The sequence below is a fragment of the Microtus pennsylvanicus genome, chromosome 17, assembly GCF_037038515.1.
Source record: "Microtus pennsylvanicus isolate mMicPen1 chromosome 17, mMicPen1.hap1, whole genome shotgun sequence".
Classification (NCBI taxonomy): domain Eukaryota; kingdom Metazoa; phylum Chordata; class Mammalia; order Rodentia; family Cricetidae; genus Microtus; species Microtus pennsylvanicus.
The window spans coordinates 28965570-29084662 of record NC_134595.1 but is presented as its reverse complement, the minus strand read 5'-3'; the positions used below and the strand labels follow the sequence as shown (position 1 = coordinate 29084662).

The 119093-nt window shown below is 46.6% G+C and overlaps 2 protein-coding genes and 1 pseudogene across 4 annotated transcripts; 2 read left to right on the top strand and 1 right to left on the bottom strand.

Moving 5' to 3' along the window:
- Positions 1–19561: 19561 nt before the first annotated feature.
- Positions 19562–20619, bottom strand: LOC142836779 (dual specificity protein phosphatase 22 pseudogene; annotated as a pseudogene).
- Positions 20620–30407: 9788 nt separating this feature from the next.
- Positions 30408–74321, top strand: Traf3ip1 (TRAF3 interacting protein 1). Of its 2 annotated transcripts, XM_075951611.1 has the most exons (16): positions 30408–30622; positions 34106–34174; positions 35857–36018; positions 37218–37355; positions 37449–37865; positions 41535–41603; positions 44614–44689; positions 53457–53519; positions 55646–55666; positions 56880–56964; positions 58067–58150; positions 58818–58941; positions 59152–59188; positions 61064–61137; positions 70615–70838; positions 72685–74321. In XM_075951611.1, the coding sequence occupies exons 1-16, from the start codon at positions 30500–30502 to the stop codon at positions 72848–72850; spliced, it is 1932 nt and encodes a 643-aa protein (XP_075807726.1). In that variant the 5' UTR covers positions 30408–30499; the 3' UTR covers positions 72851–74321. The 2 variants fall into 2 exon arrangements, with proteins under 2 accessions (XP_075807726.1, XP_075807727.1); XM_075951612.1 differs by lacking the exon at positions 53457–53519.
- A 10679-nt stretch (positions 74322–85000) lies between these two features.
- Positions 85001–113909, top strand: Asb1 (ankyrin repeat and SOCS box containing 1). Of its 2 annotated transcripts, XM_075951277.1 has the most exons (5): positions 85005–85311; positions 88948–89089; positions 91780–92082; positions 106235–106620; positions 108906–113909. In XM_075951277.1, exons 1-5 carry the CDS (start codon positions 85263–85265, stop codon positions 109031–109033), a joined length of 1008 nt encoding a protein of 335 aa, XP_075807392.1. In that variant the 5' UTR covers positions 85005–85262; the 3' UTR covers positions 109034–113909. The 2 variants fall into 2 exon arrangements, with proteins under 2 accessions (XP_075807393.1, XP_075807392.1); XM_075951278.1 differs by lacking the exon at positions 91780–92082 and having other exon boundaries at positions 85001–85311.
- The last annotated feature ends 5184 nt before the right edge of the window (positions 113910–119093 follow it).

Below are 119093 nucleotides of genomic sequence, written 5' to 3'. Positions count from 1 at the left end.
GACAGACAGGGCGGCCTCTCTGGAATTGCTGCTGCACACCCACCTAGGACATCCTATGCCCCAGGCTGACCGTCGGCCGGAACACAACGCTTCCTTGAAACCTTTCTTGTTTTTGAAGCCCTGTGTTTGTTGCAAGGATGTATTCGGGAAATAAGGTCATGATAACTGGACAGAGATAAAAGGAAGAAGTGATTCCCCCTGCCCTCAATTGCATAGAGAGAAAAGACTGGCGTTCTAAAGGGGAACGTGACCCAATGGGATGGTGTTGTTTATTAACCTTACAGGCCCTATGGAGGCAAGGCACTTGAGGATGGGTAAATGGGGAACGCATCTGAGAAATCAGAACTTTTCCAAGGTGGAAGCTGCAGATGCTTGTGTGACAGGGTAGGGAACTCGCCAGGGATAGGGCAGCCTTGCCCCTGTGGCACCTCGGCTTAGGCTATTTGCTGTTTCAAGAGCAGTGTCTGAAAGCTTATCAACCATTCAGGCTCCCGTTCAAAGAGCAAAGGAAGGAGTAGAACTGCCCTGGGACTGGTTTGAGGCCCGAGATTTACTTGTATGACACAACCATTTAAAGACTCTGAAAGTGTAAGGGTGTGATGGGGGAAATCGAGGTTGTCTTGTCTTTGATGGGTGAAAAGGGCACTTGGCACTGCCCAGGAGTTAAAGCCCAGCAGCATCCACTACTCTGGATCTTCCCCTGGGGTCTCCTAGGAACCAGGGATGGGGAAAAAAGCAACCATTATAAACAGGAGCCTGTGAATAAACTGAGCCACTTGTCTACACAGCCAGCTAACCCACATTCAAGAATTCCTGGGTGTGAGCCACTTCTTTCTCCAGGCACACACAATTCTTCAGATGCAGATGGAGCAGATACTAAGTTCACCTCAGCAGCTCTCCCTGAAGGAGCCCTGGGAAGCCAGATGTTGCCCCACACTGCGGAGAGCAGGGCAGTGCCTCTAGTTCCGCTGACATTGACACCTCACCACGCTCCCCAACACACAAACAGCAAAGCTGGGCCAAGCTGCACCCTGCACACACCCAAAGGGCCTTTTGTTTCCTCGCTGACATTGACGTCAATGGCAGCTGCATTGTTCTGGAAACAAGAGTACACAGCTCATCCACCTGCAGAGTCTTCTTCGTGCTCGCTCAGCTTCTTCATGCCTTGCTCCATATTTGGCCTAATGTCACAGTTCCTCCTAAATTTAGCATTTTTATGTCCACCAGTAAATCCTCTAGAAAGACATAGAAATCAATTCCTTTAGGAATTCAATACTGTGGGACTCTAGGCCTCTCTGGGATCTAATTTGTCTTCGGCGTCTCACTCAGTTGAATTCTGCTTTCTTTTTTTTTTTTAAATATTTATTTATTATGTATACAATATTCTTTCTGTGTGTATGTCTGAAGGCCAGAAGAGAGCACCAGACCCTATTACAGATGGTTGTGAGCCACCATGTGGTTGCTGGGAATTGAACTCAGGACCTTTGGAAGAGCAGGCAATGCTCTTAACCGCTGAGCCATCTCTCCAGCCCTGAATTCTGCTTTCTTGTTAAGGAACTTGCACTCCGCAAATATTTGCTAACCCCTGCATGTGGAGAGAAATGCAAAAAATGCACCTGCTTGGTCTTTGAGGTTGTTGTGTCGTTGTTGTTAAGACAGGGTCTTGCCCTATATCCCAGGTTTGTCTGGGTTATAGATTGTTGTGAGCTGCCATATGGGTGTTGGGAAGCTGGGTCCTCTGTAAGAGCAACAAGCATTCTTAACTACTAAGCAACCTCTCCAGCCATGAAGACACAGTTTTAACAGAAGCCCCCTCCTCTACCAAAATAACTATTTGCTACCATGCCATGAAAGAAATGATTAAAGCATCAACCTTTCTGGCTATAAGGACATTAAAAGAAAAACCAATGGCTTGGCTAAGATGAGTGTTATATATTTTGGTGAGGGATGGGTAGCCATGGCTCTCAGGGTTTGTGCCTTGAAAACTGAGTTGTGGATCAGGTTTTCTGGTCTCTGGAGGTTTGAGACTCTTCCCAGGGTGGGGTCCACTCGTAACCCTCACAGTTTTGAAGGAGCCCACAGAAAGGCAGCCAGCGTGTTAACAAGAAAGCTGTGTCCAGGGTGATGCACAACCTTTGAGGTACTCCCCAGATCTGATGTGCTCCCCATGTCTAAGATAACACCCAGTGTCCACGGCAATGCCCTGTATCGGTTACTTTTAATTTCTTATTTTTTTCATTTATTTTGTGTATCTGGGTATTTTGGCCACATGTACATCTGTACATCGTGTATGTGCTTGGCGCCTTCAGAGATTCTGCAATCTCCAAAATGGCACCAACAGCCAAGGACAAAGTAATCAAACACCCGAGCCAGTGAGAGACATTTTACCTTCCAGTTATAAAATGTCCCATGTCTGAGATGATTGATCTCTACACATCCATGGTAATACTCATACTCCCCCATACTCAAGGTGAAGCCCTCCTATAATTTTGATCTGGAATTTGCCCATATATTAAAGAGTAGGTCACCAAGGTGATATTGTTGGGAAGGGGTGGAGCCTAGTGGGAGTTTTTAGGCCTTTAAAGGAACTGTGGAACACATGCTGGTGCAATAATCACTCTGAGGCCAAAAATCAGTGGTGATAACCAATTATGAACTGAAAGTTTTTAAACTATGGGCCAAAATAAACTTTTTATAAACCAATTATCTCATGCACTTGTTATAAAGGCAAAGCTAGTATCCGTGTCCAAAGTGACACCACACACTTAAGGTGAATAGCATACCTGAGATGACCTGCATGTCTGAAGTGATCCTGTATATCTGAGGTGATCATATCTGAGGTGATCCTCCCTGTCTGTGGTGGTCCTTCCACATCTGGGTGATCATAGCTGAAGTGACCATATCTGAAGTGATTCTCTATGCCTATGGTGATCCTTCCGTGTCTGAGGTGACCATATCTGAGGTGATCCTCCTTATCTGAGGCAATCCTCCATGTTTGAGGTGATCTCATTGTCTGATCCTAGCCTTATATTTGATGTGATCCCCATCCATGAGGCTCTTCCTCCTTCACAAGGGGAAAGGTTCTCTTATTGGTCAAGGGCTGAGCTCTCTGTTCTTCTGAGCCATAGGTTTCTCCCAGCAAGCCCTGCAGTAGTCCCTCTTGCTCTATCTTCCTCTGCTCCTGTGTCCCCAAGAAAGTCATCTTAGTCTCCTTCCAACATTGTCAGTGGCGCTGAGTGACAGACAGCCTCTCCTCTCCCCTCCTCTCCCCCTAATATGGACTTCCTGGATTAGCATCAGGAATTGAAGCCTTTCATGCCCTGAGGAAAGCAAAGCTAGTCACCAGCAGGGTTCTTAATCCTGGATGCCACAAAGAAGCAAGCTGGAGGCTGAGGCTGGCGGTAGGTGTGGCCATTAGGGCCCTGCCTTGACTTCACAAGGTGTGACTGCCCGTGTGCACAGGAGCCATAGTTGCCACTAGCATGCCTTCTCTTATTTAATCCCCACAGCTGTACAAGGTGGATGCCTGTCCCCATGGCTCCTCTGCAAAAGACATCGCCAGCTCTCAGACTGATAGGAATCACGCCTTTGATTACCCTTGTCTACAGCATGAGCTCATGGCCACCCTCAATGCTCCATCCTCTAGAGCCTGGGAAAGCCAAGGGCACCGGTTATGAAGGACCAAAGTTCAAGCTCCAACGGTCTCTCTGCATCTGGAATATTCTCCCCAGCAGGAAGTTCCATTGTGATGTGGCTGGCAAAGTGTTCCCTGAACTCTTCTGGTTTCCTTCTGAAGCCGGAAGGTGAAGAGCAGAGTGAGGAGGGTTCTCCTCATGGGTTGCCCCTGCCATTCATCCCTCCAGCCATGTCAAGCTGGCACGGTGAGCCCTGTCTGTTCTTTGCCTGAAAGCCTACCCTTTAGTGAAGTCTGTTCCAAGCCTGCTGAGGACTGTGTGGTTTTGGGGGTTTGGGGTGCTCCTGCTGAATTCTTAAAGCCTGACATGGAAAAACATCCCTGACTGTTCCCAGACCAAGATTCGCAGGAAATGACAAATGGGACTGACTGAGCCACCCTCAAAAGAACCCCAACTGGAATCCTAGACTAGAAAAGCTTTTGTAAATCTGCCTATAACCAAGATTGCAGTCTGGAATTGAACCGCTTACCGTGACTGATCTCCTTTCAGCACTGGGATGTAATATCTGATGCAGGCCGCTTTTATAAAGAAAAGAAGCTTATTGAACTCACAGCCCTGGAGGCCAAGAGACCAAGATCGGGTGGCCCATGGCTTATGTCTTTGGTGAGAGTCCATATTGGACGGCATCAGGGCAAAGCGCATCAGAGAAAGGGAGAGTGTATCACCAGAAGTAAAGACGAGGAGGAGGGAGGTTCTTTTTCCGTGGCCGCTCTTTTTAGCACCCTAACTTCTGAATAAACCAATGTATCCCATGCACTCAATCCCCAGCAGCTTCAATGATCTAAGGACCTCTCAGCTGCCCCCCTCTTAAAAGGTCACACCACCTCCCAGTGCCACCGCTCTGAAGATCAAGCTCCCTATACATGGGACTACGAGGAACAAATCACATTGTAACACGCAAAGCACACCTGTCCCTGTGTCCAGTGAGATTGTGATGGCCAGGGATCATTAAAGTAGGCCTTGCCAGTCAAATTTGGCTCATGGCCAGCTTTGGCATAGCCTATGAGCTAAAGGGAAAGGGGAGAAGAAGAAAGCACCAGGCTACTACAGGGGTGCTATCCAGTCCCTGCCACTGCAACGAACCCAATGCTATTATTTTGTTGTCGATGTGGCTGCCTTCCAGCAAAGTTCCCATCTAAGGAGCTTGAGGTCTCTGTGGCCTTGAGAGGTGGCTGGTGGGGGAACACGTGACTGAGAGCACCTGGTGACAATGGTCCCACTTTCAATCTTCTTGAGAGAGCCTGGGAAGATTGCTCTCTAGTTCATGAATTCCAGAAAGGCGATTCCTTTTTGCAGCTGAGCAGAGACAGCCCTTGTTTTCTAAGAATATGTAGTATCCTGGCGCTTTCTTCTCCTCCCCTTTCCCTGTGACCCTACAAAGAAGGCTCAAAGCAGAAACTGTTTGCTATCTGGCTCTTGGCAGGGAAGGCTTGCTGACCCCTGCAAATAACCTAGTGTTGGCAGCACTACAATTACTAGACTCTTGGCCTAGACAGCTGTAATGGAAGTGGGGCAAAGAGGGAACGAGGCAGTGGACATCAGCGAGACGCGGTGCTTGGTGGGCAGTGACAATGACCATGACAATGGAGAAAGATGACCTGTGATGCTGGACCTGGACACCAGGGGAAAGGGGTGGGCTTAGGACAGTTTCCCATTTAAGAGAGATTTTGAAAGCCTTGGGGCCTCTAAGGTAGGTTGGGAAATTTTTAGCTCCTGTAGAACTTGCTAGATTATTGAAAATCAGGCCTAGAACCTAATGACGAGGGTCAGAGACCCTGACAGGCATCCAGTATTCATATCAGCCAGTGAGGGCATGGCCCTGACCCTGTGATATGGATCGTTGGGTAGATAGGCTAAGAACTACCCCCCTCCCCCCAATTCTCCAGAAACTTCAATGGAGCAGGAGCAATTACTTCCCCAGAGGACTCTGCTCTGGCCGGATCCTTCTTGTGGGGCAGGTGCCTGTAGGATGGTATTTGGCTTAAGCCCCTAGCCTTCCCACAGGTCTCAGGTTACAGCCAGGGGCACAGTCCAGAGCTCTGCTCTGGCAGGAGCCTGACCACTAGCCACCAACCTGCGAAACTGGCTGACCTGTGCCAGGAGGCTCTGCAGGCACATGCAGTAAGGAGAATCTTCAAAGCCTCAGCGGATAGAGGACAGGGTTCAGCTGGCGTTCGGCTTTCCTCTGTGATGTGGAGTGCGATGTCTGCAGTGTCTGGTGGAGGCACCAGGAACTAGTTCTCACTTGTGGCCATGACTTCAACAGAGTGATAGTAAATCTTTAACAGCTGGCTCTCGGAAAAAAAAAAAAAAACAGTAGAGGAAAGGAAGCCAAAGTTTACAGCATGTGCCCATTTCTATGGTTAAAAAAAAAGAAAAAGAAATTCCACTGTGACCAACTCTAAGCTGCCACTATGACCCCATTAGCAAAGTGGCAAACCAATCAAGGCCACACATATGGAGAGACACTCAGTCCCCAGCCCTGGCTCAGGTCAGCATGGCCACTAGAGCACATTCTTAGAAAACAAGAGATGTCTCTGCTCGGCTGCAAAGAGGAATTGCCTTTCTGGAATTCACGAACTAGAGAGCAATCTTCCCAGGCTCTCTTAAGAGGATTGAAAGTGGGACCATTGTCACCAGGTGCTCTCAGTCACGTGTTCCCCACCAGCCACCTCTCAAGGCCACAGAGACCTCAAGCTCCTTAGATGGGAACTTTGCTGGAAGGCGGCCACATCGACAACAAAATGATAGCATTGGGTTCGTTGCAGTGGCAGGGACTGGGTAGCACTCCTGTTCTTGGCGGACACAAGATGTTCTCCCCAGGTGTTTCGGTTTTGATGGAAGTCGCCAGTGCTTCCTTTATCCAGTCCCTGCTCTTCTGATGTGCTAACTGATCACTCAGAATGGCAAACCTGCTTCAATCTGGCCATTCTGGCCTCGAATGGTTGTCCTTGAGGTCAAAGGTCAGGGGGAGCTCACAGAAGTCTTGGAATGTCTTCTTCTGATTCTAGGGAGTTCAAGGGAGCAAGGTTTGCTGTGAAATGGCTCCACCTGAAACACTTACCTTGAAGCCAAATATTAGGTGGAGAAACCCAGGTTTGCAAGCTGTCTTGCATGTCTAAAATGAATTTACCTTGCAGCAAGGTGTGTCTGCCACCCGTCTCTGTGTGAGTATATATATTTAAAAAAGCAAACCAGAAATATATACCTGGTTTTACATACTTCCTCTCTGAAATATGAGGAAACATCAGTTTTCTTTTTACACATTTAGGAATATATATATATATATCCCACGATAATTTATTTTACATAGGGTCAGTAAAGTAGCTCAGTGGATAAATGCATGTGCCATCTACACACACACACACTCACACCAATCAATAATCGCAGAAAAAAGTACATACGCTGGGCGGTGGTAGCACACGCCTTTAATCACAGCACTTGGGAGGCAGAGGCAAGCAGATCTCCATGAGTTTAAGGCCAACCTGATCTACAAAGTGAGTTCCAGGACAGCCAGGACTGTCACAGAGAAACTCTGTCTCAAAAAACCAGAAAAAAGGTACATAACCTTGAATATATAAGTAACATATATAATGTGTTTATATATTATAATAAGTATGGTTATAATTAGGAAAATAAGTTGGACTTTAAAAGTTATCAGCTCTAACATATAAAATAAAACATTGCTTAAAACAGGATGCTTAGTGCAGGCTTAGAATGGCTTGCCTGGTGCCTCTGGTCACGTGACTAGAAGTGGAGCTGAATTCTTCACGTGGTGAAGCCACAGCTTTTATTTGACTTTTATCCATTTCCCAGACTTTATCTTCAGTACTTCAGTAAATCTGAACTTCATTCTATCTTGAACAACTCGTTGCAGGAGATTACCAAGTTTATGTTTCTGGTCCAAACCTTTGCAGGCATTATAAACAAAGAACAGCCTCGGAGCAAATGGTGGATGATTAAAACAAATAAACCACACACACACACACACACACAACACACACACAACACACACACCTTGGCACACATACACATAGACAGAACTGGGAGGCCAGCAATGCAACACAGTTCAAATCAGAGCTATTGCTAGTCCCTAGGGGGACTCACGACATTCAATACTCAGGCTTTGTGCCAGTCCTGTTAAAAGCAAACCCTCTAGCGTGGTGAAAAAAGAATATCAAAGCATGGGTCAGTCTGTGAGGCAAATGAAAGCAGAAATGGCAATATTGCTAAATACAAAAAATATGTACTTTTCTCGGGATGTATCGTTATGTACACAAGCTATGTACATACATAGAATTTGTGCACTATCAACAAGCACAAGGAGATGTGTAAAGAGTTCTTTTTGTTTGTTTTGAGACAGGGTCTCATATATACCTGGCTGGTTCAGAACTTGCAATGTAGGACTGGCTGAGAACTGGCTGTCTTTGAACTCACATAGATCTGCCTGTCTCTGCCTTCTGAATGCTGGGATTAACAGTCAGTTCTCCCTTCCTTCCTTCCTTCCTTCCTTCCTTCCTTCCTTCCTTCCTTCCTTCCTTCCTTCCTCCCTTCCTCCCTTCCTCCCTTCCTCCCTCCCCCTTCCTTCCTTCCTTCCTTTCTTTCTTTCTTTCTTTCTTTCTTTCTTTCTTTCTTTCTTTCTTTCTTTCTTTTTTTGGTTTTTAGAACCTTGATTGTCCTGGAACTCACTTTGTAGATCAGCTGGCTTTGAACTCATGGAGATCCACCTGCCTCTGCCTTCCGAGTGCTGACAATAAAGGTGTGTGGTGCGTGCTTTTAATCCCACTACTCTGGAGGCTAAGGCAGGTGGATATCTGAGTTGTAGGCCAGCCTGGTCTACAGAGAGAGTTCCAGAACAGTCAGGGTTACACAGAGAAACCCTGTCTTGAAAAACATAATAATAATAACAATATTTGAGATTATAATATAATTGCACATTCCCCTTCTCTTTCCTCCCTCTAACCTCCATTGCTCTCTTTGAAATTCATATCCTTTTATTTCATTGTTGGTGTGTGTGTTTCTCAATATATAAATATATATATAAGTATATAAATAGAACCCATTTAGTCTGTATGTTACTTGTATGGATGCTTTCAGGGCTCACCATGTGGTATTGGATGACTAACTGGGGAAGACTGTTTCTCCTGCTCTCAGGATTCTTTAGTTGTGTGACATTCTTTGTGTAGGCTTGAAGCCTCCTGAACTTTCCTCCGTCCGTGCTAGCATGACTAGGCAGCTGTGTTGGTAAGACTTGATGGGTGTAGCTCCTGACATGTCTAGCAGACACCATCTGACAAACTCCATGCTCCTCTGTCTCTTACAAACTTCCTCCCCACTTCCACAGTGATCCCGAACCTTCGGTGCAGGAGCTGTGTTACAGGTGTATCAGTTGGAATCATTCTCCACTACTCTGCATTTTTTTTTTGATTCTTTGAGACAGGGTTTCTCCGTAGCTTTTGGTTCCTGTCCTGGAACTAGCTCTTGTTGACCAGGCTGGCCTCGAACTCACAGAGATCCACCTGCCTCTGCCTCCCCAGTGCTGGGATTAAAGGCGTGCGCCACCACCGCCCGGTCACTACTCTGCATTTTGATTGATTATGGTTTAAAAGGAAATGGGGGAAATGGGTAACTCTAATTAGGGAGGGGGGGAGATAAGACAGAAGATGAAGGAGGGTAAAAGAGCAGAAGGATGTCTGAAAAGTTAAAAGGATTCATATTATTAACTATCTCCCTAAAAAATCCTCAGATATAATTAACTCAATGTATATCTATCTATCTATCTATATCTATCTATATATGTATATATATATACACACACACATATAAAGTTTAAATGGAAATTTCCTAGGCTCTTGATGCTCCCCCAGGAGCCACAGACCATTTAACAAAAGCACCAACACTGGGCTTGAGAAGCCCTCTTTTAAGTTGTTGGCCAGGGTTGTCCGAGAGACTTCCAAACATTACAAGCTATTGCTATTGCCCTTGATTGCTCCTTAGAGGTGGAAGGTTGAGTCCTTATTGTTGAAGAGAGTGTGCACTTCAGACACAGGGCCCAGGGGCCCCTGAGCTGGCACTGGCCTGAAAGCCTCCTCCCTGACGACTGGCCATCATGGTACCAGAAAGCTCCATGAAAACATCCAAAGGAAGGAAGCCACCAGTAGTGACCCACAGCAATGATGAGCATGACAGAATAGCCCTAATGGTGCAGTAGGGGCACACATACCTTGGTGGTAACCACCAGCTCTCTAGTTGAACTTGAGACCCACTCAAGAAGAGGGAAATCAGGCCTGGCCCTGGAAACCTAGTCAGCTACTCAGGGCTAGTGATGTTTAGGGATCTTGGTGGAGAACATACAACCACCACTTTACTAAGCCAGCATAATCCCTACCTATGTTCTAAATATTTATCCTTTTTTTAAAAAGATTTATTTATTATGTATACACCATTCTGCCTCCATGTATGCCTGCAGACCAGAAGAGGGCACCAGATCTCATTACAGATGGCTGTGAGCCACCATGTGGTTGCTGGGAATTGAACTCAGGACCTCAGAAGGGCAGCCAGTGCTCTTAACCTTTGAGCCATCTCTCATGCCTCCTAAATATTTATTCTTTTACCCATTGTTGTCCTCTTCCCTCATCCATGGAACTTCTCTTTGTAAGACTCAAACCATTTATAGAATGTGCGCATTTCTATAGAGGCAGTGGAACAACAATGTCTGCCTTACTTATTTTCCAGGAACTCCATGTCATTTTCCTGGTTTTGTTATAGCATTGTCTCTCTTATCTGAGATTTTGCTTTCCACACTTTTAACTGCTGGATTTCAACTTGATCTAAAAACATTCAATGGGATCTAGAAATAAGCACATTTTCAGTTTGAAATGGTGTCGCTTTCACTAACCTGCCACATTCTGACCATCCCAGGACCTGAATCATCTCAATGACCCGCGTGTCCAATCCTCCTGATGGTCACTTGGCCATCTCGGTCATTGTGCTACTGTTTCGGTAGTGCAGGGCTTGTGCAAAGCACAGGTCTTTAAGCGTGGGGCCGTGACCTCCCACGGAATCATGGAACTGAATGCTTATATCCCAACTGACTTCAATGCCGGGACGGCTGCTTAGAGGCCAGCTGTCATAGAATACGAGAAGTCTTCATTTCTCCCCAACTTTCACTTTCTGCTAATGCCCAAGACCTCACTTTGAGTCACACAAGGCCTCAACCCACCCCTTCCCATTCTTCCTCCTCCCTAGATACCCATTTCAAATGCCAAAATTCTTCTAAACTCAAAACTCATTATTTCAACTCTATTTGTTTGTTTTTGCATCCCAACCAAAGTTTCCCCTCCCTTCTCTCCTCCCAGCCCCAACTCCATCCACTCCTCCTCCTCTGTTTCTCTTCAGAAAAAGGCAGGCCTCCTATAGCTATCAGCCAGCATAGTGCATCAAGTGGTAGTGACAATAGGCACCTCCTCTTCTATTAAGGTTGGACAAGGCAATCCCATGGGAGGATTGGGTGCCAAAAGTAGGCAACAGAGTCAGCCCCTGCTCCCACTGTTAGGAGTTCCATAAGAAAACCAAGCTACACAACTGTAACATATATGCAGAGGACCTAGGTCAGTCACATGCAGGCTCCCCGACCGTAGGTTCAATCTCTGTGATCCCCGATAAGCCCAGGTTAGTTGATTTTGTGGATTTTCTTGTGGTGTCCTTGACCCTCTGGCTCCTACAATCCTTTCTCTCCCTCTTCTGCAGTATCGCCTAAGCTCCACCTAATGTTTGGCTGTGGGTTTCTGCGTATGTTTCCATCCGTTGCTAGGTGAAGCCTCTCTGACGACAGTTGGGCTAGGCACCAATCTATGAGTATAGCAGATTATCGTTAGGAATCATGTTGATTGACTCTGTGTTGTTGTCAGTTGTAATTGGTTCTATCCTAGGTCTCTGCGGTATCCCTCCTCTGAGTTCTGGCCCTCAGGGGTGAGCTCCCTCTCATGGAGTGGGTCTCAAGCGAGGCCACTCATTGGTTGGTCACTCCCACAGTTTCTGCACCATCTTTACCCCAGCAGATCTTGTAGGCAGGGCAAATTGTAGGTCAAAGGATTTGTGGCTGGGTTGGTGTACCAGTCCTTCCCCTGCAAGTCTTTTCAGGCTACAGGAGATGGTCAGTTCAGGCTCTGTATCCAGCATTGCTAGGAGTCTTAGCTAGGGTCACCCTCATAGATTACGGGGAGTTTCCATTGCATAGGTTTCTAGCACATCCCAGAGATGCCCCAGATTCCAATCGTCTCTCCCAGTACTTTCTCCCTCCATCCTGCCCAACCTGGTCCTTCCTATTCCCACAGCCCCACATGCATCCACTGGTTATGTCTATTCTATTTCTTATTCACAGTGAGATTCATGCATTCCCTCCTTGATTCCTCCTTGTTACTTAGGTTCTCTGGGTCTTTGGATTGTAGCATGGTTGTCCTTTATAGCTAACATCCACTTATGAGTGAGAACATACCATGTTTGTCTTTCTGGGTCTGGGTTGCCTCACTCAGGCGATCTTTTCTAGTTCCACCCATTTGCCAGCAAATTTCATGTTGTCCTTGTTTCTGATAGCTGAGTAATACTGCATTGTGTAAGTGTACCACACTTCGAAAGTCCATTCTTCAGTTGAAGGACGTCTAAGTTGTTTCTGGTTTCTGGTTATTATGAATAAAACTGCTATGGACATAGTTAGACAAATGTCCTTGAGGTGTGGTGGGATGTCCTTTGGGTGTATGTCCAGGGGTCATATAGCTGGATCTTGAGGTAGATGGATTCCTAGTTTTCTGAGAAGCAATTATTTCCAAAGTGGCTGTATGAGTTTGCACTCCTACCAGCTGTCACTTGTGTTTTTGAACTTAACAGGTGTGAGATAGAATCTCAACGTTATTTTGATTTGCATTTCCCTGATGGCTAAGGATGCTGAACATTTCTTTAAGTGACTCTCAGCCATTTGAAATTTCTCCATTGAGAATTCTCTGTTTAGATCTGTACCCCGTTTTTAAAATGGATTATTTGGTTTTTTGATGTCTAGTCCCTTGAGTTCTTGATATATTTTGGCAGTCAGCCCTCTGTCAGATGTGGGGTTGGTGAAGATCTTTTTCCATTTTGTGGGCTGCTGTTTTGTCCTTTTGTCCTACAGAAGACTTTCAGTTTCATGAGTTTAGTTTCTTAGTGCCCGCTCCATTGGCGTTCTGTTCAGGAACTTGTCCCCTGTGCTAATGTGTTCAAAGTGATTTCTCATTTTTTTCTTCTGTCAGGTGCAGTGTATCTGGTTTTATAATGAGGTCTTTGATCCATTTGGATTTGAGTTTTGTGCAGGGTGATAGATATGGATCTATTGGCATTCTTCTGCATGCTGATATTGAGTTAGACCAGCACAATTTGTTGAAGATGCTTTATTTTTTTCCATATAATTTTGACTTCTTTGTCAAAAACCAAGTGTCCATAGGTGTGTGGATTTACTTCTAGGTCTTTAGTTTGATTCTATTGATCAGCCTGTCTGTTTTTATGCCAATACTGTGCAGTTTTTATTACTATTACACAACACTTTTTAGAGGCATTTTTTTATGGCGTCTCACCCTAGGAGTTAAGTTGTATCATAACCTTGTTGTCAATGGCTTTCTTTAGACTGAGCTAGGTGTTTCTATGCTCTTAGTGTCTTATTCAGATAATTAATAAAAGCACACAGAGTAAAATAGCAAGAGGTTTTATTTAAAGAGACAGTGCAAAGTATACTATAAGGAAACTAGTGTGTCCAGGAGCAGGGGTTATTGTCCCTGACTTCTTTTATGGGTCTAAGAGGAAGAGGAGGCCAATTAAAGAGGAGAAAGATGAAGACAAGGAAGAGTTGGTTTCTAAAGGTTGTAGTGTGTGGGTGGCTCTCTGTTTTGATTGACAGGTTTAGCTTCTGTAGGTCTTTATTATACATATCCTTTCCTACAGTGCATTTAGTTTTAATCATATGCACACCCAATTATACAGAGGAAGAAAACAATAAACAGGATTCCCCCCCCACACACCAGGTTTATTCAGAAGATACAGTTTGCTCTACTGTACATACATCCAAACTGGTTCATGCTAGATCATCCCCAGTCTCTAGTTCCCATTTGTCACATGTAGTTCCCTGGGTCACATGTGAAATGAAAGTAACTATGAAGGGAGAATCACCAAGAGTTTAGTTACCAAGGGAGGGGAGATGTCTTGTGTTGTTTGGAGTAATGTGCACGCAGTTTGATGCTGGGGTGAGGTCCCAGGCTGGGCAGTGCACTGTTTAAAAAGGGGGTGCAGGTACAGTTCAAGTCAAGTGGATCCCTGGGTTGCTGTTTCCCCTACACTTTCCTGCCTCAACCTTAGGTCACCTGTAGGTTTCAGAGTCCTCCTCAAATTGGAGCTTACTTAAATTAAAAATGATTTCCCTCTCAGAGGTAAGCTTTGTTTCACCTCACAGCACCAGCTTTGGTGTGTAAAGGTTCTGCCAGTTCTGGAAATGTCTCCCTGACCATGCTGTGTCATGGTGGATGGTGCTGTGGCAGGAATCCAGGAGGGAAAGGTCACATGATGAGACAGGAAGCTAGAGGAGGTGGAGGGCCGGCCGTTTAAAATAACTTTCTCTAGAGACTAACCTGGGGTTCCTTGATGATAACCTTAATTCCTTTAAGGATGGAGCCTCCAATGAGTACCACTAGGCCCCAGATTTGATTTAATTTTTTTAGGTTGTGTGTGTTTGTGCCTGTTATGTGTATCTGTGCACTATGGGCATGCAGTGCCCTTGGAGACTTGGGTTCCACTGGGATTGGAGTTACAGATGGTTGTCGGCTGCCATGTGGGTACCTGGAATTGAATCTGGGTCCTCTACAAGAGCACCAAGTGCTCTTAATCATTAAGTCATCTCTCCACCCCGTAGATCCCACCACTTAAGCATCTGACCCCTCTCAGTGCCACCTCACAGACAACCAAGCTTCTGACACACGAGTCATTGGGGCACAATGCTCAAATCGTGGCCAAACCACAGAACCATTCTATCCAAAGTTTCTTATCTCCTTTCTTCCTCTACTCTTTTTTTCCCCCTATGTTTTCTTCTGCTCCTCAGTTAGTGCTGAGGTCAAATGCCAGGTCATATTTGCATAAACTTAGAGGTGAACTCTCCTTTAAAACTTTCTGTGCTGGCGAGGATGCAGTTTAGCATCCGTTGGTGCTCACTATGGGCCTCAAAGTCTGGCTTCTCTTGCTGGCAACTCTCACTCTCTGGCTGGGGTTTCTCTAGCCAAAGTCACCTGAGTGATACCTTTGAGAGCCATGTTTGTTTATCCTAGATACCCAAGCCCGTCAGATGTATTGCCCAATGTGTGTGTGTGTGTGTGTGTGTGTGTGTGTGTGAGAGAGAGAGAGAGAGAGAGAGAGAGAGAGAGAGAGAGAGAGAGAGAGAGAACAGGGGCCTCCATCTCCACTATCATTAAAAGACTGACCTATTTTCTCTAACAATGTTTCTGTAGCAGTCCAGTCCTTTGTTTGCTTTGTCCAGGAGCCCTGCGGCTGGTCTCCAGTTGTCCTGGGCGTGCTTTAGCTGCCTGGAGGCGTCTTTGCCTGTCGGAACAAAGCTTTGGTGTGACTCTCCAGTGACATCTCACCCTTTTTTTCTTTCTAGAAAATTTTGAAGACTGTGGTTTCCTTTTTCAGGTTTCAACTTCTCTGCAGACATAAAGTCAACAGCGAACAATGGGAATTCTCTGAATGCATAGGCCCCAGCTGTTAATGGGTTCATTCTGGCCAGCTGGGAACCAGCTCCTGTCCCTGCCCTACCCCGGCGCAATCACCGGGCAAACAGCAGGCTCACACTCAAGCCCAGCATAGCCCACATTCACTACTAGGAACTAATCAGGGTAGACCGGACATTTGTTTGCGGAGAACCTTCTAAGTCTCAGCAAGTTGAATGCTTTGTTTGTTTGTAACATTTCATTACACTCAACAAAAACAGCCGCTCCATGCTCCTCCTGTATGCGGACCCCCAAGACTCCCCAAATGAACCTGGCCTCATTCAGCAGCTTCTTGCAGTGGTGCAGACCTGGTTTTTCCCCCCTTCAATGCCAGCATTATGCCCAGTATTATCTGTCCTAAATTTATAACAATTGCAAAGCTCATATAAAATATGTCCGTTTAGACTGAACAAAGAGAATGGCCTATATTGCTAAACAAATGTTGAGAAAACTTGCCTGGATCTCTGTCTCAGGAAAGACCAGATATGGTCATGTCCTCCCCATCATGGGGTCATCTCAGGAATAATGTTCCAAATGGCCAAGGGTCAATAACTTCAGGAGAGCCTAGGTCCTGGGGCCATTACTATCCAGCCCCAAACTAGATCTGCCATCAGCTACTCACAAGATACTGATAAAAGCCTTGAGGCTCGGTGTTCTCCTCCACAAGACGGAATTCATACTGGCAGCTCCTTTAAAGGGTGTGTGTTTGCACGTGTGTTTGTGTGTCTGCATGAATGCAGGTGTGCATGTACGTGTGTGTGTGTGTGTGTGTGTGTGTGCATATAGAGACCAGAAGTTGACACCAAGTGTCTTCCTCAATCACTCTCCATTTTGTCTAAGCAGGGTCTCTTGCTGAACCTGGAGTTCACCAGCTCAGCTAGTGGAGCTGGCTGGTTGGCACAGAGGCTCCCCTACAGGAGGGCCACCACCCTTGCTTGGCATTTATGTGGGTGCTTAGGATGCAAAGTCTGGCCGTCACCCCTGTGCAGCAAGAGCTTCATCCACTGAGTCATCTTTCCAGCCCTGATAAATACATAAAAAGCCACCATGGTAAAGCACATAGTATGGAATTGAACAGCTCTTCTAGTTAAAACAATTTTTTAAAAATTACTTATTTATTCTTATTTTTATGTGCATCGGTGTTTCGCTTGCAACTATGCCTGTGTCAGGTCCCCTGGAACTGAGTTACAGACAGCTGTGAACTCACATGTGGGTGCTGGGATTTGAACACATGTCCTCTGGAAGAGAAGCCAGTGCTCTTAACTGCTGAGCCATCTCTCCAGCCCCAAGCTTTTTTGCTTTTAGGCATGCAGCGTTTTACACAACTGAGGTTCAGTGCCACCAGCTCAGAAGCAAACATTAACAGCATTGGCCCGTCGGAACAGCCCACATTCAAACCACACCCTTAGCCCAAGAGACAAGAAGTGGAATCTCATTATGATTTGATTTGCATTTCTTTCATATACCTATGTTTCTGTGTATGTGTGGGTGAGTATTTGCTCCATGACGTGTGGAGGGCAGAGGTCAACTTTTTTTTTAAAGATTTATTTATTTATTATGTATACAACATTCCTTCCATGTTTGCTTGCATACCAGAAGAGGGCACCAGATCTCATTATAGATGGCTGTGAGCCACCATGTGGTTGCTGGGAATTGAACTCAGGAGCTCTGGAAGAGCAGTTAGTGCTCTTAACCAGAGGTCAACTTTTGAGAGTCAAGTTTTTCCTTTGTTGGCCCCTGTTGAGGTAAGGTCTGTCTTTCCTGTTTTTCTGCTGCTGTGCTGTATACTCCAGACTAGCTGGCCAATGAGGCTCTGGGAGATTCTCCTTTCTCCACTTCCCATCTAGTCCTAGGAGTGTTGGGATGCATGCTACCACCTCTAGCTTTTTTTTTTTTTTTTTTTTTGGTTTTTTCGAGACAGGGTTTCTCTGTGGCTTTGGAGCCTGTCCTGGAACTCACTCTGTAGACCAGGCTGGTCTCGAACTCACAGAGATCCGCCTGCCTCTGCCTCCCGAGTGCTGGGATTAAAGGCGGGCGCCACCATCGCCCGGCCACCTCTAGCTTTTTATGTAGGTCCCTGTGAACCAAACTCAGAATGTCAGGCTTGGGCTGGAGAGATGACTCAGCGGTTAAGAGTGCTGACTGCTCCTCCAGAGGGCCCAGGTTCAATTCTCAGCAACCACATGGTGGCTCTTGACCACCTACAGCGGAATCTGTTGCCCTTTTCTGTCTGATGCCTTCTTCTGGCATAAAGTTATTCATGCAGATAGAGCATTCATATATATATATATATATATATAAATTTGTAATTGTGTATTGAAGAAAACATTGTCAGGCTTCACCGACTGATTGCATGGTTTACCCACTAAGTCCTCTCTCGGCCCCTGGACTTGCATTTATTTCTCCAGTTACTAGCACTGACCATCTGTCTTTAAACGACTTGGTCACTTGTAGATCTTCTTTGGAGAAAGGCCTGTTCTCATCCTTTGCCTGTTGTCAACTGGGGTCTTGTCTTGTCTTGTCCTGGGATTGTTCTGATGATTAAACGAGGCAGTTCCTTAAATGTTCATAGCGTGACGTCCGGAGCACGGTGGCTACTGCTAGCCGGCAGTCAGCTCTAAAACTGCCTTGATGGGAAAAAAAAACACCACTTGACAGAAAACAGAAGGCAGAACTTTCCAGCAGGCTCCTGCTCCTGCTCGCGTCATAGGGACCACACACCACTCACTTGACATTTCCTGCTTCTCAAGGTTCTGGCTAGCACTACCTAGCTTGGCCTCTGCTGGGTCATACAGGGAAGTGTGGCGTGTCAGCTTAGGGTCTGATTTGCCAGAGTCGGAACAGATAGGAACTTTTGAAACATGGTTAAACTTTGTAAATAGTCTGAGAATGCTTCAGCCTGCTCCTCTGCCTAGCACAGTATATACAATACACTTGATTTTGTTTGAATAAGAAAAAAAAAAAACGAGAGTAAACTAAAGGACTCTAGAGTTGCTTATCCTGGGAGGCTCATGGTGACTCCCACATTATCTGGCCCTGGGAGACTGCTTGCCCAGGAAGGATTTTAACGGCTCCTTTTAGATGGGGGCTGTGTTGTCATCCTCACTTCCTGCTCCCTGAGGCTGCCCAAGCATCCCCGGCCTTACTGCTCTGGCCCACCTACCCGACTCATCTTCCTTTCCTTTTGCCTATGGGCTAGGCTGGGAGACTCCCCAACAAGCCTGCTTATCACCCCGGAAACACACTCAACATTCCCTTTCTCTAATACTTGATTCTTGAAATCAAATCAGTATCATTGCAGATTGGAAACAACACTGGCGAAGATTCAGGAAACGCTCCCCACAGTATCCAGCATTGATGTAAACTAGGAAGGAAACCGCGGAGTTCCATCTTTTTCATGACTGGTGGCCATTTGAGAATGCTCAGTCTTCACAGTCAAGAGTTATCCCTCTTTTCAGGTCTGGAATCCAAATGGGAAGGCTCCTTCCTGCTTTGGTCCACTTTCATATGCAGCTGTGTGATCCATTCTGCTCCAGATCCCTGGGTCCTAGATGCAGTCCTGTGTGTTGTTTGTCTGGTCCCGGAGTACCAGCAACCCCTGACATACCATATCTGTTCTCTGGGCGGACCTGGAAGGTCACGGAGAGATTCTGCTGTGACTTGACTCTAATCTTCTGCTGGAGTAGGAGAAGGGGCTGGGCTCTGGAATAGTCACAATCACCTTGCTGTCTTTGAGGAAAAGGAAGATTTCCGGTCTTGCCTAAGAGTGGGCCACCTGAAAAGGCCTGGCTCTTTGGAAGAATCAGGGACATTTGCCTAGATATTCTCTACCCAGTCAAAGGGCCCCATGGCTTCTCAGTTGAGAATGTGTGGAAATCCACTACCTAGGAATTAATTTTGGATTTGATTCTTTGCCAGTTCTGTTTTGCGGCAGAAAGACTCTGTGCTGTCCTGAAGGTGCAGCCTCTGTTGGTCACCTCAACAGAGCATGGGAGAGCAAAGTCCTTTCAAATAGTGGAGATGGTGCCCCCTGCTGGCAAACCGCCTAACCTCGCCGCAAGGAAGGCTACCCTTCTTGGGCCTTAAGTCTTTTTTTTTTTTTCTGGTTGCCGTGCCCTTTATTGATGAACGTGAGCAGCTTTTGGTAATTAATTCTACCATGGAGACAACAGCCATGGATGACATAACACACTGGGACATGTCTTGAGCTGGAGAACTTAACAGGAGGGCAGAGTTTGCACTACACCTCCCAGGTGCCAGCTTTCCTCCCTGGGCAGCGTTCATGAGAAGCAGTTACTTCATGAAACAGAAGGAAGCAGTGTGATAGAGCTCTTGAGGCTGTTGGGCGAGTATCCGTGGGGCAAAGGAACAACCACAGTAGTGGAGTTAAGGCAAATATTTTCTCTTGCTACAGAGTCTCCATAGTTCTTAATGTATTCCAACATGATTATACATGCTTTCAATTTAAAATGAAAATACAAACGAGTTTACAAATTACTACTGGACACTTGAAAATAAACTCTATGTCACTTTTCTTTTTGGCAGCACCAGCCTGAACTTTGCAATATTTCAGAAACTTCAGGTACATTACAGTCTTCTGAGAAAGGCCCAGTACTTCAGAATTCCCGGGGCGGCCAGAATACTTTCGGCTTCTTCCGCATCTCGCAAAGGGTTCTCTCCATATTCTTCTTTCAGCCACTGGCGATACTGGTTCACTTCATATTTCTCAAACTCCTGCAGCTGCCTTTGGAAGCCCAGGTTAGGGTTGGCACAGGACCTCCCAGCTCGAACAGTGTGCAAGGCATCTTCCCAACCAAAGTCAGTGAGTGACTGTCATGATGTACGCGATCACCAGTGTCCACACTCCTGGAGACTCCAGCCAAGCAGTGCACAAGACAGCCCTCACCCTGGAGTCGGCACTCATGAATGAACTTGATACTTTCTTTAAAATGTCTTGTCAGGTTTTGAGATGGTGAGTCTGCTGCTGGTATGCACAGGTATTTAACTCCCTCCATCATGGGCCTGGCACTGTTGTGCACAGAAAGAATGTGTGTCACCTTGTTCCTGCTCAATTGGTCTGCATCTCTTGCATCTTTGAAGTTGCCAATGAACAGGCCAGGCAGGATCTGGCTCATCCCACTCCCCATGGGCCTTAAATCTTAACAGTCAGTTGTCCCTTTCTGAACCCTTGGTGGTGATTTAGCTCTCAAGCCTCATTTTAGAGTCTGCTTCCTGAGGAGAAACTTCTGGAAACTAAGCTTTCATTCCACCAATTTTTTTTTTTTTAAATATAGGCTCCCTGGGGCTGTGGGACTGAGAAAAACAGCTTTGGTCAGGACTCCCCAGAGAGGAGAATACAGGCCAACACTACTGACAGCCGTGGAAGCAAGGGCTGTGATCTGAGGGGGTATCTGGTAACATGCCATAGGATCTGCCAGGCCTCTGTTCAGGACTTCCTCCCTCACTCCCTCCATCCATCCAGCCGATTATGTCTAGGGTGTCCTGAGTAGACATCCAGGGTCTCAGTTGCCTCCTGGGAGCTACATTCTGGCCAGAAGAGGCAGTGTAGACCCTGAGAGAGCCAACACAGCAACGAAGTGTCTGCTCAAGGCTGTCTATGTGGGGCCACGAGGTCAGCAGGGCCGAATCACAGGCGTGTGGGAATGGCAGGTAGGGCTATCCAGGCAAGAGAACTCCCTGTGGGCCTGGTAGCGGAGGTTCAGATAAGTCTGTGGAGGACATGGGAAGATAGGAAGGCCAAGGGCTCCCCATTGTGTCAGAGGCTCCCCAAGTCTTGGCATTAGCCTGAGGTGCGTCTTCTGATTCTTGCCTGCCAAGGCTTCTCTCTCCGGCAGACTTCTCCAAGCGTCTGTGCCCTGCCTGACCTGTGGGCCCTGTCCGCACTTTTTTTTTCTGAAAGGGCAAAAAGTGCTTTGACTAGAGACCAGTCAGCTAGACTTTTACGGTGTTTGTTTAGGACTTAAGCACAAGGAGATTTTTTCCTTTTACCCATTATTTGAGAAATAGGATACATGCCTTTGTTCCTCCCTCCAGCAAAGTGCTGTTATCTGACACTATCTAGAATTACCCGGAAGAGAGTGTCAGTTTGGGATTGTCTAAATTAGATTGTCCTTGGGCCTGTCTGTGGAGGAATTATCTTGATTCTGTTAATTGACATAGGAAGACCCAGCCCACTGTGTGTGTGTGTGGGGGGGGCACAAGAGGGGGCGCTGAAGTGAATGAGGGTGGAGAAATGAGTTGCGCAGGCGCCTGTGTCTACTAATCATTGCTCTTTGCACTTGATTGTGAACGAGTTGTAACCAGTTCTCTCATGCTCCTGTCCCTGTGACAGCCCTGCCATGGGAGACTGGAACCTGGAACCATGAGCCAAATAAACCCTTTCTTCCTCGTGTTGCTTCCGTCAGCATAGTTTATCACAGCAATGGGAAAGAAACCAAGGCACGTGCTCTGCATGTGTCTAAGCTACTCCTTCAGATCCCCAGGCCCAGGGCCTCTCTCTCTCTCTCTCTCTCTCTCTCTCTCTCTCTCTCTCTCTCTCTGTCTCTTTCTGTCTCTCTTCTCTTGAGACAGGGTTTCCCTGTGAAACAATCCTGGCTGTCCCAGAACTCACTCTGTACACCAGGCTGGCCTCGAACTCACAGAGACCCATCCACCTGCCTCTGCCTCCCGAGTGCTGCAATTAGTCATGTGCCACCACCGCCCAGCCCAGGGCTTCTCACAGGAAAGACTCAGGTCGAGCTGCTGGGCCCTGATCCTGCCTCGGGGAGGGGTTCTTTCAGGTTTCCACACAGGGTGAGATTGCAGGGTTCTCCCGAGCTTCTTAAGTACAAATCCTTCATGAGCTGCTAAGGCGACTAGGGACTTGGAAGACTAGATTTGTCTGTCACTGCACAGCTGTCTCCCTAATTCCAGGCTCTCTCTCTAGTTCGGGGTAAACTTCAGTTCCAGATGTGATCGATAGAGAAGACAGTCACCCAAAAATGAGAAATCAGAGGGTGTATGGATGTGTTTCCCACAAAGGCGTCCCAATTTTTTCCCAATGCTAAAGGTTTCAAACTTTAAAAAATTGATAGTTACTATTTATTGAGGAATAGATGTAGATAATAATGAAGTATAAAAAATTAAAACAACTATCCTACAAATCACAACATCTGGAAATAATCTCCGAGAAACCGGAACTACTGGAGTTTTTCATAGTCACACACATACACACATGCACACACGCATGCACACACACACATACACACATGCACGCATGCATGCATGTACATCATTACTGCCACATTATATAAGGACCATTGTTAACACTCCCTTTTTATTAAAACCATAGTAGACTTTTAAATTATAGTCAGATTATTAAGAACCCTTTGGAAGAACGTCTCTAATCATAATCTAGTCACTATTCAACAAGGAGCCTGTGAGGGTTAATGCTATCACTGCCTTGGTTAGCTCTGTGGGGTTGTATTGTTTGTTATTGTCAACTTGACACAAGCTAGAGTCATCTAGGAAGAGGAAACCTTAGCTGAGAAAACATCTCCATCAGGCTGGCCTGTAGGCAAGTCTGTGGGGGGCAAGATCTTGCTTAACCATTGATATGAAAGTGCCACCCCTGGGCAGGTAGTATACAGAAGAAAGAAAGGTAACTGAGCCAGCCACAGGGAGCAGGCGGTAAGCAGTGCTCCTCCATGGCTTTGCTTCAGGTCCTTCCTCAGGTTCTCGCCTTGGGCTCCTGCCATGACTTTCTTCAATGATGGACTTCCTCCCCAAGTTGCTTTTGGTCATGGCCTTTATCACAGCAGTAGAAAGCTAGCTAGGACAAGCTCTAAATCTACTTAGGAGACAAAATTGTGAGCACGTCCATTGGGGAGTTTCTAGATTAGGTGTCCCAAATGTGGGCAGCATCCTCCCACGGCCTAAGGTCCTGGGCTGAACAGAAAGGAAGATGGCAGCGAAGGTGCAGCATGCATTTCTCCCTGCATCCTGACTGTGGACACAGTGCGACCAGTTGCCTCTGGCTCCACGCCATCCTTGCCACAAGGGACTGGACCCTGCAAAAGTGAGCCAGTATAAACTCTTGCTTATGTTGCTTTTGACAGATGTTTTATGGCAGCAATGAAGGAAGCCAAAGTGCCTGTGTGTCTGAAGTGTTGAAGGTAGAAGGGACTGAGGACCTAACAAGGCAATTGGGCCTCTGCATCTACGCAATTTACTTTTTAGGGGACACTGGGGAAGACAAAAAGCAAGGGTCATGAGTACTGTCTTACATTATTTCAATAAAACAAATACTTTGATGAAAATGATATAAGATAACAGGCTGGAGAGTTCAAGTATGGTCTACTTTTAAACAATATTTATTATTATTATTATTTGTTTTTTTGAGACAAGGTTTCTCTGTAGCTTTGGAGACTTTCCTGGAACTCACTCTGTAGACCAGGCTGACCTTGAATTCACAGAAATCCACCTGTCTCTGTCTCTCAAGTGCTGGGATTAAAGGTGTGCACCACTACCGCCTGGTCTATTATTATTTTTTAAAAGATATTTATTTATTATGTATGCAACATTCTGCCTCCATGCATGCCTGCACGCTAGAAGAGGGCTCCAGATCTCATTATAGATGGCTGTGAGCCACCATGTGGTTTCTGGGAATTGAACTCAAGACCTCTGGAAGAGCAACCAGTGCTCTTAACCTCTAAGCCATCTCTCCAGCCCTTATTTTTATTATTTTTAACTACAGTGGATGTGTGTGTCTTCAGGTGTGTGTGTACACATGAGTTCAGGTACTTGTGGAGGTCAGAGGTGTTTAATCCCCCAGATTTGGAATTACAGACTATTATGAGCTACCTAACATAGGTGCTGGGAACTAAACTGAGGTCCTCTGGAAATACAACCAATTATCTTAACCCCGAGCCATCTCTCCAGTTCAAACATGATCTACTTTTGATGCTCAAAAGATGGGCAAGGATGCATCCATATGAAGATCAGGAATACAGAAAGTCTGGGCTCTTGCTGGCCAAGGCTGACTCATGACCCAAGAGTCCAGTGGAGGTAGGATCACAGTCTGGGTTGCTATGCCAACAGACCTATGTCTCCCAGGCTGCACATAGAGTTTGTTTACTTCTGCTGATCAGCCCATGAGCTGTTTGTTTGCCATCCATCTCCTCCTCTGACTTCCACAATGAACATGTGAACAGAGACAGCCATTGTGGCCTCGGAACATGATCCGGAAAATGGAAAGAGTGATCCCTCCACTGGCAGGTTTGGGCAGGTCTCAGAGGCCAAGTGTGCATGGGCCCGGGCACACAGCAAGGGCCAAATAAACAGCGAACATTTATTATGCCGTATTCATTCATGTGTGATGCATGCCACAATATTTGCTGAGTTCCCAAATGCATGGACAGTGTGTCCTGTCCTAAGATCTGAGTTCCTTAAGGGCTGGGCCAGGTTCCTGGCAAAGTCTCACTCTGCGTCCTGGGGCAGGTAGGCTTGGCTTCGCTGAACATGCTGCTCTTCCATTGTCAATAGCCAGTGAGCCCCACGGGCTAGCTGTAGACCAAAGACCATGGGCCACACAGAACCTATTTGGGCGCGCTAGCCTAAAGAGGTTGGGACAGCCTGCACCATGTGTTTGGGGGCTCAGTTTTGTAAGCTAGACATCTAAAGTTAAAATGTTGATGGGGTTGGTTTTGTTCCGAGGAGTTTCTCCTTGGTTTGTATATGTTTGCCTTATTCTTGTGACCTTACGTGATCATCACTCTGTGAGTGTGTCTGTCTGTCTGTCTGTCTGTCTGTCTGTCTGTCTGTCTGTGTCTTAACCTCTTCTTAAGAGCACACCAGTCAGATTGGATTTGAATTCAGGTTCACTCTAGTGACCATTTAGTTATAAATCAACTCATTAAAGTTCCTGTTTCCAAACTGAGTCATCTTCCAAGGTACTGGGGACTTGAGCATGGGACTTTAGAAGGATGCAATTCAGCCCATAAGACAAAGGTTTGGTTGTGACAGAAAGCAACTGGGGATTATGCCATTAAAAAGGAACGACGAGAGGCTGGAAAGAGGGGTCAGAGGTTAAACAGCACTGGTTACTCTTCCAGGGGACCCAATTTTAATTCCTGGCCTCCACATGGTGGATCACAACTGTCTGTAAATCCAGTTCCAGGGGACCCCAAGCTCTCTCTGACCTCCGTGGGCACTGCACACACATGGTGCATAGACATACATGCAAACATTCAAATACACAAAGTAAAAATAAATAAATCTTTTGAAAAGGGGGATGACGAACAAACTCTTCTACAGAGCCAGACACCCCTAGGGAGTGCTGGTGAGGAGGAGCCGAGCAAAGAAGAAGCTGTTGGTGGGAATGTGAAGTAGCAAGGCCATTGTAGAAAGCAGTGTGCCCTTGAAAATCTGGAAAGAGAACCACCCCGTCTGACCTAGCTGTCCCATTTTGGGTGTACATTTAAAGCAAGGGAAATCCGTGTCTTATAGAACTACCTGCATCCCCAAGTATATTGCAGCATTGTTCAAGATATGGAATCAGGGCTGGGCATTCAGCTTGATTGCTGACCTCGTATGCACAAATCCAGATCCCCGGTACACATAAACACCAGGAGTGGAGGCGCACACTGGTAATCCAGTGCTTGGGAGGTGGGGGCAGAAGATCAGGAGTTTCAGGTCATTCTCAGCTCCATAGTGATTTTGAGGACAGCCGGAGGAACATGAGAGCCTGTCTAACAAAAACAAAAACTAAACTAAACTAAACTGGAAAATCCATGGGCTTCAGAGATGGCTCAGGAATTAAGAGTACTTACTGCACTTTAGAGAACCCAAGTTTGGTTCCCAGGACCCATATTAAGTGGCCCACAACCACCTGGATTCCAGCTCCAGGGAGACTGATGGCCTCTCTCAGCCTCTGTAGGCTCCTGTATACACAAGTCCCAAATACACACAGAGGCATAAATCAATAATAAGTGAAAACAATGCATAATCATCCGAGGTTCGCTTCTGTTGCTGTGACAAATACACAAATCCAGTGCAGCTTTGGGATAGGAAGGTTTTACTTGGCTCATGATTCTGGATCACAGTCCAACATCAAGGGAAGTTGAGGCAGGAGCCTGAAGGCAGGCCTGGCTGCTATCCAGTAAAGTATTCCCTCTAATCAGGGAAGTCAGAGCCAAGGAAATGTGGCAGGAATTACAAAAGATATTGCTGGCAGGCAGGCCATGATCAACCTTTTCTTTCTTTCCCCGGTTTTATATATATGTATGTCTCTCTATGTAGTCCTGGATGTCCTGGAGCTCGCCATATAACCAGGGAGCCTTGAACTCACAGGAATCCTCCTGCTTCTGCCTCCCTCCCAAGTACTGGGATCAAAGGTGTGAGAAACCACATCTGGCTCAGCCAGCTTTCTTATACAGCCTAGGACAGTTTTGCCTACACTGGGTTGGTCTATACTGCATCAATCAATCATCAAGAGAATTCCACATAGACCCACAGGCCAATCTGATCTAGGGAGTTCCTCAATTGAGGTTCCCTTTGTAATTATTGTAGGTTGTATCAACTTTACAATTAAAGCTAACTAGGATATTAATCAACCTAAGTAGCTATTGATAGATGAATGGATAAGCCAGATATAATATACACAGAGGAATATTCTGCCATAAAACCAGGAAACCAGCAATGAGTATAAGCCTAGAGGGCATTATGTTAAGTAAAATAAGCCAGGCACAGAGGACAAATGCCACATGCTCTCACTCACATGTAGAATTTAAAGTTGAACTCAGAGAATGAGAGAGAGTGAAGGGGTACTGGTAGCGGCTGTATGAGTTGGCTGACTTTCAGCTGCACAGGGTGAAACGACACTTCATGTTCATAGTATAGTGGCTATGGATCATAACAACACATTGCTTACCCAATTCCTGCTGAGAGAATAGATTTTAAATAGTCTCATTATAAAATGAAACACATGGGAGGCAATGGCACAATAATAACCTAAATTTAAACGTTTTACCATATATACAAATATCAAAATATCATATTGTATGCTACAAAGTTATATGACTTATGTTTGTGAATTATACCCTAGTAAAGGAAAGAAATATAAACGCATGGGCTGGAGAGATGGCTCAGCGGTTAAGAGCATTGCCTGCTCTTCCAAAGGTCCTGAGTTCAATTCCCAGCAACCACATGGTGGTTCACAACCATCTGTAATGAGGTCTGGTGCCCTCTTCTGACCTGCAGACATACATGTACACAGAATATTATATACATAATAAATAAATATTTTAAAAAAAGAAAAAAAAGAAATATAAACGCATAAATGACAAAGACTAAAGCAAATATACAAACTCTACCTTGCTTTGAGAGGGAGGTGGATGGCCGGAGCGTAAGTAGGGGCTTCCTGACTCACCTGCAAAGCCTTCCTAGTCCTCTTGTTCTGCAGTGCTGGCCGTGGAACCTGGAGCCTCACACATGCTAGGATTTACCGCTGAGCTGCCTCCATCCCTACACATCAGTTTCCCTAGGGAGGCTGGGAGCTTGCTCCTACCTGGCTCCTCGTCAGAAGTGGGCAGGGCTTGTGATACCCCCAGATTCGCTTTCCTAGTGGGGCTTTTGACCCTAACTCTGTGTGCCCACAAAGGAGAGCTTTCCCGCTCCCTGAAGAGAAGCTGTGGTCAGCAGAGCTTAAAGATGTCGGGAAACTGGGATGATTATTAGCTCAGAGGCCTTTGGGCGTGATGGGACCCAGACCCCAACCCTGTCAAAGTCCTGAAAACCTCCAGACAATGCCTCTCCCCGGTTCCCTCCCTCACTGTGCCTCTGTCCAGCTTCCACCAGACTGACAGGAGGCTCAGCAATGGAGGTGCCAGCATCCGGGGCTGGATGTTAGTAGTGGGTTCCTTGCTTTGTACTCCTGACTGAAGGAGTGGAGAGAGCAATGACAGGAGAGGCTTACCTCCCGTGGGAGGTGCCTGCTGCTGCCATGTGCTCTGCTCCATGAACATGCTTTGGGTGCCGCAACCAGGGCTTGCAGGCTTAGAGAACAAACTGCAGGCTATTCAGTTTTGAATTGCAAGTAAAAGAATGGAAAGACCATCTGCCATAACTTTATGGTAAAGACTGTTTTATCTGTGATTTAGATGGAGTCGACATCTTGTCTTGTATCTATCGGCAAGGCTTGTCTGTCCTCAGCATGATTCCTGCTCTTTACCCTGGTACCCAAATCTAGGCACTTCCCCAAACCTGACCCACATCCTCGGCTCTTGGCATCCTCAGGTCTTTGTCTCAGGGAATGTTTGCCTCCCAGCTGGGGAAGGTAGCCACTTTGCTTTTGTGGCTTCTCTTTCCTGGGGTGACTCACAGCCACGGTTATCTCATTCATTGCCTCAGAAACTGCTCACTTTGAAAGCCTCCCCTGCCAGTCTTTTGTGTTAGAAACCTTTTCTTTGCTGTTCTTTTTCCATACTTAAGTAGTTACCTTTTTCATGAATGACTCTTCACTGTTCTCTGGCATATCTTGGGGATGGGGGGTGATTTAGGCTAGTGGCCCTGCTCTATTGACCTCTCGAGGCTCCAGGTTGGCCTCTGCGTTCTTTCCCTGGGGAGGCTCTGGATCTAGAGATCTTTCTTGAAGTTGGGAATCGGTGGTTCCATCTTCTTGGGCCTGCTTTCTCTGTGACCAGAATGTTGTCCAATCTCTCACCAGTACGGAGGGGTGGGATGGACTAGCAGCTCTGGAAGATGGAACTATACTCTTCAAAGGCTACCACATGGTTGCCTCCCCTCAGTCAGTTCTCAGAGGGGTTGGTTGACAATACTTCCCTGTCTTGGATCCTCTCAGAGACTTTGAACTTAAGTGGGTTGGAGACTCCTTGGTGGCTAGCGCTTCCAAAGAGCAGTCAAACCTTGAACTCTGGACCTCCACAGGGCCTCTTGGCTCCATTTACTCTCCTGCACTCTACAGGCTGAGAGAGGATCAGACATCACCTTCCCTTTGTACGGCCTAGGACCCAGGTCCTCAGTAAACTCCAAAGGTCGGCGGTATCTGTAATTTACCCCTATGTGTATGTGGGTCTGTTCTCAGGGACAGTGTTTAGAGAGAGGACCTCTGCTTTCTGAATTCTGTCCACCTGGAGACCAACTCAATCTGGGGTTCAGGATTGAGAGTTCTCTTAAAGAGTTTCTAGCCGCCCTGATGTAGCCATGGTAGGCAGATTAGGGACAACGTCCTAGCTGGGGTTCCTTCAATCTGGGAGGAGGAGGAACTCCAGATCTCAGACACAGCGGCATCTGATTCTCATGAGGCATCTGGGAGGATCACCACCCGTGAGAACCACAGGCTTCTCTCCTATATCGCCTGGGGGCGGGGGCGGGAGGGCAGAGGCGGAAGGCTGCAGCGTCCTCCTTTAAGGACCTAGCCACTTCACAGCTTTGGACCAGCTCTGGTGAACTAAGTGCACAGAAAATGTGGAAGGACACAGTTTCCCCACATGCCTTCCTTTGGCAGCATTTTCAAGATTACCCAAGGCAGAGGGTGCTGGGTAGGGAACCGGAATGAAGGGATGAAGGGAGCCAAATCCATTCTCCAGGTTAATGAGAAGTGTTATTTTCCTGGTGGGTGTTACTTTAAACATGTCTCTTCCTACGCTTTCTTTAGAAACGTTCACTCCTTTTTCACACAGAATAGCCGGGTCTCTGGGCAGCGATGTGCAGCTCCCTGAGGTGCGTGGGGCGGGTGGGGCAGCTCTGGTTCAAGCCGCCACCGAGGCCGAGCGCTTGTCCTCCTGCTTAGCTAGAGAGGCCGGAGGGGTTGGGCCGGGCCGGCGCGCGTCCGTTGCCAGGGCCGCGCGGCCCTAGAGACCGGGCGTGAGTGGCGCGCGCAAGCGCGGTGGCTAGCTGCGGTGCACTGTGGGATGGGAGACCGGCGCGCCGGGACGGCGGGCATCTCGGGGCACCGGGCGAAGGCGCGGCGCGCGAGGAGGGGTGCGGGCGGTCGCGGGCGCCAGCGCCATGAACGCGGCAGTGGTGCGGCGGACGCAGGAGGCTCTGGGCAAGGTGATCCGGAGACCGCCGCTCACCGAGAAGCTGCTGAACAAGCCGCCGTTCCGCTACCTGCACGACATTATCACTGAGGTGGGCGCGGGCTTGGGTGCGGGTCAAGTCAGGCTCAGGTCGAGGTGGGGTGAGGGAAGGGATAGAGCGCGGGACTGGACGAGGGCGGGGGTAGGGTGCCGGACCGGTTAAGGGTCAGGGTAAGTGTGGGACGGGTTGAGGCTTTGGGGTAGGGTGTGGGACTGGGTGAGGGTCGGGGTGAAGGTTAGAGTTGGGTGCGGGACGAAGTGAGTGTCCGGGTGAAGGTCCGGGTGGGGTGAGGGTCGGGGTGGGATGCGGGTCTGAATAGGATGCGGGTTGAGGTGAGGGTCAGAATAAGGGTCGAGTTCAGGTAGAGTGAGGGTCGGGGTAGGGTGACAATCAGGGCTCAGGTGGAAGTGAAGATCAGTCTCGGGGTGCAGATCTAGACTGAGGTAAGTGAGGGTAGGCCCCAGGTGCTGGTGGAGTGAGAGTGGGGTGAGGGTGGAGATGCAGGTCCAGGTCAGGGTCAGGGTGAGAGTCAGGGTTGGGCTTCAGTTGGAGTCTGGGTAGCATAGAGGATGCTCGTCAGTGTGAGGGTCAGGATTGGTTGTAGGTTTGGGTTGGGTTGGAGGGTCAATGCCAGGCGCGGGTCTGAGGCCTGGGTCTGGGGCCAGGCTGATGGGGAGGGTGCTGAATCCAGGGTCTAGGGTTGGTTGTAGGTTTGGAGGGCCAGGCTTGGCTGGTTACAGGCCACGTTGTGGGCCCGGACCAAGGTGAGGGTCCAGGCTAGAGGCTGGGTCAAGTGGTCTGTGTGGAGATCTAAGGGTCAGGGTTAGGGTCTGGAGTCCAGAGTCAAGCTGTAAGTTACGGGTTGCTGGGGCCAGAAGCTGAGACTGGGGTGGGGATGGAGGCCAGGGCCGACATCAGTATGTGGGGCTGAGCCCTGGAACAGGTCTGGGGCTCAGGGTCAGGGTGCTGTTAGGAGCTGGAGTGTATCTTGGAGGCCTGGAATTGGGTTCTGCTTATAGTTGAGTATAAGGTAGGGTGGAGGTCCTTGTCTGGGGCCCAAGTGAGAACTTGGCTAGGGCCGTAGTGCCTTCCATTTTGGAGACTCAGGCCTACAAGGTCTTGGGACCTGCCTTACTTTGCCACCCCTTACAAGGAGGCTTCTGGGCTCCCCCCAAAAACACTCATATTTTTTCTTTCCACTTACCATTGTGTCTCGTTAGAGCATGTCTCCCATTTGTTAGCGAATCTCCTGGGAGCTACCCTGGATGAGGTACCTAGCATTGTACAACAGACAATTGTGTGGAGTCTGTCAGGGCTCCTGGTAGCTCCAGAGCATCGCTGCAGGGATTGAGCACAATTGGCATGGTCCACAGGGTACTCTGGAACTTGGGGTGTTGTTGGGACTTACTAGTCAGTCTCCAGAGCTCAAGGTCTCCCCTGGTGTTGTCCCTCTTCCTCTCAGCTGGTTGAGCATCTTTGTCCACCCTTTGCTTGACTCATTTGGCCCTCCTACCATAGCTTGTAATGGGTGCTGTGGAGGAGCAGGGCCCTATCTGTTAGCAGTCTTAGGTGTGCCCAGGAATACTCTAGAATCTACTCACATCCTGAGGAACCCCGCTGGCTGGTCAAAGGGACTGGCTGTGGGAGCCCTGGGAAGCAGGCAGTTGCTGCCCTCCAACACGAAGGAGGCAGTCTGGCGCCGGCCCATCACAGTGGAGAGACTGCCAAACCTGTGCTTTTTTTCTGCGCTGTCAGCCCATGGCTTTCTGAGTGCACCTCATCCTGAAGTCACTCAGGAATGGAGTGGGGCTGGTGGGAGAGAGGGAGGGAGAAGCAGAAGAGATGTGCAGGTAGACAGATGAGGTGTGAGGTGCCTTTCTTCTAGACTTTTCTGGATCCAGTAGTGAAGCCAGTATGTTCTGGTATAAAGATAAGTATACTTGCTGTTGCCTCCTTGTCAGAGTTGCCCTACTTGGAAATATTTTCAGATCCCAGGTAGAAAGCCTCCTGGTAGGTTCTTTTCTCTCCCTGAATATCACATTCAAGTCACCTTCATGGGTTAGCTGCGGCTAGCTGGCTGTTTCTTCATTAAGTAAGCCTCTTAATGGATGTCTCTTGTCACAGTTACTGCTCACAGTTTAAACTGCCATTGTCCTGAGGGTGGTCTCCATGCCAGCTACTTTTGCTAAACCTTAGATCAGGATGCCCTGGTGGTCTCCATGCCAGCTACCTTCGCTAAACCTTAGATCAGGATGCCGTGATGGTCCCCATGCCAGCTATCGTCTCTAAACCTTAGATCAGGATGCCCTGGTGGTCTTCATGCCAGCTATTGTCTCTAAACCTTAGATCAGGATGCCCTGGTGGTCCCCATGCCAGCTGTTATCTCTAAACCTTAGAGCAGGATGCTCTGGTGGTCCATGTGCCTGCTATCTTCTCAAAATGACCTGGCACAAGCCCAGCCCGGCAGAGTAGTGACTCTCCTGTAGTTTGTTCTGAGATGGCCTCTTCCAGATTAATTAATAACTAGTACGATGCAGCCAAAGTAGCTGTAGCCCCATCCCAGAGGAGGAGGTGGCATTCACATGGGGCTGTCTTGCTGCCGATGTTTTTAAGCCTGCCTCCTGGTAACATGGTTACTGTGTACCATTTGCCTGGTCGTACGAGTCCTTACTGATCACCACATTCACATTCCTGATGGCTTTTTATTTTTTTTACTTTTGTTTTAAATGCTGTTGCTGCCTGTCTTACTGACTGTCTAGTAACTTACCCCTCCGAGAACCCAGGACTCTAGCCAGATGTAGGGGCACAGAGGAACAGAAAATTATAGTGCTTTGCTAGAAGTAACTAGGTTATAGGTTACTTGTGGGGAGGGGCACGATAGGGAGAGAACACATGTGATTGGATGGAGGAACGCTCCATGGTGGTAAGAAATGACAGACTGTTTGGAACTGGTTTTAGATACCCAGGCTAAGTAGCTGCTTTCTGGAGTTCATTCCACCAGTGTGTTCTAAGTGCCCTGGCGAAGGTTTGTGTGGTCAGGTCCTCTACTATATAAAAGCTCTTTGTGTCTCCTGGAGTGCTTTGGTTTGTGGTCTCAAGTTGCTGCAAAGAGACTGGAGTCAGGACTGCTGTGACCGTGGCCTCAGGCTCCTGCCATCCCACTTAACTTTGGTCCCTCTGATGGAACCTGTCAGCCTGGACTTGGTGGTTGTTTTCTTTTGTTTAGTGTGTACATTCAAGCTCTTCCTTGTCAGTCTCTGGCCTCAGTGGGAATCTGTCCCTGGTACCTCTTGGTCTCCCTTCCCAGTACCAGCTCAGTGTTGATAGTCTTTGCTGTCTCTATAACTGACTGTTCTCTGAAGCCTGGGCCCCGAATTTAGTAGGTGTCAAACCTTTGTTGAGGAAGGGGATGAGGCAGTTAGAGCTGTAGGTGTGACTGGGTTTTTACCTCTCCTGGGAGTAGGGTTCAGTGGGTGAGTCAGTGCAGGGGCTGTCCAGTGAGGTGCATATGATGCTTCCTTCTGCCTTCTGCAGGTGATCAGGATAACTGGCTTCATGAAGGGCCTCTACACAGATGCTGAGATGAAGTCAGACAACGTCAAGGTAGGTTCTACTGTGAGTTCCTTTTCTCCACACCCTTGCCTTCAGGAGTAGAGCATGTTTTCCAAGCTGCACACCACTATACAGTTTGATGGGTAGAATACAAGGCTGATTTTGAGTTATGTATACTTCTCTTGTTTCATTTTCTCATTCGTGATAACAGTATGCTATGCTAAATTGATCTTCTGAAAAGCAGAATTTGGGGCTGAAGAGAGAACTCAGTTGGTTAAGGGCTGGCCATGCAAGCATGCAGACCGCATTTATATCCCCCAGAACCCGTGTGAAAAGCTGGGTATGACAGTATATATTGGAATCCCAGGCTGAAGAGGTGCTTGGTGACCAAGTAGCCTAGGAAAATAAGTGAGCTTTAGGACCCTGAGACCCTGTCTCAACACACCAAGTAGATATGTCCTGAAGAATAAATGACATCCGAGGTTGATCTCTGGCCTCCGTATGCATGCACACACTTGCGCTTGTGCAACAGCCCCCACATTTATACCCACGTGTCTGTGCACATACACATCTATGCACGCACAGGAAGAAAACAATTACAGCCAGCTTTGCTGATGCATAGCTATAATCCCAGCACTCAGTACTGAGTCAGGAGGACCGCTGCAAGTTCAAGGCCAGCATGACTACATAGTGAGTACCCACAAGGCAAGGCTACAGCAAGACCCTATTCCAAAACATGAAAGTAAAGCAAAGCAGACTCAGTCGCCAGACATGGTGGGGTACATCTGTTTTCCTAGCACTTGGGTGGCTGAGATGAGACATGAGTTCGAAGCTAGCCTGGGCCACACAGGCCATATCTCTAAAACAAACAAAAGACCCAAAACAGATGGAGTGTTTTCTAGGTTAATGCTAGCCCATTAATGGCACCGAAAGCTTGAATGAGTAGATTTTGTTGTAAACAATGAAAGTTCACAAAAGATTATAAAAAATCAGAAATCCTAAATTTGTCATCCATCTAAAAATAGTTTTTCATGTAAAGAGGAGGCATTCTGTGCCTATTGAATATACCGAGGGTAGTACAGATGCCTCAAAGTATTTATTTCAAAATCGAAGTTTTACTTTAAAATATCTTTTGAAAATTTCATATATATTTTTTTTTTTGGTTTTTCAAGACAGGGTTTCTCTGTAGCTTTGGAGCCTGTCCTGGAACTCCCTTTGTAGACCAGGCTGGCCTCGAACTCACAGAGATCCGCCTGCCTCTGCCTCCCAAGTGCTGGGATTACAGGCGTGCGCCACCACCGCCCGACTGAAAATTTCATATATTTTTACAGAGTATTTTGTTCATATCTGTTTACCGCTGCCTCCCTCCTGCTCCCCTGGGTGTTCCCTACATTCCCTCCCTCCCAAGTTCATGGCTTCCTTTTTAAGGGAAAAAAAAAACCCCAAAAACTTGTGTGTGTGTGTGTGTGTGTGTGCATGTGTGTGTATGTGCACGTGTGTGTGTGTGTGTGTTTGTGTGGTTAATGTGTGAGCGCAATGCCTGTGGAGTCCAGAATAAGATGTCAGATCATTTGGAGTTAGAGTTACAGGTGGTTATGAGCCACCTGATGTGGGTGCTTGGAACTGAAACTTGGGTCTTCTGTAACAACTCTATACTCTTTCAATTACTGAGTCATTTCTCTAGCCCTAAAGTATTTATTTTAATATGTGTCTCTTACATGGAAATCTTTCAGGATAAAGATGCAAAAATTAGCTTCCTACAGAAGGCCATAGATGTGGTCATGATGGTCTCAGGAGAACCCTTGGCAGCAAAACCAGCTCGAATCGTGGCCGGGCATGAACCTGAGAGAACCAATGAGTTGCTTCAGTTGATTGGCAAGTGCTGCCTCAACAAGGTAGGTGGAAGCCTGCCTCTGGGAGCCTTCCTGGTAGGCAGCGTGTCCTAGACTGGTCGAGCTGGTGGGAAAGCTTTCCTCGTCCATGCTTGTAGAGCAGGTAGAGCAGCTGTGTGAGTGAGCAGGTCCTGTGCTGCTCTCTCTGGTTATTTGGGAATTGGTTGGCAGCACAGAAAAGTCCGCCTACAGAGAGCTCTCCAGTACCCTGGACGACTGGGAGGGCTGCAGAAGCCAGAATCTGTGTTTGATGACACTTGAGGTAGCTTTCTGTTGTGTCAAATCCAAGTGGCAACCGTCCTGGTCGTCATGCATTGAGTGTGTGAATACATTAGTGCTCTAGTTTGAATACATTAGTGATGTGTGGTGTCACTGTCACCACGCTTCGTTTGCGAAACTAACGTTCTGTGCCCATCAGGTAAGAATGTACTCTCCTGTTCCTCCTACCTCAGTAACAGCTGTCCCCTGTGCCACCACGAGTGTGACTGTCCATGTCCCTCATGGATGTGGTAGTATTTGTCCTTTCAGTAGCATGGCGTCCTCAGAGTTTACCCACTGTATATCGGGGTCAGTTTTCTTCCCACTTAGTCAGCAATACTCTGCTCTGTGGATAGACTACATTGTTTGTCCACTCGTCTGTCAAGGGACATCTGTGTCGCTCCCACTTGCTGCCTGTCACAAACAGTGTCTCCCTGGGCACAGATTGAAGCTGTCTCTTTAGACCAACTTTTTTTTTTCTGTAAACCAGGAGGGTGGTGGCCAGGTCATGCTGATTATTCTGTGTCTGACTGTGAGGAGCCCCTCATTGTCTTCTGGAGGATGGCACTCTCTGCATCCCCAGTGACTCACAGGCTCTGCTTTTCCCTCGTCGTTCTTAGAATTTAAATTTTTTGTTTTGTAATAACTGTACTAATAGATGTGTGGGGATTAGATCCTGGGATTCTGTTTGAAGACATTTGTGGTGCTGTGTGGGTTACTGGAGCCACACACATGTCCACACTGACAGTCCGGGTAGAGGGGCGGCAGGATTATTAGCTTGGGTGTCCTTAGTAGTGGCTGTCAAATGGGGGGCTTTGTCACTACCGTTTTATGTTTTATCCTCCAAATGTCCTTTATCTGTCTGATGAGCTGTCCTTGAGTGCTCCATTTTCATTGGTTGTCCGTGCTGACATCATGTCCCCTTCCCTGACATGGCCAACAAGCTCTCCAGCGATGAGGCGGTGAAGAGAGTCTTAGCTGGGGAGAAGGGAGACTCGAGAGGACGGGCCGTACGGACCTCCAAAGCACCCGAGTCTGACAACAAGGGCGTGAAGGAAGAAGAGTCCAGAACTCATAAAGAGGTGAGTGGTAGGCGGCGCATCTTCGAAACAGCAGGTCTTCATAGTTGAAGTAAAATGTGAAAATGACGTATGTGTCCATACGCTTTTCTTCAGGACAAAAGGAACTCTGAGGTGAAGGAGAGAAGCACAAGCGCAGAGCATAAGCAGAAGGAGGAACTGAAGGACGAAAACAAACCACGGGAGAAGGAGAGGGACAAGGAGAAGGCCAAGGAGCCTGACAGAGACCGACACAGAGACTCTGACAAGGACAGAAACAGAGAAGGAGAACGGGAGAAAGCCAGAACGCGGGCCAAGCAGGACAGGGACAGAAGCAACAAAGACCGGGACAGAGAAGCCGAAAGGGACAAGGAGAGAGACAGGAGGAGTGAGGGCGGGAAAGAAAAAGAGAGGCTGAAGGACCGAGACCGCGACAAGGGGAAAGACCGGGAACGGCGGAAAACGAAGAACGGGGAGCATTCCCGGGACCATGACAGGGAGAAAAGCAGAGATCCAGACAAGCCAGAGAGAAAGGCATGGCCATGATTGCGACTTCCTTTTTCCTTTTAGATGTGTTATTATTTTTATGATTATGTATGTGCTTGAATGAGTGCATGGGCACCATGTATATGTAGGAGCCCTGGGGCCTGAAGGGGGCATCACATCCCCTGGTGCCGGAGTTACTGGAGGTTCTGAGCTGCATGTGGATGCTGGGAAATGAACCCAAGTTCTCTGCAGGAGGAGCCAGCTCTCGTAATCCAAGCCCCGAGGCCCACTCAGGGAGAGAGTGGTGTGCTCCCTAACACAGCATCTGCCCTCCTTTTGCTTTTTTTTTTAACATATATATATTTATTTATTATGTATACAGTATTCTGTCTGTATGTCTGCAGGCCAGAAGAGGGCACCAGATCTCATTATAGATGGTTGTGAGCCACCATGTGGTTGCTGGGAATTGAACTCAGGACCTTTGGAAGAGCAGCAATGTTCTTAACCGCTGAGCCATCTCTCCAGCCCCTCCTTTTGCTTTTTTAAAGACTTCGTTTTTAAATTTAATTTTAAAGATTTGTGCGAATGCACGTAACATTTGCTGGAGGCACAGGTGGTTGTGAGCCGCCTGATGTGTGGGTGCTGAGAATCGAACTCTGCGTCTCTGCAAGCGTTAGCAGGGACTGCTGAGCCATCTTGCTGCTGCTGAGCCTGTCATCCTAGGAAATTTGGCACTGAGTTGTAGCTGTCTTTGGTTCCTTGTAGTAATTCAAAGAGATACCAGTTTTGTGTCAGGTGTCTTAAATTTTTTTTTAAAATTTATTTATGCTTTATTAATTGCTTAGTATGGTGCATGAAGTGGTTGTAAAGGTGGGTGTGTCCATGCCACAGTGTAGAGCCCAGGGGACAGCTTTGCGGAGTTGGTTCTCTCCTAACCTTTTTTTTTTTTTTTTCCCGAGACAGGGTTTCTCTGTAGCTTTGGTTCCTGTCCTGTAACTAGCTCTTGTAGACCAGGCTGGCCTCGAACTCTCAGAGATCCACCTGCTTCTGCCTCCCGAGTGCTGGGATTAAAGGCGTGTGCCACCACCGCCCGGCTGGTCCTCCTAACCTTTATGCTGGGTTCTGGAGATCTAACTTAAGGTGCTGGGTTTGCATGGAAAATGCTTTTACACACTGAACTGTCTTACTGGCCTAGTTTTTAAAAAAACTTTAAATGTTTTTGTTACTTATTAATAGTAGTTCAACCATTTAACTCAGCATTATTCAGGAAGTTTTCAAACATTGAAAGTACCCTTGAGCACATACTCTGGGCGGTACTTCCGCTCACCATTGAATTCCTGGTCTAGTTGAGTGCTGACACGTAGTAGGTGTATAGTAGACCTTAGGTGAAGGAAGGAGTCAGGCATCAGGCAGGGGATAGAAGGCTCTTCCGATCTTGAATCTTTGGATGGTGCTGATGAGTTCATAGCAGCTTTTGGAGTGTCTGGGAATTCAGAGAGGGAGCCAGGAAACACTGCTGCCAAATGTCTCCTGTCCTCAGAGTATAGCATTTGACAGTTCCCTGCTGGGCCTATGGAGAAAGCCCCTCCCTGACAGTGAGCTGGTGTGCTGTTGGCCTTGCTTTATCTCGCTAGATGATCCCAAGGTCCCTTGTCTGCTGCTGTTTGCAAATTGTGTCATTCGCCACAAATCCAGGCGTGGTCTCCCCTGGAGTGTGGACATGACTGAGCTTATCAAGGATTCAAGCTACTTTCAAAGTTTCTTTACGCATTATAATTGTCTTAAGACTCCATTTTCCTGTACTTCCTCTTTAATGACATTTTCAGGTAAAATCGAGGTTGGCCAGGAAACTGTCCTGTTTCTCATGGCTTTGTGAATGCAGGTGCCTAGTCAGTTCTCTCCGCGCTGTGACAAATAGCTCACAAGAAACAGTCTAAGAAGGTTGGGTTTCCTGTTGTGGCTCCAGGGTGTAGTCCATCCCGACAGAGAGGACTCGACAGCAGGCCCTGGAGAATGGAGTCCCAGAGCAGTTTGCCTTCTCTCATAATTATTTTGGGACCCCAACCCGTGAGTGATGCTGCCCATGGTCTGCGGGTCTTCCCAGTTCAGTTAAATCTAGGTCATCCTTCATTGCATGTCCAGAGAACCCTCTCACAGGTGGCTAGAGCCCAGTGTGCTTGAAGCATCCTAGAGAGGCTGAGAGTCCATCTGCTTGCAGCTGCTGACCAGAGGGCAGCCAAGATGTAGGCTGGCCCAAAACCAACCTGTGGCTGTCATCTTGCTCTGTGCTGCAGCAAGGTGACTGTCTGGGAGAGGAGTGGACCAGCCGTGCCGGTGTCCTGTGGCTGTCTGTCTGGGTGTCAGCGTGTTCCCTTTTCTAGATCTGGTGTGGTGAGGCTGTGTCACTTTGTCGGTAATTGTGTTTAGTGTTCTGCTGGGCACTTACTTGGGTGTTTGCTATTTAAGTCACATTTTAACTTCCCACACACATCCCAGAGTAACGTACCCAGTGTCATAATGTACCCGTGTCATGGTAACCTGGGTTCCTTGATGACTTTGGGAAATGAGCTGTTTCCTCTCATTACCTCTTGTTAGTGGCCTAAGGAAGTACTTTTCACTGAGCTGAGTTTTGAGAGTCACAGGTGTATTCTGCTGTTTCCCAACTATGCGAGGCAGTCCCTCACACAAACAGCCTTCCTTGGCCTGACTCCAGATGAAGCATCCACACGTCCTGCTCACTGAAGCTGCTGCTGTTCCATAGAGGAGGGTTTGTGTAAGAGCCAAACGCAAGTGATGGTTTCGTTTCAAAGGATGGAAAACCACAGTCAAGTGAAGTTTAGTTTGCTGAGATCTGGTGTTTCTGTTCGCCTGGCTCTTCTGCTATTGATCTGGGGGTGTCTTTATTGTGCTTTGGGGGTCTGGGAAGCCAACAGTGAAGTTTCCTGTGGCCAGAAGTGCTATGCAGATGTGACACCCCTTACAAAGGACCCTCTGGGGTTTTGCTGCAGCCATTCCTACTCTGGCCAGTTCCCAGGCTCTTTTACTGTCTAGAAGGAGGAGATGTTCTCAGGCTGCCTGGTGGACTTCTGTGAAGAAAGGTGCAAAGGTGTGCAGTCAGCGGGGCTCCAGGGTGGGTGCAGTCAGCGGGGCTCCAGGGTGGGCGCAGTCAGCGGGGCTTCAGGGTGGCATTAGAGCCTAATTGCTGGCTCAGTCTTTGCTGGGGCCTGGTCACCATCTCTGCCTCTCTGAGGCTAGAAGCTATGGCTGTGAAGGTTGAGGCTGACCTGAATTCAGCAATTACTAATGATTCTGTTCTCAGAGAGCTAGTTTAAGGAGTAAGATGGAATTTACAGTACTCACTTGGTTCCCGACAGCATTTTCACTGTAGCTGTGAGGAGTCCTTCCATTCTGCAGCTACTCCATTATCAGGAGACACCCAGAAGACAGGAGTGGGTTTACAGTCACGCCACCCCTCACTTCTGGATCCCGGGTATCCTGTGTGATTTCCTGAGAGGCCCTACCTACCTGAGGGTGTCTCTGGATCTCCGCAGTTTTCTTGGAAGACTCTGGAACTTCTCGGTAGAATAACATGGTTCTTAGACCTGGAGCGGCAATGTGCTCCTATGTCTTGTGTGTTCCTCTGTGCCATGTGCTGTATTTTGGCACTTTGCTTTTTATTGTTAATATTACAGATTTTAACAGTTCTTCTTTTTATAGTCAGCAAGCTCAGGGGAGATGCCTAAAAAGTCGGATGGATCCTTCAAAGATGCCAAAGCAGAGATGGAGGTAACGTTTACAAACCGGACTTTCTGTCTGTTCATGTTTGCTTTTCTGTTGCCACGCTAAAACACTGACCCAAACCTACCCGGGGGAGGTAAAGGTTCGTGTGGTGTATACTTCCACATCACAGCCTGTCATCAGAGGAAGCCTGGAGGCAGGACTGCAGCAGAGAGCAAAGGAACACGGCACACTGCCTTGCTCCCAGACTCAGTCGGCTTCTCTATAGTCTGGGCCCACCTGCTGGGGATGGCACTGCACATGTCAGTCAGCAGTCCAGAAGGTACCCCACAGACACACTCCCAGACCTGATGGTGCTTCTTTCTTTCTTCGCTTTTTTGAGACAGGGTTTCTCTATGTAGTGCTGGCTGTCCTGGAACTTGTTCTGTAGACTTAGCTGACCTCAAACTCAGAGAGCAGCCTGTCTTTGCTTCCTGAGTGCTGGGAGTAGAGATTTGCACCGTTACACCTGGCTCTTGATGGAAGCAATTATATTTATTTATTTATTGAGCTCTACATTTTTCTTTGCTCCCCTCTGTACCTCTCCCCTTCCTCCTCCCCGCTCCAGCCCTCCCCCAAGGTCCCCATGCTCCCAGTTTACTCAGATCTTGTCTTTTTCTATTTCCCATGTAGATTAGATCTATGTATGTCTCTCTTAGTGTCCTCATTGTTGTCTAAGTTCTCTGGGATTGTGGTTTGTAGGCTGGTTTTCTTTGCTTTATGTTTAAAAACCACCTATGAGTGAGTACATATGATAATTGTCTTTCTGTGACTGGGTTACCTCACTCAGATGGAAGTGATTCTTAAACTGAGGCTTCCTTTTCTCTAGTTTCTCTAGTATGTGGAAAGTTGACAATAAAAGCCAATATGTATGTGTGTGTGTGTGCACATGTGTGTGTGTGTATGTGAAGCATGTGTATGCGTGCATGTATGCATGTGTGTGAGGCATGTGTGCATGCATGCATGCATGTGTATACATGTATGCAAAATGTGTATGGTGTGTGTGCATGCGTGTGCATGTGTGTGTGTGTGAGTGTAGCCATTTGTCTGCCATGATGTGTGTGTGGAGACTGGAGGACACTCTTGGTGTCAGTCCTCTCTTCCACCTCTTTTGAGACAGATCTTTGCTGTTTTTCTGGTTTATGCCCCAGGCTAAGTGGGCCATGTTTCCTGGGGTTCTCCTGTCTTCACCTTTCATCTCTCTGTAAGAAGAGATGGATTATAGACACATGTGCCATGCATCCACCTTTTGTGTGGATTCTGAAGTTCCAAACTCAGGCCTTTCTGCTTGCGTGATGTTTTAGTTACTTTTCTGATGCTGCGATGAAAATCCCCTGACAAAAGCAACTTCAGGGAGAAAGGGTTTAATTTGACTCACAGTCTGTCATAGCAAGGAAGACATAACCACAGGAGCTTAGGGATCTGATCAGTTTCCAGCCAGTGACTGGTCCCACCAATAGTGAGGTGGGGGTGTCTTTCCATCTCATTAATCTACCCAAGGTGACCCCACAGACACGCCCAGAAGCCCAATTCCCAGGTGGTTGTGGATCTATCAGGTTGGCAAACTGAGCTGAAGGGTCATTGGCAGCCAGCACTCTGACCCACTGAGTCATCTTCCTAGCCCCCGAGGAACAGTTTTAAGAGATGTCGGTTTAGACTTGCATCGAAGCTGTGGAGTGCTCTGTCCTCTCTGGGCTGCTGTGCTTGGGTGGAGAGGGTGCGTTTAATACCTGTTGTGCCACCTGCGGTGTGCCTGGCTTATCACCTGCTGGGCAGGTGGAATGGCGTTCTGTGGGCCCTTCGAGGTTTATGCACATCTTTGCATGAAAAGGCTAGTATGTGTAGTTCATTTGGGGGAGATGGTGGAGGTGGCTTCTAGGGACAGCCAGGTAGAGGGATCCATCTAAGCTTTGCCTGGTGAATTTCAGACCCTACAATGTTTCTTCTGTAGCTGATCCATAATCACGGTGTCATCCCTTTGCAGGCCATCTTGGTCTGCTTGGGGAGGCTGGATTCATCATAGGGTTTTTTTTTTGTTTTGTTTTGTTTTTTTGAGACAGGGTTTCTCTGTAGCTTTGGTGCTTGCCCTAGAACTAGCTCTTGTAGACCAGGCTGGCCTCGAACTCACAGAGATCCGCTTGCCTCTGCCTTCTGAGTGCTAGGATTAAAGGTGTGCACCACCACCACCCAGCTTCATCATAGGTATTGAGGAACCATTGAAGAGTTGAAACCAACTTCCATAATTCATCTTGAAGTATTCAGAACCAGGAGATGCAGGAAACTGTAGCAGGGCTGGGGAGGCCATGGGGCTATTTGGGGATGAGAGTGGCAGACTGTGCTAGGCAAGGCGGGGGTGGGGAGGTTGGGGGAGGAGAAGGTAGAGAGAATGAAGAAGGAGGACGGGTGAAGGTTTGAGAGGAGGAGGGAGGGAGGAACTGAGGGAGAGGGCTGTACTGTGTTCTCTCTGACACCCCTCCTTTAATCTGATTATTGTTTTTGTTTTTAAACCATGCGAGAAGGTTTTACTTACAGAGTTCTGTACAAATCCATTACCGTAATTGAGTGCGGTCATGTACCGTGTGTGACATCTTGGCCAGTAATGGGCTGCATCTAAGAAGGGGGCCCTGCAAAGCTATATTGCTGATTAACCCTGTGACATCTTAGCCTGTGTAGATGCTACCCCCTGAGGTGTTGAGCCTCTGAGGAAATCACCTGCTGCGCAGCACAGTGAACAAGTGTCTTGTCCTTCAGCCTGGGACTGTGTAGCAGCAGAGGTAGACTCCCCATAGGCACATCTCACAGTGTTTCCCAGTCAGTGGTGCAGACGGATTTACATGCAGGGCGAGGAGGTTTAGCTCTACTTCTCACTTCAGGTTCGAGGCTATAGTCACATGGGCTGGTGTGGTCCCTCAGGCCAAAGATGTGTCCCGTTACACTCTTCCAGCAGAGCGTGAAAAGTAAGTTCTGATAGAATCGATGTGCAATGTGCCAAGTAATTCCTTTCCTTCTCTTCTTTAAGGCTGAGGTTTCTGCGGGAGCATCCAGGTCCTTGCCATCAAAAGCATCAAAACGGCGATCCAAGAATTCACTGGAAGGTACTGCAAAGCTGCCTGTGCACGTAGCTGGGATGGAGGCCGGCCTTTGTGTTTGGCCAGGGGGTATTAGAAGGGAGCCTTGGGGAGCAGCACTGCCACACCCGGGGGGTGGGTGTAGACGCTGAAACTGGAGATTGTGGCTTCTGCACATATCCACAGAGGGGTGTGTGTATATATATACATGCAAGCTCGTGCTGCCCAGGGCAGGAGAACCTATTGAACTCTGATGGGTGCGTTGAACTTCCTTTCAGAATTACTTGTCAGCCATCTCGGTCTCATTGGCTCTTCTGCTCTGGTAGAAAGAATTGAACCCTGTTGCAGATCAGACACATAGAGCCCCAGGCAGATGCTGTTGCACTTAAAGAAGGACTCTTGTTGAGAAATGGCCTCACAGGCCTGGACTGGGATTTGCTTAGCAGACAGGACAGGAGAGCTTGGGGATCCTGGGACAGCCGCTAGTGTTGGAGGCTTACGAACTTCACTGAAGTACGAAGTGGCTTTGGCTGAGCAATAGTAGTTTTGGAAGAATTACCTTCTTTCTAGCCTGTGACATCATAAGTAGCAGGAGTATGGTGGTTGGGGTTTTCACTCAGCAGTGACGCCTTGCCTAGTTGTCATGTTGTGGTGACATTTTATGCTAAAAGCCTTTTCCTATGTGTGCCATCTGTGGCCGAAGCCCACAGGGGCAGTTGCTGGTATAAGGGCAAGGGTGATGTTAGGCCTTAGCCACAGGGTTCCATGGACAGACACTTCCTTCATCCCTTCCCAGTGCTTCAGAGCTTTCCAGATGTTCCAGGTAAATGTGGGGACGTAATTCCTAGTGAGACTGCATTTTCCCATGGTGGTAACTTTTTGGTGGCTCTGGCACACCTCCGTCAGTGGCCTGACTCCTCCGGAGTGCAGTGCTGGTGGTTGGCACTTACTCCTTGTTAGGATGACTGCAGTGTTTAAATGTTCTCTTCTGGTTTCTTAGTTCTTTTCCCCTTGGTTTGGTTTCTGACTTTCTAAGCACTTAATATTTTAGCTACTTGAAGTTCTTGGAATGTGTCTAGAGGTTTGAGACATGAAGATTGATTTTATAGACATTTTTACTATTTAGTCTTTTAAGTAAATTCCTCATTGTAACTGACGGTGTGGCTGATGCTCTGGGTTGTTAGGATGGCATCCTGATGAACTGCCCTTCCCTGGTCTCTGGGACACGTGTCTTACTACCTGCCTTCTGCTGTTGCTATTTTAAAAGAAGTTTTATTTAAACTGTACTGTTCTGATTTGTTTATCTTTATAAATTAAAAAAAATTGTTTTGAGACGAAGTCTCGCAGTATAGCTCTGGCTGGTCTTGAACTCAGAGATTCCTCTACCTTTGCCTCCTTACTGCTGGGATTAAAGGTGTGCACCACCATGCCTGGGGTGTTTTATTTTGTTTTTTTCTTCAGTTAAATTTCTTCCAGATAAATGAATTTAAATCACTCTATCACTTATGCTTACCCCGCGGCCAGGAAGTAGGTAGACTAACTCATCATGACTGTGTTAGCTGTGTTTTCATAGTTTGGGAAGTCCTGGCTGTGTGTGTGGTGTGCTGGAGAGTCTTTCACTTGAGGCAATTGGTGAAACCTTGTATTGTTTTAATTTTATTTTTGGGAGCCCTGTTTTCCTCCTCATCCTGCTTTTTCTTGGTGGTTTTGTTTGAGACAGGGTCTTACTATGTATCCAGCCTCAACCACACTTCATAGCCCAGCAGGCTGCCTCAGCCTCCTGAGAGCGAGCATACAGGGTGCATTCCACACTCTCTCTTCCAATACCTGTTCCTTTGTCAGTGCTTAGTGACACGGTCTCTCTTTTCCTTTTCCTCACCCTACTCTGTGTCTCCTCTCTTCTATGATCCTCAAGAGAATTTGCCATCAGGGACTTGCAAGAATTCTGACTGTGAGCTTCACTGAGCCGGCAGCAGCTTGGTTGATTTTTAGCTGCCCAGCCTCACTGGCCAGGCACTGACTCACCAGAGGCCCTTCCCTCAGCAAGGTTGGCACCACACCAGACATTCTGTCTTTCTTGAGTGGGTCATCATTTGAGCAAATGTCCTGACTCAAAGGTGCCTAGGACACAGGGCTTGGGTGTTTGGTTCACAGGGTGAGCTTTGCATGTACTACAAAGAACAAAGGATTCAGGAATGAATAGACTCTTAGGCTCTTCTGGAATCACTGTAGCACTTAAGAAACATATGAGAATATGACACTTTTACTTATTCCGAAACAGTTCAAAATATATATGTGTGTGTATACATACATATATCTGCATATATTCATATATCTGTATATTCAGAACTTACTGAATTCATCTTAGTCCCTTTGCTTGGTAACTGCAGCATTTGTAAGTTTAACACTTATTTCTATTGTGCAATTTCATGTCAGGAAGAAGGGCCTCTAGATCCAGTGAACATAGCCTTTCCCCTGAAAAAGAACATAACGCTTCCTACCATAAAGCTAAGAAGGATCATAGCATGAAGCAGCTTGGTAAGATCACTCGAGCAGTAGTGAAGCTGGGAGGGCGTGTCTGTGCGGAATAGTCAGTGTCTAGTCCTTTGTTCTGAGTGATTTCTGACCACAGAGGGTGGCCACCCAGCGCCTGCTCCTGTATGATATCAGGCCTCATCTCCAGAGTGTTTCCCGGGTTACAGTAGATGGGGATGGACTGTGGGCTCTGCCAGGCTGCCACAGTGAGCTGCCACATCCAGCTTTATGTCAGTCTTGGACTGAAGTTGCCCATCTGAACCTTCCGTTCTCTCCTGTGCAGAATCTAAAGTATAAAGAGCCTGTTGGAATGCAAACCTATGTAAGGGAAGGAAGAGGAACCCAAGAGAAGCAGGAATGAGGGACTCAGGCAGGAAGAGCCTCAGGGAGCCAGGGCATCAGCTCAGAGCTGCCTGCGGAGAAGTAGGCCTTGTAGCAGGCCACAGGAGAGACTGAACTGCTGCAGGCTTGCGTGCCCACGTGGCAGAAGCCCAGCAGTAGACTCGAGTGGAGAGAGGGGCAGTGGTTGACTAGGGCCCACATCAGCTGGTAGGACCCTGAGAAACTGTCCTCTTGACAGTATGGGCTGCAGGTGTGTGCAAAAGGCCTGGGTGGATTTTATACAGGGTAAGGATGAGATTTGGCTCTGGAGGGTGGGAGTGGAGGCCAGAAAACATTAGAGTTTGTAGCATTGAGAGATGGTGGTGCTTGATGAAATAATGGCGGCACAGCCCCAGAGCCATGGTGGGAGCAGGTAGGAGTCAGGGATTCGGCAGTACATATGATGGATTGGATACCACTAGTTAGAGAAGAAAGGACTCAAAGGGAAGACCCACCTGGGAGACTTGGGGCACAGGTGCTGGTTGGTGGGTTAGATGGCAGCAATCAAGTTTGCGATGTCTGAAGCAAGCGGAGGTGCGCATGTGTGCGTGCACAGACTGTGAGTCAGTTAGAGCATAGTGAGGGAGTTATAGAAACAGGAGACCACAGATGAGTGCTCTTAGTCTGCAGTGCTGGCCACAGTGCAGCTTTAGATAGTCCTGAGCCCAGATGCATGGAGGAGCAGAGAGCCTGCCAAGACTCAGATGGGAAGATGGAACAGAGGAAAGGTTGGAGAGGGTATCCTGAGTGCCAAAGGAAGGACATTGGAGGGGACTTTAGTCTCCTAAGGGGTGCCTGGGCCAGCTGAGAGTTGAACACTGGACACGACAGTCTATTGGTGACCTTGGTAGTAGGCCCTGTAAACCCCAACTAAAGCAGCCCAAATATAAACGCCTCTCAGCATTTTAATCTGCTGTTAACTGTTTTATGTCAGGAAGGAAAGAGGATAATATTTCAGCTAAGATTTTAGACTCCATAGTGTCGGGACTAAATGACGAACCAGATCAGAAAGCGACAGCTTCAGAAATAGGTAAGAGAAATGCACCCTTCAGTTTGACTCCTCTGGTTTTGATACAAACAGTTCCACGTCGGTAGCGCTATTAAGAGAGACCGTACTTCAGTCTAAATTCTTTATGATTTTGATACAAAATATTTACGTGTCAGTGTAGCCATGGATTATTTTTATTCTAAGCACCTTAATTCTCACCATAGTTTCCTCCTATGTACTGAGGATCAGATATGACTTACCTTCCAGTTTGATTTAATTTGCTATGTTACATGATAATTTTCTTAAGCAGGCATGAAGTAAATCTTTAAGGCCTCCCCCGCCAATATTTCCGTTCTTTTGAGACAGCATCTCATTCTATAGCTCAGGATGGTCTCAAACTCATAGTGATTTTCCTATCTTAGATGCTGGGATTACAGATGTGTGTCACACTTAGCTACATGCCTTTCTGTATATTACATGCACATGCTAATACACATATTTGACAGGCATGATGTATGTGCATAACATGTAAGGTGTAAGTCAAGACATTTTGCTCATCTTTTTGTTTTGTTTTGTTTTTTAAGACAGGGTTTCTTTATGTAGCCCTGGCTTTCCTGGAATTCCCTCTTATAGACCAGGCTGGCCTCAGACTCAGAGATCCACCTGCCTCTACCTCCTGAGTGCCACCACCACCCTTCCCTTGCCTATCTTGGTGCTGAAGTTCAGTGAGATAATGTGATGGCTCCGTACAGTTACAGTTTATATCCCACCGGCTCTACTTTGTTTCATTCACAATTCTCTACCATTAAGGCTTTAACAGGTGGGTCAGTGAGCTGGCTCAGCAGGTAAAGATGCCTTCCGCCATTCCTGACAACCCGAGTTTGGTCCCTGAAACCCACATGGTAGAAGGAGAGAACTGGCCCCTACAGGTCATCCTTTGACCTCCACATGTGTGCTGTGGCCTCCACACGTACACATATGCACACACCACACTCTAAATGTGTAAATTTTTTGAGGCCTTAAAGACCATGTCTGCAGGCATTGTGACAGTCATTACAGTTAAAGCTGGAGAGGAACAGAGTGTGCAAGGTCACACTCACTGCCAGGCACTCCAGTTTCCTGTAGCTCTAAAGCACATTGTTTAGAACTAGAATCTTTAGACACAGAATCCTTGAATTGCACTCAACACCAATTTTGATTTTAGGAGAAGATAACATTTTTCTGGGTTTAACCTGCCTCATACCTACCAGATTTTGTACAGTTGTTTTCCTTTTGTGTGTATTGTCTGTATATGTGTGCTTGTGGAGGGCAGAGGTCCACATTTGAGTATCTCCTGCTGCCTTTTCCCTCTTTTTTGACTTATTTTTATTTTTGTGTGTATTGGTGTTTTGCCTGCACTTATGTCTGTGAGGGTGTCGGATCCCCTGGAACTGGAGTCACAGACAGCTGTGAGCTGCCATGTGGGAGCTGGGAATTGAACCCAGGTCCTCTGGGAGAGCAGCCAGTGCTCTTAACTGTTGAGCCAGCTCTCCAGCCTCTTTATTCCTTGTTTTTGAAACAGGGTCTTCATTTCTTTCAGACTGGTTGGCCAGGAGGCTCCTGGTATTGGCCTGTCTCCACATCCCTGGTGCTGGGATTATGGGAATGTGCCACCCTCCCTGGCTTTTTATGTAGGTTGTAGGTATCCAGGCTCAGGCTTGAATAGTGTGCAGCAAACAGTACAATTCTAAAAATATAGATGGCTGGCTTATCTGTGCTTGGGGACCTCTTGGAACTCACATCGTTAAGAGGGATGTTTGGACCATTCTGTTCCCTTATTGGTGAGAAGATGCAATGGGAAAGTCATCTGTGGCTTCCCCAAGCTGCCAGTCTTGGTTGGTCAGATGCAAGACTCTAAACTGGGGCAGTCAGTGTTCTTATTGGCACTGTAACCCCATCTTGTAATAATGTTTATTTTGTAAAGAGCTTTTCCCATCTGTCAATGCGAATGTGAGAGCCGGGAGGGCATCTTTGCCTGTTGAGCTGTGACTCCTCACCCAAGACCAGTGGATGACCCCCACCTCTTCTGCTTACCCCCCTGGCTTGGAGCAAGCTGTCAGGTGGTTCCCTGAGCCATGATCTTGAGCCTTGGTGTTCCTCATTGCTTTGGGTCTGGAGAAGCTGCTCTCAGAGTGAGATGTAATCTATTTAAGACTGACAGCTCAGCGGGACTATTGATTTAAAATAAATAGAAGCCATTCTTAGGCTTATATTGAACAGTTTATGAATCTTTATCTACAGGTGTGAAATCATAAGTTCTGTCCTTAAGAAGGGTGGTCAGGGTGCGGCTCCTATGCTGCCCGTGTGTGGTAGGGTTGATACTGTGGATTTAGATAGCAGTGGTCAGCAGCAGAGCCCTGGTGTGGAGGTGCCCCAGGCATCTCTTCCCCAACCTGTCTGCCATTGAGTCCTGCTGCTACACAAGCCAGGAACTAGCTCTGTGCCACCTGCCTGGTTGCCATCACGGTCACTAGCGTTGTCTTCCAGCACAGTTGTTTTGGAATTGAGAATTTACCAGCAGCTGTGGATTCTTCAGTGCCTTGCATGGATATGATTTCCAGATCCAATGTCCCGATGTCAGCTGTCCTTTCCCTGTGACAGACTTTTATTCCTAGTTCTTCAGAGAGGAACTTAGTCCAGGCTGGCTGGGGACTCAAGATCCTTCTGCTTCTGCCTGCTTGCCTGTGTTTTCAAAGAAAGCCGCCAGCTGCTGGCTGGCCGGTTCATGCACATGACAGTTCTGCTGTGGTATGCCAGAAGGGAGTGGATGGGTTTTGTTCCCATTTCTCTTCTTCAGGTGTGTTGAGCTCACCAGGAGTCTACCCATGAGTACCTGCTTCTGGCGTACTTGCTGTAGTGCGAGCTTGCACCATGTGTGCTGGTCTCTCTAGTTGCACATTTCCTGTTTTTTCTGGCGCATTAAGCCATCGTTTATTTTGCTCACTTTACCTCACTCATTTTGTTTCATTGCTATTATCAAAAATACAGCAAAGCACAGCAGTGCAGCTCACCCAGTGCCTAGTGAAGTTTAAACCCTTTATGCTTGCTTTACCTTAGCTGTGGATTTTTAGGAACGGTTACAATGTACAATAAAAACATCGTGATAATTTTCTGTAAACACTTCAGGATGCAGCTCCCAAATCCAGCACGACAAAATAGACATTCTCTGACATAACAACTTTGGACAGATTTATTTTCTGATTATCATTTAAAATCCAAGCTGTGTTCTAATTTTTTAAAAATTATTTTCCACTGTTTGAAAATGTGGTTATGTAATCAGATTTAACAGCAGCCCAGCATGCTAGCTAACACCTGTGCAGAACCACTAGTACAGCATTGGAGTAGTAAAGACTGTTAAGAACACCGGGAGAGTGCGGCTGTAAGCCTGACTGGAGCTGAGTCCGCAGGACCAGTGGAGAGAACTGACTCCAGAAGGTCTCTGACTGCCACGTGCTTGCCCACACCTGTGGGTTACATCTCTATCTCTCACCCAAATGATAAATACAATTTAAAAATCTAAAGAGGGCCAGTGGAAGCTGAGCATAATGGTGACTGCTTGTAATCGCATCACTTGGTGGAGGAGGCAGGAGGATCTGAAGTTCAAGGCAACCTTGGCTGCACGTTGAGTTCAGGGGCAATGTGGGCTACATCAAGCAAACTTGTGTCTTAAAAACAAAGCAAAATAACCTCACTCCAAAAACAGTAAAAGCAAACAAATAAAACCCAGCAAAACAAAACCAGTGGAGCTTGAGAAGGGTAAGATTCTAAAGTGTCTGAGCTGAGAGGTAGGATGCTGGCTTAGAACATACCAGGCGAGGCCAGGCCTGGATCCCACACCACCCCCAAAATCAATAAACTAATAAAGGCAGACAGACAGACAGAACAGAGCCCCGGTACTGTGGGCTTCCCATAGACAGAGAGCGGTGTATTTGTACTTTTCACTGTGATGCTGGGTTTGGTAGACCAGAAATGCTGGCACTTACCAGGGCAGTGAGGCAGCTTGGCCTGAGTGGAGCTGGTGCAGTTGGCAGTCCGTAGCCGCAGAGCTTGCTTGCTCCTAGGTCTTAGAATTTCATGCTCACTCTTTGGCTGTGCTCTATGAAATGTGTGTAGTTAGTTCTTGGTCACTTCATTCAGACTATTAGGGTAGTATTTTTTGTTTGTTTGTTTTGTTTTTGTTTTTCAAGACAGGGTTTTTCTATAGCTTTGGAGCCTATAGCTCATGTAGACCAGGCTGGCCAGATTGAATGGTTTTAAGAAGTTACACAGTTGGGTTTTAGGAAGCAGACTGTTTTCAGGGGCCCTTGATGGGTCAGTTTCAGAGTTGCGCCCGCTGCCATGCACAGTCTGCTCTCTGAGCCCCTCTCTCACCCTTTTGTTTTTAATATGGGAAGTATTTACTTCACACTATGACCTTTTCCCATTTTTAAGACTTGAACATTAGTGGTCAACTGACAGTATCTGGGACTCTTTAGTGTGTTGAGGGATGTGTACCACAACACATTTGCTCTTTCTTTCTTGATGTGCTGGCTGTGCGAAGCTTGGCTCTCAGGCCTGGCTGGTGGGAGCCGGTATAAGTGGTTCTAGGGTGGGGAGGTAGGGCCAGTTTGCTTGGGTGGGGCGTTCCCTGAGCCCAGCTGACCTGAGGTCCAGGCCACGCTCACATCCCAGAGCCGCATGTTCTCAGAAGCCACCCTGTCATCCTTGGCATGTGGCAGGTGTGAAAACACAGGCGTGCAAGTGCTGGGCAGGCCGTTAGTCTCTAGCCCTGCAGGGCGCAGTCTCGTGCCCAGCTTTGAACTCTTTGTGTCAGGATCTCAGAAGCCAATACTAACTGAACTAGTATTTCAGATGATAACTCAGCTAGTCTGTGGCGGGAGAGCGCTGAGCCAGAGCCAGCAGTAAAGCAGAAAGGTAAGAACGACCCCTTCACAGCTCTTGGTGGGAGGAAACTAAGTGGCATAGAGGAAGCCAGCTGCCAGGCGCTGGTGTCCTCTCAGGGGACGGCCCGGGCTGAGTATACCCTCATGTGGCAAGGGAGGCGTGCCTGTCTTCCCCATAAAACAAGGTCATTGCTTAGTAGCACAAGCAGGGCTGTCATGGCCTAGTGTGGAGTGGTGGCATTTGTGACACCGACGGTGTCATGAATGATCTCTAAAACAGGTTCCAGGGCCACTGGTCAGAGCTCTGCAGGCCACTCCTGTTCAGAGAACTTGAGACCCAAAACTGTGGCTGCTGCCTGGTCCTCTTCTGTGGTTCCTGCAGTCTCCAGGTGCACCTTTGGGGGACTGCGAGGGAATAGCCCTCGGTTTGTTCCCGAAGCCTGGGGGCCTCCAGCAGGCTGGGCTTGTGCTGCCATGGTGGGGACAATGGTTGTCAGCTAGGTTAAATGCAGAATATTTGTCTGAGAGCAAATATATATCAGGACAAAAGGCAGGAAATGCATGGGAGAGAGAGTAGGGCCACAGGGGCCACCTGTCCTGGCATTGGTACAGGAACTGAGGTGAGGCTGTGAACATGGGGGTAAACAACTGCACAGGAAGTGATGGAAGGAGAGGGAGGGGAGAGCCTGAGGTGACCTGGCAAACAGGAGACCCTACCAGCCTTCCTGACAGGAAGTGCTGAGTTGGCTGGCCTGGTGTAGCAGAAGTATGCAAAGCAAGACGTAGGCCTAGGAAGGAGAGGGTGCAGCCAGGTTCTTCCCGACTTCAGGTGGCCTTGTTAGGAAGGTTAGGCTTTGGTGTGGAGCGGTGGGAGACAGTGATATCTTTGGTGATTTCAAAGGCCCTGTGTTGATTTAGGCTTGGAGAGAGGGGCAGAAGTGAGCAGAGCACAGCGCAGCCTGCAGGAGGCGCTGGGTCTGTGGGCATCTGAGGACCTGAGGGTCCAGGTGCCTGCTTCTGGGAGTCCCGCATGCCTGTCGCTTGTTCTGGGTCCCCACTGCTGTTTCTTACTGTCCTTCTGTCTGGAGTCCCTACTGTCTAATCCTGACCACTTCCCACTCTGTGCTGTGACACTGGGGTCTCCTGGGGCCACAGAGAAAAGATCCTAGGTCATCTCCCCTTTTTGTGGCCCCAAGACCTCTTGTCTCCCTAAGATTACTTTGTCCAGGAACTCTGCTGTAGCGCTCATGTTCAGGTCAGATTCCAGGGGCCATCACCCCATGCCTACACGTGGGTCCTCACCTTGTGCCTGTGAGGACAGGACTGCTCTTGTAGAGAAGGGCACATGTGAATGTGTATTGCTTTCCCCAGCCAAGGTGCCCCAGCCCTCACCGTGTAGACCTTGTGTAAAGGTGTTCCTGGGTGTGACCCAAGGATTATGTGCCTTCAGTTCTGTTGTCTGGTGGTGCTGGGATTGGAACCCAGGGATGTATAGTTGTTTGGCAAGCTCTGCCACCCTCCGCATCTCTAGCCCACAGCTTTGGTTTGAGTTAACCCTGTGGGAACCTTAGACTTAATGGGCTGTGTTTGTGCCCAGAGCGCAACACTTGTGAGAAAGGACCCTGGGTGAAGGTGCAGTCTAGGCTGCAGGAAGCTGGTCCAGTTAGTTCATTAGGGAGGGCTGGGCTGGTGGTCCTGCTGGCCCCGAGCTGTCACAGCAGATTGTTTCTCATGGCTTTGTGACTTCAGGATTTGTGTCACTTAGTTCTGTGGCACAGTTTCTTCACAGTCCCATTCCTTCTTTCCCATCTGGTTTTTTAAGACAGGGTTTCTCTGTGTAGCCTTGGCTATCCTGGAACTCATTCTGTAGACCAGGCTGGCACTGAACTCAGAGATGCGCCTGCCTCTGCCTCCTGAGTGGTGAGAGTAAAGGCATGCACCACCACTGCCCAGCCACAGTCTTGTTTAATGTGCAGTGTTGTGGTTCTTCTGACCACAGCAGACTGGTGGTGAAAAAATGCTAGAGAAGCGCCCAGAGGACCCTGTCCCTGGCAGGTTCCCAGTTATTGGAGGTGTATTGTCTCTGACTGCTCAGTGATTCACTGTGCTGTGCTTCCCGTACACGAAGGCTAATTTTCTGACGCTCTTCTCTTCTAGGTGACTCTCCCAGTGACGCAGGTGAGAGCGGTTCTACTGTATTTGGTATTGTCATGTGTGTGTGCAGAGTCAATGTGAGCTCTTATTTCTGTGCTTATAAAATATACCAGTGAAATACTAAGGAAATATACCATATGAATTTGAATTTATGTTAATTTGCTGTGTTTTAAGTTTCAGTCTTAGATTGGGTTATACATGTTTGTTTTTTGTTTGTTTGTTTGGTTTTTTGAGACAAGGTTTCTCTGTGTATCCTTGGCTGGCTTGGAACTTGCTCTGAAGACCAGGCTGTCCTCAAATTTACAGAGATTCACCTACCTCTGTATGTTCATGTATTTTAATCTTGAAAAGGCCACATTTCAGGGTTCTTTTCAGAGTATAAAGTTTATTTCTAATGTTCAAATTCGAATTTACCTTTACTTTTTTCTAAAGTATAAATTTCTTTTACTTTGAATACTAGAATAAATTCCATTGTCCTAGTAGTTTGGGTTTGTAACTTGTGGGCTTAATCTTTTTATTAAAATGGAAAAATCTGTGTTTTAGCCAAGTGGTCCTGCATGCTCTTAATCTGATGCAGAGGCAGGTAGAGCTCTATGAGTTTAAGGCCACCCTAGTCTATATAGAGAGAACTAGCCCCTTTGGGGTTACATGGCGAGACTTTGTCTCGTAAACAAAACAAACCTATTTACTGATTCTGAAAAGAATATAGCAGCTACTATAGATAAATTAGAAATGCAGATCAGGGCAGTGAAACGCAAGGCACTTGGTGACTACATCTTTTACAACTGAGCCTCACACGCTTCTAGGCCCCCCAATGTGTGTGACTTTGACGTCTGTCACTACTCTGTGGTTAATTAGATGTTAGGATGAGTCCAGCCTGTGAGCGGACTGTGATTGGCTGAGCGATTGACTGTCTGTCTAGGTGTGCTGATTCTTTCCTGGTGTTAAGTTGTTGCCTGGATCCATCCAGCCCTTGAGTTTTACTCTTTGATTAGTTGGCCAGTTTGCATTAACAGAGCTTGCGTATGCGCATGCCCCGGATGTCTGATTTAGATGTCAGACCCCTTCTGTTTGTCTTCACCAGTGATGGATAAAGAGTTCATTGAAATTTTCAGTCATTTGATTGATGCCTTTTCAAATACTTATATTTGAATTAGTTGGTATTTATATTTGAGTAAATTTTTTTTGTTACTGTTGAATTCTTTTTGAATTGCTGATTGGATTGTCACCTGTTCAGAAGGAGAAGCTGGACCTGCTGGCCAAGATAAGCCCGAGGTGTCAGAGAATGCAGATGTCCCCAGTGAACTTTCCTCCAATCTCAGGTGTGTCCTTCCCCAGTGCTTGGAATTGTGACCACTCCTAGGATGAGCCGTGGTGCTTCCTGCCGTAGCTTCTGCTGCACCCAACACTGTGCTACACCGTAGCTTCTGCTGCACTAGACACTGTGCTACACCGTAGCTTCTGCTGCACTAGACACTGCTACACCGTAGCTTCTGCTGCACCAACACTGTGCTACACCGTAGCTTCTGCTGCACCAACACTGTGCTACACCGTAGCTTCTGCTGCATCAACACTGTGCTACACCGTAGCTTCTGCTGCACCAACACTGTGCTACACCGTAGCTTCTGCTGCACCAACACTGTGCTACACCGTAGCTTCTGCTGCACCAACACTGTGCTACACCGTAGCTTCTGCTGCACTCGACACTGTGCTACACCGTAGCTTCTGCTGCATCAACACTGTGCTACATTGTAGCTTCTGCTGCATCAACACTGTGCTACACCGTAGCTTCTGCTGCACCAACACTGTGCTACATTGTAGCTTCTGCTGCATCAACACTGTGCTACACCATAGCTTCTGCTGCATCAACACTGTGCTACACCGTAGCTTCTGCTGCACCAACACTGTGCTACACCGTAGCTTCTGCTGCACCAACACTGTGCTACACCGTAGCTTCTGCTGCACCAACACTGTGCTACACCGTAGCTTCTGCTGCACCAACACTGTGCTACACCGTAGCTTCTGCTGCATCAACACTGTGCTACACCGTAGCTTCTGCTGCATCAACACTGTGCTACATCATAGCTTCTGCACTCAACACTGTGCTACATTGTAGCTTCTGCTGCATCCAGCACTTGTGTGATGTCATAGTTATCTGTACACAGTAAGCGAAAACTACTTGTATAGTTTTCTTGTACCTGGATTACATGACCATGTTTGGAACATTGTAGCAGTTTGGGGAAGTCTCTAGTAATGGCGAATGTCTGTGATGCTCTGACGGATGGCAGCTCGTCTGCAGAGTGTGTCTGACTGTCATGCTAACAGTGGCATTGGAATGAGTACTAATGTTAACCTAGGTTTTTATTTTGTCCACTGTGAGATGATTGTGTGTTTCATGTCTTATTTTTTCCTTCCAATACTTAGAAGAATACCTCGGCCTGGGAGTGCACGACCAGCACCTCCCAGGGTCAAACGACAAGAGAGCACTGAGACCCTGGTAGGAGACAGGTGAGGCTGCCGGGCTGCGAGGTTTTAGAGAACTTGACCCGTGTTCTCTAGTGTGTGGGCCCTGGGATGCAGGGGTCTTGGGCCTGTGCTGAGAGACTAGGTGGGGTTGTAGGAGGCAGCGCTGGGAAAACTAGCTTTAGAGGAAAGGTGGGGTTAGGTCATTGCCTTAAGCCACAGAGCAGCATGCATTCCAGACTGGCAAAAGAGAGAAGTGTGTGTGTGTTCATGTGTTTGTCTGACCTCTAGATAGAAGACTTTCAAAGCATAAAAAGAGAGAAGAGTTGAAGGCTTAATTGCACAAAGTTAGAAACAAAAGGGGTTCCCAGAGCTGAACATGCCAGAAGGGTAATGGATATGGTGGCTGGGCCTAGAGAAGCTGCCCTGTGAAGAGAAGTCCTGGGTCAGTGTGGCCTGAAGGGTCACATGTGCCATCTGTGTCTATCTTAGAGCCAATGTCAGGGAACAAGGAGTCCCAAGAGCCTTTGTGGAGCAGAAGGACCAGCAAGGCTGGGGCTGAGGGCTGGAGTGGCAGCTGGAGGCTTTGGGTGGTGAAAGGTGGCGTTCTCCCTGTCCCCACTGTTTCCTGAATGTTTCCAGATGCCTGGGGCTGATGACAGCTGGTGGCTGAAGGGCCGCTTCTAATGTCAGTGACTCTTGTCCTGCTTAGGTCAGGAAATGGTAAGACTGTCTCCAATGTGATCATCGACTCACAGAATTCTGACAACGAAGATGATGAGCAGTTTGTGGTGGAGGCCGCCCCTCAGCTTGCAGAAATGTCAGAAATTGAAATGGTTAGTTCACCAGAGGGTCCTGTTTTCAGTAAATATAGTTAGAAATTAGGACTTCAGCTTTCAGTTTATGTAGATACAGTTTTTTCCCCTAATTTTTTAGTAAGCTGTCTTATTTCTTTAGTTTTTTTTCTGGTTTACATTTGATTGATTGTTTGTTTGTTTAATGACGTTGAAACTCAGCACACCTGATCTTTCTCCTTTTCTGCTCAGGTGCAGGCAGGGGACCTGGAGGATGAGGAGAAGCACGGTGAGTGCTCTCTCAGAGATGCAAGTGGCCATCCTGTGCCTAGCTGTGTTCTAGGGTGGGCATTGTTGCTGCCACCATGCGGACCTGGAGTATGGACTCTGGTCACAATGCAATCATGTTTTTTCTGCCCAAGAAATTAATGCCTGTATACACACATAACACACATAAATTGTCCTGAGAATTGAGTTTGCTATGTAGCCCAGGCTGCCTGGAACTCTCCATCCTCCTGTCTCAGCTCCTAAGTGCTGGAATTATAAGCATGTGCTACCATACCTAACTCAGTTTCATTTTCTATTCATATAAAATATTCCCATAGCTTTAAGGTTAAATGTACACAGCGAAATGCGTTAAAAAGTAGAAGTTTGTTTGTTTTTTTCGCTGTTGTTGTTTGAGGCAGGGTCCCATTGTGTGGCTCTGGCTGGCCTAGAACTGACTGTGGGGACCACTTTTGACCATCCCCTGCCTCTGCCTCATGATCACTGAGATTATAAGTGTACACCGCCCCATCCAGCACTGAGGTGTAAGACCTTAGATCTTGTTCTTTCTTCCTGTACTCCCCCTAGGTGCAGGTAAAAATATGAGTATTATTTCCATTTTTAAAAAGCGCGCACGCGCGCGTGTGTGTGTGTGCGTGTGTGTGTATATGTGTATGAACTTGATAGTCTGCTGACTTTCATTCCAGCACAGAGGCCCATTTTTGGCCTCTCTTCATAGTGGTGTGTTATATACCATGTGAGTCATACTTCATCAGCTCAGTCTCATTGAAACATATTTAGGTTAAAAAAAAAAAGCTTTTTTGTTTGTATTTTTTTGAGACAGGATTTCTCTGTGAAACAGCCATGGGTATCCAGGAACTTACTTTGTAGACCAGGCTGACCTTGAATTTACAGAGATCCACTTGCCTCTGCCTCCCAAGTGCTGGGATTAGAGGTGTGCACTATCACTGCCTAGCAAAAAAACACAACAGAACACCCCAAAACACTTTCAAGTATAATATTTTATTAATTGTTTGAGAGTTTCATGAAATGTATTTTGATTAGTTGTGAGTTTGTGCATTAGCCACCATCCACTGCACAAAGAAGCTTCCCTGATGAGGTCTGAGGGCTGACTGTGGGTAGAGACTTCTTTGATGAGGTCTGAGGGCTGATTGTGGATAGAAGCTTCCCTTATGAAGTCTGAGGGCTGATTGTGGGTGGAGATACAAATTAGAGGGCAGTTCGATGCTCTGTCCAGTTAGCAGAAGAGGAAGAATTCTCTCCTGGGACTGATGAACTTCCCAACCATCAGGGCTTGGCCAGTTTTCTTCTGTGAAATAGGTCTTCAATTCAACCAGAAAGTGGCTGTCACCTCCGTAGCATTTGTGCCAGGGTTGCCCCGTGGTGGCCCGTGCCGCACTGGTCCTTGTGGCTCCCAGGGTGTGCAATCAGTCACACCGCTGATGACACCGCCCCCTGCAGCCCACGTGGCACAGTAAAGCAGTATTTCCTAAGCTATTTACACCATGGAGAATTCTAAAATGACTTTAGTCTTCTTGCCTAATCTAAAAGAAACAGCAGCTGTGAGGAGCCATTAGAACTGCTCTGTTTGCAGTGGGTAGTTACATTTGGGGTGTAAATCCACATTTCTTCTTAACTTGTGGAAGAAGAAAAAAAAATCTATTTATTTGTGAAACTCCTCTGTGACACTTTGTGACTAGCCTCTGCCAGCAGCAGGTGGCACTGTGTTCTCTTTTAGCGCACAATAGGAAGACATTTTGATATGGAAAGAGAAAGGATGAGAATTCAGCCCTTTGTCCGTCTTTCCAGTGAGGTCTAAGAATAATAAGTCGCTTCTTGGGGGAATAAGCTTAGATTGAAAACTTCTGATTTTTAACAGGTGGGCTTGTGAAAAAGATCTTGGAGACGAAGAAGGATTATGAGAAACTGCAGCCGTCCAAGCCTGGCGAGAAGGTAAGGAGCAGGGCTGACCTGGGCATTTGAAAACTCGTTTAGCTATCTCGGTGGTGAACAGATGTGAAATCAGTGATCTTGTTCATGTGCTTAAATGCCCTCCCCCGCCCCAACAGCTGACGTCTAGAGAGCGTGGGGCTCTGCTCTGTCTGTGGGTGCTGCTGTGGACTGTCCTGCCTGTGGTGTGAGGTAGCAGCTGCATGGGCAGGCTCTTCTGCTTCCACTCCACAGCTTCCCTTCTGGCCTGGCCTGCTCATTCTCCCTGGCAGTTGTGAGGAGTGGACAGGCTGACCACTGACCCTGGTCATTGCAAATTAAGAGCTAGGGGTTTTCAGGCCTGGTTCTTACTGTGAGTTGAGTTCTATGTTTGTGTGACTCCTAGGATCTTTCTTACTGGTGTGTGTGTGTGTTTTAAACCGTTTATGATACAGTCCTATCTGTCAGCAGCCTCCAGCAAGGTCAGAGGCGAACACGTGAAAGCTCCCACAAAAGAAGGGCTAAGTCCCATTAGTAAGAGGATAGAACTCTAAAATACCTTGACTGAGTTTTGGTGCCTGCGGTGGTTTGAATGCGAATGTCCCCTGTTGTCTCTGACACGTGGATACTTGGTGCTCAGGCGATGGCACTGTTTCAGGAGGTTTAGGAGGTGCGGCCTTGCTGGAGGAAGTGTGTCACTGGGAGGCAGGCTTGGGTGGTTTAAAGACTTGCCCCATCTCTCATTTGCTCTTTCTGCTTCCTGCTTGGTGGTTCAAGATGTAAGCGCTCAGCTTCCTTCTCCTGCTGCCATGTGTTCACAGCGCCATCATGGACTCTGGACCTTTGGGCCCAAATAAATTGTTCTTCCTTTGATAAGCTGCGCTGGCCATGGCATTTTGTCACAGCAGTGGAGAAGGAACTAGTGAAGTATGGAAGCCTTTCCCTCTCTGGAGCTTTGGGGATTTGAACTTGCTGCTGTGGCTGCCTCCCATCATCACCCTTGCCCTTTGATGTCTTCTTGTTATTGTTGTGCTTTCCCAGATATGATGTATATATTATATGTAATGCCTATCTATATTGTGGTTGCTTGCTTGGGATCAAGCTTTGAGTCTCCCTATATATAATCTTTCCAGTCTGTTACCTAACTTTGTGCTAAAGAAGTCCTATTTTTCATTGTTTAAATTGTTTTAAAAGTTCTCTGTTGTGATACAGGCTTGAGCTCTTCTCTGCACCCAGCATGCTGTATTTTATATCAGTCCTACCTGCTGCCAGATCTTCATGGTCTTCTTTCTTCTATCAGTTCTATCTGCTGTAAGGTAGTCAGTCATGTTACTCTTTCTTGTACCTGAAGCATCTGCTTCCCCCTCAAATGTCTGTTCAGGCCGGACTCAGTATGTGTGTGGTGATCTGGTTCCCTGCCTTGTGCAGAGCCAGCTAGTGATAGTGATAACCATCCTTCACACTCGAGTGTGCATCTGACACCATCGTGTTTCTCCTTGCTTTAAGCATTGTGCTTTCTGTCTGGCAAGGTCATTCCAGCTGTTCTCCTCTCCTCTCCCCTGTTTTCCGTGTTGTCTCTGCCCTTACTGAGTCTTGGGCTGGTTCATGTGGCCCTTGTAGTGAGTCTGACTTCATTGGTTCCATGGAAAGTCCGGTCATTTAGCCAGGTGTGGGTCACATACCTTTAGCCTCAGCACTCAGGAGGCAGAAGCAGGTAGATCTCTGAGTTTAAGGTCAGATTGGTCTACAGGCAAGGTTCCAGGCCAGCCAGGTCTACACAATGAGACCTTGTCTTAAACAAACAAACAACAACAACAAAATCCAGCAAAAGTCTGGTAATTTAGATTCAATTGTGTTAGTCTCATTCTTCTGTTTGTTCATTTAGACAGGGTATTGCTGTGTAACTCAGACTGGCCTTAAACCCATGGTTCTGTCGCCTCAGCCTCTGCTGGAATCACTGCTCTTTGTAGTAATATGAGCGGTGGGGCTGCGTCCCCAGCACCCCCGCCGCCTGCTAGCTTATGCCCCAAAATAATTACACGGAAACTGTATTCTTTTAAATACTGCTTGGCCCACTAGCTCTAGCCTCTTACGGGCTAATTCTCATATTTTGCCTAACCCATTTCTAATAATCTGCATAGCACCACTAGGTGCGCTTACTGGGAAAGATTCAGCATGTCTGACCTGGCGGCTTGCTCCATTGCGTCTGCTTTAGAAAGTGTCTGCCCGGGAGAGGGGAGCATGGCGTCTCTGAGCTCACTTCCTCTTCCTCCCAGCATTCTGTTCTGTTTACTCCACCCACCTATGTTCTAACCTATCAGGGCAAGCAGTTTCTTTATTTAATTAACCAATGACCTTCCTCCATCAGCTCTTGCCTGCTTCTGTTTACTTGTTTGGTTTTCATGTACTCGTTCCTTATGTTGATACTGGTATTTGTGTATTGTCATGTCTGTCCCTGTACCCAACTTAAGAGATAGAGCACTGCAAATGCAGTGGGAGCACCTCCGTGCCTGCCAGCTGCCCACAGCCCACACTCGGTCCTCAGGTGCAGGATCTCCCTGCCTGAGTGTGCTGCTTCTCATCCTCCTGTGTGCTGGAACAGGCTTTAGATGTGCATTCCACGCAATGTATAATAACTCTCCATTGAAGAATGGCGCATAAGTGGTCCCATAGTCGGTGCCTCTCCACCACTTGCTTTCTAGTCTCAATACTGTGGCAAAGCACTTACTTACCATGTTGGTGGGTCTGGACCCAATCCTTAACATGTCAGGAAAGAAAAGAAAAGAAAAAGCGGTTTGTCTGTGTTTATATATTCTGGTTCATTTACTTTTTACTGCTTTACAGCATTCCAAATGCAAACCATACTCTGCAGTCCTTTATTTCGTTCTTGTGTTTTTATATTACTGCTTGGTTGTCTGTTTGATGTCTTGCTGTGTGACACTAGCTAGCTGGCTAGAACTTGCTGTGTAGACCAGGCTAGCTTCAAACTTGTACTACTGGGCCCGGCTCTGCTCTTTTCTCTTTGCTGTTAGCATCTCTGTATACTTGTGTGTCTCTGCCTGTTCCTGAGGGTGAATCTGCCAGATGACATCACCGGCTCTCTCAACAAAGCCCCTGGGAGAACTCCACTGTCTCCTTGCTGCCTCTCTTCTTCAGGCTGAAGTGATTCCATTGCAGGCCTCTGCTCGCTCCCCTTTCCCTGCCTGTCCTTCTCTAGGCCCCTGCCCTCCCATTGCTGTTCTGCCCACTGTTTGCTCCTGCTCTGACCTGGCCACCACTGTGTCCCTTGCTAGTCTCTTTCCTTGCAGTCTCTTTCCTTGCTGTTTTCTGAGCATTGAAATCTCAATCTTTTCATCTTTTATTCTCTCAAAGCTTTTTGATTTACTGAGTCAATTTCTTTAATAGTTGCATACATTTTTATAGTTCTTCTTAATTTTGAAGTAACCGTAAGTTCAGTGAGGTCAGGAGAATTTTGTTTGATATGTCAATGTCTGGAGGCTGAAATCCAGCTGGCAATGGCCTAGTCATCCTTCTACATGCCTAACCGATGTATAATATAATCGGTTATAATATGGCTGCCCCAACTCAATTCCTCAGAACTGCATTCCAGCCTGCAAGAAAAGATGAAGGTGAAGGCATGCCCTGCACTTTAGCATGCTTGCTGGCAGTTGGTTCATAACTGTCACAAAGAACACTAGAGAGTATTTTGGCCTCTGTTGGTTTGTTAACTACAGTCAGATTCCATTACCCTTCGTGAAGCTTGGGGCCGGTTTTTAGGCCGAAGCCTTGACAGGTACAGGGTCAGGGGAGAGAGCCGCCTAGGTGGGCTGAGGTGGTCTCCCATGTGGGCATTTATGTCAGGAAGCTTGGCACAAAAGGAGATGAGAAATGGGGTCTTCCAGCTGACTCTTCCGTGACATTTCCTGGGGAGCTGTTTGCCCCATCTGTGTTTGCCAGGCTGTTCTGAAGTACGCGACTTCGCCTGCACTTCCAGGCCTCCTCTGCTTGCCGGGCTGTCTTCATCCCCCTCTGCCCCCATGATGGGAGTTGCACCGGCCTGGACCCTGGAGCTGACCAGCTTCAGTTTGACAAATGCCTCTATTGTCACGCCATTACCACCTTCCTTTTATTCTTTTGGATTCCCTTGAATATTTAGTTTTCTAGTGCTTATCTAGCAGCCTGTCGTTTGTTTGTTTGTTTGTTTTGTTTATTAAGTAAACCAGGGGCTAGAAGGTGGCTTGGTAAAAGACCTTGTTGTGCAAACATGAGGACTGGAGTATGAATCCCACACAAACTTGTAGCCCTAGCACTGTGGGAGGTGGAGACAGGAGGATCACTGGGTCTTGCTTAGCCAAAAACAAAACAAAACAAAAAAACCAAACAAACCATGAGCCCAGGTTCAGGAAGAGACCGTATCTCAAAAGAAATAAGGTGGAAAGTGATGGAATACACCTGACACCTTCCTATGGCTTCAAGTGAGCATAGGCGTGTGCATCTGGACACATACATGCATATTCATTACATAAACACAAAATCAAATCAGTACACTTTAAAAGGTAAACAGGTAAGAGACTGTACATTTTCGCATACTTTATTCTGGGGTCATTGCGAGTGCGTGCGTGCCTGCGTGCGTGTGTGTATTTGGTAGGTGAGGAGTGTGGAGGCCAAAGGTCAACAAGGGTGTCCTCAGTTGCTCTTCACCTTATTTTTTGAGGCAAGGTCTCTCGCTGAACCCAGAACTTACTGCTCTGCTGCACTGGATTGTCAGCAAGCCCCAGGAACCCTCCTGTCTCCACCTCCCCAACATTGGTAGCACAGGCTGTACTGCTGCCGTGGGTGCTAGGGACTGAACTCAGGACCTCATGTTCAGCAGTGAGCGCTTTACCGTCTGAGTAAATCCTCTTCCCAGCTCCATGCCGACACTTTCACCTAAATGTACATCCCACTCAGCTCAAGCACAGCAGCTGCCTGTTGCCTGCAGACTGTGTTCATCCCTCCTCCCTCCCCTCCATCTAAGTGCTTAGCTAAGTGCTTCTGGACCAGACTCATGAATCAGGCGTACCTTTTGTCCTGTCACTTCTATTTCTATTATTTCTAATATTTCTAATCTGGGTATTCCTCCAGCCTGGCTTTGAAGTTCATTGGAAGGAAAGAGATTTCTTGCTGTGCTAATGGACTTGAACTACATGTGATAGAATAAATACATGGATCATATTTACTGTATTATTGATTTTATTATTGTATGTTTATTGTATTAAATGCTTTATGCATTTTCCCAGTTATATGCTTGCTTCTCAAGAGGTTATTTGACTGTTTCTTTTTCGAGGTCTTCAGGTCTTTTTTTTTTTTTTTTTAAATCTTGCTGCCTCTTGGCTCCTCTTTATTTCGGTTTGCTCTGATCAGATGTAAATGCTGTTCGATTTTCCTCTTGTTCAGAGGTAGCTACTGAAATTCTTCCCATGGGTTTTGTTCTCACCGGGTTGGTTTAAAGTCCCTGTGATTTTGCTTTTTTGCCTCCTGCTCCTGTGAATCAGGTCCTGTTGGTGTCCGGTGGGATCTGGTTGTTTGTCACCTGTGACCTGCTTATATTTATTAAAAGAAAAAGATAACAACTGTCAAGAAGTTATGGGTGATATCACAGAGGAGCATTTAAAACAAGGCATGGTGGCATATTCCTGTAATCCGAGGAGCTGGAAGCCAGCTGGGCTGCATGAGACACGGTAGAAAAAAAACCGGGGAAATGTAAAAACATGTTGTATCTTCAGATGCCTCTTAATGAACAAAATAGCCCTCCCGTGTTATATTTTAATTTAGGTAAATAGCCTTGTTCAGTCTGTTTAACTGAGTCTCCTGTGAGGGATTTTGGTTCCTTGTTTGGTCATCTGGGTTGCTCCTCAGATTCTTACTTGGCCACCAGGTGGCGTGGTATCATCAGCCGCATGTCAACTCCCAGGGAGCGGTTCTAGAGAATGCCCTTTTCTGAAGCTCAGTTCCAGACACAAGTGTTTTTATTTTGGCTTCGTTTACCTGTGATTCTTGTATTGCTTGAGTTGATTTCTTAGGGACATTGTTTCCATTGACATTCCGTGAGAGGGGCAGAGGGGACATACTCAGTGCTGTTTCCTCAATGACCTTAATAGCAATAATAATAATTATAATATATTATATAATAATTATAATAATAATTATTTTTATATATAGTATAATAACAGCAGCTTTATTGTAAATAACTACTATTAATACAATAACAATATTAACTATTATTATTTCTAGGATTGGTTTCCTTCAGAAAACTTAAGAAGAGGTCTGTTAGTTTGGGGGAATTTGGGTTTGTTTTTTAATAGAGAGGTCCTTGAGTCTGTGACTGTGCACAGAACATGATCACAGTGTCACATGGCCTGTGCGTTCTCACCTCATCAGTCTTGTCATTCAGGAGAATGAGCCTCAAGAATATGTGTGCAGGGTCCAGGTGAGCTCAGATGCCTGTTGAGTGTCTGCGGCCTTGAAGCTGAGTTGGTTCTGATTCAGAATGATACTGACATTGTTTCAAATCACAAGTCACAGCAGTTAGAAACGAGGCCGCGGTGGGCAGGGGTGTGGAGTGGATGGTACCTGTGTCTCTGTAAAGGACCAGTGCAGAGGCTGGCTGGTAAGATCCGGTTGCTGAAACAGGATCCCGGAGTGTGAGACTGATCTGTGGGGTTTCAACAATGCAATGAAAGACTTCTACTTAAAAAACCATGACTGAAATACTCTCCTAAGCTACGCTTGGTGGCACAGTCCTGTTATCCTGGCACTCAGGAGGTGGAGAAAAGGATCAGAAGTTCAAGGTTGTCCTTGGCTACATAGCAAGTTTGAGGCCAGTTGAGACCCCATCTTAAAACAAAACAAAACATGAAACAACTAACCAAAGACAGATATGCTTCCCCCGGCCCCTGCCTTCCCAGTGCATCGCTAGTCAGTTGTCTCCCACCTGTGACACTCCCTGTTCCCCAGTCCCCAGCCTCCCCTGCGTGTTCCTTCCCAGAGACTGCTCCAATTCTCCTTCCCATCTGGACCCCGCCCTGCAGGAGATCTGCTCCTGCCCACTGTACAGGACCCAGTTGGCTTTCTGTCACTCAACATCATGGTAGCTTGTGCCGTGCTCGACTCTGCTCCTGTTAGAGAGAAATGGTGCTGTAAACGTATGGCTGTTCTGCATTTGCTCAGCTTCTGCAGCAGCAGACGTAGAGAGGCCTACTAATTTGCATATAATATACTTCATTTTCCCCTTAGAAGTAGTTATTACTCCTTTTAGTCATTAGTGTTTTAGTTTAAAAGGTTTTATAGAATCACTCCCGTGTGTGTGTGTGTGTGTGTGTGTGTGTGTGTGTGTGTGTGCGCGCGCGCACAGATGTGTATGCGTATACATGAATATGTGCCCTGTCTGTGCAAGTGCAGATAGAGGCTAGAGGACAACCTCGGGTATCAAGTTCTTCAGGCACTGTCCACCTTAAAAAAAGTTGTTTTTTATGTATATGGGTGTTTTGCCTTCATATATGTCTGTATACTATGTGTGTATGTCTAGTGCCCATAGAAGCCAGAAGAAGGGTTTGACCCCCTGTAACTGGAGTTACAGATGTTGTTAGCTGCCATGTGGGTGCTGGAAATCGCACCTGGATTCCTGAAAGAGAGCCAGTCCTTCTAAGCACAGAGCTGTCTGTCTAGCTTGTTTGCCTTTTCTTACGGGACAAGGTGTCTCACTCACCTAGTAGGCAGGCTGGTTGGCCAGCAAGCCCAGCTGCCTGTCTCCACTTCTGACTCTAGGATTACAAGCATGTACCACCATGCCTGGCTTTCCCATCTCTCTTAACAAAAGCATTTTAATTTGAGGTACCCGTGGATCTCTCTGAGCTGTGGAAAGCCCTGGAAATGTGCTCTGAAGCCCCCTACCTCGCCTTTGGGGTTTCCCCCACACCCCGGTTACTGACACTAGCATAGTCAAGCTCCAGAACGTTCCTGTCACACGATCATTCTCAGTGCCCTTTTATGACTTAACCTGTTCTCTCCCACCTTTTGTTCCAGGCCGTCAGTAGTGTGCGTGCCCCCGCTTTTGTCCTTCTGTCTCTTCAAGCTTGTATATGTGAGAGGACTCAGTTTATAGCTTAGCAGGGTTTTTCCTTTGGCATAGTTCTCCAAGTGTGTTTGTTGCTGTATATCTTCCATCGTATTGATATACCATAGTTTATTTAACATATGTGGGCTATTTCTAGCTTGTGACTACTTTTTGTTTGTTTGTTTTCCTTTATTTTTATCTTTATTGTGGCAGATCTCAAGCTGACCTCAAACTGGCTTTGTAGCTGAGGATAACTTTGACCTTCTGATCCTCCTGGTTCTACCTTCCAAGTTCTGGAATTACAAGCATATGCCACTGTGTCCAGCTTGTAACTAGCTTGAATAAAATGTCAATGTTTATACATAGTTTTTTTTCCGAGACAGTTTCTCTGTGTAGCCCTGACTGTTCTGGAGCTCACTCTGTAGACCAGGCTGGCCTTGAGCTCTCAGAGATTCGCCTGCCTCTGCCTCCCGAATACTGAGATTAAAGGTGTGTGCCACCTCTGCCCTGCTATGTATAGATTTTATTGTGAATGTAAGTTTAATTTTTTCTGAGTAAATGTTTGGATGTTCCTTTGCTAGACTGTCTGTGCATTAATCGCCTCTCTGTCACTGTGACAGAATACCTGAGGAAAACATCTTCAGGGGAGAGAGTTGTGCTTTGGTTTGCAGCTTCTGGGGCTTCCACCTGTGCTGAGTTAGCTCCATTGCTGGGGAGGAGGCGGGGGCGGGTTGGGGGCACAGCGAGGCTGAGCTTCATGGTGGAGAGGGTGTGCTGGCAGCAGAGCACAGCTGCTCACCCCTGCAGCTGAGGAGCAGAGGGAGCGGAGATGGCAGGAGCAAGCTGCACTCTCAAAGGCAGCTCCAGGTGCCGGCTTCCTCCTGCCAGGCCCCACCTCGTAACTGTGAAGTTCTCAAGGGTGAAGAGAGACCCTCTGTTACCCAGTCACCTTTCAAAGGCCCCTTTGTTATTCAAGCTGTAGCCTGGGATAGCCTTTAAAGACACCCCAGACTGCCTCACCAGCAATCACTAGAGACCCAGTTTCTTCTTCCTACACCTGGCATTGCGCTTCGAGCCGCTGTGTTCTTAGACACATTTTCGTGGCTTACTGCTGGCCACGTGTCACCTCCAATGAACCCTCTGTCTCTTGTCCCTCTTCATGTTGGTTTGTCTACTCGCTGCCACTGAACTTTGTGAGCTCTCTGTGCTCGCTGACTGTCCGTGTCTTCTCTGTACAGGGTGATTTGTGCATGCGTCCTCCACTTGTCTTCCCAGCTTCTCGAGGAATCTGCAAAGTACACACTTTAGTTTCTGATAAGTTCTGGTCCTCGGGTTTTCCTTCTGCTGCCTCTAACTTGCCTAGCTCACTCCTAAAGACTTTATCTTCCTGCTTCCCCTAACTGAAGGAGCGCTCACTGATCTTTGAGTCAGCCTGGAAGAAGGAGAAGGACATTGTGTCGAAGGAGATAGAGAAGCTCCGCGTGTCCATCCAGACCCTGTGTAAGAGCGCACTGCCCCTGGGGAAGATCATGGACTACATCCAGGAGGACGTCGACGCCATGCAGAACGAGCTGCAGCTGTGGCACAGCGAGAACAGGCAGCATGCCGAGGCCCTGAGCAAGGAGCAGAGGTAGGGGCTGCAGGAGGAGGGGAGGGGGTGAGGGCTGCAGGAGGGGAGAGGTGGGGCCTGCAGGAGAGGAGAGGTGGGGGCTGCAGGAGGAGGGGAGGGGGTGAGGGCTGCAGGAGGGGAGAGGTGGGGGCTGCAGGAGGGGAGGGAGAGCTGGGGGCTGCAGGAGGGGAGGGGGTGAGGGCTGCAGGAGGGGAGAGGGAGGTAAGGGCTATGAGTGAGATACTGATGAGCTCGTTCAGAATTGTAACTAAAGAAATAGACTAGCCACTGAGAAGTGAGATTTATTTAGAGAGTTGTTTTATTTAGAGCAGATTTCTTTAGAAAGGTGTCCTGTGTTTGTAGTCAGTAATCTAGAAGCATGTGGTTTAATGTGTGACCCTTTTTTCCCCAGAACATATGATATGACTGAATGATAAGTTTGTAAATTCATGTTACGAAAAAGCTGAGTTAGAATTGGTTCCTCTCCCTCCTTTTTTTTTTTTTTTGTTTGTTTTTTGAGACAGGGTCTCACAGTGTAGCATGAATGGCCTAGACTTCACTATGTAGACCAGGCTGGCCTTGAACTCACAGAGATCACCCGCCTCTGAGCACTGTGATTGAAGATGTGTACTGTCATGCCAAAATGAAACTGTACTGTCTTTTCTTTTTTCATTTTTTAGAAATTAATTTCAACAGTCGGGCGGTGGTGGCACACGCCTTTAATCCCTGCACTAGGGAGGCAGAGGCAGGCAGATCTCTGTGAGTTTGAGGCCAGCCTGGTCTACAAGAGCTAGTTCCAGGACAGGCTCTAAAACTACAGTGAAACTCTGTCTCGAAAAACCAAAAAAAAAAAAAAAAAGAAAGAAAGAAAGAAATTAATTTCATAGTAGAATTACACATCACTTTTATCACTTTTCCTATTTTCTTTCCTCCAGCCCATCCTAAGTATCCCTCCAGCGCCTCTGATGCCCCCACTCTCAAATGGATAGCCTTTTCTTTTTGATTGTATATGTATATCTGTGTGTACACAAATACATAAACACTCCTGCTAAGTCTGCTTTTATTGTGTGCATATGGTTTCAGGACTGACCGCTTTGTATTTGCATTAGACAACAAATATGGGGGTTCTTTCTTACTATTATGTTTAGTCCTATGAATTTTTAAGTATGCAACATGATGAAATCTAAAAAATCACCGAGACCACCTGTGCTGATTCAAGTGTCAGCCCTGAGAGCCTTGCTTGTAAAACCTGACCCTGCTCTACTGCAGCAAAGGGCTGTTATAGGCTTTAGTAGCCTGCAGGGAAAGGTTACGTTTGACTCCAGCATTCTGAGGCATAGTCTGTGCTTGTTCCAGTGCTCTGCCCAAGAGTGAAGAGGTCATCTGTCCCTGCTGAACAAATAGGGCATGGGCAGAGGGAGCCCCTCTAAGTCCTGTGAGCCTTATCCAGAGGAGAGGTGTCTCCTGGCTGGTCCAGGCTGGGTCCCACTGTCTGTGGGGACTCGGTAGCCCACTTTCCTGTTGCCCCTCGCTCCTTTTTGTGTGTATACTTTGAGGACTTCAAACCTGTCACTGAGGAAATATTAGTTCCTTCTCATCTTACTTTTAAAGGGAATCTCACGTGGGCTGGGAAATCAGCTCTCTGTTAGGCCAGCATAAAGCCCTGGGCTCTTCTGGTTTTGTGGGAAGTTAACAAGCTTGGCATTCTCAGGTTTGCTTGCACTGTAGGCCTGCCGGTTGTGAGTGGTGCTTGGCACCATTCTTAGGGGTCTGACACTTAACTCTTGGCTTTTGGGTTGGAGGAAGTGTCACAGACGGAACTCTCAGGACACTGATGAGCCGCTCGTTGTCTCCCCCCACCCCCCAGCATCACAGACAGTGCAGTGGAACCCCTGAAGGCCGAGCTGTCTGAGCTGGAGCAGCAGATCAAAGACCAGCAGGACAAGATCTGTGCCATAAAGGCCAACATCCTAAAGAACGAGGAGAAGATCCAGAAAATGGTGCATAGTATCAACCTGACGTCCCGAAGGTGAACGGCCAGTCCTGCAGAGATGGAGCCCCCATCCTCATGATGGGAGAAAAGGCAGGAAACTGTCACTCTGAGTCCCAGTCTGTTGAAAAAATGGACTGCAGATGCCCGGACCCAGCTAGCTACAGAACTTTGGGTTTAGGCGCTAAACTTATTAAAAGGCCGTGTTGTTTTACCTCCTTCCAGCTGCAGTGCTCGCTACTTTAGTCTTCAGCTCGCCTTTGTGGGAGGGCTTGTTTCTTTGTTCTTTGGCAAATGTTTTCTGCTGAAGCCTGTTTAATCCTGCCCCCGAATTTTCTAGCAGGTAAGTTGTGTCACCCCACTGGGGAAACGGCAGGCCTTTATTTCGGCTTTTGAGTCTCCCAGGAGGACTTCCTACCAGCACCAAGCAAAGAGTGATTGTGTACTTTTTGGTGGGTACTTAAAAATAGAACGAGGCTTGAAATGATTAAGTTACATTTTGATTTCTACCTGAAAGGGGTCATTTCAGCCTGTGTCCTTGTAAGGTGCCTGTCACCTGTGTGGGAATGCTGCCCTCTTACTATTGCCCGTGCTTCGGGGCAGTCCCCTCATGGCCCTGCTGTCTGCTTTTCTTGACCCTTGAAGTTCAGATGCCGAAAGAGAATCAGTCTGGCCTTTATGGACGCTGTCTGATGGGAAACTGTCCCGGGCCGCCTCCTTGGCTTTCTTCAGCCTCTAGGGTACTCCCCATGGATAAGTAGTCCCCCAGGCCCCCAGACCTTGTAGCGTGAAGGGCAGCACAGTTCTTTTCCTCCATGTAGGTGCGTACACCGAGAGCTGGGAGTGCGGAGAGACTAAGGAAGAGAGTACACCAACTTAGAGTTTGTGTTTGTTTTCCTTTTTTAAAGGTGCATAGATTATTTTTTTATGGTTTATATTCAGTTTTTCACCTACATAAAGTACTGTAAATACTTCCTAAGGTCTTGAATTATTGTATAAAGGGTCTCACTGTCTTTGGAGGTTCTTACTGGCTTAAGGTCTGAGATGACCCTCATGTTTCTGAGTATTTATTATGTTCACCAAGGCGAGCCCTGGTAAGTGTGAAGACTGCCTGAGCACATTTTGTTTCCTAAAGACTTACACACGGCACAGCTAGTGTTTCTCAGTCAGTGGAAGGCAGTAGCCGAGTTCTCAACTGGGGGCTATAGGGACAGTATGTAGACTCCCTTCAACTGGTAGGAGTTCTCCTTGCTGAAGCACAGCACACTACTCTGCCAACCAGATGCTTCTGAATAGTTTGAGGAGGAGGGAAGGATTGTTTGTCAATAGTCTTTTGTATGTTCATAATCTCTTTTCTAATAAATTGAATGACTTAGCCATAACCCTAAGTGAACCCTATGCAGCCCAAGTTAAGATATATATAAAAACTTTTTGAATTTGTATATATGAATAGAATTTTTATGTTGCAAAATTATATACACTGTATGTGAGTAAATTTTATATTCTGTAGTCTATCAGATTGTATCATAAAGTTTTATTTTTCTTTTATACATAAATCATTAAAATAATCACCTCTTTTTCCTATAAGTGTACAGATTGTCAAGTTGATGCAAAAAAGGTTGCAAGCTTTTGGATTTTTAATATTCGGGTGTGTTCAGGGGAAATAACTTCTCATCCATACTGGGACACACTGCTTTTCCTGTAGTGACTGACACTTTATGAGCCCGCTCATCCTCTGCTAGAAGGTTAAAGATCACTTGTGACATTTCTGAAGGCCTTTGTGTGTGACTGTCTGTCTTGAGATGTACAAATTATTTTGAGAGAGTACAGAAGTGGTATCCCTAGTTGTTTCCATCCTGTGGTTCATAAGTTTTCTAGAAGTGTGGACTTGAAGTTACAGACTCAGCCAATGCTAATCTGGGCTTAGAGGAAGTGTGTGGAAATAGCCCGGATGCAGTGGGTAAAGCGTTCACTGTGCAAGTGTGAGGACCTGAGTCGGGACCCCAGCACCCACATAAAACAGCCAGATGTGGTAACTCACATCTGCAGTCCCAGGGCATCCTCCAGCAGGATGAGAGACAGAGATAGGTAATCCCCAGGGGTTGGACCAGCCTGGTCTCTGCAGCAGCAAACAAGCCCCTGCCTCAGATGAGGTGGAAGGTGAGGCCTGAGTTCCCTTCTGCACATGCGCTCATACACAGACCCAGACACACAGTTGAAGCAGCAGCTCAGGGCTAACCTTCGGACTTGTTTTCCTCTCAGTGGTCAACTTTACAAAAACTAATAGCGAGTAAATATGTGAAGACAGAGTTACCCTCCCTGCTGTGCCTGGAGTGCCAGTGAGAATTTGGGGTGGGCAGGCATCCAGTTAGTGTTGACAAAGGATTTGGTGATCTTCCCTTGCTTTTCCAAGCTGCCTGAACTAGCCAAGTTCACCCTCTATTTTTGATGGGCACAAATAAGCAAACAGAGAAACTCTTTAGCTGCGGGTTTTAAGCATTAAGTTGGTTGAAGTAGTTTGAAAGCATCCTGGAAGTGCTCCATGTAAGCCCTGCGGCCTGCAATGCTGTGCACAGACGCATTTCTTCTGGGATCCTCACAGCCGCTGCTCCCCAACCCTCTCAGAGCCTCAGAGGGGCCAGGCGCAGCAGGCTGCTCCTCCAAGAGAGCTCTCCTGTTGCCTCTAAAACTCAAGACCTCTTCATTCCTTTATTTTTAAACCTGTCAAGACATCCATCTTGCTGTTAAAATACTTGGACTCCTAAGTCGTAGAAGGTTACAATGTCTACAGAGCAAAGAGGCCTCTGGAGAGAGTGGGCAGGGCTCCAGTCACCCCCAGACCCTGCTTGCTTGTTACTTTCTTGACCAAGTATGAACCAAAATTTGAATTTTCCTTCCTTCTGTCTGTTGTTTGTGATCTGTCTTTCTGATGTGTTATGCCTCTCCCTAACAAAGGGCCTTGCTTGGCATTTATTGAGAAAAGGTATCACTGCAGAGTTGAAGAAGGTACTTTTTACATTGTATATGGTATTCTAGCAGTTTCCATTCCGAGGATCAGTCAGGTATCTAATCCATGAAACTATGTAAACTCTGACTTCTGGACATCTCTTTTCTAACTATATCTTGATCCTCCCCCACCCCCACATACACACACTGTGACATCAGAAACATTTTGTGTAACAGAGAGAAAATTTTGTCCAGATAAATGAAGCATTAAGCTCATGACAAGGGCTGGAGAGATGGCTCAGGGGTTAAGAGCATCTGCTACTCTTACAGAGGACCTGGGTGCAGGTCCATGGTGACTTAGAACCATCAGTAACTCTTGCTCCAGGGGCTCCATTGTCTTCTGAACTCCCTGGGCACACACATATACAGGCAAACATCCATAAACAAAAAAATCTAAAAAAAAATTTAAACTTATGATAAAAACGAAAGCAAGGAGTATACGTATATACCAAGGTCACAATTTTTTATGTTTGTGAGTAAGGACATGGGCAACGTGGATTATTTACGTACGTGTGGTGTGGTGTGCTCATGCACGTGTGTGTGGTATATGCATGTGTATACATGTGTTCATGCCTGTGTACAGAGGCCAGAGAAGGATGTTGAATGTTCCATACCCTTTCTTACCCTTTAATAAGAGTCTCACTGAACTTGGAACTCCTTTTTTTTTTTTCCAGCTAGGCTGGTTGGCCAGCAAGATCATGATCCTCCGGTCTTGTCCCTTTCCTCCCCCAGCACTAGGGCTGTACTCCTGTGTGGCTGTGCCTGGGCCACTTCGTATGTGGGTGCTGGGATACAGACTCCTGCTTGTACTACAGGCACTCTGCCCTCTGAGCTGTCTCCTCAGCGCCTGAAAGTGGGCCTGGATAGGACTGAAGTAACTGGAGGCAACTTCATTGTGCGTAAAAAATTGCGCTTGGGTTCTGATGGAGGAAGGTCATTGGTTAATTATAATAAAGAAACTGCTTGGCCCTCATAGGTTAAAACATAGGTGGGATGAGTAAACAGAACAGAATGCTGGGAGGAAGTGAGGTAAGACGCCTCAGGACAGAGGCCATGCTCCCCTCTCCCGGGCAGATGCCATGAAGCAAGCTGCCAGGTCAGACATGCTGAATCTTTCCCGGTAAGACTGATGCTACTCAGATTATTAGAGATGGGTTGATCGGGATGTGAGAATTAGCCTGTAAGGGCTAGAGTTAATGGGCCAAGCAGTGTTTAAAAGAATACAGTTTGTGTGTTGTTATTTCGGGTAAAGCTAGCTGGTGGCGGGAGCTGGGTGGCGGAATGCAGCCCCGCAGCTCCTACTACAGGCTTCAGCATCTATCAGTGCAGATCAGGTGCTTGGATGTTAGGCCTGTCATGGAAGCTGGAGAGCCAAAGATTCAGGAAGTTACAAAGTATGGTTCGTATTGGTGATGTAAAAAAAAAGAGAAGTGGCATATGGAGACATGTTAATATAACATTGGCATGTGTGTGTGTGCGTGCTAGAATTCAAAAGTTAGCCGGGCGGTGGTGGCGCACGCCTTTAATCCCAGCACTTGGGAGGCAGAGGCAGGTGGATCTCTGTGAGTTCGAGACCAGCCTAGTCTACAAGAGCTAGTTCCAGGACAGGCTCCAAACCACAGAGAAACCCTGTCTCGAAAAACCAAAAAAAAAAAAAAAAGTTACTTTACAACAACAGTTGGGGAGGTGGCCAGCTGTCAGGGATCTCAGTGAGAATGGGTCCCTGGAAAAGAGTTGACGTTGTGACTCCACGTATTACTAAGAAAATAGAATTCCATCTCAAACCTGTCTTTGTTGTCCTTGTCCTACTAACCAGGAGGGTTCTCACCTGGGAGGACAACAGTGCCCAGCATGCAGCCGTGAAAGCATAGCCCCCTTCGTTCTCCTAAGAATAGGTCTGAATTACTGAGTGCAGAACTGAGAGAGTCATCTCAGGGGCAAAGAGCAAAGGGCACAGTGGCCCCAGACACCACCCCCTCTGGGCTGTCAGCAGGCTGTTCTGGGTCCCCTGTCTTTTGCCCTTAGGCTGGGATTTAAACTAAACAGATTTCCTATAGGAAATGCACACACAACCACACTCTGCTAAAGCTGCTTTTATGGACATTTCCCCTCAGAAATATTTCTCTCTGGAAAAATAAATTCACAGGATGTAATTAAAGCCATTATGTGTGTATGTTGGCCGAGCCTGTTCGTAAGTGTTTCACCAAACGGGCCACCAAATCAAGACGTGAAGGCGGGTTTTGTTTCTGTCTATCAACAATGATATTTATTAATTGCAGTGCAGGGCGTTTAGAGCCTTTATGGCTTCAGAAATAGCCTTCTGCTGGTTCCCTGCCCAAGGTAGTGCCGTTGATTCTGACCCCGGTGTGGCCTCTGCAGGAGCCTCAGCTTCCACAACAGCCCCGCTTTGTGCTGTGGCCTTTGGTTTGGGGCCCAGGTGGAAATAAATTCTAAGCATGAGAATAATTAACTTCTGAAAGAAAAAGTCCCCTAAATGGAGCTTGTGGGTAGGGTAGCACAGCTAAGAGCAGTTACACGCTGTGACTTCTTTGTCTTCTGTTTTCCGAGTCCTTTAGGGGGAGGCTTTCATACACCACAAGTCCTGGCTGGGGATCCAGCTGGACTTGCTCCTGGTCCACAAGGGAAATCAGAGACAGTGTGGGCGTGTGGTGAGAAGCGCTCCTTTAGTTTCTGAGTGAGGAGCCTGGTGGCCCGCTGGTGAGGCCACAGAGCAGTCTCTCACAGTTTTTGAGTTGGTGGCAAGATGGTACTTTATGGGAGCACATGACAGAACAAAACCACTCACTGCATGGGCAGGGAAGTAAAAGAGAATGAGGAAGGTCTGGGTCCCATAGTCCCACAGTCTGATGGTACATTCCCAGTCACCCCAGTTTCTGACATTTGGCTCCTCCTAAGGCTTCCACAACTTCTAATACCACGGACTGGGGACCAGGCCTGTAATATCTGTGTCTTTTGGGAATAAACTGTCTTAGGAGTCTATGCTACTCCAAGTGGCTTTGTGCTGAGGTTCTTCACTGACGTTTGCAATGACCTTTGTGTAGCTGATTTGCATTCACAGGGGCCAGTACTCTTGGAGGTCACTATTCAATGCTCTACTCTGGTCCATTGTCCCCGCATTCCTGGATCTTGTTGGCTCTGGCTGTTGAGGGATGTTGATCCACTTGTCCTCATAAACCCAGGCAAGTTCCCATGAGAGAAACACACACTCATTCCAGTAGAGGGAGAAATGAATGTAGGAGTTAGCTTCTCGGGAAGCTGTGAGGTGAGGTGAGGTAAATGCTAGGGGTCACACAGGTAGAGCAGGCCTGGAGCCCAGGGCCCTGATGGACAGATGGGACACCTGGTGAACTGGAGAAAGAGCTCTTGGGATGGTGTGAGGAGGCAAATAAGCCACGTCTGTGTGTGTACAATAGGAGGTAGGGGGTGGGGTGGGTAGCTGGACTTGCCTAACAAAGGGCCCCAGATGTCTGCCTAAGGGGCACAAAGCTGGCCTTCAGGGGTCATTAGCAGATTTATGAGTCCAGCTGACAGAAGCTATGCTTTATGGGAGGAAAATGTTACCTGGCAGTGAGGACCACATAGCGAAGGGCAGAGTCCAGGGTGTGGAGGGGCTGCAGCCCCAGCCTACCCTGCTGTGAAACTAGTCCTGTGTTCTGGAGCCCTCCTGTCCTGGATTCACTTCCTGATCTGGGCTGGGAGGCACTCTCAGATGCTTTGTGTCTGAGTTACTGTTCCTCTGGTCCTTTCCCACTTCAGGCTGAGGTTTCTTTAGCTCTAAATCTCCCACGAGCCAGCACCCAGGAGGCATCATACACAGGCAAGTGCTGTCTTTGCCACCCCTGCCTCCAGCAGCTCATGGAGTGTAGTAATAGGAGCAGCGGGGCTGCGCCCCAGCACCCCAGCCGCCTGCTAGCTTATGCCCCGAAATAATTACACAGACACTGTATTCTTTTAAACACTGCTTGGCCCATTAGCCTTAGCCCTTACTGGCTAATTCTGATATCCCGATCAACCCATCTCTAATAAACAGTGTAGTCTTACCGGGAAAGATTCAGCATGTCTGAACTGGTGGCTTGCTTCATTGTGTGTGTCTGCCTCAGAGAGCAGAGCTATTGCATCTGCCCGGGAGAGGGGAGCATGGCATCTCTCAGCTCACTTCCTCTTCCTCCCAGGATTCTGTTCTGTTTACTCCACCCACCTATGTTCTAACCTATCAGGGCAAGCAGTTTCTTTATTTAATTAACCAATGACCTTCCTCCATCAATGGAGCACTTCCAGACTCTGCTCAGGTGAAGCCAGGATTCTTCACTGCAGGAAAAGAATTGCAGTGTAGGTCAGGACAAAGCCAATATTGTGTTTACTTAGAAAAAGTGCTCACAAATACTGAAGCATGGGAGTTAAGAGAGACGACAGTTAGGATGGAGCAATGGCTAAGTGGAGAGGAGTGCTTGCCACCTTTTCAGGGGACCTGTAACTCCAGCTCCAGGAAAAGCAATACCAGATGGAACCTCTTCTGGCTTCCTTGGGCACTGCATGTATATAGTTTATACAAAGAACATTTTTTTTTTCAAAAGAAAAGTAAGGACAGTGGTCACACTCTGGAGTGGGCACAGGTTTCTCAAAAGAGTGTCACATTCCAGGGCCCAACTGTGGACAGATTTTGGTTTTTGAAATTAAATTGTTCAAAAGGTTTAAATATGAAGTAAACATGTTTTAGCTGGGTGTGGTGACTCATACCTATAATCTCAGCACTTGAGAGACTGAGGCAGGAGATTTGCCAGGAGCTGGAGACCATCAGAAAGAAGGGAGGGGAGAGGAGGGAAAGAGGGAGAGGTTTTGAATTGACTGACTGATTTCACAGCCTTCTATGCTGGGGCCTGAAACCCTGGTGGCAGGGGGACAGCTGTGGATGTCTCCCATTGGCTGCTGTATGTACGCGTGCACATTCCCTGGCTTTGTTCATCTTTCCTAACATCTGGAACAGTGCTACAGGCAAGGGCAGAGAGGAGCTGAGAAGTTTTCTCTTTCCACATTTTGCCGGTTCCTGGCTCTTCAGGAAAGCAGTGAGCAATGAGCCTCTGGTTCAGGTAACAGAGGACCTGGTCACTCAGCTTTGGAGCGGTGACATCGGCTGCAGGGCCCCCACTTTGGAAGGCACAGAATTGCTGTGATTTGAGGACCTAGCTTTGAAAGGCTGGGACCATAAGGCTCTAGTTACTGGGGCTTAAACTGTAAGCTCTGAGGTTTGGAAGTCTGGCATGTGAATTTCGGGTATGCAGGGCTGTCAACACCGAGGAAGCTACCTCTGTGATTTTTATTCGAATGGAGTAAAATGACCTTCAGCCAAGTGTTATGACAGGAATATACATAAGGGCTGTCCATAAAGTTCTGAGATTTTCTATATCTGGTACATGTCACCCGTGGAATTTGGGGTCACTTCCCAAATTTGGGTTATCATCCAGTGAAGTGGCACTTCCCACCAGCTACAGTGACAGGGATAGAACTGATCTGTGGAGGAAGTGCCCCATTTGGGGTCCACCAGTAGGATGTGGACTCTGCCTCCCGGCACTTCACAAGTTGGCTTTGGGGCTTGGGTAGCAATGTCTGTGGAGCAAGCAGGGACAGGAAAAGAAATTCTGGACTCAGTGGTGAAACCTGAAGAATCTTCCCATCTCCACCAAGGATGGAGTTCTAAACATGCTGCTTCATAAGAGAATAGTAGATGTGCCCAACACTGCCCAGGGGTCAGGACCAGGAGAAATGTCCATTCAGGCCCCCGTTGATTCAATCTATTGCATAGTTCTCATGCAGGGCAGGAGCCGTGGAGGGTCAGCATACCTGATTGGGGGGTGGGCAGCATCCTTCCCTATATGCAACTGGGGCCTCAGGCTGGTGTCCCTGCTGTGTTTTGGGAAAGCCCTCTACCTGCCTGCAGTGGGAAAGGGCTGAGATGGGATGAGGGGCTGCTTGCTGGATTCCTTTCTGGTTAGGTTTTCTGAGCTCAGAAAACCTGGGAGAACTGGGATTTTGTAAGGGAGAGATATGTGGGGTTGGGTGGTCTTTGAGAAAAGGCTTAACCCAGTTAGCTGTAGACTCTGAGGTCTTGGGTACAGCTACAGCACTAATCAGGCTCCTGACCTTGGGGTTCTGACTTTGGGGGCGATGGTAAAGTGTGGGTCCTTCCATTTGCCTTACCCCAGGCACGAAGAGTGCTGCCATGTGTTGGGTGTGAGAGACCACCTTACCTTCAGGCAGCAAGGGCTGTTAATCTCTTTACCAGAGCAGCTGACCTCCCCAGGAGAGCAGTAGAGGCAGGTGAGGGGCGTGGTGGTGTGAGAGGAAGGCTCTGTTCCAGTTGCATCACCTCCATGCAAAGGCTGTGAAAAAAGAGGGCAGCCCATGGGACCAGGGAAGGTGGCACAGTTGAAATTGACTGCATGCCAGAAACTTTGACAACCCGATCCAGGCAAGATCCACCTAATCAAAACCTTATTTTATTTAGTAATTTTTTATACAATGTATTTTGGTCATATTCTTTCCCCTCCCCAACTTCCCAGATTCTCCCACTGACCCAACTTCATATTCTCATCTCTCTCTCTCCCTCCCTCCCTCCCTCTCTCTCTCTCTCTCTCTCTCTCTCTCTCTCTCTCTCTCTCTCACACACACACACACACACACACCTTTAGCCAAAACAACAACAAAAAAGGACACAAAAACATACAGTCCCAGAATCTCTTTAAAAAATAATTATGCTGGGTCACTGAATCCCAGCACTTGGGAGGCTGAGGCAGGCTGATCTCTGTGAGTTCAAAGCCAGCCTGGTCTACTGAAGAAATTAGCCATTTTAACCTTTTTAAAGTCATAAGCAAACACAATATAATCAACCCCAGACCTTTTTAATCTTTCCAAACTGATATTGTTCCCATTAAAATACTAACTTCAGTGGGATGGAGCAGAGTATAGTTTCTGGCACTGGCTCACAACTGCCTGTAACTCCAGCTCCAGGCTGCCTAATCCCCTCTTCTGGCCCCTCACAGTACACACGCGCGCACACACACACTGAATAAAGAGAAAAACCAATCTGCCAGGTATGGTGGTGTACTTTCCCAGCACCAGGGAAGCAGAGGCAGGTTGATCTCTATGAGTTCAAGGCCAGACTGGTCTACATAGTGAGCTCCAGGCCAGTCAAGGGCTACAGAGTAAGACCCTCTCTCCATGCACTGCCCCCAGTCTTTAAGAAGTTTTTGCTTGGGGCTGGACAGATGGCTCAGCCGTTAACAGCACTGACTGCTCTTCCAGAGGACCCGGGTTCAATTCCCAGTTCACAATTGTCTAAAAATGCAGTTCCACAAGACCTGACACCCTCACACGAATGCACATTAAATAAAGTTAAATAAATTTTAAAAAAGTTTTTGCTTTCCCTTCCTTCTGAGGTAGGATAGAGAGGGAAATTATGGGGTCGTGAGGAGGATGAGGAGCCCCCTCATTCAGGAATTTGGTTGAAGCCTCTGGCCTACAGAGAAGCAGGAATTTCGGCACAAGTAATGGCTCAAGGCCTTCCCTCCTCCAATAAATCTGCAGTTTCTAGGACTCTCACCAGAAACTTTATTTACGGGAAAGGACATGTACAAAACTCCGTACACAACCAGTGGCTCCTGGTTTTACCTTTTCAGATTATAATTCCATCCAAGGCACATCTGAAGCCACCCTATAATCTCATATATACACACACATAGTTTTGGAGTAACCTGTTGAGAGTCATCAAAATGGTGTATGTAGCTAGTGCTAAGGTTTGGGACTCCCTTGAGCTACACTTGGGTACGTCTTAATACTCTCTTCTAAGTCTTGTGGTTAAATCTATGTTAAAATATTTTTAATAAAACCTCAGATTTGCTTTTACTAGTTCTAGAATTCTTGTCTGAGTCAAAGCCATGAATCCAGTTTGGCCTGAGTTGCAGTCTCTATGAGAAAAAAGGGACATTCTCTGGCTCGGGTGACAGCAAGGAGTTTTATCTGTTCCCTTACCACAGGAACTCCCTCTTCTAGCCACAACCTGGTATCCACTATTCCGTTTCTGTTTCTACCAAGTTGATTCCTTTAGTGACCTCCTACGAGTACACGATTTCTTCTTTATAGGTGGCTTATTTTACTGGGCACAGTGTCCTCCAGGGTTGTCCATACTGTAGCCCGGGACAGAGACTTTTTAAGGCTGTGTGGATAGTCCACAGGGCCACATTTTGATGTGTATTTATCCGTCCGTGCACATCTGGGTGGTTTTACACTCGAGACATCCGAGCTAGGGATTTGTAGTTGTGGAGTAGAGCGGTAAGGCTGGGCCACCTGGCTCTCTTCCCTGCAGCGTCACTGGTGTCACGTGTATCTCACGCCAGCGGCGCTCTCTGCTGTTATCAAGCCCAAACACCACCGCAGGAGTCTCTTCTCTTTCCCTTCAACACCCTCGATGCCCATGGCTCCAGGCTGCCCCACCCAGCTCTACAGACCTGGGTAGCTGAGCCAGCCTGGGCGTAAGGATATGTGGGGGTACTTATGGGTTACTAGCTCTCAGCTGGTGTGCCATGACCACACAAAGATGCAGACGAGTCACAGCCACAGTGACTCTCCTCCACCTCAACGCACAGCGGGGCGCTTCTGTCTCCTTAAGGCGCTGCCTTCCCGGCTCCCTGGAGTCCTTCCCCTGCAAGAGACTTTTTCCCTAAGTCGCGAGGGAGAGAACGGAAGGACCCGACGGCGTCCGAGCTTAAGAGCTGTTCAGAAAGCGACGCCCACGGTGCGACCGGGGTAAAATCCAAGAGTGCTTGGGGAAAGTCACTCGGCCAACACGCCTCTCCAGGCTACAAGCCCTGCTGGCTCCATGGAGATATTCTGGGCTGCACTCGACTTACACCACTTTACAAGTCAACGACTCGGAAGGCACCGTCGGGAGCCGCACCGTAAGGACCGGTGCCAGGCGCTGCCTCGAGTCTACACTACCTTCAGCCGCCGCGGGGGGCCGAGAACGTTCTCCTCGGCCGCAGCGGCCACGCCCACGTCCCGCCTTTTCCCCGTGGTGGGGACAGAACCTGCCAATCAGAAGTTCCTGAAGCATGCAAATAAGCCTCCGCCCCCAGGGGAAAGGTGTTTCCCTAGACTTGCAGCTTCCTTCGCAGACGCCGCCACCCAGTTTTGTCTTCCACCCAGCACCGCGCTCAAGTCCGTTAGCTAGGCCGGAAGTGGAGACCCGAGCGCCCCGCTGGCGGAGCCGGAAGTGCGCTAGCGAGGCGCATACTGGCCGGAAGCCGAGCCCCGGACACGCCCACCTGCCGTTGGCGTCGCAGGTGTACCTCAGACAGCTTTGCACTTTGACGGCGTCGCCGAGGAGGCTGCCGGACCACCGTGGGGTCCAGGCGGAGGACGAGGGCCGAGTCGGCATGGCGGAGGGCGGGAGCCCCGAAGGGCGGGCCGGCCCGAGGGCCGCAGGTAACGTGAGCTGCTTGGGGTGGTGGGGAACGGGGGCTGCGTCTCTGGATCAGTCAGAATGACGCTCTGGCGTCCAGCGCCTGTGTCCTACGTCCCCGCCGGCCAGGTCTGCGGAGCCGCACCCGGGGTCAGGTAGTGGACGTCAGGCATCGTGGGGCCCAGGGCGCGACCCCCGCTCTCGGCCTCCCGTGGTCAACCCTCTCGCGGGATTTTTTTCTTTCCAAAGTTGGTCTTGTAACTGCCACCCTGTTAGCCGATCCTAGTCAGTGACCACAGCCGTGACACGGAGCACGGATCCTCTTCCAGGTCTGAGCACACTGGTCAGGAAAGGTCCTCAGAGGTCGGCCCGCTGTAGGGCAGGCTCCTTTTCCTCATCCCGTCCTGCCAGTCAGCGCCTCGTAGCCACTGGACACCCCCTGCCCCCCTTGACGACCATGCTGTCCCCAGAGAGCCTGCCAGTGACACAGCGCTTACAGCGGCGCTTGACCCACCTACCTGCAGAGAAAGACTGACATTCGCCACCTGCCCCAGCATCTCCACTTTGCCGTACTGCCACTGTGAAACCGAGAATTCCCAGGAGAGGAACTTCCTGGTGCGAAGTCCCACATGGGGTCTTTCTGAGACTGCCATGCGTGTGGTAGGGACCTTGCTGTGCCCATCTCTGGTCTTGGAGAGGCGCTTGTTTTGTTCAGGGAACTCTTTTAGGTATCAAAATCTCAGAAGGCCACACAAATGACTGTCTTGTCCTCCCTCCCTCCATCAAGTCAACAGGCTTTATTTATTTATTTAATTTATTTATTTACTGTTGGCTTGGCTCACGAGGTTATCAGGATGACCTGAAAAGGCTAGACAAAGCCTTTGCCACCCAGAACTTTGGTTGGCTTTGACTTTGATCTCAGGGACAGACAAGATCTCCGGGTGGGCTGCTCTGTCATGCAGGAGTGTCATGGGAGACACTCATGGGGTGGGTAAAAGGCAGCTATTCCTTAGTGTGGAGAAGGGTCCTGTAAAAGAATCTGGTTTTGGCCTTTCAGTACCTGTTTTGTTAGTGTGTCCAGCTCGGGGTGGAGAGACTGGTCTTGAGTGCTACCTCGGGGGTAGTTGTGTTGTCACTGGAATGGAAGATCCGAAAAACACAAACATGAAGTGGCCTTTGACTCTAGAATTGGGGGAATTTCTGAGGGTGCCCTGGCCCCGGGCTGGTAGCCTTGAAGAGAGATGAGCAAAGAGAGGTCCAAAGACCTGATCAAGTTCTCTGGTGCCCACTTTCTTGACACATCTGTTTCTTCCCCAACTTTGGCTTTGGACTTGTATATCCATCGGTAACTGCAGTGTACTTGTGGAGGGCAATGATTGGAGGAGGACCTGGATGGAGCCTTAAAGAGCAGTTTCTGGGCTTGATGCCCACCTGTTGATCCGCTGCACGTGAGGTTGTGGGATCCGAAGGAGCCACGTAGGTGTTTGTGAACCTTGTCTTCCCCGTTCAGTGGACTTTCAGATCCTGGAGGGTAAGGATGCCCACCTACTCATCAGCACACTGTCCCTTTAGGAGAGTCTTGTATTTGGTAGGGACTCAAAGGACATTCTGTTTGAATATGAAAACAACATCTAGAAAAAGCCTGTTTGTGAAGGGTATGCTTTAGAATGATGCCTGGTCACATGCTAGGACATCATCACAGGGTGGGAGACTTGTATCGCAGCAGTTAGAATTTGTGCTGTTTTTATAACACCTTTTGATGCAAGTTTTTATAAAACATCAGTCTCCTGGAGTTAAGTTTGGACTTTGATGTGAGCAGCGATGCAGATGTTTCCAAGCAGGTGATTAATTGTACAAATGTTCTCCATTGACTACATTTCTCTCTCTGCTTTTGATGCCTGGTTTTGTGTTGCTATTGTTTTGTTTTGTTTTTGTTCAGTTTGGTGAGAGTTTTGTTATCTAGTATGATAGAGTTTTTTTTCCACCCCATTATTTTGTTTGTTTTTTGTTTTTTAAGATAGGGTTTCTTTGGCTGTCCTGGAACTCACTCTGTAGATCAGGTTGGACACCTGCTCTGCCTCCCAAATGCTAGGATTAAAAGGAGTGTGCCACCACGCCCATTATTCTTACTAAAACAAAAAACAATTCTCCCTTATGTATATCTACAAATAAATTTTGGAATATTTTTGGCATATCCAGTATTAAATTTCTGAAGAGACTGGCTACATTTTATTTATGGGTAACCTTGGGAATTCTTTTATATTGAATCTTCTCATTCTAGTACATAATACGTATGGTTTTTCTATTTAGTCCTCTTTATTTTTTGTTATATAGGCTGTACTTGTATTTATGCATTTACTTTTTAGTTTTTTACTTAGTTATAATTTTTCTATTTCTTCTTGTGCGTGTGTGTGCACATGTATATGTGGAGGTCAGAGGTCAACATTTAGTGTTATCCACCTTATTTTTGAAACAAGGTTTCTCACTGCATATGGAGTTTGCAGATTTGGATTTAGCTAGACTGGCTGCCAGCCAGCCCAGAGATCCACAGCCCTAGGGAGCCTCCTGTTTCTACCCCTGGTAGAACTACAGGCATGTGCAACTGGTCTTGGCTTTTTATATGAGTGTTGGGGATCTGAGCTTAAGGGCTCGCGTTGGCATGGCGAGTACTACTAATGGAGACATCTTGAAGTGTAATTTTTATACAGTGTTACATTTGAGACTTTTCCTGTTATTTTCATTGCTACAACAAAATACCTGAGATAGGATAACTATAAAGAAAACTGATTTATTTAGTTCAGTCTTAGAGGCTGAATTTCATGGTGCAGGTTCTGATGTAGGCACCTCGAGGCAGACACCAGTGGAGGAACTGTGATCTCCTGGCTAACCAGGAAGCCAGAGTCTAGGTGGGGCAGGTTTCACGTTCTTATAATTACCCTCTGATAAGACCTCTCCAGGATCCCAGGAGAAATTCTGCAGACCTGCAGGAAGACACTTTCCCACTGACCCTGTGGCCCATGTGATGCCACACTGGTTAAAGGGCTGTGTTGTCTCTCAGCACTACCATACTGGGCAGGCCTCTAACACACGGACCTCTGTAGATGCAGTAGTATTCTGCTGAGGTTTTTCTTCTCTAGACACCTTTGTTGTTGTTTCTCAGAGCAGCAGGGTGGGAAACTCACCTACCTTCTGTATAGCAACTCTTGTTTGGCCCTTGGTTTTTAGTAACCAGCTGTCTTTGTAGTAAAGGAGATGGCTGCCATTCTCCTTTCAGATGCCCCATTTTAAAGATGGTCTTAGATACTTGGGATAAATTAGAGTAATTACATGCTAGAATTTTTGGCGTAATATTTTCAATTTTAATTTGGCAGTACTTTATGTAGAATCTTCTATGCTATAAGGTTCCTGTTGGCTCATTGTTCCATTGCTCCCCAGTCGATCACATGGACTAGGACATTTTTTTTTTTCTTTTTAGAAAAAGAATTTTATCAGGCTTGGTGTCAGGGATGGCTAGTTTGATAAGGGAAACCCTACAGGTTTTCTGGGAATTTGAAAGTTCCTGTGTGGCTGGGCAGGAAGGAGCCTCTGCAGAAGGCATCCTATTTGGTTGGCCTTGCCAATGGTTTCCCACACTGATAGGAGCCCCTCTCTTCATGTAGGTCCTAATCTGAAGGAGTGGCTGAGAGAACAGTTCTGTGACCATCCACTAGAGCACTGTGAAGATACAAGGCTCCATGATGCAGCCTATGTAGGGGACCTCCAGACCCTCAGGAATCTACTACAAGAGGAGAGCTACCGGAGGTGAGCGTCCCTGCTGGGGCTGGTAGCAGGTATTAGCCTGTGGGTCTTCAGGAGACTGAAATTTGTGGTTTGGATTGCCGATTAAGACTGATGCTGCAGGAATGCCTTTTGATTTTAGTGGAGGGACAAAAAGAAGAATTACTGGTGGCCGGGTACTGTGGGCAGGTGTCCCTGGGTTCAAGTCTGGCTTTGTGATTGACCTTTGTGTTTCCTGGTAATTTGTCCTATCTAGGCATTGGTTTCCTCAATGTTTTTCTTGAAGGCAATGTTAGAGATGTCAGTAGTGGCCTTGCCCCTCAAAGTCCCCTATGGCTCTTTAAAATAAAAAAAAAATGTTTTATTTAAAACGGGGTCTCACTATGTAGCCTTGGCTGGATCAGAATTTATTATGTATACGAGGATGGCCTCAAATTCACAGAGATCAGCCTGTCTCTGTCCTCTAAGTGCTAGGATTAAAGAAAGGTGTGCACCAACCACTATGCCTGACTATTTTATTCATTTAAATTATGTGTGTATGGGGGACAGGTGGGTATGTGCATGTAAATACAGGTGGCCACAGGGTCCTGAAGAGGGAAGTCATCCCTTGAAATTAGGTGATTGTGAGCCACCTGATGTGGGTGCTGGGAATCGAACTCAGGTCCTCTGAGAGTGTCACATGCCCTTAACCATTGAGCCATCTCTTCATCCTTTCTCCAATGGCTCTTTAGCCAGAGTAGTTCTTTTTCTACAACTACTTTATTGCCATTCTTTTGATGTTCTCGTTTTCACTTCTCAGGTCTGTAGTGATCAGCCAGAGGCCAGCTGACTTCCCACTATAGGGATGTGGTGGTGCCATCTCCTTTGTTTTCTTTTCCTGGCCTCCTGATTACAAAATCCTTCCAGTTACTGAGTCCTGGATCTTCTTTTAAAGCTGAGAGTCTTGCCCTCTCTCCCTGTGCAGGATGCTAGGAGAGCACCCATCATTTTCTCTGGGGGCTCCTTGAGTACTTTGTCTGAATGATATTGAATACAAATGAAACTGGACTTCATACTTCTGTGTTTTTACTTTGCCTGGAGGAGTGGACGCAGTGGGTTGATGGAAGTCTCTGTGGGAGACCTACACTACTGCCTTTGTGTAGACAATTGCCAAGTAAAGGATTCCTAACCAGCCAGGAGTGTGCTCCTTTCTTATATTTTTGGTTGTGAGCCTAGCCTTTAACGGCTGAGCCATCTCTCCAGCCCAGTGTGCTCCTTTCTTATCCTTCTGATGTCTTAGCATTATTTCATAGAGCACAGGCTGGAGAGATGACTTAGCAGTTAGAGCACTTGTTGCTCTCACAGAGGACCCAGTTTCAATTCTCAGCACTCACATGAGACATCCTCTTCTGACTTCTGCAGGCACCAAGCATGCATATGGCACAAAAAAATATGTACAGGCAGAACATTCATATGTGAAATAAAATGAATAAACCTAATAAAACCAAGCACAAAATTTGAATTTATTTAATGTGGCTCAAGCGCCTGAAAGACTTAAGCATACAGATAGAGCAGTAGAATGAAAGAGTTCAGTGAAGTTCCTATTGTGCTCCCCTTCCCTCTCCCTGTCCCCTCTTCTCTCCTTGTCCTCTTTTCTCTCTTCCCTTTTTCTCCCCTTTCCCCTATTTCTTCCTTCCCATTTGGCCCTTATGTAGCTTAATATTCTAGGCTGGCTTTGAACTCCAGACCCTTCTACCTCTGCCTCCCCCTCCTGAGTTCTAGATTATTGGCCCATGCCACCACACTGGCTCCTTTCTTAAACTCAGGGTTCATGAATGTCCTTTTTCTTTAACATTTTCTTTTGCTGTTCATGTCTCTGGTGGTGAGTTCTGGAGGGTTCCTGGACTTTATTGGCCCATATCAGCCTATATATGACTGGAGGTGGAACACCAGGACTGGTTTAGAGAGACACTGCCTATGGGATGGTCCTTAGTTTCTGCTTCAGTGTGGAAGCTGAGGTTAAACACACCTTGGTTGCTGACCTGGAGGGTCAGTGGACAGCATAAATACTTTTCTGGTGGTCATACTGTCTGAGAGCTGTGTCTGGACAGTTGGCTGCCACTGCTGGCCAAGAATGCTGCCCCCATAATCCTAATGATCTCCTAGACTCTCAGTTATTCTGGGTCAGGGTAGGAGGAGATAGATTACTACTATTGATTGTCTTTATCTGGAGAGGATTCCAGCATTGGACCTTTAGAGGTGGTCACTAGTAAGAGGGCGTGCATGGCCCTGCCTGTCCTGCCCTGTGTTCCTGATGGATCTATATAAGTATTGTAGAGGAATAGGCGTTGAAATGTAGGTTAGGTATCTAAGAACTAGAAATCTCAGTTTTAGTGCTGATTATTTTGCTGAAGCCCCTAGTTTCCTTGTCACTGGACCCCAAATGCCTATTTTCTCTGCTTAAGTTCAGCAGGGCAATTGTGGAAGCATTTCAGGACATAGAACACAAAGGGCTGGAAATGTAGCTCAGGGGTAGAATGTTTGCATAATGTGTACAAGATCCTGGGTTTGATGCTTAGCATCATGAGACAGAAAACAGAACACAGGTGAAGGTATTCCAAAACTGGGGGGTTGGCATTAGCTGTCTTTCTTGGGAGCCTTTGCCAGTGTGAGAAGAGGGAGACTGCTCATTTGCCTGGGGTGACTCTCATAAGCTCCCTGTGTTCCCCATATAGCCGCATCAATGAAAAGTCTGTCTGGTGCTGTGGCTGGCTCCCCTGTACACCACTGAGAATTGCAGCCACTGCAGGCCATGGGAACTGTGTGGACTTCCTCATACGCAAAGGAGCCGAGGTGGACCTAGTGGATGTCAAGGGGCAGACTGCCCTGTATGTGGCTGTAGTGAATGGGCACCTGGAGAGCACTGAGATCCTTTTAGAAGCTGGTGCTGACCCCAATGGCAGCCGGCACCACCGCAGCACTCCTGTCTACCATGCCTCTCGCGTGGGTAGGGATGACATCCTGAAGGCTCTTATCAGGTCAGTACTGCCAGGTCTGTAGCCTTTCCTGGTTCTCTACTTGGTTTTTTTCTACTTTAAGAGTGTGCTTGTAGCCGGGCGGTGGTGGCGCACGCCTTTAATCCCAGCACTCGGGAGGCAGAGGCAGGCGGATCTCTGTGAGTTTGAGACCAGCCTGGTCTACAGAGCTAGTTCCAGGACAGGCTCCAAAGCCACAGAGAAACCCTGTCTCGAAAAACCAAAAAAAAAAAAAAAAAAGAGTGTGCTTGTTAGAGGACTTGGAAGGACTGCTTCATTAGTGCCCTTCTTTGCTTTCTCACCCACTGATGCCTTATGCTTACTGTTATTTTTCTTAACTTTTTGAGTTGTGTGCTTATTTTTAACAATGTAAACTTTCTTTTATTTCTTTATTCAGTGTTCTGCCTGCATGTATCCCTGCAGGCCAGAAGAGGGCACCAAATCTCATTACAGATGGTTGTGAGCAGATGTGGGTGCTGGGAACTGAACTCTGGTCCTCTGCAAGTGCAGTAAATGCTTAACTGGTGAGACATCTCTCCAGCCTCCAAAGCTCAATTTTTTAAATAGCTATAGTTGAGGTTGATTTCTTCTTTGTTCTTAGAGTTTTGGAAGAGGATTCTGTAATAACAGTGAAGTTTTTCATTATTGATGCCCCTCACACACATTGTTATGAATGCTTGCATGGTGTGTTAACCTAAGTTCTCTCCTTCAGGATCCCCATTTTTTCTTTGCCATCAAAGCAGCCAAAATTTAGAGAAATGTATAAGTCTGTAATTACTGTTGTGACTTTTGTCAGTTGCCTCTGCATTTCAATTAGATTTTGAGCTGAGTGTTGTGATTTAATTATATTGATATTACATTTCCTTTTGTTTGAACCAGCTTTTGTTCTCCCCTTTCATACTTTGAGTAGCATCTTTCCACCCTAGATGTCTTGTTCATCCCTTAATGTGGAGGCCAGCTAGTTCTAGGGTGGGCTAGTGTAGCTTAGGTAGCTAGTTTGCTCTTAGTGAGAGGGTAGTTGTCATCATAGAACCTTCATCCAGTAACTGAGGGGAGCAGATGCAGAGATCCACAGCTAAGCACTCGGCCAAACACCTGGAATCCAGTCATAAACAGGGAGGAGCGGTATTATGAACAAAGGGACTCAGACTGTGATGGGGAAACCCACGGGAGCAGCTGACCCAAGCAAGTGTGAGCTCACTGACTCCAGACTGACAGGTGGGAAACCAGCATAAGACAGACTAGGGCCTCTGAATGTGGGTGACAGTTGTGTGGCTTGGGCAGTTTATGGGGCCACTAACAATAGAACGGGATTTATCCCTAATGCATAAACTGGCTCTTTGGAGCCCATTCCCTATGGAGGGATACCTTGCTCAGCCTAGATACAGGGGGAGGGCCTTGGTCCTGCCTCTGGTGATCTGACAGGTGACAGACTTTGTTGACTGTCCATGGGAGGCCTCACCCTCTCTGAGGAGTGGATGGGGGGGTGGGATGGGGAGAAGGTAGGGGAGTTGAAGGATGGGAGGGAGAGGGAACTGGGATTGGTATGTAAAATAAGATTGATTTAAAAAAAATGAGTTGGAAGTTTTTTCTATGATTAGGATTTTACAATTTATCACTGTTAATTCAAGTCTTAAAATTTGGATTGAAGATTTAGTTTAAGAGCCTTTAGCATCAAATATAAAACTTATATAAATAAATACAGTCCTCCCCCCCCCCAAAAAAAAGAAAAGAAGCAGGTAAAAGTTCCCTTGTAGAAGAGTGCCAGCAGTGGTTTCTCAGCTAGGTTCTGGAAATATATTCTTCCAAAAGGCTTATATACTAATCAGCTACAGATTAAAGATAAATGATCGAGGACGTTTTAAATTAGAGGGTGATAAAGTTTGGGCTTCAAAGAAACTCATTTAGGCATTTCTAGCATGGCTATATAAACTACCTTGAATTCATGCTTTTGCATCTTAGAGAATTTAAGGCATTAATGTGGAAATGTTTTTTTAATTTTTTTGTTTTGTTTTTTGCTTTTTGAGACAGGATTTCTCTTTATAACAGCCTTGGCTGTCCTGGAACTCACTCTGTAGACTAGACTGGCCTCAAACTCACAAAGATCTGCCTGCCTCTGGATTAAAGGTGTGCACCACCACTGCCTGGCTATATTTTTGAATTTTTTATATTTGTGTGTTTGTGTGTGTACATACGAATGTTCATGCACATTCCACAGTATGCCTGTGGAGGTCAGGGGATAACTTGTGGGAGCTGGTTTTCTCTTTCCACTATATGGGTTCCAGGGATGGAACTCAAATCATCAGGCTTGGCAGGAAGATCCTTTGCACACTGAGCCATTCATTTGCCCCCGTGGAAATGTTTTTGAGTAGGATCAGTTAATGAAATTCCATTTTAGTTCAGAAATCCCTGTGGACATTTCAGATGATATATCCTGTTTCCTCTGTGGAGCACAGGACACTACTCTGGCAAGCAAGCATATTAACATATTATTTTATTTAAAATTTCCCTATATTCTAAACTTTATGATGATTGACTTTTAGAAAATGGAAGCTTGCTGGGTGTAGTGATGAATACTTTTAATATCAGCACTGGGGAGGTAGAGGCAGGTAGAGCTCTATGAGTTTGAGGCCAGCCTGGTCTACATAGCAAATTCTAGGCCAGTCGGGTACATGATGAAACCTTGTCTAAAAATAAGCAAGCAAGCAAGCAAGCAAACAAACAAACAGCCAAAAATAACAAAGACAAAAATGGAATTGGTACTGGTAAGTTACTAAATGGGTAATATCATCAAAATAAAACCCAAACTTGCCGGCCTGTCTGTATCACTTTTCCTGTAGGCATGCCTTTCATCTTTCATTATTGCCATTTTCTGGCTCTCTGTAAGGTACTTCCTTTGTTTGTTGGTAAACTCCCTTGCTCTGCATTGCTGATATTTTAGGATAGAAGGTAAGAAATGATGTTTCTGTGTGTTCAAGGTTATATTGACTTGTTCAGCTGTTTGGGTGTGTAGAGATAATAAAAGCAATAGAGAAATTTAGAAAATATTTAGGATTAAAATGAACTGTATCCTATTCAGTATATTTTTATGAGTTTCAAAAACTGTCTTTCCTATTGCTCAATAGGTACCGGATTGTTACACTGTCACCCAAGATTGTTTTTTAATTAATTAATTTATTAAAGATTTCTGCTTCCTCCCCACCACCACCTCCCATTTCCCTCCCCCTCCCCCAATCAAGTCCCCCTCCCTCATCAGCCCGAAGAGCAATCAGGGTTCCCTGCCCTGTGGGAAGTCCAAGGACCACCCACCTCCATCCAGGTCTAGTTAGGTGAGCATCCAAACTGCCTAGGCTCCCACAAAGCCAGTATGTGCAGTAGGATCAAAAACCAGTGCCATTGTTCTTGAGTTCTCAGTAGTCCTCAATGTCCTCTATGTTCAGCGAGTCCAGTTTTATCCTATGCTTTTTCAGATCCAGGCCAGCTGGCCTTGGTGAGTTCCCGATAGAACATCCCCATTGTCTCAGTGTGTGGGTGCACCCCTGGTGGTCCTGAGTTCCTTGCTTGTGCTCTTTCTCCTTCTGCTCCTAATTTGGACCTTGGGATTTCAGTCCGGTGCTCCAATGTGGGTCTCTGACTCTGTCTCCTTTCATTGCCTGATGAAGGTTAATATCCAGGAGGATGACTATATGTTTTTCTTTGGGTTCACCTTCTTATTTAGCTTCTCTAGGATCACAAATTAGAGGTTCATTGTCCTTTATTTATGGCTAGAAACCAATTATGAGTGAGTACATCCCATGTTCCTCTTTTTGGGTCTGGCTTACCTCACTCAGGATAGTGTTTTCTATTTCCATCCATTTGCATGCAAAATTCAAGAAGTCCTTGTTTTTTACTGCTGAGTAGTACTCTAATATGTATATATTCCATACTTTCTTCATCCATTCTTCCATTGAAGGGCATCTAGGTTGTTTCCAGGTTCTGGCTATTACAAACAATGCTGCTATGAACATAGTTGAGCATATACTTTTGTTGTATGATAGGGCCTCTCTTGGGTATATTCCCAAGAGTTGGTATTGCTGGGTCCAGGGGTAGGTTGATCCCGAATTTCCTGAGAAACCGCCACACTGCTTTCCAAAGTGGTTACACAAGTTTGCAATCCCACCAGCAATGGATGAGTGTACCCCTTTCTCCACAACCTCTCCAGCAAAGGCTATCATTGGTGTTTCTGATTTTAGCCATTCTGACAGGTGTAAGATGGTATCTTAAAGTTGTCTTGATTTGCATTTCCCTGATCGCTAAGGAAGTTGAGCATGACCTTAAGTGTCTTTTGGCCATTTGAACTTCTTCTGTTGAGAATTCTCTGTTCAGCTCAGTGCCCCATTTTATAATTGGGTTGATCAGCATTTTACAGTCTAGTTTCTTGAGTTCTTTATATATTTTGGAGATCAGACCTTTGTCAGTTGCGGGGTTGGTGAAGATCTTCTCCCAGTCAGTGGGTTGCCTTTGTGTCTTAGTGACAGTGTCCTTTGCTTTACAGAAGCTTCTCAGTTTCAGGAGGTCCCATTTATTCAATGTTGTCCATAATGTCTGTGCTGCTGGGGTTATACGTAGGAAGTGGTCTCCTGTGCCCATGTGCTGTAGAGTACTTCCCACTTTCTCTTCTATCAGGTTCAGTGTGTTCGGACTGATATTGAGGTCTTCAATCCATTTGGACTTGAGTTTTGTGCATGGTGATAGATATGGATCTGTTTTCATTCTTCTACAGATTGACATCTAGTTATGCCAGCACAATTTGTTGAAGATGCTCTCTTTTTTCCATTGTATACTTTTAGCTCCTTTATCGAAAATCAGGTGTTCATAGGTTTGTGGGTTAAAGTCCGGGTCTTCTATTCGATTCCATTGGTCGACTTCTCTGTTTTTATGCCAATACCAAACTGTTTTCAATACTGTAGCTCTGTAATAGAGTTTGAAGTCAGGGATGGTAATGCCTCCAGATGATCCTTTGTTGTATAAGATTGTTTTGGCTATCTTAGGTTTTTTGTTTTTCCATATAAAGTTGATTACTGTCTTCTCCAGGTCTGTGAAGAATTTTGATGGGATTTTGCTGGGGATTGCATTGAATCTATAGATTGCTTTTGGTAGAATTGCCATTTTTACTATGTTGATCCTCCCAATCCAAGAGCAAGGGAGATCCTTCCATTTTCTGGTGTCCTCTTCAATTTCTTTCTTCAAAGACTTAAAGTTCTTGTCAAATAGATCTTTCACTTCCTTGGTCAGAGTTACCCCAAGATATTTTATGCTATTTGTGGCTATCGTGAAAGGTGATGCTTCTCTGATTTCCCTCTCTGCTTCCTTATCCTTAGTATATAGGAAGGCAACTGATTTTTTGGAGTTGATCTTGTATCCTGCCACATTACTAAAGGTGTTTTTCAGCTGTAAGAGTTCTTTGGTAGAGTTTTTGGGGTCCCTTATGTATACTATCATATCATCTGCAAATAACGAAAGCTTAACTTCTTCCTTTCCAATACAAATCCCCTTAATCCCTTTATGTTGTCTTATTGCTATTGTTAGAACTTCAAGCACTATATTGAAGAGGTATGGAGAGAGTGGACAGCCTTGTCGTGTTCCTGATTTTAGTGGGATGGCTTTGAGTTTTTCTCCGTTTAATTTAATGTTAGCTGTCGGCTTGCTGTAGATAGCTTTTATTATATTTAGGGTATGACCCTTGTATCCCTAACCTCTCCAAGACCTTTATCATAAAGGGGTGTTGAATTTTGTCGAATGCTTTTTCAGCATCTAATGAAATGATCATATGGTTTTTTTCTTTCAGTTTATTTATATGGTGGATTACATTGATAGATTTGAGTATGTTGAACCAGCCCTGCATCTCTGGGATGAAGCCTACTTGATCATAATGGATAATTTTTCTAATGTGTTCTTGGATTCGGTCTGCCAGTATTTTATTGAGAATTTTTGCATTAATGTTCATGAGTGATATAGGCCTGTAATTCTCTTTCTTGGTTGTCACCCAAAGATTGTAAACAATCTGGAAGACATGTCCCTAATAAGGAAGGAAGAACTGTGTGAGACATAGATTTCCTTTTGCTAGTTGAAAAGTGATGTGAGTGAAGTGAACAGTTTTCTGCTTGTATTCTCCTCTCACTCCTAGAGAGTCTCAGAGCACAAGTAAGGCTTTATTTGTAAAGGAGTCAATAAAGAATATTTGCCTTGTGTGTCCCCAGGCCTGGGCTGCCCCAAAGAAGCACTTTTGATTCCAGTTCCTTTAGACACCTGAAGTGGCAAAGAGAGATTGTGAAGCAGGACTGCTGGCTGAGACTGTTGGCTGTCTGTCATCCAGGCAGGGAAAATGGTATTATCCCATCTTCCTGGACCCCGAGTATCAGTCCCCACAAGTGAGTCCCTGTGTATTGTCATTTCCTGTTTCAAGTGAAATACTCAGGGCATGACACAGTTTGTGAGACACGCCAGAGAGGGCTTAAGTAGACAGGTGACTGAGGTGACAGATAGGTGACTGGTTTGCCACTGTAGAGGATCCTATTGGGCAGGAATCTTGCAGAAGTAAGTCCTGCTGTCATTGATCCTGTTTCTCCTGCCTTTCATTTTGATTCTTAGATGATAGTGGTGTCTGCCAGGTTTTTCATTGTAAAGCTGCTCTTCCCTTTGTAACTAGTATTTTGTGGGGAGTCATTTTGCAACCATATATATATATATATGCCGTGCGTTTCATTTAGTGTAGACTTATGGTTTCTTGTCCAGTGGACTTACACTACATCATTGTTACTTACTTTGATGATCACATTAATGTTACTAGTGGCTTAGGCCAGCTTTGTGTGCTTTTGACGTGTCCCTACTGCTTGGTGAACACATCCTTACTTTCTCACATAACAGGATAGTCTAAGCTCATTGTAGACTTTCTTGAGTCAGTCCTGGAGTAAGTCCTACAGAGCCCAGTCTACTTTCAGTGAAGAATCTGTGCAGAAACAAAGATCTAAGCTGGGCAGAGAAGCCGACGTCTGTTATATAGATATTTGAAAGATTGCCACCAGTTTGTACAACAAACTGTGTGTTTCTTTTTTCTGTCTCAAAAAAGAAACCAAGACCTGAAATGAAGTACTTTTAGGAGTGTGTTCTACTCTGGAAGCATTGCTGTTCCTTACCTGGAGCTGAGGGTGTGTTTGCATATTACTTCCAGTTCCCATCATACGCTGTCTGTAGTTAATCTGCATCTCTTCCTGCCTCCTGCCTCCTGCCTCCCCTCACTTCTTCTTGCCCCATTTGGGCTCCACTGCCTTATGCCAAGCTCCTGTCCTTAGCAGGTACCTTGCTTGCCTTGTTAGGACTCTGCCCCCTGAGCCAGGCTACCCTCCCTGTTGCAGCTGGCTGACCCCTGGTTAGAGTAAAAGAGATAGGTAGTTTGCACTTGCCCTCAGGCAACTGTAAATGCCGTATATTTGGGGGTTTGTGGAGCATGCCAAGGGCAGGCAAAAAAGACTATCTGTGGGTCCTTCAGCACCTATACCTAGTGAGAGATCTTCATAACATCAGCTCTAGGAAATCGCTTTCTTATTGCTGTGCACCTACCTTCTGGGCAGGGCTGCATGATGCTACCCTGCTGGGAAGCTATGCTTCCTGTGTAGGTCCTCAGGTCCTTGCAGTTGAATCTGATGCTGGGATTATCTCCACTAATCCTGTAGTAATTAGAGCGGCGGGGCTGCATCCCCAGCACTCCGGCCTCCTGGCTAGCTCATGCCCCGAAATAACAACACACAAATTGTATTCATTTAAACACTGCTTGGCCCATTTCTATCTAGCCTCTTCTAGGCTAATTCTCACATATTAATTTAGCCCATTTCTAATCATCTATGTAACACCGATCTTACCGGGAAGATGCTAGCCTATGTCCATCCTGGGTCGGAGCTTCATCGCGTGCATCTTCCCGGGAGTGGGGAGCATGGTGTCTCTCTGAGGCGTCTGCCCCCAAGAGGAGAGCTGTTGAGTCTGAGCTCACTTCCTCTTCCTCCCGGCATTCTGTTCTGTTTACTCCTCCCACCTATGTTTTAACCTATGAGGGCCAGCCAAGCAGTTTCTTTATTTTTTAACCAATGACCTTCCTCCATCATTTCCTCTTTTTCTGTTTAAACAAAAAGGAAAAGCTTTAACTTTAACATAGCAAAATTACATATAACAAAATAGTTCTTAAGCAAGAATTACAGTTACAATATTTATATCTACCTTATCTTTTATCATAACAATGGAAAACTATAACTATCTATTTTTCAATTCCATCAAAGACCTAAGTAAATGAGAAGTAAGCAACTTACAAAACTCTAGAATTCACAGAGACATCTCGCTGCCTGGACAGTCACCCAAAGTTCCTCTGTACCATTGGGGCATCAATCTTCAGCCTTTAGGCAAGTTCAGTAGTCCTCTCTCTGCGGGTTCTCTGTTTCCAGTTTATGCAATGGTCCAGGCAAGAGCAGTTTCTTGCCCAAATGGCTATCAAACTCCATAAGGATCCTCTTCGATGCCTATCTTCTTCTTGAAGTAGATTGGTGCTGCAAGGAGCAGAGTGTCTCATTGTCATGAAAAGTCCTAAGTTATTAAAACATTTAATAGCATATTCCGTAGTCTTTGAAAGATATGAAGAATGCCGATCTAACTGAAATATGTATCTATATATCTAGAAAATCTAACTAACATGACTACAAACTTGACTATTATTATTATCTATTAACAACCTATATACATTTTTAAATGTACTACACAATCACAATACCTTAATCAATATCAGAAATATATATACATATAATAAAATTGACCTTAAATCTCTATCAATAAAGCAAAATCTATACTAATACAAATTATTCATATCTATATCATATCCCCCTTTAAATGTTAAAGAACGTTTATAAACCATATTTGGGAATATGGGCGCAGTTTTTTCTCTCCAAACTGCTTCCTGCTAAATGGGGGCATCGCTAATTAGGTCTTTCATGGTATAACCTGTGTGCTAGTTTCATCTCAGTTGGCAGTTGAGCGAAGCAATTTTCTGAAGATGTTCACAGCAACCCTTCAGGAGGACGTGGTCCATCATACCATATCAGAATAGAAGAAATGAACAGGGTCTCATCCTCTGTGAAAACAAAATAAGAAACTCCTTTCCAAAGCATCAAGTTCTTAGATCCAAATTTCAAATTCAAGGCATTTTCAAAATATCTATGTTGGATTAGTTCAGCAGCATTTATAAATAAATATCTTTTGGCATCTGTTGTTCCTTCCTCAGCATTCAAACAATTCAAAGAGAGCATAATAGCATACAGTATCAAAATTCTCTGTTTATTTTCCATCTTTGTACAGCTTTGTTTTAACCTCTATTTCCTTTATTTTTACTTTTAACTTTTTGCTTTTTGAGACAGGTTCTCTGTATCTTTGACCTGGAATAACTCTGTAGACCAGGCTGTCCTTGAACTCTCAGAGATCCACTCATCTCTGCCTTCCAGGCATTGGGATTAAAGGCGTGTGCTACCACACCTTGAAGTCACAGAGATCAATCTCCCTCTGCCTCCCAAGTGTTGGGATTAAAGGTGTGTACTATCACACCCAACTACTCTCTTTCTTCCTTATTTTTGTTTTTTACTTTAAGAATTTTAACTTTTAGTCTGCATATATTTTAACATTGTAAATCATTTAAAATTTTTCTTTGTCTTTGACGCTCTCTTTACTGTATCTCTGTTTTTCTGACCACATGAGTCTTTACTGTACCAAGTAATATCAGTAGGACTAAAGCCGTGGCTTTGCCGGCTAGATGTAGCCCATTCCTTAGCTTTCTGCCATTCCAACCTTGTGGCTGAGGTACCGGCCAGAGCCGCGTTCAGTGCCACAAGTCTACAGTGTTTCAATGTCCCTGCCAGCAAGCGAGCTTCAGCAGCCTGTGCTAGCAAACCACACGAACCGCCTGAATAAAAGAGTCAGAGTTTGCCCTGGCAGGACAGCCCAAAAAGCTGTCATTTTTAAATGGCGCAGCTTTTTTCGTGCTACGGCTGAAAACCGAAAAGCATGCATTCAGCTTTTCATCAACACCTTTTAAGTGTTTCGTGGCAGGACCTCTTCATGAGCTGCAGGGTTTTGCAGCTAAAACTGAGTCAGGAAAGCCTCTCTTAGATGAGAGCGCTTGCTTGCCTCTAGCAAGCAGAGCAGACCCAAGAAATAGCTGCTATCAAAAAAACATGCTTTACTCTTTCCCAACCTTTCTCAGGCTTTCAGTGGATACAGTTGTCCACACGTCTGGGTGCCATTTGTAGTAATAAGAGTGGCCGGGGTGCTGGGGATGCAGCCCCGCTGCTCTTATTACTACATAATCCTGTCTAGACTGTCTGAAAAGAAGACTCATCATATTGGGGAGCATAACGTGATTGACCAGTTATGGATGTACTTGGGTTTGTTGGTTCCTTTTTGTTCTCACATTTTAGTGGTTGCTTCACCATGTAAAGTGTTTGCATGGTTCCAACTGTAATCTACACAACAAGGGATATTGGAAAAGGTCTAACTTCTAACCTTGTCTCATTGTCCTGATCTCTCCTTTCCCTCTAGGTAAACATTTACAAAGGTCTATGATTTGTCCTTCACTTTTACAAATGAGTAAATGTATGTGTGTGGCTGAGTATTCTATATTTGCACATGAAAACCTGTAAGATCAGTATAAACTGCACACTTTTCTTATCTCACCTTTCTCACACATCCATGTGCTCTGGAAGACATTCCAGAGCTGTATCGAGCAACATTCCTCCTTCCCTTCATAGCTTCCCTGTTCTGCTTCTGAGGGATAAACCAGCCAGTCCCTGTTGGTAGTTTCCTGGCTCAGCTGTTAGGAACAGTTCATAGTGCTCTAATGAATTGCATTGTGCACACATCATCTTAGTTTTGCAAATGTGTCTTGGGAACAGGTCCCAAGAAGTGTGGCGGATGGGTTCAAGGGTAATAAGTGTGTGTGTAATTTTGATAGAAGTACCAAATGTGTCTCCTCAGGGATTGTTCCAAAGAGTGATAGTTCTGTTTCTATTAAAGCACAGTCAGTAAACACTGGACTTTTCCACCCTGCAGACACAAAGTAGAACCTTAGGGTACTTTTCAGTCTAACAAAATTTTGTTTATCTTGTGTGTGTGTGTATGTGTGCGTATGTGCACTTCCATGGCATGGGGCATGCATGGGTGTGGTGGTCAGAGGACAACTCACAGAAGTTGGTTCTCTCTGTCCAGTGTCTTGGTACCAGGGGTTGAACTCAGGCCCTCAGTCTTGACAAGGTTCTTTACCCACTGAGCCATTTCACCAGCCCCAGGTGGTAAGTTTGGCCTAAATAATCTTTCCAGTTTCTATATGGTTTTATAGTTTATTTGTAAATTCTTTTTTTAAAATAAATTTCTTTTAAGAATTTATTTATTTATTATGTATACAACATTCTGCCTCCATGTATGCCTGCAGGCCAGAAGAGGGCACCTGATCTCATTACAAATGGTTGTGAGCCACCATGTGGTTGCTGGGAATTGAACTCAGGTCCTCTGGAAGAACAGTCAGTACTCTTAACCACTGAGCCATCTCTCCAGCCCCCTTTATTTGTAAATTCTGGTCTGTTTGGAATTTATCTTGTTGTGCACTGTGATTAATGGACTTAACTCTCTCTTTTCCCATATGGATTTCCAATTGTCCTGGGAAAAAAAGTATCAAAAAGTTTAAGACCAGGTCTTGTAACATGTGGGCCTACTTGTTGGGGTTTCTGTCCTGCCCAGTTCCCACAGCCGGCAAGGTCCCAAAGAAAATCACAATCAGTAATGTACTGATTGGCCCATTAGCTCAGGCTTCGTACTACCTCTTATAACTTATGTTAACCCATTATTCTTATCTATGTTAGCCACATGGCTTGGTACCTTTTTCATAAGGGCAGGTCACATCCTGCTTCTTCAGTGGTCTGGACAGGACTGGGAGGAATGGGCTTCCTCCATTGCCCTGCCTCTACTTCCTGTCTGGTTGACCCGCCTATACTTCCTGCCTGGCCAATCAATGTTTATTTAAAACATGATTGGCAGAATACAGACAATTCTCCCACACCAAGGGCTGGAGAGATGGTTCAGTGATTATGAGCACTTCCAGAGGACCTGGGTTCATTTCACCGCACTCAAATGAAAGCTCACAACTATCTGTAGCTCCAGTTCCAGGGGGTCTAACATATACATGTAGGCAAAACAGTAATGTACATAAAATAAAAATAAATCATTAAAAACATTTTTAAAAAGTTCAAGACTACTCTTCCCTCTTAAGATAGTTATTTACTGTATATACTTAATTTATGCTTGCAGTTGGGTCTGTTGTAAGATGTTGTATGAGTTTACATGGGTCTTCTGGCTCATCCACATGCTTGTGTTATAGTTTTATAGATCTTTATACTAAGCCCTTCTTATGGTGGTGCTATCTCTTCTGCATGGTTGCTTTGCTTTTGATCTTGTTTCATCTTCCAGTGAGCTTTAGAACCAGTGTATTAGTTCCAGGGATACTATTTATTTGTAATTAGCTTCAGTAGTTCAGTAGTTAAGTTGATTCATAAAATCAACTTAAGGAAAATTTGTGAGATTCTGAGCCTCTTCTAGTGTTTGATGTGTCTATTTCTTAGGTCTGTTCTTACAACTCTGATTTATTATGTTTATGTTTATATAGATCATTTAAAAATTATTTTGTTGTCATAATGGCTACTGCTTTTCTACTTAATCTTTAAGCTGGGCTTTTGTTTGTGTGTATATATATGTATATATATATATATGTATGTATGTATATATGAAGGCTGTCATTTTAGTCTGTTATGTTAGTGAATTATCTTATTGCTTGTTGTTTATTCATTTCTTGTACACCTTTTTAGATTTTGTAATCCTTTCCTCTGAGCATAGAGAATGGTTCATTTCTTCCTTTCCAGCCTTGTTTATCTGATCGCCTTTGCGAGTTACACTCCTCGTGCTTTCAGCATCAGTGTCACAGAGGGCACCATGTGGAGGGTCTGTGCTGTGCTTCCCTGTAGCAAGGGGTACTCTGGTACTTCCTGTGAAATAAGATGATGATTTCTGGCTTCAGAAAATGTATTTTATCACTTTAAGGAAATGGCTATCACTTTCTGTTTCATAGGATATTTTTTTTTATTGATAAAAAGACAATAAAGAAAGAAAAAAACAAATTTCCACCTCCTCCCAGCCTCCCATTTCCCTCCCCCTCCTCCCACTCTTCTCCCCCTCTTCCCACCCCCTTCCCCTTCCCCGCACTCCTCTCCCCCTCCCTCTCCAGTCCAAAGAGCAGTCAGGGTTCCCTGTCCTGTGGTAAGTCCTAGGTCCTCCCCCCTCCGTCCATATCTAGGAAGGTGAACATCCAAAGCTTTTAAAACATGTATAACTCTTGGCTTTTGCCTTCTTGCATTATTAGTGTTAATTAGTATTTTTCCTTGAGATCCATTAATATAATATATTCTGTTAATGGAATTTCTAATATTGGAGTTAATTTTTAATTTTTAGGGTAATCCCATGAGTTTTTGGTATACTGCTTTCTAAATATGTATTTGGATTTTCTTTGTTATTATAATATTTTGCTTATTGTAGATTTTAAAATTGAGTTGGGTTATTGTATTAGTTTTATAATGAATTTGAAAGTTTTTTTCTCTTACTTCTGAAATTGTATAGTCTTGAATTATTTTATTTTGCAAAATCTGAAATACTTCCCTTTGGAATGTGCATGAATGGATTCCATGTTTTCATTTGTTGCTTTCTCTTGCTGGTAGTCATCCCTTGATACAACAGTAGAGTTTCTGCATGTAGTCTTGGCACATAGACAACTTAAAATATAACACTACTACAGGTGCTGTACTGTTGTAATCTATTGTCTAGACAGTAAGGACAGGAAAGTGACTGCACATGTTCATTATTGGCCGAGTTTTCCCCTGAATATTTCTCAACAGTGGTTAGTTGAGTCTTTGGATATGGTTCCTGCAGGTAGACTGTGTGTGACCTGTGGAGTCTCCAGAGGCTTCCTGTCAGATGCCTTCCTCAGAGTGCTAGACAGGCTCTGTGGTGTGAGTTTGACTTATAACTTATTTCTCTCTTTCTGTAGGTATGGGGCGGATGTTGATGTCAACCCTCACCTGACTCCTGACACCCAGACCCTTTTCACAAGGCGGCTTACCTCCTTGGTGGTCTGTCCTCTATACATCAGTGCTGCCTACCATAACCTTCAGTGTTTCAGGCTCCTTCTGAAGGCTGGGGCAAATCCTGACTTCAATTGCAATGGTCCTGTCAACACACAGAAATTCTACAGGGGCTCCCCTGGGTGTGTTATGGATGCTGTCCTGCGCCATGGTTGTGAGGCTGCCTTCGTGAGCCTGCTGGTAGACTTTGGAGCCAACCTGAACCTGGTGAAGTGGGAGTCACTGGGCCCAGAGGCAACAGGCAGAAGGAAGATGGACCCTGAGGCCTTGCAGGTCTTTAAAGAGGCCAGAAGTAAGTAACCTGAGCTCAGCACTGCCTTGTGATCTGGAGTTGACTGAACCAGAGCACTGATTCCTCTGAAAGAGGAATCCTGATTCCCAGATGCTTACAGCTGTCTATAACTCTAGTTCTAGAAGACTCTCCTCTGGCTTTTGCAGGCACTTCATGCGTATGGTGCCCAGAAATACATGCATGCAAAACACCCATACACATGAAAATAAATAAATCTTAATAACAAAATAGCAACTCCCCCCGCCCCCCAAGAAATTCCAGTTAAAGCACTTAATTAAATAAAGCCTTCGGTTAGGACCAGTAGTTCTCCAGAGTGGCCGTTCAGAGAGAGAGGAGAGAGTGTAGGCTAGAGGACAGCCTTGGGTATTTCTCTCAGGCTAGCAGAACCTCAGGGATCTGCGTCCCTCGCTGCCCAGTGTTGGGATGACAGAATGTCCACTGCTCAGTTTCTCTGAGAGGTGAGTCCCTGTTCTTTCAGGGCAAGCTCTTTACCGACTGAACTCTCCCCAGCTCCAGATGGTTATTTTGCCATTCCCAAACACCTAAAGCTGGTGCCAGAAATCTATAAAAGTAGATGTATGCTTTCAACATTCTTAGAATTATGTTCTCTACCGTTTTGCTCTGCTTTTTGACCTCATTCTTAGCTAATGGTTTCTTTTTCACATTTTTTCTTTTTTACTTCTTTTTTTCTTTGTTTTTTTTTTTCTTAATTTGTCTCTTAGATCATTGTACCAAGTGAGGGGTTTCATCATGTCATTTTCTTTAAAAATATTTTTAGTATATTTATTTATGTATGTGCGAGGGAATCATGCACATGTCATAGTATGCGTGTAGAGGTCAGAGGGAAGCTTCCAGGAGTCTTTTCTTCCTGCCACATGGGTCCTATGGGTTGAACTCAGGTAATTAAGTGTGGAAGTGGCATTCTTACTGAGCCAGCCTGTTGACCCATCGTGGTGTTCTCATTCATGGGTCATTTGTTTTATTCTTATTCATCTTTGCTTTCTCAGCCCTGTTTATATCTGACTTCACATGTATTTATTGAACAGTTATAAGCTCATTTTTTAGAGCTCTTTTTTTTTTTTTAGTTCCCTTCAAATAGCCTTAGATTGAGTTCTGTGATAATCCAGTTTTTGTTAAAATAAGATCTGGAGTTTGTTTGTGTAGAAGTTTGCCAAGGAATTAATAAGTGAGTGGCAAGAGAGTTTGAAATTTACCTGTGCTTGGGTTTGCTGTCAGTGTTCTCTGGAATTCAGAAATTGTCCTGTGTGTCTATCTTAATTTTTGCCTGGTGCCCTCTCTCCCTCACTCCTGCCATCCCGTCAGAGGACATTGGAATTGATAATCTTATATTCGGTCTCTTGTAGGAAGAATAATAAAAACCCAGTGGCCGATATTGGGGTTCAAGCTGAAGATCAGAACAGCAAAGCAGCCAGCCACTGGCTCTTATCTCTACCTCAGACTGAAACAGGAGAGATCCTGTCTCCATGAATCTTCAGTCTGAAGACTGAGTCTAAAACCTATCTCCCTCTGTTTTATAATCCTCTCTCATGCTGGGATTAAAGGCATGCACCACCACAGCTCAGTCTCTATGGCTAACTAGTGTAGCTGTTGGGGGTGAAGGTGTACGCTACCACTGCCTGGCCTGTATGACTGACTAGTGTGGCTGCTTTGCCCTCTGATCTTCAGACAAGCTTTATTTATTAAAACACAAATAATAGGCTCCTGTAGTCTCTTATTTCCCAAAGAACATTAATGCCAGTGTATTTCTGTTGTCTATATCCAAGCCAGTTCATGGAAACATTCTTGTTTAGCCTTCCTCCAAGTTGCTGGTTGATGGCCAGGTGGGAATCAGGCTGAAAGAATGAACCTGCTTGCATTCACAACGTTTTTCTTGTCGCCTTTTCTTCCTGAAGTAGGGCCTTGGCTGTATCTTTTTGATTTGGGGCAGGACTGCCAGCCTAATCTCTGAATTCAAGTACTACAAACTTGGTGTCCCCAGGCCTCCTTACCCCTGCTGGGACAGAGCAAGAGTGTGGGTCATTTGCTCTCGTCTTTGGGGTCTCCCGTGGGCAGCCTTTTTTAGGGCACTGAGGATTAAGGAGGTGGGGCCATCAAATGCACTCATGCCTGGTTAGATGGAAGCAGATAGCAAGGCCTTCCTTGCCTCCGGGGCCTCCTTGGCTCTGAGATTAGGAATGCTACGTTAGTGCAGTTGTGCCCACCATAGTCAGCTTTGGCCATTTAGAACCAGGATGGAATAAACCTTTTCCCTTCACACTTTCCAGGTATTCCCAGGACCTTGCTGAGTTTGTGCCGTGTTGCTGTGAGAAGAGCTCTTGGCAAATACCGACTGCATCTGGTTCCCTCGCTGCCGCTGCCAGACCCTATAAAGAAATTTCTGCTTTATGAGTAGAGTTCAGATGCAGCGTTGACTGCAGTGAGGAAGCCGATCATCTGCAGTGAAAGTTGACTCTTACATCCTGTGAAACATGTCCTGCGCTGCCAACTTGTTCCCTGACTGTCAGTGAAGAAGAAACAGCCATGTTCTCTTGAATTGTGATTCTGTCTCAGGTGCTTGGGCCATCAAACACTCCTTGAGTCACTGTCAACTGAGAGGGGCATACAAAGTTAATTTTGTTCTTCTTCAATATCTGTTCTGGATTTTTACTGTTATATATTAATGAAATGAGTTGTGAAATGTGTGCAGTATGGGTTGAACCTGCAAGCCTCGTGGTAGCCCTAGTGGGGAAAGCGTGTATCTTCCAAAGGTATTTATGTTCTTGCTTTGCAATTAATTATTCTTTTAAGGCTTAATATCCAAACATGAAGAGAGTTTTGATAAGGAAACATGTAGGAAACAGACACACAGTCTGTTTTCCTGCCTGGGTTTGTCTGTATGTGCTGTTAGGTGCGTGTCCCTTCTTACTGCTGCAGCATTCTCTCTTGGAAGTGTCTTCATTCCAAGATGGTTTCTTGGCTGCATACACTGCCTGCTATCTCAGTGCATGGAGGTCCCAGCACAGTGTCCACAGTGCAGCACCTGTCCTGGCAAAGGTTTTCTGACAGACGTCTCACCCTGGGGATCTTCAGACAATGATTACCTTTAGGAGGCCCACCTAGAACTAGCCAGGAAGTGACTGCCCACATTCAGACCAGGGACCATCCCAATAGCACTCACTGCCACTTCTTACAGGATAAGATGACACTGGGGTGCTCTATACAGATCCTCCCGTACAGAAAATGGGAACTGTATGGGCTACCTGGGTGGTTCCAGGCTAAGCAGTTCCTGCTGCTTGGTGCCCACCAGAGGCTGTGTCTCCCTCTTTCTGGTTCAGTGCCTTTGTGGGCAGTCCTAGAGATCTTTCCCTATCCTGCCCAAGGTTGTTGGTGAGAGAGATGACTTAGTGCAGGTGTGAGGGTCATGGGCAGTTGGATCAGGAACTACGCATAGCCTTGAGCATCCTCGGGTTGCTCCTGTTTGGTGAAATTGCATTTTGTCATTTTGAAACCTCTTAGGACTATTGTGCGCATATGTGGTGATTGTAGACTTGAGAATGTTTAGGGGCAAGCAGATGTTAGATCTGTTAAAATTTTGACCATGAAAGAAAACTGACTTGTAATGACACTTTACTGTTGAACCATCATGTGGTTTAGTGACCATCTGTGGATGGAGTTCCAAACCTCACCCCAGTGTCTCAGAATGGCCCTGTGCAGCAACACCAAGCTGGCCAAATTGCACTACATGGAGTTCTAGTGGGCCTTGCCCCAGCCCTGGCCAGTGAGTACTGTGTCTGGGGAGGGAATGAGCTGGGCCAGAGCCTGTTCCTCCCCAACCTCCCCCAGCTGTTCTGTAGGGGGCCCAGGCCACATGAGTAGCATCCCCTGTGCTTATTATTTTCAGAATCTCAGCACTGTGAGGTTCTGCTGCTTGTTTAAAACTTGGAGATGGCAAACCTGAATGCAAAACAGCATTGGTGCTGGCTGAGGACACACCTCCTTGTTTCAGTAGCTCTATGAAAGTACTGCATTTTGTTGCTCTCAAGGATGAGGTACAGGTAGGAAAGAGCAACGCTATTGTGAGTACCCCAGGATCATGAGAGGTACCATGGGGAGCTGATGTGGCCTTGGTGAGGACTGCTGTTTACTCGACAGATTTCTGCGAGCTCTGTCTCCTTAGTGTGGAAATGTCGTAGGCCCGATGACACTACTGCCTTCTGACTGAGCTGGCCCTAGCAGAGGAGCTCAGTGGCCCAGAGGAAAGGAGCCTGAAGCTGTCCCTGCTTATCCAAGGGGGATCTGTATGATTGTTGCTATTCCTGGGGCAGCCACTTGATTTAAACAGAGGTTTGTGCCTTGAGTCTTGGCCAGGCAGGCTGGAGTTTAGCCAGTGCTGATGCCTCAGAATTTATCTTTGTGTGTGCCTTTAGACATATTTCCAGAAACCTACCAATGTCATACATTTTGTATGACATTGCGATGTTTATCACTTTATTTATTTGCTTTTTTATTTATTCACCCACTTATTTATTTGTTTATTTATTTATATTCTTCTTCCCTGATTGTTTTGTTTTGACATCAGGTAAATTTAGGCAAAAATACTTTTTAAGTAGGTAATTAGCAATTTTCAAATGTTGGCCATTTCTGTTATCAGGCTTAAGGACCATCAGTTTGAAAGTTTTCCCTCTATTCTTTCGTGCATGATTTAAAAATTTTGTTGTTGTTGTTGTTTGTTTGTTTTGAGACAGGGTTTCTCTGTGAAACAGTCTTGGCTGTCCTAGAACTCGCTCTGTAGATCAGGCTGGCCTCAAACTCACTGAGATCCACCTGCCTCTGCCTCCTAAGTGCTGGGATTAAAGGCATGTGCCACCACTGCCTGGCTTCACGTATGATTTTTTTTTTAAGATTTTTTTATTTATTATGTATACAACACTCCTTCCATGTATGTTTATATGCCAGAAGAGGGCACCAGATCTCATTATAGATGACTGTGAGCCACCATGTGGTTTCTGGGAATTGAATTCAGGACCTCGGGAAGAGCAGTCAGTGCTCTTAACCTCTGAGCCATCTCTCCAGCACGTATGATTTTTTTTTAAGATAAAAGTTTTTCTGAAAAGGAAAGTACTGTATATGGACCTGAGCAGAGCTAAGCATGCCCTGACCTGTTTCAGCCAATTCCTGGAGCTATGGAGGCTCCACTGCAGGCAGGAGGACCTTTGTGCTGTGCCTTTCAGTGGACTTCAGTGATGTCCTGTGAGAGCTGACACAGTCAGGCCCTCTGGGAGTGGTCTCTGTCCCGTGGTCTTAATGGAAGTGCACTTAATGGTGGTAGCAATGCTGAGAGCCGGCGCTGGAGTACTGACCTTGTGCTCTGGTGGCACAGTGGGATCATTGCAGCCCACAGTGCGCATCTGCAGAGAGCTGTGCAGTGGGAAGGAGAAGGGCAGTGTGTAATGCTAGAGGAAATCCAATTTCCTCAGCTGACTGGCTTGTCTGATTCGGCCATCATGTCCTTCCTGGCAGATACTAGTTCACAGATTTTTTTTTTCAAGTTTACTTGTTGCTGATATCCTGGCACCAGTCCAGTTATAGCGGATGTTACAAACTAATGAGACATTTTGGATTTTTAATAGCCTGCATGGCGGTGAAAGGCTTTGCAGCTTCCCCATGCCTGGGGTCCAAGAGTATTCTCTAGGGTCACTGCACATGGCCTAAGAAGACTAGACATGCTTTTGATGGACCTCTACCACCCCAAATTTATGAGGCCACTCACAGGGAGGATTGTTTGTCCCCCACTCAGGCCTTGGGAACCAGTGGCACCTAGGGCGCTGTGATGGCACCCGCAGGTCCTTTTGTCTCCTTGCTGTCTGCCCACTAGGCACTGCCCTGCAGGGGTCTAATGGCTTCCATCAGCACAGAGCGATTTCTGGAAGCCGTCTCTTTGACTTGGGAGCTCCTTCCTTGTCCTTATGCTCCCCTCTCCTTCCCATACTCCTTGGCATGCAGTAAGTAGTAGGTCCATGTGCTTTACTGTTAGGGATTTGTGGTCATTCCAAGAAAGCCCCACAGATGGGGACATTCAGGTCTTGAAGTGAACAGTGATTTGTGGAGTATTTGCTCTACACTCTAGCCTGACAAAAGATGATGAATTGAGAAGGATATAGGGGGACCTTCTCGAGCCTCAACATGTGGTGGACACGGAGATCTTTTCAGCCAGTCCTGGGGATTGAACCGCGATCCTGTGCATATGAGGAAGCACTCTACCACTGAGCTGTGTGTTCAGCCTCTTGTTTTGTAAATCTGACTGGAGATTGGCGTTTCTGAACATGGCTTTCTTGCACACGCAGTGTGACTGCTCCCGACAGCTAACCGGCCCTGCTCTTCCTGTAGTGTCTGCACAGCTCCTACTGCTTCTGTTGGTGTTGGGCGTATGTATCATGCACTAGGGTCTGTGTGCTTGTGCTGGAGACATGCTCACTTCAACCCCCTCTTTGCTGTTTGGGGATGAGCGTGTGCTTGTTTGCAGTGGTCAGGACAGATTGTTTTTTGCTCTTGTGCCTAGTTAAGAGCTTTCAAAAGTGCAATGACATTTTTGATATATTGTTATAATAAATGCTTTTTGCCCTCTGATTTCCCTCCAAAATGCCTTAATTTTGTGGCCTGTATCTTACTGGGTAGAAGCTTCCTTCATGTGCAGTCTTTTATTTACATTCATTCATTCATTCATTCATCCATCCATCCATTGTGCGTGATGTGTATGTTTGTGTTTACATGCATTCCCATGTAAGCTATGGTGTGGATATGAAGATCGAAGGACAGCTTAAGGGAGTTGGTTCTCTCCTTCTACCATTTGGGCTCCAGGGATTGACTCAGATAGCTGTATGGTGGAAAGTGCCTTTATCCTCTGAGCCATTTTATCAGCCCCCTGTGCAACTGTGCACAGAGAAAGTAGAAGGGACTGGCTCCTGCAGAGTTCCCTATGACTGGAGAGAAGGCTTTACTGTGCGAGTTTACAGCTGTTGAGGATTCTGGGGCTGCAGGGTGGAACCCATAGTGTTGCCCACAATTTAACTACCTAACAGCCCGTTTCGCCTAGTGGCTCGAGTTCCTGGATTGAAGAGAGTTGCGTCTACAGCTTTCTAGCCAGTGATTCTGTGCTGCGGGGAGGAGGTGGACACTGCCGTTTTCTGTCCCATGTTATTTGTGATTTGTTTTGTCATTTGAAGGTAGCGATGTGGCAACTTTGGATAAGCTGGAGGGAATGAACTGAATAAAGTATTTCTTCATCCTGAGTGTGTGGCTGCCTAGTGCCCTCTGTGTCTTCCCTTTCAGAGGTGGTCTCCGTTCCTTAACACCTGTTGTAATACTGAAAGGAAGGAAGGTGTCCCCAGTCTCTCTCCGCCATCCTTCAACTGTTTGTGTGGCAGAGGCTGCCTGCCCATGGACTGATGGATGCATCGTCCCTCCATCTTCATCTTCCATGTGGAACTCTTCTATGAGACAGGGTCTTGTGTAGCCAAGGATTACCTTGGTCTCCTGATCTCCTGGTGGGATCACAGGTGTGCACCACTGTGCCTGCCTCATAATGGTACTGTTTAGGTTGGAGTTTGGACCTTTGGTTCACTCCAGTGAGAGCTGCATAAGTCAGTCACTTGTATGATTCGGTGTGACTGTTTGCCATTACTTCTTCCTAATCCCCTTGACATGATGGAGCCTTTCAAGAGAGTGGATGAATGGTAATTCAGAACAACCTGAGAAAATACTGCAAGAGAAACAAGGGAACATAGAGAGTCTGAGCTCCTGGAGGTCTGGAACTGACATCTGGTGCCTCCGACGTATTTGAGGAAAAGGGTGAAACAGGAAAACTGGCCACCAGCTTTCTAAGAAGCAAGTAGCTCCTGCCTACCACACACTAAGCGGTTGAACCCCTTCAGCCCTATGGGAGACAACATTGAACCTTCAGTCTACAAGACTTTCTGCTCCATAATGCTCTTCAGGCAGAAATTGCAGCAGCTTCTCTGAGAACTCACCTCAGCCACAAAGGAAAGACATGCAGATAGCCGTGTGGTATGTGGCCACAGAAATGACCAAACATGGAGGGGTGGAGAGATGGCTCAGCGGTTAAGAGCATTGCCTGCTCTTCCAAAGGTCCTGAGTTCAATTCCCAGAAACCACATGGTGGCTCACAACCAGCTGTAATGAGATCTGGCACCCTCTTCTGGCCTGAAGGCATACACACAGATAAAATAACATACAATACTCTATTATATACATAATAAATATTAAAAAAAAGAAAGAAATGACCAAACACGCTGTTCAGAGGACTCCCTTTCCAGATCACCAGGGAAAGCTTGTGCTAATGTCAGGAAGAGCACTGTGATTTCAGACCGGGAAACTGCTGGAGCCAGTAGACAGTGGCTATAAGTGCTCACGGCACTTCACTTGACTGTTTTTTTTTTTAAAATTTCCTGTGCATTCATGTTTTGCCTGCATTTGTGTATGTCTGTGAAAGTGTCAGTTCCCCTGAAACTGGGGCCAAAGAAAGCTGCGAGCTGCCTTGTCAGTGCTGGGAATTGAACCCAGGTCCCCTGGAAGAGCAGCTAGTGCTATCAGCTGCTGCTGAGCCATCTCTCCAGCACCCCGATGGCACTTTAGAAATGAGAGACGGTGGGACTTCTGCTTCAAATTTCTGAAGGGAAATTATTTCCAGATCAATTGAAAGTCACTCTGAAAGACTTATGAACTCTTAAAGTTTAGGAAATTACTCGAGGATATACTTCAAAATGAAGGAGTAAGCCAAGAAGGAAGAAAGTTTACAGAGGAAATTGAGGCTCCATAATGAAAAGGTAAAGCTCCAGGCATATGGGATGTTTGCTTAGTCTTCAGCATTGGACACCAAACACCACAATTACTGATCAGTATCAGAACAATGGAAACTAGTTGAGCAAGAACAAGTTAACACAATAAAAACCATCACATGATAGCTGGGATTAGTGTGTGAGTGTGCCTGATGGAGAGGATAATAGTAAGAACAGTGGCGGCAAGTCTAGCCATGCCAGGATGGATGGATGGAAGGTCGAGGATAGTGTGAGCATGGAAGCCAGACAGTCCCTACCGACACAGAGAGGGGCAAGTAGTCACCCAAAAGGAGAAAGGCTGAAAATTAGGCAGGAAATAGTGAAGAGAACATAAAGAGGGTAGAAGGGGACAGTAACAGAGCAGAAATTGACTAGACATACCCCAGACATAACAGAGTTCAGAATTACTGCCCCTGAAGAAAAAAAGATGTGCATGTGAGGGTAATCCCAGATAGTAGGCAAGAAGATACACTGTGAAACATTTTTCAAGGAAGTCTCATATATGGGCTGGAGAGTTGGCTCAGTAGTTAAAAAGTACTGGCTGCTCTTGCAGAGGACCCCAGGTTGTTCCTAGCCTCCATATAGCATCTGGTAGTCATCTAACTCCAGTCCCAAGGGATCTGATGACCTTTTCTGACTTTTGTGGGTACCAGGCATGTTCGTGATACACAGACGTATATACAATAAATTAAGCTGGGTGGTGGGAGTGCACACCTATAGTCCCAGTACTCAGGAGACAGAGGCAGGTAGATCTCTTTGAGTTTGAGGCCAGCCTGGTCTACAGAGCTAGTTCCAGGGCAGCCAGGACTACACAGAGAAACTCTGTCTTGAAAAAAAAACAAAACAATTTTTAAAATTTTATTTTTTTAAAAACTTTTTTTTCATTTTATATACCAATCCTATTTCTTACTTCCTCCCCTCCTCCCATTCCCTTCACCTTCCCCACTCCCCACCCTCCATCCACTCCTCAGAGAGGGTAAGGCACACTGCTTTGAGGAAGGTTCAAGGCTCTCCCTACTATATCTAGGCTGAGCAAGATATCCATCCAAAGAGAATGGGTTCCAAAAAGCCAGTAAAAGCAGTAGGGATAAATCCTGGTGCCACTGCCAGTGGCCCCACAGTCTGTCCCAGCCATACAGCTGTCACCCACATTCAGAGGGTCTATTTTGGTCCTCTGCTGGTTCCTTCCCTGTCCAACTGGAGTTGCTGAGCTCCCACTAGCTCAGGTAAACTGTTTGGGTGGGTGTCCCCATCATGATCTTGACTTCTTTGCTCATATTCTCACTCCTCCCACTCATCAACTGGATGTTGGGAGCTCAAATTCCACAGCCCCCCCAAAAGGTTCATGTAACCCAGGCTGTTCTCTGACTCATTGTGTAGCTGACGATGACCCTGAACTCCTGATCCTCCTGCTTCTAATATCCCAAGAGCTGGGACTACAGACATGTGGATGCCACCATGTCTGGCACTTGCTAAAAGAATATGCATCCATCACTTTGCTAGACTGGCATAAATCCTTACTAAATTCTAAATCTTACACCCACAGATAAGTGTAGCCTCCATTACTTATCAGAGAAACCTCACAGTAAGTGGAGACCTTCACGTTATATCACAACTGGACACAAGGCAGAAACTTCGTAGGAAGCCCAGCCACAATGGACACATCTACATATGGCCCTAGCAGTAGGCCTAATGGCAACATGAGTCTTATAAATATGGATGAGCAATCCTTTTAAAGCCCCTACTCCCAGTGAGATTAGATTTCCAGTTAAAGGAAGTACATCTTTGATGGCACTAGAAGTCAAACTCAAAATGATGGGATTTCAGATTCCAAGTTTCACCTGGGCCCAGTAAAGATCCTGTGGTTCTGTTCTTTCCCTGCCAATGTCCTCACTCTGCTAAGAGAATTGATAAAGCTGTAAGCTCAGCACTGTTCACAGCCAAAGCAATTATATCTTTTCCGAATCTCAGAAAGACCAGCCGCCTGCATGTAAGTTTAGGGGTGAGGTGGCAGGGGGCTCCTTCAGAACCACTGCTAGAGCTCTCTTGTTCTCCCCGCCTCACCATTCTGTGCTGGCTTCCAAACCTATTTTTTCCTCTCTGCCAGCTCCTAGTGCCCTCAGAGGATCCAGTCCCACACTGTAGCCCCTGAGGTCATTACCATTGGGACATGACTGGTCTAGCAGCTACTGGGGCTCCTAAGGCCCTTGCTTCAGTTGACTTTCTCCCAGTCCTCCAAGGCGACAGCTTGCTCTGGTGCTAGTAATCGCAGTTCTGAGCACAGGTATCTTATTTTTCATCGGCTGTGAGCTGAGCCCTGCATAAGCCCACAAGTACGACCACAGATCCGTTCCAAAGCCCGTCCTTGGGAACCCATCTCCACGTCACCTCTCGTACCAATTCCAGGTGACCATAATTGCACTAGTGTGAGCAAGGAAGGTTTGAGAGAATCTAACTTTCTGTGGAATACCCTTGGAAAGAGTACCCAAGGAAGTGGATGAGCTGTCAGGGGACGAAGCCCTTCCTAAGGCGCCAGTGGGCACCTTCATGGAGAGGTCATGTGTAGTTTTAGTTCAACAGCTACCAGAGACATTTTCCTGGATTATCAGAGCAGGAGAGGCTCTGTATTTATGAGGCAAAAATGAGCAAGCAAGGAACTGAGCTGTCATAAGGGACAGAGCCCTCCCCCCAGCATGCCTTGTGGGGGCCTGTGAGGAAGGATGGTACTGTCAAACTCGAGAAGCCTGCCGGCACAGCTGGATTCAGGAGCTAGCAGCTAAAAAAAAACCCTTTATGGAGCGGTTTGAGGGCTGGGGGTGTCTTCAGTATGCTCTGGGTGTCTTTGGGTCCCCTATGGGGAAGCTGGCTGAGTTGCCGCTAAATGCATCGGTAAGTGAGCCCTCACTGGGTTATGGCACTTGTAACCCTGGCCACTGGGATGGACTGAAGAATTCAGAGCCAGGAAAGGCTGGTACTTCCTCCTCCAGTGTTACTCTGGCGACCTCTGCTGGCGGACAGAGCCTAGCCTTGAGGCAGCAGGAAAGGGAGGAAGCCCGAGAACACAAGGGGGAGTTAAAGCAGACACGCGTGCTTTCTGGCAACTAGTGCCAGAAAACTCACGTTAAGTGAGTGCATCCTCGATGTTTAAAGAAGGTAGGAAACGCCGAGCAGTGGTGGCTCACACCGTTAATCCCAGCACTCAGGAGACAGAGGTAGGCGGAGCTGTGTGTGTTTGAGGCCAGTGTGGTCTATAGCGTGAGTTCCAGGACAGCCAAGACTATTTCATAGAGAAACCCTGTCTCGTATGGGGAACTCACCAAGGGCAGCTGGACTGGGTCTGGAAAAGCACGGGATAAAACCGGACTCGCTGAACATAGCGGACAATGAGGACTGCTGAGAAGTCAAGAACAATGGCACTGGGTTTCTGATCCTACTGCACGTACTGGCTTTGTGGGAGCCTAGGCAGTTTGGATGCTCACCTTACTAGACCTGGATGGAGGTGGGGGTTCCTTGGACTTCCCACAGGACAGGGAACCCTGATTGCTTTTCGGGCTGGGGGGGGGACTTAATTGGGGGAGGGGGAGGGAAATGGGAGGCGGTGGCGGGGAAGAGACAGAA

What these genes read in the sequence shown, in the direction of transcription:
- Traf3ip1 (XM_075951611.1), top strand. Translation starts at nt 30,500, where the DNA reads ATGAACGCGGCAGTGGTGCGGCGGACGCAGGAGGCTCTGGGCAAGGTG. An exon ending in GCCAGCAGTAAAGCAGAAAG is followed by an intron (nt 53,520 to 55,645) that starts GTAAGAACGACC and finishes CTTCTCTTCTAG; the next exon opens with GTGACTCTCCCAGTGACGCA. An exon ending in GCCCTGAGCAAGGAGCAGAG is followed by an intron (nt 70,839 to 72,684) that starts GTAGGGGCTGCA and finishes CCCACCCCCCAG; the next exon opens with CATCACAGACAGTGCAGTGG.
- Asb1 (XM_075951277.1), top strand. Translation starts at nt 85,263, where the DNA reads ATGGCGGAGGGCGGGAGCCCCGAAGGGCGGGCCGGCCCGAGGGCCGCA. An exon ending in GGCCGGCCCGAGGGCCGCAG is followed by an intron (nt 85,312 to 88,947) that starts GTAACGTGAGCT and finishes CTCTTCATGTAG; the next exon opens with GTCCTAATCTGAAGGAGTGG. An exon ending in CAAGAGGAGAGCTACCGGAG is followed by an intron (nt 89,090 to 91,779) that starts GTGAGCGTCCCT and finishes TTCCCCATATAG; the next exon opens with CCGCATCAATGAAAAGTCTG.